At 44.2% G+C, this 142,350-nt stretch overlaps 5 protein-coding genes across 6 annotated transcripts in view; 3 read left to right on the top strand and 2 right to left on the bottom strand.

Moving 5' to 3' along the window:
* Positions 1-26,395, bottom strand: part of LOC308063109 (netrin-4-like) — a 55,193-nt gene extending 28,798 nt beyond the window's left edge. Inside the window, exons 1-3 of the mRNA XM_080385657.1 lie at positions 25,116-26,395; positions 17,894-18,435; positions 4,487-4,750 (exon numbers count right to left, since the gene is read on the bottom strand). Of these exons, the coding sequence (XP_080241783.1) occupies positions 4,487-4,750; positions 17,894-18,435; positions 25,116-25,182 (873 nt within the window). The 5' untranslated portion in view covers positions 25,183-26,395. The remainder of the gene's footprint in view (positions 1-4,486; positions 4,751-17,893; positions 18,436-25,115) is intronic.
* On the top strand, positions 26,378-73,698 carry UROC1 (urocanate hydratase 1; the record flags this gene model as incomplete). Its single annotated transcript, XM_080385705.1, has 21 exons — positions 26,378-26,546; positions 28,761-28,888; positions 37,235-37,365; positions 40,085-40,178; positions 41,298-41,357; positions 44,507-44,635; positions 45,336-45,397; positions 46,393-46,459; positions 47,047-47,190; positions 50,940-51,028; positions 51,510-51,572; positions 52,275-52,454; positions 53,909-54,006; positions 54,253-54,325; positions 55,675-55,796; positions 60,236-60,306; positions 61,263-61,361; positions 63,081-63,180; positions 66,067-66,148; positions 71,364-71,463; positions 73,553-73,698. The coding sequence occupies 21 exons, from the start codon at positions 26,378-26,380 to the stop codon at positions 73,691-73,693; spliced, it is 2,202 nt and encodes a 733-aa protein (XP_080241831.1). The 3' UTR covers positions 73,694-73,698.
* Positions 73,699-77,481: 3,783 nt separating this feature from the next.
* On the top strand, positions 77,482-90,792 carry ZXDC (ZXD family zinc finger C). The gene is made up of 10 exons (XM_080385618.1): positions 77,482-79,054; positions 79,464-79,616; positions 80,586-80,664; positions 80,778-80,908; positions 81,877-82,047; positions 82,629-83,314; positions 84,055-84,139; positions 85,934-86,106; positions 87,404-87,505; positions 88,559-90,792. The coding sequence occupies exons 1-10, from the start codon at positions 77,707-77,709 to the stop codon at positions 88,643-88,645; spliced, it is 3,015 nt and encodes a 1,004-aa protein (XP_080241744.1). The 5' UTR covers positions 77,482-77,706; the 3' UTR covers positions 88,646-90,792.
* A 612-nt stretch (positions 90,793-91,404) lies between these two features.
* CFAP100 (cilia and flagella associated protein 100) lies at positions 91,405-115,187 on the bottom strand. 2 transcript variants are annotated; one of them, XM_080385632.1, is made up of 14 exons: positions 105,029-115,187; positions 102,774-102,983; positions 102,295-102,395; positions 100,715-100,904; positions 100,006-100,073; positions 99,187-99,350; positions 98,536-98,616; positions 97,778-97,962; positions 97,543-97,699; positions 96,016-96,064; positions 95,305-95,462; positions 94,355-94,490; positions 93,676-93,878; positions 91,405-92,132 (listed from the first exon to the last, which is right to left on the bottom strand). In XM_080385632.1, exons 1-14 carry the CDS (start codon positions 105,153-105,155, stop codon positions 91,802-91,804), a joined length of 2,160 nt encoding a protein of 719 aa, XP_080241758.1. In that variant the 5' UTR covers positions 105,156-115,187; the 3' UTR covers positions 91,405-91,801. The 2 variants fall into 2 exon arrangements, with proteins under 2 accessions (XP_080241758.1, XP_080241757.1); XM_080385631.1 differs by having other exon boundaries at positions 97,543-97,962.
* Positions 115,188-127,305: 12,118 nt separating this feature from the next.
* Positions 127,306-141,277, top strand: KLF15 (KLF transcription factor 15). The gene is made up of 4 exons (XM_080384278.1): positions 127,306-127,420; positions 127,576-127,638; positions 131,971-133,078; positions 139,186-141,277. The coding sequence occupies exons 3-4, from the start codon at positions 132,036-132,038 to the stop codon at positions 139,352-139,354; spliced, it is 1,212 nt and encodes a 403-aa protein (XP_080240404.1). The 5' UTR covers positions 127,306-127,420; positions 127,576-127,638; positions 131,971-132,035; the 3' UTR covers positions 139,355-141,277.
* The last annotated feature ends 1,073 nt before the right edge of the window (positions 141,278-142,350 follow it).

The raw sequence follows: 142,350 nt of genomic DNA, 5'->3' as shown, positions 1-142,350 counted from the left end.
GCAAACAGGATAAAGAAGCAAAAGAAACATCCAAGGCCACTTGTAAGAATTTCCTGGCAGTGTAGGCACCAATAATCAACAAGGAAAAAAACCCTAATGCTTTGTACAAAAACATTTTGATCCATATTTGCTTTCCTCTGTCTATACTTACTTCTCATGAACTAGAAAGAGAACTGTGAAATGTTTGGCAAACAGAGAGGACTTTGATCTAGATTCTGTGTTCTGCCCATGTGTGCTTTCTGCTTTGTAAACTTTGTTCTGGAAGCACCCCTGAACTCAGCTAAAATGTGTCATCAAAGCAGATCCTAAACCTGACAGCTCTTGCTAACTTTGTGGGAGCTTAATAGAGAAATAATTTACTGTAGAGCAACACATAACTTTGTGCATCCTGCAACAGCAATACCTGGAACAGGATTACATTCCATTGCATCCAATGGTAGAAGAAAACTAGATGTATTCAGGTGGCTAGGTCCTGGCAGCTGTTTCCCTTATAACGGCATCTTAATGCTCTCCATTTAAAAGAAAATGCTTCTCTGTAGTTTCTGGGGAAAATACAGTCTCAATAATTTCCCTCACTGACAAAGGACCTACTTATTTGAATAATGCAGGCCATGAAATACAAAAAGAAGAATTTTGTCCTTAGCTGTGATAAGAAGTTATTTAAGTTGGGTATGACATCTCTGTGTCTGTTTGGGTTTTTTGTTTGTTTGTTTGTTTGAGTTTTTTGTCTGAGGAAAGGAAATAGAAAACAGAAGGCGTCACTGTCAATGGCAACAAACCCCAGATTCAAGGTATGTTTCTCCAGAAGTTTCTTGCCTGTTGCTTACAGCTCCCATCTTAATTTCTCAAAGTTTTTCTGCTGTCTGACATGATATTCTCAGTAGTTAATAAAGGAAGTGTGATCTAGATAAATTGTGTTGAGATGGATGCATGGCTTGTTAAAAAAAAACCAAAAACAAGGCACACTGAAAGAGTAATTATTACTTGTTTACTGCCAAAATAAGAAGTCAAAGGACATTTCCATTGGATCCTATGGAAGTCTACTTTGAATCTTGCTGTACTCAGTATTTTCACAAATGACTTTTGGCCAGAGAGAATATGTGTGAATCTATCAAGGATTTCAAGCTATGAGGAGTGATGTACCATTTGGAGGTCAGTTCTACAATTTGCAGTTTTCTTGTATCTGCTCATTTCTACAACACTGCAGCATCTGTGACACTGCTTCTCATACAGCTGCATTTCTTATTGGCAGCCTCGGTGGAGAAGGCAGAAGCTGAAAGGGTTGTCATGACTGAACTGACAGATCCACAGATAAATTGATCATTGACAGATCATCTAGTAGTCATAGATCATCCAGTCCCTCTAAAATGGTGTTGAAAAATGCCGGTTCAAAAGTATCAAGACATTTGCTTTAGTTTTCTCCATTATTTAGCCTCCATATAGTATCAGTCTAGCAGTGTTAGAAGTATTACAAATCAAACCAATTTCTTTTAAGAGTAAGAAGAGCAGGCTTACAAGTTAGCACAGCTATGTCTCTTCCAAGACCTAACTGCAGAATGATCTCAGTTTTTGGGCCTATCCCATGGCAAACAATTACAGTTGTTTTCTAAATGGACTTGCTTTTAAGTATAGAAAATCAATACATTGTAGAAGGACTCTGAACTCTTAAAGACTGCAGCTCCTGTTACTTAAGCCTTGCTGTGGAGGTCTGTGTTTTTCCAGCATTTTATTTAACTACTTGACAGCAGCCCAGGAAACATGAAGCTGCTCTGCTTTCATGCTGTGATATCACCCACACTAGCCACATAAAAACTGTGTGTCTTGAGACTCGCTCTGCCCATGTGTTCATTAAATATTAGATGTGGCCAGTGGGATGAATCAGATTGTTTCTGGACATGCAGTGTTTGTTTCTAACATCTCTTTTCCCCGTCCTGTTTTAGTCACCATGTGACTGAAATTACAGCACCTTCCCCTCTCTGCCAAGAAACTGCAAGATGACAAAAATTTTTGTTGCAATGTAGTTTGGCTGAGATAAAATGTCTCATTGGTGTTCACCTCACCACTCACCACCAAAGGCCTTTTCCTTCTGCATGTAAGCAAGAAGATTACCATGCTGTAAGATACAAAGTTATACCGTGTATAAACTCTCTCATGCTAGCTATGTAAACCAAATCCTGAGGTCTGTGCCTATGTGAACTCACCTTTCACCACTACAGTATCATCATTGGTAAGTATTAGATAAAATGTAAAAGGATCCAGGAATCTGGCTCTTCCAGGAGTGGATTTTCACTGCATATTTGAGAAAGAGCTAGAGTGTAATGACTAAAGCAGAGAAAAGAGGAGCAAAATAGCATGATCATCTTTACTCCAGGCTTATATGACCTGGGAGTAGAATTTTAAATGTTGACCTCCTAAATTTCCACACTTCTCTGGTTAGTACAAAAACCCAAAAACTAAGGAAGGATAAGGTAAGAACCTTCCAATCATATCTGCAGGATGAGGATCATCTGCTCTCCATGATCTCCGGGGGAGAGGGGACGAGAAGGAATCATCTTAATTTGCAACAGAAATTATTTAAGCAGGCACTAAAGAAGAACTTTCAAAATGTCAAAATGGGAAGAGCTACTGAGGGTTGCTGTTGGGTCTTCTTCATCAGAGATTTTCAGAAACTAGTTCAACAAGCATGGATGGCTTAGGTGTGCTTGATCATACCTTTATGTGAGGACTCAGACCAGCTCACTTATGGTCTTTTCCAGCCCTTATCTAGGACTCTAGAGGTGGTTAAAGCTCTGGAAGGCTTTTCTCGCTGCTGCATTTGAGTCCCTGCTTAAGCAAAGACTTGCTAGTGCCTGTGCAAATGATGTTATGCATCCACCCTCTTGTCTCCTGGGACAAGAGTCACTCATGAAGTGCATTGCATCAAAACTATTTCACCTTCTGCCCCATGAAGTCATCGATGGCACAAAAAGATTCTATTCCCTTGTGACTAGTGGGGGAAAAAAATAACCAGTCATAGTTACATGGTTATGGCAGTAATATACACAATATTCTCTTTTCCTTTTCTGATGGGCAGAGTGTTTATTCTTCTACCAGCTGTATTCATTTAGCATGTTATTCATCTATTTGGTTTCACTATGTGTATATTTAACGGAATGCAGAAGGGAGGATGCACTCTTCAAACAGCTTTTCTCCACATAGTTATGTATTAAGTGAGTTTATATTTATAGTTAGCTGAATCTGATAATATCACCTAGTGTTTGAATACTGTAGCTGAATCTTAGATTTAGACCACAGATGGAACTGATTCAGAAATGATTTTGCAAATGTTGTGAAACTCATATAGTCCTAATTATCTTATAATACCTACCTCTGAACCTGGAAAAGTTGAAAGGAAGACAATGTATACACATTCCATGAGAAAATAAACCAAAATGTCAAGTGTACCATATATCTAAAGGGACAGAAATTAGCTGAGGATGTATTTCTTGAGTCTGTTATGTCAGAGTGCACCAGGGACTCAAGTTCTAAGGGTTTTGGTTTTGGTTTTCAAAACCCATTAAGAGACAGAAAGCCTTCCAGGACCATTGGAGCCATTGGCTAGTTTCAAGTGGCTTGAATTCTGTCTGTGATATATGTGTTTAGATGTACCTGGATATTTGGTTAGCTTCATCTCCCTGTGACTGTTATTACAGTTCTTTTATATAATACTTGCAGCTAAATCAAAAAGGAGACAGCAGTCATTCGCCCTGAATCGCAACTTCTGACTACGCGTACAAACACAACTCCGCTCACACCTTCTGCACATCCAGGGTCAAATGCAGTTATAAGACTGAACAGGGAGAAGCTATTCATAGTACTACAGAATAATTTTCCTACAAGGTCTGGCTTTTTTTAAGGAAGTCTAACTTATTTTAAGATGAATGGGTAAAAGAAGGGGGAGTGGAAATTATTTTCATGTCCTGAACGCTGCTGTCTGTATAGTGAAAGTAATAAAAACACAGAAGACTGAAAACCTAAAAGTAAAGGCTGAAACCATAAGTATGACAGAACCAGTTACGTCTCACAAACTCAGAAAATCTGAGATTCAAGATCTGATGCTGAAATTCTGGTTAGGGTAGTCTTTGCATCAAAAAGATTAGTTCAGTTCTGAGCAAGCACATAGGTAGGAAATTTCATTCACTATATAGTTGTGATCGGATACCTGTTCCAATTACAAAGCCCCTTCTAAATTTGTAAGTATTTTGAGGTCCAGAGTTTTTAGAAGGACCCATCTCTTGCAATGCAATTAATATGGAACGGCAGCAAGGGTTAAAGACAATCTTTTCCCAGAGTGATTGAATGGTTCAGGTTTCACTAATGGGGAAGGTAGGTAGGTTTAGGTAGGTTTAGGGAGCCTTGGACAGGATCATCCACAAAATGTACAGTTAGGCTGAGAAAGCACAAGTAGGTAACAAGTTCAGCAAGTTAGTGAATGTCTAGAACTCACCACATTCTCCGTGACTCCCGTCCTGTTGGCAGGCTCACATTCCTCTGCATGCCCGTTGCAAAAGCAGCTTCCCCGGATGATCAGATCATAAATAGCATAGTGGGCAAATCTCTGGGGTTTCTCTACCAATCCTGAGCCATGGCATGGACATTCCTGTCTTTTTAACAAAAGGAGGCGGAGGTTGGTGAGTTTCAGGAGATCTTGAGCCTCAGGACTATAGGGGTCTTCAATCTTGTTAGCCGGGTTTAAGGCACGATAAATCACCTGAAAGACGGAAGATTCACATCCAAGAATAGGTATAGGACTCTGCATACAGATCAAACATCCCAAGGAAATGTTCATGAAAAAGTAGTATTTCCTATTCAGATGACCCTGCATAAGCAGTTGTGGGGCTGTGACTGATGCCAGAACATTACAGCTGAATTACCCCCAGCTGGCCAAGCACAGCAAGTGTCTATGTACCTGCTTTCATCCCATCTCAGATGTGAGATAGGAAATACTTGAGTTTAAACACCTCTCCCTGGGATTACTGACCCCAGTCACTTCTTGCAGTTTAGCCAATGTGTGGTAACTTGTCAAGCACTGGTTGTGTTTCTAACCCAAGGGACAACAGTGTCACTCAAAGAAATCCAAGGTTTATTGACATAAATGCAGTATTAATGCCATCCAAATTTCTCAAAGCATCTTAGGAACGTGGCTTTAGCAGGAGTTTTAGAGTCAGGTAAACTAAGGCACTAAGGGGATCTGTGAAGGAAGTGGAAACTGTGGTCAGGCTTTTGGCTTGGTCGCTTGAGCTATATGTTAGAAAACACGGCTTGGCTTAGGATGAGTAAGCATCGAGACAACCCTGTCTTCAAACAAAGCCAGCTGGTGTATTCATTAGGAAAAGAGAAGTATCTACACTGCAATGAGCTTGCAGGACAAAAGGTGCCTTCATGCCTATTGGCAGTCAGCAGGTTGTTACTCTTTTGTCACAGCTTTTATGCTGTTTGATAGTTCTTCAGAGCAGCAACAGTTTGGTTTTGAGTATCACAGCTCTAATTTAGTGTTTAACAGTGACTAAAGGGACATGTATTTCGGCATGTGGACTGCTCTACCCTTCTGTATCTCTCAGAGTGTTTGTTTCTGTTGCTCTTGGGGAGAGGTTGATAATGGAGGGCTGCACCACATTCCGTGCCAGTGAACTAGAGAGCTGGTTGCATTCATTCCAGGCTTAGGTGTCCTCTATGGATATGCTAACTCTAATTTGAGAGTTGTTTTCTCCTCTGGCTGAGTTTTGCATCACAGCAGAGGGGCTTACCTTCAGGGTTCTTTGGCCATGCTTTACAAGTGGTGACAGTGTCTGACTAACTCCATTAGCAGAGTGAAAGTGTTGTTTCCATAGGGTTTCCCTCCTTCTCTCGCACTTTGGTTTTCATTTTCTTTCTTTCTGCTGAACTGACCAATCAATACACTTGAAGCATGTAAAATACTTTTGCTCCTTGTTGCTTGCAGAAGCCAGAAAAGAGGTTGTGCTACATGCCTGGGAGATAATTCTGTTGCATGTTCATGGCACATGGGGAGAAAACCCCCATTAAAGTAACAGAATCAGCTGCCAGGCTTTGTACAGAGCTACATCTGCCAGTGCCACAGAAAAGGAAGTGGTACGTTTCCCACCTGTTCACAGCATTTTCTGTTTGGTTAGCTCTGTTCTTTTTTCTTTTAATTCCCTTCTTTTATACTGTCAGCTACTTACAGTAGCTGCAAACAGCCCTGTTTGGTGAGATCAGAGGTGCCCGTATTTCCGTGTTTGATAGAGCTATGGGCAGATTGCCCAGGCTGTGCAATGCAGGTGCCTACATTCCCCTGACCAACGAAACCATGACAAAATAGCCCAGGCCTTTCCACCCCAATGTCTACATTCCCCCAGTCAATGGAACCATAAGCAAATGGCCCATTCTGTTTTGTCCAGGTGCCCAGCATTCCCCTTACTGATGGGTTCACAGGACAAAGACCAAATCTCCTCTGCCCAGTTACCCTAATCCAGGATGGTCTGATCTTTCTAGTGAAAACCAGTTTTATGAACTCTCTCTCCTTTGTCCCAGTCCCCTGTGGACCACACAAGGTGGAGTGGTTTCTTAGAGTCGTGAGCACCTGGTTGTGTACAGACACACACATCTTCCTCCCACATAATCAATTAATCTAAGACAAAGGCAGTGAACTGGATGCAATTGTTTTGCCAAGCCTGCTAAGCTCAGAGATCTCAAAGCAGGGTTCAGAAATAATACTGGGATATTAATGGTTTAAAGTCCTTGTGAAACTGTTCTAAATTGGCATAAAACAGAGGAACCAAGGGTAAAGTGGTCTGTTCAGTCACTGGTTTTTATAAACTCTATTCTCACACTTAGCTTTCTTGTCTATGGCTTCTCTAATATATATGCTTAGTAAAAATGGTATCTCATTTCAGGATAGCTCTCCTGTGGATACCTAAGAGATCACTGGCTGAAGAACATAAATGCAAGAGGTACTTTGCTACAGGACAAGACATCTGTAGGAAAGTAATCAATATGTCATTAGCTTCTGCAAGATCTGCCAGTGTCCTTGTCCCGTATGTGGGCTCATTGCCTGGTGTGCAGTGTGAATTCACACACCCAGTCGAGGTATTTCTATTCTTTTATTCTAGTTTGTGCGAAGTAGGGAGCTAGGTGGTAACCCACAAATGCCTAGCCCCCCAGTTGTCAAAACTTTACACGAGTTATACAGTTCAGCAAAGATATCAGCCTTCACTGGTTACCAGTTACATATTTCTCCCATCATTTAGTACTTGGTTTTCTATTTGTTAAGCAATTCTCTCACTTCTTATCTTAATTAGTCCATGTGCTCAGTTTGTATTTCTCTTTTGGTCTTGTGTGTGTGTGTGTATGTGCATTTCTTGAGTCGGTGGTCAATGAGTCAGTGGGTGCCATCTTCCCCTGCCGGGATTACCTTTCTCCCAGCTAGTGCTTAAGTTTTTTCTGAGTTCACTTCTTGTGGTAAACTTCCAGTCAGCTTATTCATCTTCTGGTGGTACTTTCTTCTTGAAGTTACTCCTTTAAACAAAGAACTTGCTGGTGCTTAACAAAATGCTTAGCAGGGCATTCAAAAATGCCTGTAACTTGAACTGTTAACAAGTCATTTGTTCTGATTGTTCTAAAGATCAGCTACCAATCAGCGTATTTAATTTTATTAAGTGTTTGATATTAACCTCCTTATACAAGGCTGAGCAAGAGGCTTAATGTGTCTGTGCCCCGGAGATCCCACTTGTGAACAGCTATGGATCTCCTCACAGGAGACAGGGAGGAAGGGTGAATGAGGTGAAGAACAAGACTTTTTACTGGGCCTCTCTGAAAGAAATTACTAGATAGTGGCCAAAGTGTTTTGTTTCGCTCTGTGTCTCTGGCATTATACTTCTGCTTGATGGCAATAGTCTTGCATTGTGCTATGTTAACTGTGAAGGAAATCTTGTGTATTGCATTGTGCTACTAGAAACCTATTTTCTATACAGCATGATAAGTTTAAAGAGATGGATTCATGTTTTGGGATCTCCAGTCAATTATCCATCCTCCCCATGTCTTAATTGGCATCCAGATAGAACTAAGTTCTTTAGGCAAAAGAACAGCTGTTGGGTGCTCTTCTCTCAGCATAGGTCCATTTGCTTTCACGAAGCTGTATTGTTTTTTGCTTCTTTGCTTGACAGCTTGGAAAAAGGTTGGATTCCCTGTGGGTTTATTGTTTTGCAAATATTTTCATTTCTGGCCTTGAATCTCTCGAGGGAGCTTGCTTCGGCATTTTTCATATCCCCTTAGAACTCTGAACATTATTTGTGAGTAGAGATGTTAATAGCTTGGATGTCCATTAGGGACTGTGGCATCCTTTTAAAAAAAAACAGTATTCCATTCCAGTTGAGGTACAAGAGTTTGCTTGTATGATTAATTCATGACACATTTCTGTCTGGAATAAGCTCAGTGGTGAGACTGGATTTGTTTGTCCTTATCCCTCCCAAGGCAAGACTTGTTAAGTGTTAAAGATATTATTTGGGTGACATAACACTAGTGAAGTCTTTTGGGAGTGGAATTTATATGTTCTTCTCGGATTCAACAACCACTAAGGAATTAGCCTTGCTTAACTTTGTAAAAATCAAAGATATTGAGGACTTACTTTAAACAAAGATATTTTGTATCAGCAGAGTCAAAACAGATATGTTGTGCCAATATAAGCAGGTTTAGGTGAGCTGCATTTTGCACACAGGTAGCACTGTTTTATTTTGTAATTGCATAAGTATTAGCAACATTATTTCATATATGCATAAAACTGGAAGATGGAATTTCCCTCTCTCTTCCCTTCTGGAGGACATATTCTCCTTGAAATATTGGTGGTTAAAACATTTGAGCACAAGGGAGAGTATAATGTAATCACCATCTCTTGGCTCATTTTTAATATTTGATTGGATGTTTCTTCTCACATTAAAGTGTCAGTCATTAGATTTTCCAGAGCATATGTATTGCCCTACTGTCAATAGCAATATGTTACAAACCATAAGTTATACTTATTAGTCTACTATGTGTATTGATGCAAATAATTGTAGAGTGGGATGAATTCTTAAAACAGATATGGTATCTCACCTTACATGCTCTAATTTTTTTTTCCCATAAATGCATAGTTTACCTAAAAAAAACCCCCACAAACAAAACCACTAAACTTTTTTCTGTACTAAAAATATAAGATTATATTTTAAATGAATGTGTTTTGGCTTGTGGTTCCCTAAGAAAAAAATGAATGCTAAATTAGGAGACAGATTGGTGGTTGCACATATAGGTTGATAATTTTATATGCACAGGGAAGAATTTTATTGCTGTAAAAAAGGAAGAGATGTCACTGTCACCAAAATACAAAGTTGGGAATGTGACTATTTGTCCAAAGCCCCAGCGCAATTGTTCAGTATGACATTCAGCAAGTAACTTAAGCCTTATGCTGTTCTGGTTTGCCAGTGAATTCATTAGGAATAGGAGAAGTCTGTTGTATGTCCTGCTTGCTTTTTGTAAAAATAGGATGCAGCTTTTCAAATACTTCATGGAACGGGAGGAAGATTAATAAATGTATATCTGTGAAATTCTCTGGAATCCCTAGAGATGGATCTTCAATACATGCAATTTCAATAAAAATAGATAAAAGATAGGAGTTTGGCTGTCTCAACCGTCTCTGCATAAATGTTTTAAAGATTAGATTAGAAATGGATCTAAGTATTGGTGAACTCCCAGAGTCCTGAGCTGTAGGAAGAGACACTCCATCTTTTCACTGTTATTCGTTCCTTTTTTTTTACTTTACAAGCAGTGTGTTTCTGAAGCCTATGAAGCAGATTCCTTCTATACAGATAGATGTTTGACTTCTGCCTTTTGCAGAAAGGCAGAAATACGATTATTTCTTCATTTCTCAAAGATACGACGCAAATTTGCAGTTTTCCTTTATATTCATGTAAAAGACATGAAAAGAGTGTAAGGAAAAAGTGTTTTAATTAAGATGCAAGCCCTGAAAAGGCCTTCCCATAATGTCCACTGTAAAACTATTTCTCATGTAATTAAATCTATCTAGTGTCAAGCTCTGTGGAAGCTCTGTTCATTTTTTTGCTGTAACAGACTGCTCTGAAATGTCCCAGTCATTTCTCTAAACATCAGTGTGCAGCTTTCATAAAAGTAGCATACGCAAAGCTGCAGAAGAAAATCTAATGGTGGTTAAATCTGCTAAAGGACACCCTAGAAATCTTTCAGCTTCCATTGAACTGGGTGGAAGTTGAGGGTATTCACCACCTTTATAGTCTCAACCCTTTGTGGAAATACATCCTAGATCCTGAGTTTCCCTTATAACCAGGAGCTGACACTGGAGCTGAATGCTGAGTAGGACATTCATGCTTATCTGCATATCTGCTATCAAGCGCATATTTGTCATTCTCATTTTCAAAAGTCAATCAGCTGCGCCTCAAAAAGATGGCCACTACCCTGTCCTCTCCTGACCTTTCTAAGAGCAAGGACGTTTGGAGAATGCTGTAAGTATGCAAAGCTAAAAATGGTAGTCACTGTTAGAGGATTGGTTGAGCTGTACACAAGTTGGCACAGCTTCACAAGGGTGATATTTTATCACCAGTCAAGAGATCATCTTCATTCCGGAGACAGTGTCTCAAATTTTTGATTTCTTGCCATATGTTTTGCTTCACCATTCTTGATGCAGATAATTCTGTTTTCTTAACCTGATCTTCCAGCCAGTATTAGTCAGAAAAGATGTGGACACAACAAAGGTTTCCCCTTGCAAGCTCATAGCCTAAGGTCAAGGAATATGAGTCATAAACAGAGGGCAGTGCCAATGCATGGCCTCCTACAAAAGAAGATCCTTGTGCAGAACAAGAATTTGATATTACAAATCATCTTTAAGCTATGTTGATCATGTTGCACACAGTCAGGTTAATGAGGTCAGACATGTCTATGTGCTTACACTAGGCCCATCAGAAGGAAGCTGCAATAAAAACTCTCATCAGTCCTAAATCCTCTTCATTAAGAGATTTTCATGTGAGTTGATTTTGTTCTTAAAGGAATAGTAAACAATCGTCTCAGAATTTTTCCTACCCAGTGGAAAATATCTTCTGATTTATTTGATGGAACCCCTTGGCTAAAATTAATTCTTCCATCTTGTGGTACAGTAGTTATTACTAAGAAGTAGTCTTTTTCCTGTTTTGAAATACTCTTTGGAGCACAAAGAAAGTCTAGCTATTCTCTTAGCTATTAGAAAGCCCATTCTGACGATTCATGGAATAGTGTTTTTCAGTCATGATCCACTGCTTCTCTGTCTTTCCAGAGAATACAACTTAGAAGCCAGTATAGAATGTAATAATTTGTTAAAGAAATAATTTGCATTTGATTTTTTTAATTTCTCTGATCTGGGTAAACTCAGCTACTGCCAAGGCAGTAGCAACTTGAATTCATTCTGTGTTTTCTGAAACAGAAAGGGTCAATATCCCCCCAGTTTGCATTTGCTTTGAGGTTATTCCAGTAATCCAGTCAGTGTGACATCAATATTAATATTTAGGCATTGCTGCCAATATGATGATGGACAAAGACTGCACAATTGAAGTTAGAGGCAGACAAATCTGAAGAGCCATGCAGACTTTTTCTCTTCCTCAAACAAAATGTATTCTGTAGGTTCAGGTTATTTGCAGATGTAAATCTATATTTGTTTGGAAAGGCAAGGTTTGTAGGGAGAAGCAGTATCTTCTATCAAGCCAGGTAATGTAGTCGGAGTACAAAATCTAGACTATTGGGCACAAAAACCTTCAGCTTGCTGTCTGTATACAGGGAATGCACAAAATTCCTTCCATTCTACATAGCACCACCTTACATGGGGATGTGAGAACATTTCCAAGTTCCCAGAAAGTGCAGTGTCCTTTTTCATTATGAGGAATGATACCTGCTCTGAAATGGCAAAGGGCAGCACGAGCAGTTCTGTGATGCAGACAGCCCAACTGGGAACTGGATTGAGAATGAGGAGACTCATTTCACTCTGCTGAATTGTCAGGGAAAGTTAAAACAACCCATCACCGTCAGTGTAAACCAATGTCAACCAAGCCATATCCTCATGGGAGAGCATCCATTTCTTATGAGAGCCACTTATATCTCTGTATCTCTTGTACATCTCTTGGCTGAAATCTTACACATGAACTGACTTGGCTAAGTGTATAGTCTCACCATGACAGTGATATGTGGACAGCTGCAGAGCAAACAGTTAGGTGTTCTTTTGCCTGGAGTTTGACAGTTACAAAGAATCTGTAAGATTTATATTTTTTCACAGTTGAGACTTGGAAAAAAATAATGGCTGCAATTACACTAAGGTTTTGTAGAACAAGGTCAGAAAAAAAATATCATTTGATACCTGCTGCCTTGTGTGTTCAGGAAATGGAGAAGCAATGCTCAAAAAAAACCCTACTGTGTCTTTCTGGACAGTTTATGAAGTTCAAAATGTCTGTGAAATAGCTCATTACAAGCCAGGTCAGAGTAGGACACTTGGTGCTCTCCTGAAGTTCACTTGCCAGGGATGAGAATGCTGGACTGGTCTCATCAGTTCAAATTCTCTTCAGAGACAAATCCTTGAGCCCCTTCATTCTTTCTCCAGGGAAGCCGGGCCTGGCAGTGCTATCTGCTTGTTTACACTGCTGGTGTTAACTGCTTCCTCTCAACTTGCCTCTGCATTCTATCTTCTCTACAGTTCAAGTTAAATGAAATGCTGAACAGACAGCCCTAGTCATAACATTCAGGCACTTACCTTCACTAGTGACTAATCCCTCCTGGAATCCTTTCAGGCTGGAAGTCAGAATAACCTGAGCATCATGGAACTTTGAGAGGCCAGTCCTGGTGACTGTTGGACAATTCACTGCACTGCAAGACCCTGCCTTTGCATCTTAGCTACTAGGAATTCAACTCTGTGATGTGCTAAGCATGTCTCTTTTCAGTGACCCCACTGCCATATGAGATCAGACCTTTAAGAAGCCACTGAAACATCAGTGGTGACCTCTTGAATTATTGATGTTGCCACTTAATGAGGTATGTGTGTGGGGGGGATCCTTCTTTGTTCATCAAAAGGTTTGGCGTGAATACAGTAAAAGAAAAGCCTGAGAAAAGACAGAAAAAAAATGTAGATGCTTGGTACACAATCACATACATTCCACACAGAGCCCTGTCCCTTGCCTGGTTTGGTGTCTGTGTGTAAGTGGTCCCCCTCTGCCATAGCTGTTGCTCAGGGAGTCCTTGTAGATGGAGAAAGGCAGCAGAGGTCTTCAGTGTCAGTGCAGAGAAAAAGGACTTCTGTAGGGTTGACTGTGGCTTCTGTCTGAGCAACCTGGTGGCTTTTGAAGCAGACAGAACTGCATCCCATCACAACATGTCTTGATCTGGCATTCAGAGTGTGTTAGAAGAGTGATTAAAAGTCTTTAGCTACAAAGCTAGTCCACTCGTCTTTGACAAAAGGCACTGCTGGGGACTTCTGTCCCTAAAGAGGTCACCACAGGATACAAAACGGAGAATGAACAGGTCTTCTGTGCAAGGCACACTTAACATGTTGCCATAGAAACCAGTTACTTAATTCAGGCATACACAATTCTTCCAGCCCCCAGTGAATTCCAGTAATGGGTTTATTATATCACACTTCATTGGTGTCATCTGTCACACAGACACTCACATAAATGAACCAGCCTTTGATTCGAAACTCCCTTCCACTAGCTAGACCCAATAGGGGAATGGTCTCCTTTTGGGTCTGGTGGTTATAAGCAGGTCAGTGTTCTACCCACTTTGCATGCTAATGTCTTCCTTTCATGAAAACATCATCTTCGATGGAGGAAAACATTTGTTTCCATTTCCTGATATTCCAGTTTATTAAAAACGTGCTCTTAATCTCTCAGATCCTTGAGTGCACATGCTGTCAGGATGCAGGTTGAAACATTTCAGCTCCTGTTTTCCCCATATGATGTTTGAACTCTAAGTCACACTAATGTGTGATGCAAAGTTGTGGTAATTTCTCCTTTTGTTTGGGCCAGAGTTTTGATTTACATTAGCTGACCTGAAGGCTCATTTTAGGCTCCATGACTATACAGCACAGTGTTTTTAAATTAGAAAAACAGATGGATGGACAAGTAGGTAAAAAAGGTCTCAGTTGATGCATAAGACTCCATGCAAGCATTGCCTGTAGATGCACTTACAGTAGATGAACAGACCTTAAAAAGGTGGGATTGGTTTTAGTTCATGATGTTATGTTGAAGGTTGGCATACTGAAGCTGATGAGCATAGCAGTAATTATTCTCCCTTAAGAATAGTTAAGAACATTCTCCCTTAAGAATAGGATAAAGATTAGAAGCATTTGTTTCCCATTTAATATATCATTTCTTATAGTGATAGAAGTCAACAGGCGAAACACAGGGTACTTGGTAGGCTGGTCAGGACTTAAGACGTGCTAGTGGAGCATTTTCACTGAGAAGTGTTCATAAGCATAAAAGTAGGTGTTGACTTTGTGGTACTTCACATGGAGCAAATGATGTGTAGGCAATTGGCACTGAATAAATGGCTCTGCCTCCTAGACCAGAAATCATCAACAGAGCAAGTTTATTGCCAGAATAGTTAAGATGAGGGACCTAGGATCTCAGCTAGATAGATTCTAGCTGCAGAAGTACTCTGGATCTGAACAGGAGTAAGGGATTTAGTAAATGCTGGAGTAAAAGAAAACTGCAGAAGAGACATTAGGTAGCCATCTCCTTGCGTTTCTAGAGGACTTGTTCCCCAGTGCATGACACCTTCTGTCTCAGCTGTACCTTATCTGAAAAGGAATGGAGATGTGTGAACCTGTCAGAGGTGAAAGATAAGGGATAATCTACAAGAGACAGGGGATACATCCTGATTTACTGATACTTTATGTTCTGTTGTGATGTTGTCACATCACTCACCCAAATGTCTTCTGCTTACATTTTAGTCTCCTAAAAGTTTCTCTTCTGCCAAGTTTCCTGTCCTGCTTCCAGGAAAAGCCTCTTTCAGTGGTCCTGGAGGACCACCAGAGTGTGCTGACTCAGGGAAATACATCTCAGTTGTATGTAGTTACATGCAGGTGCATTTAAGTTATTGCAGCTCTCTTACCTTGTCCTATCGTACCTACATTATTCAGTTCTGGAAGCCAGTTGACCTGAAATCTTGTTTTATGATGTGTCCCACATGGGTTTTAAACCCAAGTGTTCTTAGAAAGCCATCTCTTTTTTTTTATTCCTTTTGTGCCCTGTTAAAAAGGAATTTGTGTCTTTTCTCCAAATAAATGAGACAACACCCAAGAAAAACCTGAGTGTCATGCAGTAGAAATGACTTCAACCCTCTCAGCAGAGAAAACTGGCATTTATCTCAGAGCATTAATTAGCATTTAAGTTGGAACGGTTTTGATCATTTCAGAAATGTTGTCAGCTTGTGATGTGGGCTTCTCAGCTTAGCCAGAATCAGTAATTGGATAGGTCAGAGTGGAGGTGAACAAGAAGCAGAGAATACTGCACAAAGTAGTGGTGGGGATTCAGTCAGCTTCCTTCCAAGTCAGTTGGGAGTCAGTGTTTTTCAGGGGATGCCCTGGTGACATTTGTGACACTAGGTATAAAACTGCAGTTCTGAGATGCATGGGCAAAGCTCCTGTGAGACTTATAGCAACAGCAGCAGTGTCAGGCAAATCTGATCAGGTATCACTTTAAATAATTACACTCTGCCTTCCTTTATTTTCAGCCACAAAAGAATCTGCTGTGTCATATTGCTGACCTGAAAAGCCTGATGCTTTTGCACCCTTGTCACAGTGGCATTTTATGGATTGATTAAGAGGTCTCCATAAAGTCTGTCCAGAACTTCAGAATCCTTTTGGACTGGATGTGCTGTGAAACAGTATTTGCCTTGTTCACTGTTACGTTGCCCTGAGATTCCTGTGTGCTGCTTTAAAGCTTCAGCTCTCCATCCTGTGGAGGAAGTGACCTCTGTATCTATTCAATTCATGTAACAGTCCATGGAACTATTTGGGATCTGCAAAGGTATGGCCTGTAAATGTATGACTGTTCTTACTATTAATATTGTTTTCTAGCATCTACTACCACAGTGTAGATTGATTAAGCATACACATACTCATTTCCATGTAGTTGCTGCCCAAGTTGACAGAATGATTTTGACAGTTGTAATCACAAAGGCTTGTGTTGGATGAATGTTTTATTATTTGATTTTCTGCCATCCACTTCTCAGATTTGTTGTAGCAGCAACACATGGTCTTCATGATATTCCCCAAGGTTAAGTAAGCACAAAAGCCAACACAGTGCAGGGCAATATGGGATATTGTACTAGAGAAGGAAGAGTTGTTTTGCATTTAAGGCCAAGGCATTTGCCTCAGATCCCGTATTCTGTTCCTTACTCAACCAGAATATTGTCCTGTTTTACCACAAAACACTTCACCTTTCTCTGCTGCCCTTTCCCCTTCTGTGAAATGGCCACAGGACCATTATATGTGTGCTGAAGATCATTAAAGGATCTTGCAAAGTACTTCCAGATATTTGATTGGAAGGTACACAAGAGTGGAAAATTATACTAGTTGCTTAGATTCTGTATTGATATAGCAAACTGTAATCTCTCTACAGAAGACATTTGGCTTAAACATATCATGCTAACTGAGCAGAATTACTACTCCAAGAACAAGACAGTTGAGTAGTCAGATGATCTGCTCCAGATTTGTAATATGCAGAGGTTTTTCCTAGTCTGTTGCACAAAGATGAACTCAGTCTCTCCTTACTGCTGTTTCCGTGTCTCAGGTATAGTACATTAATTTCTTTCTTTTCAAGTGCATTTTGAAGTACACTGCTGAAACCACTGTGTTTTTTGAAGCCTATCTGGACCATTCACATCACACCTGAGCTTAATTTGCAGCAAAGTTTTACTGCCAAACCTGCATGATCACTTCCAGACAAGGAAACCAAAAGGATTGTGACTTCTCTAAGGAAGAGAGAAGGAAGTGAAGGCACTCCAGCTTCTGTTGTGACTATAGGAATGTCTTATAATCTTCCTTTGTGCCTTTATGTCTCCTCTATAAAATGATACCAATGATATTTACTGTCTTTCCCATCTAGACTGTTTCAATATTGATGAATGAAAAGGGTTATGACTAAACTACGTATCTGATTACTAAGTAGTCATTAATGTTCTTGTCAGAGGAATTTATCAGAGCAATTGCACATATATTTTAGAAGAAAGCCTTCCACATATGTTTAACAGCACAATCAAATATTTATACCAAAGAAGGGTATACCCACTGTTGAATAGTGAAACCTGGTTGCTCCCTTCCACTTCCTGCATCTAAACGGTTTCGTTTCCAAAGCCTATGGCTTGATATGATAAGAGCAGTCACCTCCAGCAAGGAAAGTCACATTAAACTTAGGGGAAGGATGTATTTAAAAGTCATCCAATCATCTAAGACTTTTTATATGGAGAAGAAAAAGAAAGACCATGTAGTTCATGTCATCCTAAAGTAGGAAAACCAGACTTTACAAATGTGTATTTCCCTACATCTATTTTGTTGGAATTCTAGTTCGGTTATTGGCACCTGCAATGTAAGATTAGGCAATGTCAATCCTATCCTGTGCAGCTGTCATAAAAGAAAGTTGTTAAAGATTTTTCGTTAATTTTCATTGATATATAATTCCTCTTCTTCTTCCCCTTTATTTTCTTAACACAAAGCCTTTGGGGTTGGGCTACCTTTCATAATTTATATGCACAGTATCTCTCTGAGCATATACTCTCTGATTTTCAGCCAGTCTTCAGGTGTTTGACATTAAACTTAGTCCAAACCTCAGTTATTGCTTACCTCTCCTCTGGTGCAGGGCACTGCATCTGAATACCTGGAAGTGCACATGGAGCCTTCCTCAATGAGATCATCCTGGAGCCCAAAAGTCGCTGTACAGTTGACAGAGAAATACTTGTAGGGCCTCCAAGTCTGCCCATAGTCCTGGGACCTTTCCAACACCATTGCGGCTGGGCGAGGTGACTTGAACACAGCGATGACATGGGTCAGGTAGAATTCTGTTTCAAAGTCCAGTCTGATTTCTTCCCTGTGTACCCCTTGGGCAGACTGCCACCAGGAAGTGGGGTTTGCAAAGAAATCGTCTGTCATGTCAGCAGGGAGATGAGAGTTATCAGGCTGGTTGGCATTGCATTTGGTGCAGCGAGGCTGCCCACAGCCATGGGAGACTTGATGGAGGAGATTGTGGTCTGGGTAGAAGCAGTACAGTTCTGTACTGTTCTGGCCACATGTGGTGAGAGTGACTGGTGTCCTCCCTGTTGCAAGGTTTCCCACTGGAGGGTTGCAAGAACGGCCATTACAGCGGAAGGCTTGTAGCCTCGTGGGATCTGAAAGACAGGCAAAAGAAACACAAGTAGGATTTCACAGATAGTTCTCAGGCTGTAACACAGGTGACCATGCAGATATTTGGAGTACTAATGTGGGGACTGACATCAAAGAAGACTCCTTCTAAGGAGAGCTACTTCATCTTTTCACACAAAGTTACAAGGGAATTTCTCAATAAATCTAGTCCTTGGTGTTGGTGCTTAACTCAGAAACTGAGGTCTTTACAAAATTCAAGCTTATGGCGCTTAACTTTCTCTTGAAAATGCAGTTGCATCAATCTATAGAATTTTATGTTTAACCACAGAAATCTTGTGTTTTCTTAACTTTCACTCTAGTAAACTCTGTATCTGAGGACTGAATCTATTCAATGCATTTATTTTCATTCTTACCAGAAAGAAAAGTCAAACTGTACTACACACTGTAGAAACATTAACAAAAGAGATGATTCCTGCCCAACAAAGTACAGACACTAATTACACATACAAACACGTGCAGAAAGCATGTTGCTCTATACTTATGCATTACTGGTGTAATTTTGAGGGGTGTTGAGCTTCTACTTCTGTTGAGATCAGCTGGAGTTGTCAGTACTTAGCAGAACTGAAAATCAAGTCTCACTTTTGTTTAAATACCTTTGACGTGGAGGTAGATGACTATTACTTTGTCTGCCAAGTTTGCAAATACTGGCAAATTTTTGCTATCTTCAATGTATGTATCTACCTATTTCTAAATTAAGAAAAGGTAGGGATAACTACAAAGTCTTAATATTGTTTGGAAATCAGTAGTGTCCTATGATACTGGAATTAAAGGTCGTTCCAAAACCATATTACCATACTGGAGAAAACTGCTTTTCTAATGACTTACAATGTCCTCTTTGCAACTTAACAGTCTAGAAGGAGTTAAAGACTGACCTTGGAAGGTCATAAATCTAATCCAAGAGGTCACAAGTCAGATGACTGGATCTCAGTCCTACAGGAAATGACCCTTCCAATGAAACATAGGATGACCATAAACCCTGGGTAATCTAAGAGCAGTTCAAAGGCCAGCTATTAGTTCAACATTCTAGGTCAAATTTTAAAATCCCTACTTGGTTTATTATATTCAGCCTTTCCTCAGGAAAAATTGGTTTTAAAATGAAGTTAAGCCAAATAAAAGACTCTCTAGTTCAGCCTTATAAAAATACTCAAATCATAAATGTAGTCAGATGAATCTAATGTCCTTCTTTCCAAAAGGAATCCTTCAGATGAAAAAATGTGTCCTGTGTGCATGGTTTTGCCTCTGAGTTGCTTCTGCCCTTAGTTCCTTAGGGACATTTCTGCACAGGCCAGAAGAGAAAGGTCAGAGATGGACATCGTTTTGGAAAACACCTCATGCATTTTGCTTCCTAGGATTAGGACACAAAATGAAGTTGTTGTATGTCCACTGAGTCCCATTGACCAAAGGCATGTGCCATTTTAGCTTACATACAGCGTAAGGTAGTCTTCAAGTTCAGACAGCAAGGAAGCAGATTGTCCAGAAATGCTCTTGACTACTCTTATGAACAGGTGGAAGCCACCTTCAAAAGAACTCGGACTTAATGTGTGTTTGCCTTACAAGCGGCAGCTGCCTCAACAAAAGAGGGGGTGTCTGGAGACACAGTATGTTTCCTGCTGATGGAAGTTGCCTCCTACCAGTGGCTGGAATAGGCTGGCCGAGATATTTTTTAGTATCCCAGTGAAGTCCTAGGAGACTGGCAGAGTTTAGAAGGCAGCAGTGCCTGACTTACAAATGAACCTAATAGTCCGTGGATCAAAGGAACGAAAGCTGCCCCCCCTCAGTCCCACCTCCACACCCTGTGCCAGCACAGAGGTGAATTTTCATGAGAGAGGAGGAGCTGCAGAAGTCAGCTGAAGAGGAAAGGAGAGAAGATAGGGATGTTTGGCTCTATCAGTTCTGTTCTTTGCTCCCCCGCTTCAACTGAGCAGGTATTCTTAGCACTTCTGGAGATCCTCCACTAAGCCCTCACACCATCCTCACTGCCTGATGACCATTTCAATGTAATTTCTTTCTGATCATGACCATCTTACTCCATCTGAGCCTGGTATGGTTACAGGGGAACACTAGGAGCTCCAGAGATTTTATCTGGGAGGTTCCTTGCAATTTCTGTGAGTCTTTGGGTTTCTACAGAAGTTGTTTAGACCTTCCTCCTTTTTGCACAGCATCTGAAATTCCAAATTTTTGTCTGCTCTGGAGGGTGAATTTCACTGGATCATGCAGAATTCTCGAAATAAAGTTAAACCTATCCTTGCAGGTCAGGAAAAATATAATGAGCTACATACAACTGCATGCCTCAAGAACGTCTTTGCATTTATGTTCATGTCTAAGCTGTTTGGTAAAAGTTACTGAAAATAAGGAAAACAAAGCAATTTCTGTGTTTAAATTAGATTGGATATTAACTGATTTTGCTCAGTGCTGCAGAAAGGTGTCATCTTTACCTCCAGTGAATTTAAGTGGGACTGCTCTTACAACTGGGCTTTAAACAAGCATTAGCTCTGACTGAGAGTCAGGTTACTTAGTTTTGATTAAGAATGGGTCCATGTTACAAATGCTGTTGTATAATGGATAAATATACCACATAAGTAAAAGAAAGTCCATCTTTATTGATGTATCACACCACTGAAGCTTTCATAGAGGAAATGGGATGCTGGAGTTCTAAATTTAAGGAGTTATATAGGGGAAGCTTTGCAGACGAGAATGTGAGAAAGTAAAAAAGGAAACATTTTTTAAAGGAAATGGCTGCTTTTTATCTTTTCCATAAATGGGCTATTAGTCTGATATTGAGTTTTTAAGCTGTTTTTATCTGAACCTGCAAAAGGAAGAAAACCATGGTTGTTCTCCTGAACAACAGTCACAAGAAGGTTTATCTGCTCTGCCTGCTAATGCAGCAACATCAATAAACAGTTCCTGTCTGGACTGCTGTGTCATTAAGAAAATGAGAGAAGAACAAAATGCAAATTAGCAGAACAGAGTTTGAGAGGAGAGAGATTGGAAAACAAAATCTGCAGTCGATTAAAAGCTTTTCATTTAAAGAAATCAATTGGCAGAACATTGCTTGGCCACGAGGATAGTGCAGCCTGCCCATCACTCACTGATTCTGTGGAATCAACATGAAATGTTGGATCTGGACAGCGAGAGGGGACTGCTGCAGAAGAGAAACAGCAGCCAGGCGAACAAACAACTTACCCCAACTGCCAGGAGGACTCACTGAATAATTCATAAAGAACTAAACAGTTTGATTGCGCATGGGCACTGCCTGTTATTATGAAGTTGATTAGCTTTTGCTCCGTGGAGGATGACTTGGCTCCATAAATGGTATGATTAGTTTATTTGTTTGTTTTCTGGTCCCTCAGAGCTGTGCCACAAAGTGGCAGGTCAATGGCACATGCCCAGCACGTGTTATAACAATGGTGTTATCTGATGATTAGGGAATCATACAGTTCAAGGGAGGTCATACTACTGATATTCCTGGACGCCATTTCAAACAGAGATCTCTTACTTCAGAGCCTTGTAATGCAACAGCACATTGTGGGCATTAACTAAAAACATGTTCATTTTTTTAGCGTTATTTTTCACACTCCACTGGATAGATAACATGAGAAAGGTAATATGGCAACTCCATCAAAGCCTGCTGATGTGACTGGAAAGATGCCTAATATTTTCTGAGTGATTTGAATTGGAATTTTTATTTCTTTTCCATATGCAAATCTATGATTTTGTGTGTTGTAGTCTCCTACAGTGAGACAGGAGAGCGAAATTCACAGTTCAGAGCAACACGTAAACTCTAAAACCTTTGGACATCTTCTGCTATGTTTTCAGTGGAGCAGTCTCAGCGTGCGTGCCCAACCTGGATTTCACTTGTTCTATACCTGTTTAACTTTTTTCTTAACAACCAAAAACTTTTCAATGTTCTTCTAAAGCTAACCACCCTGGGGACATTAGTTGCTTAAGTTTTTGTTAATCAGACCTGGAACTTTACCCCTTGATGCTGGTGACAACGGGAGTGCTATAGAACCCTTTGGGTTGTTTGGGGCCAGCGTGCGATGAGTTGGGCCAAGTCTTCACCCATTTATGGGTGGCCTGATGTATTTCGGTAATAAAATAGCTTTGATTCCTGGAATTAATGAGCCACCGGAGGTGAAGCTCTGAGTGCCAGGACACCAGGCTGGCTCCACTGGGGACCAAAGAGGCAGATCCCGGGTGCGGGCTCTCCGCTGCGGCCAGCCGCCTGCGCGCATCCCTCCTGGAGCAACCGCGGGCTCCGCCACCGGCACCTTCCTCCGCAGACGGGCGGAACGACCCCGGCCCGGAGGAGACCGGGGGGCGGGCTGGGGGGACCGTCCGCTGCCGCCCCCCGGCCGCCCCCTTTTGGCCGGCTGCCCCCGGGAGCGCGCCCGGCCCGCGGCCGCCGCACCGGGAGCCCGCGGCTCTGCCGGTCCTGGGCAAGGGGGTTCAGAGCGCTGCAGTTAATGTTGGGGGGAATAACGCCCTCCCGCCCGCGTGAGGCTGCGGGAAGGATCGCCCAAGGGTCACGTCCCACACTGTAAAACCTAGGCGGCCCCTCCAGCCTACCCACTGTGGTCCTTCCCCCTCGGCATGATATTTAAAGGTCTAAGGAGCCCATCTTGACAGCCCTTCTCTGTGCAGAGGTGGCCGAAGGCAAATACTGCACTCCCCACACAACTGACCCTTCGCTTTCTTTCGCTTCTGACCAGGAGGGATCAACTGTAGGGCTGAAAAAGGGATTTACCGTAAAGGCTAATAAAGTACGCCAAAACCACACTTCCCTATACACCACACTGCTCAGGAAAAGGCTGAGACTTCCAAATCGTCCTACACAGATGGGCTGAGCACTGTCCCAACTAACCCTGGTCTGAGCAGTACTGACCCTGCCTGTAAGAGGACCTGTAAAGTTTCAAGGTTAATTCGAGATTTTTATATTGCGTCTAAAAAAAAGAGGGAAAAAAGAAAAAGAAACCAGAATGAACAGGGAACCCTTGTGCTTTCATGGGCTGATGGTTTGTGCAACCTTTTGACCAAGCCATGTGTATTTATTTAAAGTGACATTGAATTGAATCCTTAGCATCACTACCTTCAATATCCAATTATTTTGCTGTTGTTCACTGTGTCTTACACCATTATTTTGAGTGTGTTTAGCTCCATACGGAACACACTCCCTCACCTCAAATTCACTTTCCAAGCAGTCAACTGTGGGCTGCATTTCTTTGAAGATTCATTTTCACTTTGTGAATTGCATGCAGAGCAAATTTAGGCTAGTTTATAACAAGCTGCTTTCTGCAAGAGTATCAGCAACTTTACATGACATATCTGCAATCTTTATGTGCTGTGTGTCAACATATGTATCCTATAGGGAGAGTCCTAGCCTGGGAAACTAGTGAATGCCCAAGATAAGGCATTAGGAGGACTAAGGACATAAGTCCTCCCTCCACTCATTCCCTGTCATGTTGTGATAGACATTCTTTTCCCCAAATGAGTCAGTGAGAGGATTGTAAATTTATGAGCCGTTTTCAGTTTTTAAGAAAATATCTCTTCCAGTTATGGAAATCTGATGTCTGTTATCAAAAAGGTTCTAGATAGGGAGTAATCTGAGCTGAAGCCATTTGATTTGCCTTTGACTTTACTGGAGGTTGCAGGGGAGCTGAACACTTCACTTTCAAATCAGTGCATGAAGAGCATTGGTCCTGTCCTAATACTCGGAGCACACAGGTGAAATTTAAACCACTGATAGGCTTTCCTGTACAGAAAGAGAGATCCCAAGCCAGTATCTCAAAGGAAAAGTCAGCAAGGATGTATTGTTTTATCAGTAATTATTTTTATTTTTTTACCTGATCTTTGTAATTCATCCCTGTTAAACTTAAGGTTGTGTTAAACTACAGCAGAAAGAAAAAAAATCTAATACTTTGCTTCCTCACCCCTAGGGAATTTGTCTCCATCATAATCCAGGTGATTTTAGGACCCTATGTAAATACCATTACAGTTGTATCATTCCTATATATGCTTATTTCTACACCCACATATGCACACACAACTAATCAACTTCTCTTTCTGTCCTAATCCATTTTTTCTCTAATGCTAATTTAATCTCATCCACTGCATTTTAACTATTAAGTCAGGGAATACGCGGAATGAATTGACCGTCTTGGATAAATAGTAATTCCTAAACAGCGTCTCTGACTTCTAATGATGCAAAATTAAGTTAACAGAGAATAATCCAGATTCCTACAGTGCTGCTGTCCAAGGATGTTGTTGTCTCACTCTTGTCCTGCCTAGGAAGGCAGTGTTTCATCCTCAGAACAAATATCCAGCATATCTCAATCCATCTGCCTCTTTCTCTCTTACTTTTCTTTCGTTTGCAAAAATAATACACTTTTTTTCTTTTAAGGATGTATGAAACTGTACATCCTATGATAAGTCTTTGGGAGGGGACTGAGCTATAAAGCTGTGTATTGCAGAGAATAAGAAGCATTTGTATATATTGACTAACCCAGATTCCTTGTAAAAATCCAATCTAAAATAAAGCTGTTGACATATTTTTTTTTAACAAACAGATCCGATTTCTATCCCATTTCCCCTTGCTACCCTTAGGAAAAATTGTTTCAGAATGGCAATATTGATTTATTTTGCTTACCTGCTTCCCCATGGCCAGAAATAAAATAGTCCAGGAACACAATCAGCATGATGCCTTTATGCTGCATGGCTGTCAGTAAAATAGCTGTCCTCGGTGAAGCAAAAAAGAGCTGCAGTAATTCTACAGGTTTGGTGCTTGCATGGCTTTTCTGTATTTTCTTTCTTTCTTCCTTTCTGCTCACCTTCCTCTCAGTGTAGGGGTCAAGGCTGCTGTCTCATTCTTCTTGTTCTCTTTTGGGTCCAGAGGTGGGTTGGTTTTTTTTTTTTCAGGGCTGAGATGCCTTCTGGGTGTCACCCGTACATTGCTTCCAATAAATAAATAAATAACAAGGATTTTCTGTGTCTTTACCCCTCTCCATGCAGCGGGCCGGGGACGTTCACATCCCTGGCGCAGCCCCTCGAATGCACCATCGGGGGCTGATGCGACGCGGAGAGCTCTGTTCAGTCCGGTCCTTTGGGGTTGTTTGGATGCTATTTCGAAACTTTCGTTTCTGCTCCTTGCTTTTGGTGGAGCTTGGTTTTGGCTGTGCCTAGCTTCCCCCTGGCAACCTTCCCTACCCCCCCTCGCACCTCCCGCAGCCTGCTGCTACCCGGGGTAGCGGTGGGGTGCGGGCTGCGGGCACCCTGCTTTGTTAGGAGGGCTGCCCCGGTACCTTCTCTCCCTTCGCTCCCTGCAGCAGAGGGTCATAAGAAGAAAGTTGGCTTTCCTCCCTGAGAGATGATGAGAAGCAAGTGCTTTCTTGGCTCTTCTCTCTTTTTATTTTAGTTTGTTTTATTTTATTTGATTTCCCTCCTCCCTCCGCTGTCACGGAAGCCACTTCTCCCCCACCTCCGAGGGATTTGCTTCACACAGCGAGCGCCGGGGGATGAGAGTGAAAAACAAACCCGCCGCCAGCTCGGTGCGGTGCCCGGGAGATCCCCGCCGCCTGCTGCCGGCCCGCGGCTGCCGCCCGCCACCGGGGGCTGCGGCTGGGGGGGGAGCGCAGCCCGGGGCAGGGGAGGCTCCTGGGCGGGGGGCGCGATCCCCAGGGAAAAGGGGGGTGGGGTGGGGTGGAGGATCCCTCCTCCCGCCTGCTGGAGCGAGGATTGGGGCTGGGGGCTTCCTTCCCTCCCGAGGGCTGGGTAGTTATCTTCAAGTTTTGCCTCTGCCTCCCTTCGAGCCTCTAGCACATCTCTTAGTCCTAACGGGGCAGCTCTCCTCTCCGGTCCTGTCTGGCTGCAAAGGGGATTATTATAACATGTGATCTTCTTCCTGTTCTTTATATGTGCTTTTTTTTTTTTTTTTTTTTTTTTTTTTTTTTTTTTTTTAGGGTGGAGGAGGAGGATGTGTCGGTTCCGCACCTCCTGGTCGGCCGGGCTCGGTCCTCGTTGCGCTCCGATGCAGGCGTTGTTTTCCAGCCGCATCTTCTCCTCCAGGAGCCCGTGTCTGCGGGTGCGTGTCTGCGGGTGCGGGTGCGGGGTGCGCAGCCCGCCCGGCCGGCCTGCTGTCCTTGCAGCACCCTCTGCCAGGCGCCCGGCACATGGCACCTGCCCTGCGGCGGGGCACGGCGCGCAGCCCCCCCAGGCACCCCCCAGGCACCCCCCAGGCAGTCCCAGGGTGTGGGGAGAGTGGGAGGGGGGCTTTGGGGGTCTTAGGTATGGCTCACAGGGGCAGAAACACCGGGTTTCTTTACATAATTATAGACATGTCCCAGGCATCATATATGACATGTATGTCCCAGTCACACATGAGCTGGGACAAGGCAGGCAGTGAGGGGGCTTGGGACTTCCCAGGGAAGCCGAGGTGTCTGCTCTGGCACCACTGACACCCTGCCTGCCCCAGCCAACACCAGGCATGGCCCTGAAGTTGGATTTGCTCAAGTAACTCCAACACCAAACTCCCAGGGACACAGAGAGGCTCCAGCATATAGCGATCGGAGGTGAAAGTGCCCAGCCCTAGAAATAATTTTAATTCAGGGAGTGAGTTCCCCCTGCAGCTTCATTCTCTTTTTCTTCAGCTTTCACAGCAGCACACCACCATTAACTTCTGCTTGATGTCACAGAGGGAAGCAGGTCCGGTGGGAGCCCAAATGTAGACGAGGTTTTTCTTGTGCCCATGTGTGTGCAGGATCAGACCTTACAGGGATTTGGAGAATGTGGGTCATACAAAAAAGAGTAAGGAAAGATTTATTTCCCTTTGGCATGGAAATGCTTATGTAAGGCAGGGTTATTTAGCTAGGTTTTGGGGTAGAGTTTTCTGACTTGACCCTTATTTTCCTTTTATATATATATTTTAATAAGAAAACCCAATAGAAAATTTTCAGACAGGAAGGAGGCTTTTCTCTCCTCTTTTTGTCTTTGCCTTTTGTTCGAAAACAGCTAAAATACTGTATAATTAGAAAACAAAATTCTCCTGCCATAAATGACAGTTAGTATCCTTCAGAGAGTTTGAGTCTGCTGTGCGCTCAGCTCCCCTGAGATGTTCTGAGTTCTTTCAACTCAAGCATCTTCAGTGGGAGCTGGGGATGTGCAGTATGTCCTAGAGCTAAAACTGACGTGACATTAATGAGATGCTATAATTTAATAATTGTGCTTTCTTGTCATCGCTTGTTGATTGCTGCCTTTGTGGGAAAATGCAGTATTTTTTAACTCCTAGGTTTTAGGCTCATTCCTAACTGAAATGTTTCTCCCAGTTAATTTCATCAGGTTTAAACTATGGCGCTTGAGAAAATTCCTTGGCCAAGACTTGTAGTTCCATGGATGTAATAAAGATCAAGAAGCTCTTGTATAGTTTAAACAACAACTCAAAATGGAGAGCAATGTTCATGTGCACTGTAAGTGGACAACCAAAATTAAGTACATTAATTTATATAATATTGTGATGTCTGGATGGCAGTACCGTAAGACTTTATAGTTGTTGTTGACTGTGGGATATAAAAGTGACTTAGAACTGAAAGCCTTAATTCTTCCTCGCAGTTACTGCTTGTCTTGAGAAAACCACTACCAGTGCTAATGAGTACATTTCCACTTTAATAGTACTAAAATCCATTCATCCAGTGAGCTAAGAGGAGCTAACACCTAAAGGGAAAATTTTGCTGTTATCATTGACAACCACTGCTGTCTAGGAGATGAATTGATGAGATCTGAGGAACGGTTCATACCTAGAGGTGTCAAACAGAAAATGCCCATCTTATCTGAATAGTGATGCAAATAATAATTGTTAGCTGTAGTTAGATCCTAAACTATAGAAATGTAAATGCACAATCTTTGAGGTCTCAGACATCCAGACCATGACCCTCACTAGGACATTGGGGGAATCAGATAATTTGGAAAGTGACTGGGCTTGCTCTAGTGGCTTAGCACAGCACCAGCTGACAAAGCACCCAGAGAATAAACAGCAAAATTGTGAATCATTCATTTTGGGGGTGGAGGGAAGAGCCAATGGCATGGCACAGAGTGGGGAGGTGTGTCACCTGTGCTGCCTGGCCTCTCTGCTTGACAAGGCTGTTTGCAAAAGTCAGAGGACAGGCTGTGCTTTTCCAGATCACCCCGGAGTGGTGGTACATCTGAATTGCTTAGCATCTTGCTTGCCTGCACCCTTTGTTTCCTGTTCCTTGTACTTCTTCAGTTTGCCGTGCCTTTCATCCTCCTCCTATTTCCCCAGCAGCTATGACCAGCCTGAAGGAAATTTGTCGTGGCCTTCCTCTCTACCCTTTGCCTGAAAACAAAGGTCAGAGGAAAGGAATACCCCATGCACCCGTGAGAACACCTAATCTCACTGCTCAGGAGAAAAAGGTAACATGGGGTTTCACAGGGCCTCACTTCTTTTACAGCTAAATGCAACTTGGGGCAGCAGACCTGATTGCCTCAAATGCTTTTCTGAATGTGCACCTAAACTTTGTGGCAAATTGTTTCCATGGTGCTATAATTTCAGTGGGTAATGGGACAAAGTACTGGAAATTCTTGGTGCTTGCTTTCTTCCTCCCCCAGAGGTACGCAGGTTGATATGAGGGAGATTTGCTGCACAACAGCTTCCACGACTTTAAATGGCTAAAGAAGACGCATTAGACTTCAATGCTGTCAATCCAGCATTGTTCCTTGGAGGTGAAATTATGAATGCTGTTGCAAAACCACTGCATATGTATGGGAGTGAAAGATAACCCCTCAAATACAATAAACATCAAATGTGAAGAATCAGCATCATGGTACAAGCTACAATTCTGTATATTTGCATAAAAGATCCAAAGACAATTTATTTTAACCAATAGTCTGAACATCCTGGAATTTAGGCAAGTTTGTAGGAAATGGAATTAATTATTTGTCTTAGTTGTGTAATTCTTTTTGTCTCTTTGTTTGAATAGTCTACGTACACACTAAAGTAATCATTGCATTATTTCATGTTAGAAATTTTTAAAAAGCAGCAGAACGTAATGCTCAGTGGGTGGAGATCCTTAGGAATTTGTGTGGGAGAGGATAAGGTGGGTTCCTTAGTTTGAAAGTCTGTGCTTCATCACATGTAACATCACTTAAAATGTGACATTGTAGTCAGAACACACAAGTTCCTTCCCCACTAACAAGTTGCATGCAACCTCCTTGCCTTCGTGGGAGTTTCCCCCTGGCATCAGCAGCCAAATTCTTTCAAAGTCCACTTCCACAAGCAGAGGAGAGCCTAGTCAAAGGGTAGAAAGAGGAACAGCTGTGATATGTCTGATGAGGGTTTACTTCAATGTCAGGAGCATTCGTGGCTGAGGCATCCTGTCTGTGCCTGGGACAGCTCAGACATATGGAAGTGTGGCTAAGCATGCAGAAGAGGTCTGTGGTGATGGCTGTGAAGATAAAGCAGTAGGGAGTGAGCTTTACTGCATGTCAGAACATTGCCAATCATCTCCCTTTTTTATTCCTTGCCTTTGCTAAATCCCTTTTCCCCAGGAGAAGTCTGCTAAAGCATGAAGGAGTCCATGTTGCAGGGGAGGAGATGGTATCTCCTAAAAGGATGCCAAACCTTACCCTTTACCTGGGGAAAGAAAGGTGATGACAGTCCTCACTCCCTATATAGAAACTGGAATAGTTTGCTGCCTCCTGTAAGTGTTGCAGGAGTGATCTTGGAGTTCAAGATCCTTAGGACAGCAAGGAGGGCGTACGGCAAGATACTGTGGCAAGTGGTCAAGCCACACCACCTAAGTCGCAGAAGGCAAAGACAGGGACTGGGAGAATGGAGAACTACCCATTGTAGGAGAAGATCAGGTTTGAGGCCATCTAAGGAACCTGAAGGTGTACAAGTCCTTGGGACCTGATGAGATGCATCTGTAAGTCTAAAGGGAACTGGCAGATGAAATGGCTAAGCCACTATCCATCATATTTGAGAAGTTGTGGCAGTTTGGTGAAGGTCCCATGGACTGGAAAAGGGGAAACATAACCTCCATTTTTAAAAAGGGAAGTAAGGAAGACCTGGGAAACTAAAGGCCAGTCAGTCTTACCTTGGTGCCTGGCAAGGTCATGGAGCAGATCCTCCTGGAAACTGTGCTAAGGCACATGGAAAATAAGGTGGTTGGTGACAGCCAGCACTGATTCACTAAGGACAAGTCATGCCTGACAAATGTGGTGGCTTTCTATGACAGAGTTACGGTGTTGATAGATCAGGGAAGAAGAACTGATGTCATCTACCTGGACTTGCAAAGCTTTTGACGCTGTCCTGCACAGCATCCTTGTCTCTAAACTGGAGAGACATGGATTTGATGGGTGGACCACTCAGCAGATAAAGAATTGGCCGGATGGTCACACTTAAAGAATTGTAGTCAACAGCTCAATGTCCAAGTGGAGACCAGTGATGAGTGGTATTCCTCAGGGGTCTGTACTGGGACCGGCACTGTTCAACATCTTTGTCTGTGACATGGACAGTGGGATCAAGTGCACCCTCAGCAAGTTTGCCAACAACACCAAGCTGTGTGGTGTGGTCAACACATTGGAGGGAAGGGACGCCATCCAGAGGGACCTGGACAGGCTTCAGAGGTAGACTCAAGTGAACGCCATGAAGTTCAACAAGGCCAAGTGCAAGGTCCTGCACATGGGTCAGGGCAATCCCAAACGCAAACACAGGCTGAGCAGAGAATTGATTGAGAGCAGCCCTGAGTAGGCCTTGGGGGTGTTGGTGGACAAGAAGTTCAACATGAGCCAGCAATGTATACTTACAGCTCAGAAAGCCAACTGTATCCTGGGCTGCATGAAAAGCAGCGTGATCAGCAGGTTGAGGGAGGTGATTCTCCCCCTCTGCCCTCATGAGACCCCACCTAGAGTACTGTGTTCACCTCTGGGACCCGCAGCATAAGCAGGACATGGACCTGTTGGAGTGAGTCCAGAGGAGGCCACAAAGATGATCAGAGGGCTGGAGCACCTCTCCTATGAAGCCAGGGTGAGAGAGTTGGGGTTGTTCAGTTTGGAGAAGAGGAGGCTCCAGCAAGACCAGAGAGCAACCTTCCAGTACCTGAAGAAGCCTACAAGAAAGCTGGAGAGAGACTTTTTACAAGGGCATGTAGTGACAGGACAAAGGGCAATGGTTTTAAATTAAAAGAGGGTAGATTGAGATTAGATATTAGAAAGACATTATTTACAGTGAGGCTGGTGAGACACTGGAACAGGTTGCCTGGAGCAGCTGTGGATGCCCCATCCCTGAGAGCATTCAAGGCCAGGCTGGATGGGGCTTTGAGCAACCTGGTCTAGTGGAAGGTGTCCTATGATTCTAAGATGGCAGTAGACTGGGTTTGTGGCCCCAGTCTACTGCCATTCATCCCTCCTTCTTACCTACCACATGCAATAAGAAGTCATGCTAGTTTGTTGGGTTTTTTTATTAGACTTTTAAAGGTTTAAAGGACTAGACTTTTAAAGGTTTAGAGTTAGAGGCTCAGCTGGTATTTATTTTATATCTGAAAGGTCAAATATCTTTTTTTTTAAGAGGTGTTCCATGCTTAGAAAAGCATGTAGACAGAAAAGTTGTCTGTCTAGAAGTTGTTTTTTAAGTCTCAAGACAGGCTTCCAGATTTTGTTGATAGTGTGTAATGCTGAGCATATTGTGAGACTTGTCTTTATATATGACACTGTGTTCATTTTCTAATTGAAGCACTCAGGGGAAGCTTTGACAGAAGTGAAGTTAATAATGCTCTGCTGATTTCCTCAGGATTTGTACCTCTCTTCATATGCCTTCATACCAGTTTTAGCCCTTTCTACAATAATACTTAGCACTACCAGTGTTTTGTTTTCTTGGGCCTCCTTTTCTGGTTCTGATAGAAATCCTTTAAGGGAGATTTACAAAGTTCTGTGTGTTTGGGGACTTGCTGAAGAGATATATAACCCTCCTGTTGTACCAACTTTAATCCTCTTGAATAAATCAAGCCATTTCTCAGAACTGATTCTGTTTAAATGTTTCCTGAGTTCTCTTCCTTTGGCATTCTTTGCCTGAGGCCTGAAGCAGCCACATCCTCTCTCTTCCCTCCACCGCTCGGGAAACCCTAGTTTTCCATTTCTGAGCATCTGTATCTTAATGTAAAAATACTACAGAGAAACTACCCTTAAAATCTTATGGTATGGTGGTGTGTCCCCTGCAGAACAAGGATGCTGCATGCTTAATCCTCACTGACATTCAGGTAAAGCTGGAGCACCTTGGGAGGACTGTGCACTTCTCAGTGTTGCTCAGAATCAGAAGAAAATGGTATGCCTTCATCCAGGCAGTGATTCCCTTATGTATCTTAGAGCCAAGTCATGTTACAGACTTGCTGCTACCCCAGCATGATCATCTGTCACCTGATTGCAGTATCACTTGTGTTTCTGTCATAGGGCTCTGAGGTCAGTAATGGGCCTTGATGACCTTGATGAGCTTCACCTAAGGTCTCCACCCATGCCCTCTGCCCATAGGCTTAGGAGCTCCATTTAAGCTTAGGCCTAGGATTTCAGTTTCAGTTATGTTGGAGATGTATCTGTCTCTTGTCCTGTCAGAGGCTGTCCCTATGCCCAGCTGTGGCCTTCACTGATCTTGTCTCCAACCTGTAGGCTAACTTGCTACTGTGGACCTTCCTCGTGATCTCTGGGCCCTGTCTTTCTATGGTAGCCATCTCCAGACCTGACCCTGAGCTACATCCTTAGCTGGGCCCCAGATGTGCACATCACCACAATCCTGCCTGATGACCTGGACTCCTGGTGGAACCTGGCTGCAATCCCTGGGCTGCCCTGCTCACCTCCCTGGGGTGCTATGAGGCTGGACCCTGGCTGGTGAGGTGCCTGTCCTGTTGGCTCTGTTGCTCTGTTTGGCTCCCTGTCCCTTAGGGAGCATGTGGCCTTGCTGCTTCATGACATTTTAGTACAGAGAGCTGAAAACCAGAGCCTGTGAGGTCGTGTAGCACCTGAAGTTCTTCAACTTCCTAGAGAAGCAGAGGAGCACTTGACCTTAATGGTTGCTTTACACATCCATAAATGAGGCCCCTTCTAAAAGGTATTATGTGGATTGGGAAGGCCAATGTCTTGCCTCATGTTTTGGAACATCTGGATGATAAAGACCTTGGTTAATCTTTCACAGCCTGTAGGGCATTTATAGGAATAGCCAGTCAGAAATCACCGTGTTTACTTCCCGACCGAGCTGATCTAAACTGGGACCTATTAGGAAGACTAATACATGAAAGGAAAATGTTGCTGTTTAGAGAATAGTGCCACCAAAAATTCTGGGCCTGGATATCATCTGGTGGAAGATGACAGGTGGGAGGCAGCAATGGCTCCACTGGAAAAGGGGCAGAACTAAGAAAGAAACTCTTGTAGAGCTAAGGAGTAGCTTCCTTTCCTCATTCTTCCCTTACCTTGGTAAACAGGGAGATTGCAAATCTGAGTGTTTGAGTGTCTCAAGATTCTTAAACTGGAAGTTCTGATCTTATTAGAAAATGGAAATGAATGATATACCTTCTGAAGAGGCGCTGGCTCTTCAACAAACACCGATTAACAAAGAGGCTAGTATACTTGATTTCTCAAGAGAACCTCCCAACAAAAATATTTACTGCTAATCAATTGGAGAAGGATTTCATGGGTTCTTTTAACTACGTTCTGCGGACATTGAAAGGTCTGAATCTTGATTGAATAACAGCAGGATCATGTTTTACTGTATAAATGCCAGTGAATTAAAAAACCAGTCACTATTAGGGTGTCTTGAGCTTAAACACAAGAATCAAATGTTAGATCCAATTGGCATATCTAAGAGGAAGACTTTGTATCCTATGCTTGCATTGCACTGAGCTGAACTGAACCAGTAACCCAGCAAATTCAGAGTGGGTTTTTTAAAGCAGCCTATTCAGGCTCAAGCTTCTAAATGCAATTGATTAATTCTCTAAGATACCAATGACCTCTGGATCTGTTTTTTCAGAGGTGCTGAGCATGTGCAGCTTAAGCTTCTGTCAGTAGAAGTTACCAACAGGAAGAACACCTAAATATCAAATGCACAACATCTAATATTCAGAATGCAATGTGTCAGTTATAGGTAAATCCATCCTACTTAAAGGTTATAGTAATGTTTTATATGGTGCTTTAATGAAATGTAAGGAATAATGACCTTGTATTGCCTTTCCACAGATGCATGATGATCAGCCTATTTGAATTTGCTTCTTGAGTGCTTTTCTCTAGGTTATTCAGTTTATGACTCAATAATAAATATGCAAAATTCTTCCTGATGTAAATGGCAATTGCCCTTTCATAAAGCAGTCAGGCTCCATCTAAGCAATTTTAAGCACCTCAGCTCTCCTATTGAGAGACTGTTTCAGAATCTCTTATATTTAAATTTTTCTAATTTCAAGACTACATTTTTTTATGGCTAATTCACAGCTAGTTATTCCTCTTTCAGCATTTCCTTGAAGCTCCTTCCTGCTTTGACATTTATCCTGCAGTGAGACAGCAATCAAATGTCACCTTTGTTCAGTTAAGCTAAACAAGCCACAGTCTTAGTCCTCTTTTATAAGATCTCTATTGTCTGTGCATCCAAGGCATCCTTCCCACCCTTCGTGTAATATCCAAGTTCATGTTTCATTAATGTTTGCATCATCAAAATTCAGGCTTCTGCTAATGTGTAACATTAATAGGATAGAGGCTCAGTTTAAGTGAATTTATTTGAAAATCCAAACAGATTTTGCTTGCTTGTATTTTTAGAGCTAAGAGAAATATTTGCCCATCAGTTTCATTATAATATAAATAATACATTGATCAAAGAATGAGTGAGCCTTGCCAAATTGGAAGCAAAACACTCATCCTGATAGTTCTCGGTAGTTCTTACAGGCAGCCAAAATGCCAAATGTGGCAATGTTTTCCTCTCAATTTTGTTGTTGTTAGGGGTGTAGGTGATTTTATTCTTACTTTAGAAATTCCTTAATATCTAGAATCCACTGTGATAGCTGCTTGCCTCTGAGATTGACTTTGAAAATCCCCACATATTTTGTCATTGTGTGGATATAGCTGGGATTTTTGTATTTATTAATAATGATCACTTGAAAAATGATTGTTTATCTAATTGGAGAAGAATAAGATGGTGTTTGAAGATGGAATTTGCATTTTCCCGTCTGGTAAATAGGTTTCCCCCCCTTGTCATTCTCTGTGTGGAATGGCAAATCTGATTTGTAGCGTTTTACTGGTCTGATCCACAGCTGGTGTAAATCAGTATAGCTTCACTGATCTGAAAGGGTCTGACCCATATGCCTGTTCAGTAGCAAGTGTGCCAACAAAAATGTCTCCTGATATGGGGCGTTTTTAGATTTAGAGATGTTGTTCTCCGTGTGGTTTAAGGTATGTGAGGCCAGCGTGCTCAAATGAAAGGACTGGAGAGCTCTATCCATAAGAGCCAGACCATAGTTGTGTTGAATGAGGATGTTTATTACTGAGCTGAGGGCTTTATAGAACTTTTCAGGACTTCTTACTGGGATGGATGGGGCTGATACCTAGACTGGATGGATCTACCTGTCTTTGTTCTAGATGTCTGTACTACAGCCCACCCCTTCCCTTCCTCCAGAAAATACCTGCTTCCATAACTCTTTGAAGTGCCAATGGCAAGCGTCACAAACATGGGGAATTCTTGCTATACCCAACCCTCTCCAAAACTGGGCTTTCCTGGTTGTTTTGTAGACTGTGATCGGATTTGGAAACAAGCTTGATCCCTTTTTATCCTTTCCACAGCCATTAAAAATCAGTGTAATGAAGATATGAAGTTCAATATGATTTGTGAATCCCTTCAACTAGAAGTAGTTTGGATAGTGTCACCATTTGTCAGGGAACTGACAAGATCTTTTAACATCTTTGTATGAAATTGTTGTTTTAAAGATTACAAGTTCTCTATTCTCATTATGGTTTTAATGAAACGGAACATGTAATACAGAGACATGACTTAACAGACTGTTACTAAAGATAATGATTTCTTTATGGTTTCTTTCATCTAAAAGGACATACTGTACTTTGCAAACCATGGGTGATGTCTTTGAAGGCAATAGGGAGTATAAGCCACTTAGCATCGTCTGCAGAATTTAATTTGGTGCCTAGTAATCACTTCAGCTAATTTGGAAGTAGCATCAATAAAATAATGTAAACCACCACCCTCTGCAAAACATTAAGATGCTAAATGTAGTGAATCTTTAATAAAACTTACCCCAAGAACATCTTCATCTGGGAGTATGTCACAGAACTCAGGGCTAAGATCCCTTTTTTGAATGGGAAGTACAGTATGGTCTTCAGTGTCTCTAGGAGTTCAGGGTCTCAGTCTAAGGATTTCTGAACAATGTTTTCCTTGGTAGTTCAGTGCCCCCTAGCACTGTCAGAGGGAATTTGTCCATGTCTGATATTGATAGGACTGAGCACTATTTAACCCATCTCTAAGGTCTCTCCATGCAGATTCAGAGGGGTGGGACAGGGAGGGTTACATGTGTACAGAAATTGAATCTACAAGGAAAGATGCAGGTAGAAATACTTGAGTAGGAAAGCAGGAATGGAGCTCCCCTGGTGTGAGCTTGGCCTTTTGAATTATACCACCCTTGGGATAGCTTAGGCAACCTTCCGGCTCAGTCTGATTAAAGTTCAGGACCACTCACCTCCATTTCTCTTTTACCTCAATTTGTCTCTCTTGGTTTTTTTTGGCAGCTGGCTTTGCGCAATGCCTTGCGTTATTTCCCACCTGAAATACAGAAGAAGCTGGCACCGGAATTTGGTGAAGAACTCAGGCTATACGGCCATATCTATATGTACAGATTCTTTCCAGATATTGAGATGAGGTAAGGACTAGATGGTTCACGTTGTATTTGGCTGCCATTTCCTTACCAGCTTTCACCTGTGGAACTGACCTTTACATAACGACATTGCTGTGTCCTAATTTACCTCTTGTAGAAGTCATGTCATAACATACTAATGAAGTGCATCAGCTGAATAAATTGGATGTTCTGTGTATCACTAGGTAGCAGTGGTTTCATTTCCAGCGAGGGATACTGAATGTTTTGGTATACGCTTCGATCAAGGTGCATAACAGTGACCCTTCATTCTCCAGCTTTCATCCTGTTTTCTGTCCTCGTGACAGTCCCATGGGATTAGGACAGACGGTGTGCACCCTTCTGGATAGGCTGTGGCAGGGCCAGGACAGTCTCACTGCTGGAAAGCTCAGCACCACTCAACACAGGAAAAGGACGGTGTAAAGTTGTGTGCTTGATAATGCCAGCTTTACCATACACAGAGATCCCAAACGCTCTGCCCCATGGCAAGTCTTAGTTTCTAGAGGCCAGACATTACTCAGAGACCTCTGATTGCAACCTGGGCAAAAAACTTGCAATAGTCCAGAGCTGCTGTGTGTCAAGTCTCAACTGAACCAAGAGGTAAGATTAGATGAGTGGTTGGCTTGAGAACTGCTGTGAGTGGCTGGTTTTTTCCCAGTCTCGCAGAGAAGGCTTTCTGGCCTTAAAAGAAAGATGGTATGTATTTCCAGCATTGGAACCTATATCTGACCCTGGTTTGTAATACGCTGTGCCTGTTGATCTTGGAGCATCACTTCATTCTAGAGCTGATGGGGCTAATATTTGTGGAGCAGAACAGTTTTAGAGAGGGCTGCCAGGGGCTAGCTGCTTTTTTTAGGCTGATTGATTCCTTTTTGCATCCAGCAGGGGCCTGGTTAATGTCTATACAGAAATCTGAATAAAACAAGCAATGAGAAAGCACTCTGATTTCCACAGATATCCATATTTCTGTGCTGTTCGTACTAGTTTGGGGTCAGCTCTTGCAAAATCCAGCTAAGGAAGTACACCTGGAAGACTGTCTGAAAGATATTGCAGAGCTGGACTTCAGAGAACCCTAGTCCTGAACTACAGATGTGGGCACCATCCAAGTGGGCTTGCATGAGACAGTCCACCAGCTTGTTTCCATCACTGGCATCAGTGACTCTTTGATAGCTTCGAATATTTTTTTCTTTGTGACCGTTTCACTCATCACTCAACAGAGATTCTTACAGTTTCAGATTAAGAAAGTGCCTTTTGTTCTCTGTAGTCTGGTAGTATTTGAGTTTTGTTCTGCATGTCCCAGGGAGCACAGTCCAACTTGGTTCTGTTCCATTTAACAGCCATGTTCCTGTACCAGCATACTCAGCCGATATTTGAACTCTGGGCTTCTTATGTTCTGAGCAATATTACGTGGAAATATCACCTCTTGATGAATTGGTATAATTCCACAGAAGTCCTATTATTTTATCACATCAAGCTTAAAAAAGCAGAAAACACTAATAAAAAAAGTATTGTGGAAAAACTCAAATGCTTTCCCTCCTCATTTGGCAATGACTACAAGGCATTTATTTTAATATCCTGATGTAAAAAGCTAGGATAGCATGCATATGATTATGGGAGGAGCCCATTTGCTAAGTGTGTAGAATATACATTCCAGATCTTGGCTCATGAACTGGTCAGTGGATGTCCAATTTTTTTTTTTAGTTGGCACTCTTTAGCCTAACCTTTTCAGTGTAACTGTCTTCCCTCTACAAAGCAAGAGTCCAGCCATTGAATGTCTATGGTTCAATAAAAGGAAGATCATTTAGAAACCATGTCAAATGATCCTATCTACCTTTAGGAGTTTCCAGCATCTGTAATGGAGTTGTTACTTGCAGAAAGGCAAAGAGCAAAACTCGTGATCAATGGTTTCACTTCCTTTTGGTATCATACCTTGGAGACCTCGGCACAATTGTATTAAGACCTGTGGAAACACAGCAAAGGAACTGCTCCTGCCTGAAGAGCTGCAGTATAAATCTAAGACCAGAAATTTTAGAGCAATTTGATAGGACAAACAGATGGTGGAGAAGGTATGTGAGATGATTGTGGCAGTTAGCACTGAAGCATGTTAGTGCTAGGAAACCTGACTCAGAATACCTTTGTGAGTGTACCTTACCTCTCAGCTTTGTGGATGGAATGCATCTTATTCAGTAAAAAGGCCCATATTCTCCAAACTAGTTCAGTTTTTGAGAGCTTCTTTGGGTCTGAAATTCAAGCTGGATGTTTTTTTTCTTAGTAGGATCTTAAATAACAAGGGCTGATGGGCCTGAAGGCAACTTCCACTGATGCTGTTTTCCTTGGCACTGCAAGACTTGGCTGCTTAGCCTGGCAACCGTGTCACAGAGGCCAGTTCCAGGATTCCCAAAATAGTGAAGTTAAAAAGCAATGAGAGCTCTTGGCCACCATATTTATAATTGATTGGGGTTAACTAAGTAAGCAAATAAGCTGAATATAGTTTTTCCCCCTTGCTTAGTTTTGATAACAGTTAAAACCTGATTTGTTTGGGAAGTTATTTATGTAATTTTAGATCTGCACTTTTCTCCTTTTTTCTTTATTTCCCCTTCCCTCCTGAATAAGAGCTTGCAACCCAAACAAATGTGTTGGCATACGGGGGTATTTCTGTGGGGTATGTTGTTGTGGTTGCCCTGTGAGTCAGAGTATCTCTTCTAATTTTTTGTGACTACTGTTTCAGAGCGTACCCCATAGCAGAATACCCGTGCAAGACCAAATCAGCTGCTGCCATTATGTTGATGATCATGAATAATCTGGATCCCTCGGTGGCTCAGGTAAGGTACGGTGAAAATAAGGAACCTGGATTCACAGGGCAGCAGCAAATCTGCATGTTGCTTCCTGTACGTGCGCTCACATAAAAATTGAAGAATTGAGGCATATAGGGGAAATTAATCCTTGTGCAGATGATCCTCCTTCCATGAACTGAATAGAATTTTAGTTGTTGATAAGCCTTTTGCTGGTCCTGTGCCCCAGGGTACCTGCCAGCCCCTGTATGTGTAGAGCTGGCTGCTGTGTGTGTTAGCCAAGCAGGCCAATGTCTGAGGAGCCAAGGCAGCCTTCTTATGGGTGATGTCCTAGAACATCCTTTTCTCTGAGACGAAGCCTGCAAGGGACTGAATGTGATTCTGTGCTTTTCTTTTCGGTTATATTTTGATTCCTAAGGTTTGGCATCTTTTGTATTAAGTTCTTTAGTTTCCTGCTGTGCAGTTCTGAATTGTGCACAGTGGGTCCTGGTCCTAATGCAGACCTCTGAGGCCTCCAGCAACACTAGCAAGGCTCATTCCAGTTCCCACTGCATACAGGAGCTTGGTCGCTGTCTGTGAGACAGGTAGAGTTCAGGTCCTAGTATGTTGCTCCTACAACTCACGCTGAAAAATTATTGCTGATGCTTCCTGTATCTTTGAAAGCTTGTCCCTCAAGGACCGATTGACCAGAGGATTACAGGACCAGAGTCTGTCCTTACAAGCACTACCCAGTGTAATGCATCTTTTTGCAAACGGCAGGGGAGAGGCCATGCAGCTATGCCCCGCTGGTCATAGACTCTTCCAGTGCTAAAGGCTAGTGGCAACCAAACTATAAGCTCACTCAGTCCCTCTTTAAGGGAGTTTATTGGATGTCTGTCTGATACAGAAACTGCAATTAAGCAATCACTTTGTAGTATTCTGCATCCAAAATACCATTATAGCAATTACAAACACCTCATTTTGAAAAAGGTTTTTAATTTATTCTTGAATTATCACTTTTAGGATGGTATTTTCTGATTTCGATAATCTAAAGAGTGTTGATGCTGTATGCTCTAGAAGAGATTTATTACTGAGATTACAAAAATTGCTTGGAGATAGCATGAAATGTTTCAGAAAAGTGTTTGCCTTATGGTTAAATTCTCTTTTCAGTTTCCTCAGGAGCTTGTCACTTACGGAGGAAATGGGCAGGTCTTCAGCAACTGGGCGCAGGTAGGCCGTTGCTGCTTTTGCAACTTGTTTCATGAAACCAGTTTTACCCTCCCCCATGCATATTCTGCTTAGGCAGTTTGTGATAATTCTTGGCAATCGTTGTCTCAAAATACTCCAAAACATCCTGTCTGGATATAGGAATGCTCAGTTACGAACGGCATAGATGGGAGAGCTTTATTTAGTAAGGAGAACACAGGCAGCCCAACAGAAATACTAAACATAATACCATAAACATACCAAACTGTGTTTGATGATGTAAAGACCAGTTCTTGGTCTTTCTCTGATGCATTTGAATGTGTCTGTTTGTTTTACACAGATACTTTTAGAGTAAAAATGAATTCTAGGAAACAAAAAAAGTCTATCTTTTGCTTGCTTGTTTCTCGTACTTTTGCAACATTTTTCAAAACAATTAGTGGACTAAAAAAAAAGGTTTTGATTTAAGAAAGTGCAATCCCGAGTCTTTTTCTAAGCAAATCAGATTAGCTGTAAATATTTACATGCTAGCTGGCCAGATCATAGTGCACTTTATTGTGTTGCCTAGCAATGTTATCCCTGATCTTCTGAAAAAAATGGCAGGTGGGTAAAAGCCTGTCTAAAATTGAAGCTGGGGTGTTTAAGGTGTAGTTGTATAATCTCTGTTCTTCTTTAGCCAAAAATGGCAATACATACACTTATTTTAATCCAAGTACTGCGAAAAGCACGTAGGAAACATTTTCAGTAGACCTTTGGCATCAGCAACATGTGTGACACGTTTTGTATGAGCTCAATTTATTCTCTCAAGAAAAAAAATATTCTCTGGGGTCTGAACGCTCTACAGGTGTGTAGTGGAAGGAGGAACATTTAGTGAACAACCATCCTGAGCAACTATGGATAGGGATAAAGGTGGTTATTCTGAAATGCCAAAACCACATCATCCCTACAGCCTCTAGTATGCCCCAAGGCCACAGAGCGGGGACAGGTGGAGATGTGGCATTGAGTTTTGCAGTGCAGAGCAGAAATGACAGGTAAAAAGCTACATCACCCTGAAGGGCAGCATCACTCCCAAAGGGCTGGGAAGATGTTGTTTTCTGATTCTGCAGCTTACATAAGCAAAAGCTGGCTTAAGGAGCCAACTTCTATCATAAACGATAATGTATACAACTTTTAGTTTTATCTGAATCTGGCTTGCTTGTTTAAAAAAAACCAAACAAACAGCAAAACTAATGTGCAAATATAGTTCCTAGTTAGGGGACAGGAATGGATTCCTCACTGTAACATGGGACTGAGTGACCTGGGTTTTCCTCCCAGTTTGTGATTTTTCATTTGTGGCTAAAAGAAAACTCATGCTTTCATTTTCTAATCTGGTAAATGGGAGTTAAATGGAAGTCTTAGGCAGCTTTTGAGGTAAAACTGTTCTGACTGCTTTTAAAAGAAAGGCACCATGGCAATGCACACCATTTCTTTATTCTGTGTATTAATTAGTAAATGCCAGTTAACTAATACCTGTTAACTACATGAGTTTTACAGCATTTCTGATGTGAAATATATAGCAGCCTTGACTGGACTGACATCCCTTAGGCAGGTGCAGGGCTGCAAGGTGAAGTAGAAGGGCTGCCAAAGTAAAAAATTATTTTCTTTTCTCTTGTTCTTATCCAAGCCAGAGCTATGACCTGCAGTTGTTTCACAGCAGAACAAACAAAACCTTTTTGTTTTTGCTTACTTAGGGTAGCAATCACATGAATATTTCAGTTATGACAGAACATTTTGTTCTCTTTGTGGCTTGAAAACAACATGCTTTTTTGGAAATCTATCATTGCAAAATTCCTAGTGAAAAGGTTCAGTTTGGTTTATATCATCCCTGCAGACCTGTGCTTTCTTCTGAATGATTTTAAAAGAACAAACCATGTCCAGAGCTAACTTTACAAGCCTGCAGACAACAGAACTGTTCCTTAAGCTAGGAAAGGCCTTTGCTTCCTTCTTACTAGTTGTGCCTTTCAATGCAAAAAGATCTATCTTACAGCTTCTAGTTTTATAACAATGTTTTTCCTGGCCTACTAAAGAGTTGAGAGTTCAGCTAGTTACCTGTTCTGTCCTAGGACCAGAATTTGATTGTTCAAGATTTTTTTATGGAACAAAACCAAAATGTAAAAAACAAGGTAGTAACTCCAGTAACTCTTTGCTGTTCAACTTAACTTGCAGCTTGGGAAATCAGCTGGGTTAGAAATGGCTGGCTTCAAATCTGTACTATTTTTAATTGAGATCGAAGACACAACCACAGAGGTGAAGTGCCCGTGACAACTGGTTTTGTTTACTTGTCACTGATACTGCTGTCTCTTTGATCGGTGGTGCCATTTTTTTCTCAGAACTTTGTGTCCCTACAGAACCTGCAGCTTCAAGCTATTGCTGAATTCTAGTATTGCATGGGAGAGCTCTCCTCAGGCCTAGTTGTCACATACTAAAAGTCCCGTGGAATATAATGGTCTTTGTGATCCGCAATGATGGACGTGAGTCAAATCTATAGGCAGCTTAGATGAGCAAAGCCTATTTTTTGGCATACATCAAGAGTAACTACTGAATTATGCAGACAAAGCTGAGATGTATTTATTTGCATACTCTTGGGTGCCTCAAGGACTTCTTTCAGTGTGTATAATGAAAGCGGATTTTTTTTCTTTGAGAACAAAAATTATTTCATTTTTAAGTGCACATTGTAATATCCATTTGTTGAAAAGATGATGAGCACTAGAAGATGCTCAATTACCCATTTCAGGTTAGGATCAATACTATGCATGGGTATTTTAATCACTTTTATAGGGAAATTTTGCAGCTTGCCTTTTGAAAGATTGCCAGAAAAGTGCCAGATCCAAATGGCTGACCTCAAGATAAAATTAGAATGGCTTTAAAAATGAAGGATTTCTGGGGTTTGTACTGGAGAAATTATTCTGGAATTTATTCAGACTTTTGCTAGTTGGTGATTTATGTTTCCTGCTGAGTGATATCTCTTAACAGACTTTATTAAAAGCAAGAATGTGTTGAGAGCTCTGGCTGTTATTCCATATGTGAATACACCTCATTATCTCCATAGCTGCCTTCACACTCAGTTTAGCAGCTTCACAAAGAAACATAAATGTAAGATGTAAAGATTCCCTCAGTTTCTGTGCTTTTCCTTTCAGTTCTGGTTGGTAATGCACTATTTGTCAGAGATGACTGAAGAGCAAACACTAGTAATGTACAGTGGACATCCTCTGGGACTCTTTCCCAGCCATCGGGATGCTCCTCGATTAATCATTACTAATGGCATGGTAGGTATCAGCATCTTGTTTCCTCTTTTTCCTCCTCTTCTGTTTAGTTTTCAAGTGTTTTGCTGAATTAAAATTTTATTTATACTACCTGAACTTACAACAGCACACAGGAGAATCTGGGGTCCAAAATTCTGCAGCATTTATTCCGGTACAGATGCTCTGACTTCAAGTGTGCTGTTCTGCAGTGGTGGAGGGCACAGTCCCCTCCTGATGAGATGACTTCTGCTCTGACTGAGCCTGCGCTGTATGTGTTCTTGACCAAAACAGTTCAGCTAGGCTCAGTCTGGAAGATTTAAAAGCCCTCGATTAGGCAAACAGATGATTATTAATCAGATGGTCAGGTATCTGGACTGCTTTGCTTGGAAGGCAAGCTGGACAAGTGAACATACTGATTCGTTGCCAGTCTTTTGAGCCATTCAATATCTACCTCCCTACAGGCTACTTCTGTGGTTAGAGAACTGCTTTCCTTAAAACTTGCATGGCAGTCACACTGCCAGAAAGAACAGACATCTTTTTTGTTTTTGTTTTTTTTTTTTTTCCCTAATACTAGAATGCATGGAATAAAACACCTGAACTACTCCTCTTGTTTTTCACTGGTTTTCTATGTGTGTGACCATAGTTAGAGAAATGTAGGCTATTAAAAAGAGCTGCTTAAATCTCTGATTTGCTTATGTGGGTTTTCCTTTGATTGTTTTCTTAGGTTATTCCCAACTATTCCACCAGAGATGAATATGAGAAGATGTTTGCTTTGGGAGTAACAATGTAAGAAGATATCTCACTAATAAAATTTATCAAATACTTATCTAAAATGTAATTCAGACATCAAGCAGTGGTTGGTTAAAATACGTAATGCAAATGGGTTTCAACTGTGCTGCATAAAGTCCTGGTGCTGCAAAGCATTATGCACACTTAAGTGGAATTATTTAGGAGTTTGAGTTATGTTCAGCCACACATATAAGGATGTAATTGAGGTCTGCTAGGAATTAATATTAGGTTTATGTGTGGGGCTTGGCTGAATTACAGCCTGAAGCCTTAATCATAACCTACTTATAGCGCTGGCTAGTTCCACTTTGCAGTGGTGGTTTTGCAATCTACAGAAAATGCGAGTTATGAAACATTCCTTCACACCAAGAGAAAGCTCTAAAGTAGAGAGTTATCACTGGGTTTTTAAACGATTTTAACCTGCTTTTTTACTGCTGATTTAGTTGATAAGCACAGGATTGTTATTCTGTTGTGTACTATGGAAAGACTAAGTTAAAACCACTGGAGGGTTGGGTGTGGACAGATAAGGAAGCTGGAAGAAATGAAGGAGCATGAATAGAGAATATCCATTGCCACTTTACTGGGAATTTCATAGGAGTGCTGACAACCATTTTGGGCTAAAAACTTCAAAGGCAGCTGTGACTTAAAGCAAGAGTGCCACTGAAAACCAATGGCATAAAGGTGCCAACAAGGTGAAAAAGTGTCCTTGTGTCCTAGTCACTATGCTAAATGCCAAGACAAGTTTACACTCAGTTTTTTGACCCATGTATTTTTAAACTCAATTTAATGAGCTAAATGGTCCTCTGAAAACATGTTGGTGCCTTGCTAATGAATAAACCCTATTAAGTTGTAAATTAGATAATAGCAGATCTTTAACAACAAATCAAAGCACAGATACTTTTCTGTTGTTGTTGTACTGGAAACATGTAGACACATACAGAATTCGTTCCAGTCTGAGTAACATGTGGTATCGTTGTGTTCATTGCTGTTGCTAGGTATGGTCAGATGACTGCAGGGAGCTACTGCTACATTGGGCCTCAAGGAATAGTCCATGGGACTGTGGTAAGAAACTGGGGAAAGGTCTATTTGTTGATACTTTTTAGAGCAGGATATCTCCTGCTGGTGCCTGGGGTGGATTGGATTGCTGTGAGAGGATATTCTGGATACCAAAGAAATTCTTATTGCCTGCTTCTTAAAAAATTAGCGTCCTTCCACTCAGATAGTCCATGGCATCTTATCCAGAACACAGACCTAAAGGAATCTGATATCAAGGTCTCAGTCTGAGCTCATATCCAGCTACAATAAGTGAAGTATGAATTGACCAAATGTTAGATAAAAATATTTTCTTAGCTGTTTTCCATAGTTGTCTTTTGCAACCATCCTGAATAAGTCTCTCTACCCCAAGAGCAGTATGTTGGGAACCACTGATTATTCTGTTTTGTAGGAAAGAAATAAACATAATTGGGACAGATGGTTTCATAGCATCACTTTGTAATACGTTTCCTTCTTAAAAGATTAAAACAGTTTCGTGGTCCCAATGACCCCCAAGTTTTGAACTCCGTTTGCAAAAGGGACAGAAGATCTTTATGTTTCAGAAACTCCAGGAAAAATAATAGCTCCTGATAACTGCTATATTGTGTTGTGTACAGCTCACAGTGGTTAACGCAGGCCGTCGCTACCTGAAGGCAGAAGACCTGTCTGGAAAGGTGTTTGTTACTTCTGGTCTCGGAGGGATGAGTGGGGCTCAAGCAAAGGCTGCAGTCATTGCTGGGTGTGTGGGGATCATCGCAGAGGTGAGAGCAATCCTTCTTGTATTCTTCATGTGCTGACTCAGAACCCTTGTTCGCCTGATCTGACATGTTCCTCAAGTAACCCTGACAAGGCAAACTCAGAAAAAGATGTGCTTTTCTAAGGTCCGTCTGTCCTTTCCATTGCTGAGCAGTTTTCACTGGGTCGGACTCTAAGGGACTCTATGGACTGTAACTTGTTAGGACTGCCTCACAAAAAAATGCAGAATGATGCTGTCAGGTGAGCCATTCTCAGTGCTTGAGCTACCCTCGTTTCATGTGTGAAAGGGTGTAACTTCCACAGCCAACTCCTATGGGAACTGCATCTCTTTTGCCAAAAAAAGTGTGTTAAAAAGCTGTTAGTTACATTGTAATGAATCTACTTCCTCAAGTACCCTTATCGGGTGTAATGGAAAGTACTCGCTAAAAATGTTTGTATGATTCACTCATCAAGGTTGGGACTAACACAATTGCTTGGTGTTGTGATTCTTTAAGTCAATGGGATTTTGTAAAACTGGGAATTTTAAAGTTGGCTTCAGTATGAAGATGGTGAGGCTAATTAGAAACATGAGAATCCCAGTTTGTAGACAGTGAAGGTAAATTCTGCTAAGGGAGAATGCTGATGGATGGGGGAAGTTCTGTACTACCGTTTTCCCTTTACCCTGAAGTTCACCCACAGCATATATTCTTTATAGAGAGTCTTTCAGCCTGACGTAATGTTTCTTTGTTCCAAATATGTTAAAATAGCCCAGCTATTTCATCCCATAAACAAAGAGAATCTAATGATCTGTTAATCAAAGACTGTTAATGTCCAAGCAATCGCAATAGTGTATGATAGGATCCAGTGGATCTATAGATATCCTTAGCTATAATATGTAATGCAGAACGCTAACATCATAATTTTGGTAAGTGCATATGCTTCTAAGTTTTCAGTGAAATACATTTTTGTATAAAAAAGTAACATTAGGTTCTCCTAATACCTGCATTTTTCAGCTATTATGCTTGTCATATGTTCTGTTCTAACAAATCAGACAGAAAGATGGACTGCAGAAACACTGCAACAGTTTTTAACAGAAGATATTGCCCTGCAATTCTGTGAAAATGGTAGGGAATATCTTTAATGATATTGGCTGTTGAGAAACAATAAACATTTCCATGCATTGCTTTCCTCATGACTACCTTTGAACTCAATACACTGGGGAAACATTCTTGGCGGAGCAGATACAGGGCTGACAAAAATGCATTGTGCTCTTTTGACTGTCTGCAGGTGATGAGCTCTTGTTACTGCTCCAGAGGAAGAGAGGCTTTTGAGAACTCAACTCCAGTCAGAGCTGACTGGAGCGGGGCTTTCGCTTTCTCAGCCAAAGTCATTTATAGAGAGAATGAGCTGGCAAACCTCTGCTGTGGGCATGTCACTAGCTGTAATGAAAAGCGTAAGAATATTGCAATCTGACCAATGGTAATTATAATTAAAATTCAAAACATAATGGCTCAAACTGCCCACGTGGCACACGGTAAATCTGACCTGCTCTGGCTAGCTCAGGCCTTATTTGTGGAAGGTTAGCATTTCAACTGTTTTACAAAGATGGTGCAAAAGTGGTTTTATTAACACATGACTTTTACATGTATCTGAGATCTCATCAGGCACTCCCTGCAGATGAAGTATATTTATTCAATTTATTATTGAATAAGTTATTATTGAATAAATTATTTTTTTTTCAGATTTCTACTCTGTCATCATGATCTTTCAAATGCTAAAATACCAAGGAAAGATTCCAGTGAATGCTATTCGCAGCAGTCCTTTGTCCTTTTCATCTCTATGGCTGCAGATGATTTTATTCAGGAGACTGAATATCGCCTGGTTTTTATCTCCTGTGAGATGATCCTTGTCGGAAATGAGTCTCAGGAGCACATGTGGATAGCTATATATATGTACATATTATTTATTTAAGGAACTATTTATGCAAATGACATTTTTATGTCAAATTGATGACATATCATCAAATGACAAATATGCAAATTGATGAATTGTGCAAGAGATGTCATTTTGTCAGCCAGGGCTTCCGAAGCTTAGACAGAAGGGATTAATGGTGCAAGTATTTTACCTCTTCTGTTTGACATGAAGCAGATTGTAATTTTATGAAATAATTGTGTGGAGGGCTAGACTCTCTTCTGAGCTGCGCTAAGCTCTCTAGGGTTACTCTGGAGGTGACATTAGCTCATCATCTTTGTGCAATTTTTTAAACTACTGAGGTGTTGATCAAAAGCAAGCATATCTTTGAAAGTGTGGTTCAAAGAAGCTAGTTTTCTTGAGTATGCTAACAAGCCTGCAATACTAAGACTGTCAGAGAGGGCTGAAGTAAAATATGTAGGATGTGGAAACAAATCTAAATAGATCTGATCTGTGTTATGCTGAGATTTAAATGAATCCAATTCCTGTAATTCATACAGACCATTTAATATCTTTCTGCCTGTGCTGATTTAAATAACTCCCAAAGAAGCTGTTCCCCATGGCACCTGACTTTATTGAATAATTCCATTGGCAGTGACACTGATATTATCATAATCTGGGGTTTTGGAAGGATAGCTTTATTACTGATGTGGGAAATGATGGAAGGTTTCTCATGCTAAGAATAATTAGGAAAGAAAGGTTTCCTGGTGTTCAAGTGACTCCTGAATACAGAATTTATTTAATTTACATATAAATACTTTGTTAATGAGAAATTATAGAATTAAAATGACGGGGGTGGATTATAAAGAAGTAAAAATGCTTTAATGAAATACTACAAGATACATGATGTGTTCTTATGCACACACACCACTGTGGGTGTTTAAATCCGCTACTACCACAGTAAATTGGCTTGAATTAATTTTGCCACTTGCTTTATGCCACTGATAGCTCATTATAAAAGTATTAATGATTTGCAAGTTTGTACAATGAACCATTAATATGGAACCTGTGCCAAAGCCTCCACTGTTTGTCTATCTGTTTATATTTTTATCCAGCTGTCTTTTATGCATATACACACTGACACACACAGAAGCTGAGCCCAGAAGAGGGTGCAGATTTGGGACTGAGCTTGTTTGGAGCTTCAAAGTTCAAACAAGAGGGAATTAAAGGCGTAGTTTTGTTTTGATCCATTCCATTTTTTAGAGGCATTAGCCAGCTGGGACAAGAAAATGCTTTCCTCTTCTTTTCCATATTTGGTTGAGATTTTCAACCAGTAGTTGAAGAACAAGAGTGAGGATTTTATTCAGCAAAATGTTGCTTCATCCTGAAGGAACTTGCAGAGATGTCTGTCTCTGAGCTGATCAAAGAAAATATTTCCTTAATTAAAGAATTTTTTTTCCACAGAAAATAGCTAAATTTGAAGAATAAATTGGAAACTTTTTGGCTTTTGTTTTTTTCAATATAATCATGAAAAGAAACAATAATATTTTTCTGCTAATGTTAATTATTCTTACCTTTTGTACAATTTTAATGATAATATTTGGTTTGTAAAATATTTTGAGAAGTGACGTATCAGAAAGTCTTTTTTTCCTGCTTTGAGCCTGGAGTAAAAAAGAGCAAAGTGTAAAAAAATCAGAGGTGAAAAATAAGTATTTGAACAATTACTCTATGTTCTTAAGACCAAGGCAGGGCTATTCCCTTTACCTATTTGCTACTCTTCCTTGCAGGCTAATTGAAAAATCTAAAGGTAAAAGTGACTGCATAGGGGAAACAGAAGTTTTAAGATGTCTGCTATTTTTCTTAGGTTGATGAAGCAGCACTTTTGAAACGTTACAAGCAGGGATGGCTGATGGAAATCTCTAACAACCTGGACCATTGCATTGCTCGCCTTAGGTATGACTTGTAGCATTATTCAGTGAGTCTCCCTCTGCTTCCTAATCCTCACTTGACATCTTTCTGCATTGTGCCATTTTAGTGTGCATATAGAAGTGGTTGAAGGACGCCTCTTCTTATGCTGAATCTGCTTTTGAATGTGAATCTATCCTTCCAAACAGCAGCAGTCATTATTAGTGACTACCAGTGCTTACTGCAAGTCATAACAATGCTTCATATCGTTTATATATGTTAAATGTGTCTTCATTCAGTTCCATGAATATGCATAAAGCAATTACAATTAAAGTTACACTTGAAGCATCACTCAAGCTTTCTGGAACCAGTGATTAACACTTACATGAAGGTTAAAAGATCTGTTGATGAGTGTTGGAAACCACATATAGACTTTTTTGCTGGGTTTGACTCTGTATGTGATTTGTACATTGTAAGATGGAATTACATGAGGTGCATTTTCTCAACTAATCTTTTTAATCTGTTCTAGAGATGCAAGAAAGAATAAAATTGCCCTTAGTTTGGGTTACCATGGGAACGTGGTAGATCTATGGTAAGTAGTATATGTGGATAATGGATATACTAATGCTCTTGCTTGTTAGTCAACCTGGAACTGGCTCCCAGCCTTGGAAGAGAAGAGACATTAAATGTAGTGCTGAGTTCATTACTCTACATGCTCGTGAAAACTGTCAAAAGAGGGGTCTTCATCCACGTGCTCCAGTTCCCAGTTGCTTCCCGTGCACCTGCTCCTTTCCTTATGGAACAATTAATTTCTCAGGGAAAGAAATCCCTAAGATTCCTCCTTGGATGAAGGAAGAATTTATCCCTTTCCTTCTAAACATATGCTAATTGGTTGGCAAGGAAATGTCTTTGACTTCAGTGAAGAGTAGAAGTAGGTGCTGATTGAATAAAAATAATCAGATGATGGATAGAAATTCCTGCACTCTTGAGGCTTTATCCAATAGTAAATCTTACTGTCACCATATACAAAGGGTTGATACTGACCAGTGAGACTGGTACGTCATACTGATATCTGACTCGTCTACCACCATTCCTGCCCAGATAAATGTGAATTATAAAAGTTGCACCTACATTGTCACCGTTGTTTCCCATCTCCTGACTGCTAAAACACTTAGCCCACCAAGGGCATATCTTTATAAATAACCTCTTGGGATGGAAGAATTTCACCTGAAAGAGGAGCTAGAATGTGAAATGACAGCTTCTGTTCAAACACTCCATTCACTGTCTTCCCCAGGGAAAGGCTAGTATATGAGTTGGACACAACAGGAGAGCTGCTAGTTGATCTGGGGTCTGACCAAACTTCGTGTCATAACCCATTCAGTGGCGGGTACTATCCAGTACAGCTTGGCTTTGAGGAAGCAAAGCAGCTTCTTTCCACAAATCCAGGGAAGTACCGGACCCTGGTACAAGAGAGGTAAATGTTTTGGTGATACATGTTTTTAACCTTTTGTTTAGTTGCTCTGCAAGTCATCAGATCTCTGTCATTCTTGCAAGAAGTTTCTGGTCTTTGATATTTCAGTAGAAATCTGGGGTAAAGCTACAGCACTAATAACTCCCAGCTTTGTACTTACACAGCTATCACTCAGAATCTGGCAGACATCACTTACCCGCCATTTTATAGTCTGTAGCATATAGGATCAGAGGTCTGAACACTAATGATTTACATCACTTCTATAAATTCCTACATTGTATTAGGTTTTAAAAATCTGGGACAATAAGTACAATTTCACATAGGCTACCAGTAGGTTTAGGTTCACTGAATATAGCATAAAAAGCCAGGAAGTCCATCTAACCTACCATACTTCCAACGTTTTTTTAGATAAGGATATGAGGAGCGGAAAATCTTTCCCAATCAATCCTCCCATCTTGCTGCAAATATAAGTTCTATCCAGCATCTGGATTTCGGGGAGCTACTCCTGATTTACAAGTTTGCAAGTGAAATTGGAATTGGGCATTATAAAGGAAGCAATTTGTCACAATTTATATAGAAATAAAGAACTGTGGAACAGAACAAGCTGTACCGTTTTTCTCAGCTGGTACTTTCAAGACTTTATGGCTCCTGCTCTGGATTTGTTCACCTTGAACATTCCTGCTGGAGACATTTTTCCAGTAGAAGGTGGAATATGGGCATGTAATCTATTTGACTTTGGATGAGGGACCTGTAAGGACCTTTCCAGTTTCCCAATTCTGTATCATACTACTCTTAAGACAAAGGTAACAGAAAGGTAAACTTCTGGGAGAGACTAATTTCTGACAATCTAGGTGTGAGCCCAAAAAAAATTCTGATTTAATTTGTTAGGCATTGATTTATCTCTCTAGAGTTCCAAGAGGTTACACCTATGCATGTACAATTCCATATGCAACTATGCATTGAGATTGGAACTAGATAATATTATGTGGAAATGGTATCACAGAAGGGTATGGTCCACTGTTGGAGGCAAAGGGAAAACTGAGCTGTTTTGGATAGGGGAGAGGCCAGGACAGTGATGTTCAGCCATTTTCTGGTTCTGTGTCCACTCACTTTCTCTGTGAACTTCTTATACTGTTTTGCAGTTTTGTGGAGGCTGTTTCTTGTTATTACCTTCCATTCTCAGAGCTGGCTGCGTTTCTTTGCTGAAAGACATGGCTTCTCTCTGCTGACTAATGGCGTTCCCTTGATGAGTTTAAATCACTTCAAGATTTGGGGATAATAGGTACTACAGACTGAAAGCATCTCAATTGATGTTGTATGGGTTTATGTCTGGATTTCTCTGGGGTCTTTCAGATATGTCTGTCTCCCCTTACTCCCATGTCTTTAGTGAGTTCATGGTATTTTTCTTTTTGATATTTTATCAATCTCAAAAATAACTGTTTCCTTCTTTATTTCAGTCTGAGGAGACATGTGGCTGCTATTAACAAACTAGCTGATAAGGGCATGTTTTTTTGGGATTATGGCAATGCTTTTCTCTTGGAAGCTCAAAGGGCTGGTGAGTAGATTCTGGAGTTGTTAGGTGGAAACAAAGACAATCCTGCATGCATCTTCCCAGCAGTACATTTTGGTAGGATAAGGCTGGCCGCTGTGTTATGCCAACTCTTCAGCCTCTCCCTTTCTGTAAGACCCCTGATCTTCTCTGTGGCTGAGATAGAGCCTTCATGGGAACCCGGGTGCATTCTGGTTTTGCATTTTATAGTTTTTCTTCATCAAGTCACTGACTATTAAAATTCTTTCATAGGTGCTGATGTTGAGAAAAGAGGAGGCAATAAAACAGAATTTCGATATCCTTCCTATGTTCAGCACATCATGGGGTATGTTGGGGAGAGTTTGGAATAAAGCACTCAAGTGCCTTGTGACTCCGTCTTAGTGCAGATCTTGCAGTGCTCTATAAATTACAAAAAGGAGTCAACAGCAGTAGGAACATTGATCTCGCAGGTGTTATGCCAGAGTTAGTCTTATTTTTCTCCACTCTGGAGTAATGCCCAGTCTAGTTTAGGACAATGCTCTTTTGGCTGTAAGCGTCATGCTCATATTTTCTGTTGGCTTCCTTAGAGTTACTCCTTGCATCTTCCTGTGTGCAGAGGAAAAGAAGAGTCAGACCTGGAGAGACATATTATATGTGATTAACATAAGTAAACTCTGACAGCAGGAGGTTTTGCTAATACTTTTTTGTGAAAGGCATGGCATGTCTTGATAATTTGGTGTAAAGCTTTATCCTTTTCAGAATTAAAAGGTCTTAGGAAAGCAGATGCCAGATGTGTGAACAGTAAGCTAAAACATTGCCAAATCAAAACTCTTCACTCCTTTACATGAATACCTGCATTTTATCTTTTGTTGCATCAGTTTTTCTTAAGCAGTTCTACTCAACAGAACAGTCAAGTCACAGCCTATAACTATATGCAACTTCACTTCTAGGTGCTAAAAAAACCAAGAGCTTGTCTCTTGAGCAGTAGAGCTCAATTCCAAATCATAAAAACTTATGCCTACAGTGAAGTTAAAACCACATCTGAAATAGGACTGTACCTCTTACCCAGCCTGTGCATACTGCTTGTAGGGAAAGCGGAGCTGAGGAGATCTCTTCAGGTTTACACTGGGTTTATAACACGTTTTGCCTCTGACTCACGCTTAACTTGCCTATACCATGTGAACAGGAGCTTGAACATAGAGTAAGGCACCCAGCAGATGAGATCTCTTCTTCTGGTACTCAACTGAAGTGTGTCTTACTATTATGTGTAAATAATGTGGACAGCAAATGAGTCTGGACTCAGGCACTTGTTCAAAATCTACACTTGTCTGATAGTGTAGATGCACTCAGTTAGCCTTGGTTAAGGATGAAAGACCAGGCAGCAGGGAGAGTATATCTGACGAAACAAAAGAAAAATTGCAATTCATCTGATGATGCACTTGTTTGACTGAACTCCCTGACATTCCTATCAGAATTCTGGCCTGACTGTATTTTTTTACACCAGTCAATGGCTGTGTGAAACAGCACTGTTAAATTTCTCAATTAATGGTCCTTGATGTTTCTGTTTAGATTAGTTCATTGAAAATGTTTCAAATTCTTCCGTCTCCAGCTAATGAAAGAAAAGCACTGCTAGCAGCCAGGATAAATAAGGAAAGAATTTCAACTATCTCTTAATGAAACATGTTCTCTTCCCAGGGACATTTTTTCCCTGGGATTTGGGCCATTCCGCTGGGTTTGTACCTCAGGTGACCCACAGGATCTTGCTACCACTGACTCAATTGCCATGTCTGTGCTGGAAGACTTTATACGTCAGGGAGGTAAGGCACCATCCCGTGCCCCCATCACTGGGGGTGCTTTTGGGAAGAAAAGGAGTCTGAGAGTTGTGAAATGTGTGTTAACTTTTGGCTGAAAACACAGAAAGCAGTCTCTTCCCTGTTCCCTGTGGGCAGGAAACCTTGCTGTTCTCAAACCCCTGTAAGGAGTGTAACCAGTAGGTAAAAAGTAAAAACACCATGCGGAGAGGTTATTGATCCCAAAGCCATTGTTGCAATTTTGGCTGAGCACGCTTCTTTTAATTTGCTACAGATTTTTCCTGCACTTTGTCACCTTGAAACTCTAAGGCAGACAGTATCTTTCAACAGGCCTCCAAGAGTTTTTTAAAGGAGTCAGATTGCTTTGCCCCGGTCTCACAGGTGAATGAGGCATGGCAACCTAAGGAGGATTTTAAGAGCCTAGCAAGCAGATCGGTGGCAGGAAACCTGGGGTTCATGGCTGTGGTGCTCCATCCAGCATCATCAATTTGTGATTACAATGTGGAGGCCTTTCTTCTTTGATATTTGTTAATAAATTGACAGCTGCTTCTACTCACTGGTGGAACCAGTCTGGAATACTACTGGTATGATACTCTAGTATCTGGGGATTACCCTGTCTTTCTGTATCCCTGAAAGTGGGCTGTTACTGTTATCCCCTGCTTGTGAACGGGAACTGAGGCAAAGCTAATTTTGTGTCAGCAGACATGAATCCCAATCTCCCAGGCTGCAGAGGAAGACCCTACTCCTTTCTCTTTTTGTCTACTTTTACAAGTAACTGGACAGCAGACTCAAAGACTCAAGTGACCTTGTCCCCTATGACTGAAGTCCTCAGCTCTTCTCTTTCCAGAGCTTGGAGCTTTGTGCTTCTCGGAATCAAGGAGGGGATCAGAAGGAAATGGATCAGAAATTTAAAGCACATTTTATGGGGAGGAGAGCATATGAAATATTTATTGCTTCTTTCATGAAAGACATCATTGAAATATGAATCAAAGTGTGAAAAAATGGAATGCTGTCCTATTTGTTCTGGAACAGTTAGCATTGCAAGGATCTAGGGTGGTGTTTCTGAAAAGGATATACCACATTCAGATATGTCTCATTTGAAACAAAACTACTGTTGCCTCCCTATAATATAAGGCTGGTGTTCAGCCTCCTCTTCCTCCCAAGAGGTGAATTATTGATAGAGTGGATCTGACCCTGCAAGGTCCCGTCTATTCTCCTAAACTTTCCTTAGGTGTCATTTTCAAGAAATAGCAGCGGAGCATGATGTGTTTTTAATGCAATGACCCAGAAGTGCCTACCCTGTTCTATGGATATTGAAACTTCCATGTTTTTAAACCTGGTCCCTTGGCTTAATTGAAGGGAGGGTGAAATTTTGGATGGTTTGCATTGCAAGACTAGGAAATGAATCGGTTACTGCGTACACAACAGTATGTGGCTGTTTAAATAGATGGTAATGTAAAGCTGCGGAGAGAAGTGTCTTCCACAGACCAAAAGCATTGAACTTTCACATGTATCTTCTTAATTTAAATGAAAAATTACATTTAAAAATTCCAACAAGTGAAAGCAGGCTAAAGGGCAAGGCTATTACTGGATTTTCTGAATTTGGCAGGACAACACGAATAGGATTTCAAAGAGAAATAAAAGCAGAATTTGGCCAGAAAATGAAGAGCCATTTGTGGATTCATATTCTTGAGTATTCCACTCACTGTCTGCTTCCTATGGGACCTGGGCTTGGACCAGATTCCAGGGTCTGGATATCCTCACACACATAGACATCTAAAATCTGAAACTACCTTTGAATTTCATAAAAGAATCTGTTACAAAGACTGAGAGAAAACTCTGAATTCTGTTGCATTCCGCATCTAAACTTTTGACTTGGCCTTGAGTCCAATGTTAACCATTCTTCTCCTTTTGTGAAGAACTTTTGTGCTTAAACCTTACGAATTGTGGAAAAAGTCCTACGTAGTTTTTAGTTTTATTATCTGCTTCCACTCCTAAGGTACCTGAGCTTTTAAGTTAGCCTTTGCACAAGAGATGCAGCACTGATGATTGGAGTGTAACTGGGACTTAAGAGCTCTGGGGTACTTTGAAGACTGGGCTGATGCATAACAACAACACGAATCTCCCAAGAGCAAAGGCAGCCAATCTCTGTGTTGATGAGGACTGTTTCTCTGAGTACACAATGCTTTCTAGTATCTTTCAAACGCTAAACAAGTACAAAGGCCCATGAAACACCAGAAGCAGCACAGTAGCTTGCCTGACTCCACAACATATTCCAGTTGGTTTGGGGAGGTGGAGGCAGCAGTTTAGCAAATGAGACACATGGAACTACTCTAAACTTAAGGTCTTTCTAGAAGGAGGTGTAAGATTTTTTTCGATGGCAGGAAGTAAGACTAAATAAAAGGGAGGATTCCCAGGGATAGCTGGTGAAATCTAACTTTGGATGCACCACAGTTTAGGATAGAGAATATGACTGTTTATTGGTGACTGGGAGGGACAAACGTGCTGTGTTAAGATATGTCCTTGTAGCCAGTGTTCTCATCTGGCTTCTCTTCTGGATATGTTCTATAGAATTAACAGACAGTAAGATCTTTTCTATAAGTCTGTGCACTGTGAAGTATAAAATATGGGAAGTACTCTCTGATATAGCTTATAGAAGTGATAGAAAGGCACTCATTCTCTATTTGCTTTTCTAAAGGTAACTCTTGCAAACTCTATTTAAACATCTATAATAACCCACGTGAATACTACACGTTACCTTCTAGAAGATGCTTCCTTAAAGCTTGTGAATGGCAGCACAATCCTACTAGGACTAGGCAAGTGTTTAATCTTTCACTCCCTGCGAAGCTGAGAGCTGACATGTTAATCCTCATTGCAGAGTTTAGAAGCTATCACTTGGAGCCAACCCCCAAAAAGACCTGTCAGTGCTTTAGGATCATTAAAGCTTTCTGTACGGAAGGTCTGCCTCTGCAGGAATAAGCATATTTTACATTTCCCTTTAACAATGTGTTTAACTCAGATTAAATATAATATCTTGCCTTTTCCTCTTCCCTTCTTTTAGTTTTACTATGCATGTCTGCTGACATTGCCTAGTGGAAAGAAAGACAGTAGTCTAAACACTTTTCTTAGTTATCAGGGACAATTTCAAGTTAGCAGAGTGCCGTTTCTCCAGTTTGGCTGACTTTCAAACATAAATTATATGTACATTATGATTTGACTTGAAAATGGGTGAGCGCTGGAAAGTGCTGGGGAACATGCTATCTTGGCATCTACAGAACTGCTTATAACTTGAAGCTCCGATGCATGAGCAGGTCAGTCACTGTGGCGTAGCATGTTGCCGCATGCCAGCTGAGGCTGAGCCCTGGTAGCTGACCATGGCGCTCAGGACAAGGCAACGTGACATAGCTTACCCCATCCAGAAAGAGCCTACAGGCAGTAACTTCTTCAGCCACTGTAACCTCTTTGAGCTCACACTCAGCCTGCATGGAAAGGCGTAACTGTAAAAGCCCCCAAAATTAAGACAGTAAGATGATGTTTCTGTCCTGTTCCATACCCCCTCTCCCTTTCGTTGCTCATTTGCTACAGATGGTGCTGTGCCTTTGGAGAGAGCTGATTGTGCTGAGGTCAATATTTAGCTGACTGATATATGCTGCATTTCACTCTGTCACTTCAAGTATCTTTATTCTTACTCCTCTTTGGTTTGGCTGATTGAGATGGAACGGCACAGATATAAATGAGAGGAGAAGCTGGAGAATATAAAACCATTATGTATAATTCTCTTCTTAGCTAACAATATATATATCTAAGCAAGGTGTAGGGTGGATTTACACCTAAACTAGCTACTCCATGTTAAGTTTTTCTGTGCAGTTTGTGCTTAGTAATGCAAGGCAACGTACCTCAGTTTTATCTTGGGATAAACACATTCACGTGGGCCATTTAGTACAGAGCAACTGCTGTGCTATAAATTTATATCCCAGCGTTGGTGTAACTTTATCCTCAAGTATGTATTGCCAGCTGTTTCTGAGAATTTCTACTGGCTGGCTCAAAGGAGTTACTTACTACCTGATGCAAGGCTGGACTTTAGTACCCAATGTCAGGGAGTTTGCTAAAGCTACTAACTCAGCAAAGGCTCAGAAAAGGAGTAGGCAGCAAGCCAGGTGACCAGAAATGAACAGTACGTGTAAGCTACACTGCAAGGTTTAATTTAGTTTGCTGAAGATTGGGCAGTTCCAGCTGTCTCCTGGGTGACAACTCGTACCTCTAAATATATGGTGCCATATTACTGCGTCACCTGCACAGAGGATTCTATATAGCATTTCCTATATGCATGCTTGCATCCAAGAGTAGAATTTGACTTCCTAGTGCTGTCAGATGAAATAAAATCAGTTTAAAGCATATTGCATTCATTTTCAAAACCTCTTTTCTTTCTTGCTTTCTCTTGGGAGTGAGCACATCTGTGAAGCAGCAGTACCATGATAACATCCGCTGGATTCGGGAAGCTGGCAGGCACAGCTTGGTAAGTGCACAACCTCCTTCACCACGTGCAACTGCTCCTGGTCCAGAGTGCAGTTGCTGATTGCTGGAGTAAAAAGCAGGAGCAGGCATGAATGAAAACACTGGCTGTAACTCCCAGGGCTGATAACTTAAACTTCTCTACACAGAAGGGTTTCAGGGTGAGCCGAAGCATTTTTTCCTTTCACTTGCTCATCTGGAAATGTTCAAACAATCCATCAATATCTACTTTTGTATCTGGAGTGAAACACACTAATGATTCACCCTCTACCTCATTTGTAACTACCTTTCTTTCAGAACGCTATTCAAATTGTCTCTCTTGGCATTGCTTTGGCCCAGCCTCTTCACACATGCCGTTCCCAGTACCCTTTTCAAAACAGGTGATGAGGCCAAAGAACTGCCATCCTTTTGCACTGCAGGAAGTGGGATGCCAGTGAAGCATCCTTTGTTTTTCTTTTAGGGCAGGCTCTCAGTGTGCAGCTAAACGGTAACACTGTAGGGCTCACACATACTCTTGTATGTGCCAGATTGATCTGTGGGGTTAAAGTTGGAGAGGAGCATAGCTGTGCAGGACAGATGTTCCTTGCCATTCTTTGTCTCCATATTTCTTTCCCTTTCCAGCCCACCATTGCCAGTTTCCAAACCTCTGCTTCTCAGCTGTTGATAAGGGATTTGTTGATAGGGGGATTACAGCCTAGTAATCAGGTTGATTTAAAAAGTGGGATTTATTGGACAGTAACAGCTGAATACAGAAATACATCTCACTGATTGTGTGAGTGTAGATAAAACTCAGTTCAGAGAGGGATTTTCATTTCTTTTTCTCTGGATGCTGATGAAGAAATAATCTGTGCTTTCTCCTACAGAAGGGAAGGGGTCACTCCTGTGACTCCATTTATCTGGGGCCTAAAGATAAGCAAGTTGCACAGTGAACCTTATCACTCTAGCATTTTTGTTTTCCAGGTTGTTGGGTCTCAAGCTAGAATCTTATATTCTGATCAGAGGGGTCGTGTGTCTATAGCTGTGGCTATTAATCGAGCGATCTCCGAAGGAAGGATTAAGGTTTGCCTTTTTTTGTCTTGATATGGTCCAGTAATTGTGTTTAATATCTGAGACTGGGGTGGCAGATGGGGAAGAACAAAGCTTTAACCAGTGAGAGCAGAAGTGCCTGCCATTTACATGGGACCAATATTCTGTTAGCATGTATTAGAGCTCAGTCCCCCTCTCTGCCTGTCACCAGTATTGCGCTATGTAATAGGAGAGGCAGGTTTAGAAACTCTCTGAAATATGCCATGCTTTGCTTTTTGTTGGGAATCTTTTTTTTTTTTTTTTTTCTTTTTGGGCATCTACAAGCACAACATATGCTGTGATTTGCTGAAAACTCAAGGCAGGGACTGTAACTTCTTAGCAGTGCCCCAGACATTAAAAGTAACAAGGGACTGTGCCACTCTCCAGTGCTTCTTACCCTCTATCCTCACTTTCAGCCATATTATAGCTACAGTCAGCTCTGCAGTCAATTTTCATTTGCATTGCACATGTGAATGAAGAAAACTGTTAGCCTTGACGCTGCCACTCTAGTGCATAAGTAATCTCTCACTCATCTGGGTAAAATCCCACTGACCATATGTGCTGGTAAAAATACATGCTATGGGCAAGATTGCATAGGGATTTTCAAAGTTCCTTGTGAGTATTGTAGGTAGAGGTACAATGTGACATCCTGGGGGGGGCCAAAATCCTGAAGGCACCACTCTGTAATTACACCCATTACTTGCTGTGTGTACAGCAGCATCAGATCAAGGCATTGTCACTCATTCATCTCCATCTTTTTTTATAGCTGAATTACAATTACCCTTTTTGAAGGGGCAAACTCAAGTAAAACTTAGAATAGATTCCAGCTAGGAAAGGTCTGGGATTTTTTTACTCAGAAAATGTTTGTTAAAATACTTAAAATGCTGTTGACCTTCTCAGGATTCAAAATGAATGTCACAGCAAACTACTCTCAAAAAATAAACCTGACCAGACAGAGCACTCCCTTGGAGCTATGACTGACAAGGTCACACTCCCAGGCCCTTTGGATTTTGTTCTGTCCTTTTTTTGTTTCTGCATATCTCCATTCCTCCTCTTGCAAGCTGGGTGCTCATGTGTATTTTCAATGGTTTTCTAATTCATTGACAGCATTGACAACAGACCACACTGTGCCAAGAGCAAATTATTCTTATATAAACCCTGTGCATGGCATATGATCATGAAGACCTGCAAGCTGATCTAGATTCATACTGTCAGTTAAATTCCAGATCAAGAATTGGCTTGTTTGACCTACATGAAATCACTGATTTTCATTGCTAACTTATTTTAGTCTTGAAGTCTACCAAAAGAATGAAAAATGTAAAACTTCTTACTGTTAGTTTTCATTTTCAACAGCAAACAAGAACTATTTCTGAATGAAGATTTTTGTATACTTTGAAATTTCAGCAAAAAGTGGTCAGATGAAATAACCTTACTGCTTCCCCTCTTCTCCCTGCCCTCCTTCGAGGATGCCATCCGCATAAAAACAAGCTCTTGTTCTTGTTATGTTTTCTTGTTATGAAAAGATGGTGACTTTCATGAACAGTATGTGAACAACCGTTTTATAACAAATAATGGGCAGAGAAGGTGTTTCAGGGGGTTTAGGAGAAGGGGGTAAAGCTGATGTAAGACAGAACTGAATTCACCAGATGATGGTCCTTGGTAGCATTGAGAGTCTGTGAAGGATTCCATGTTCTTGTCCTTGGCTTTTTGCAGGCTCCAGTAGTCCTCAGCCGAGATCACCATGATGTGAGCGGGACCGACAGTCCTTACAGAGAAACGTCAAACATTTATGATGGATCAGCCTTTTGCGCAGGTCAGCAGAGCAGCTGAGGCCTGTCTGTCCAGGCAAACAAGGAAATTGCTTTAAAAGAGAAATTGCTCTTTATGCAACATTTAAAAATATTTTTGTTTAACCCTTTAATCCCAATTAATCAGATTTCCTGAGAAACTTCGTGGGACTTTATAGTGATACACACATGAACATAGAGCTAGTTACATAGGAGAAGTCCAGAGCAATGCTGAAAATTCAGTGAAGATGCACCAGATTCAGGGAGAGCAGTCTGTCTCAGAGGGGTGTATCTTCGGTTTCATTTTAATTTGCACCTCGCTGTTTCAAAGAGATGATCAGAGCAGTATTACAGCTGTATTTCCTTGGGATCCACAAGATCAAAATCAGGTCTATAATAGTATTTTGCTTAAAGGAAAAAGATTCACAGCTGCATTCACTTCATTGCCTGAGGGCTGAAGAAAACAATCTGGAGTTTCTGAAAGGAACTTTTCTGGTCATAAGGTAATATACTTTGATAGTAAAAGTGTAAGAATGGAAGTCAGGCATTCTGGATTAGACTCTAAGCCCTGTTGCTTGCTCACACAATGTGATTGTGGGCAGATCATGTAGGTTTGTTGTACAAATGGAGCTTTTATTTCCGCACACCTGGCCTGAGCTAACCAGACTCTCCTTTTAAGTTTGTGAAATGATGCTTTTGAGAAAGAAACCCAAGAAATATCCGACTGGAGACCTGAAAAAAAAAATATTAGTGAAGCACTAAGCAATTTTTAACCTAAATCTTCCTCAATTTTCCATCCATAAAGTGGAAATTATGATGATAGCTTTAGGCCAGTAGTCTTTCCACATGTCATGAACTGACAGTCACAAAGTGGTATGAGATTAGAGGATACAAGCTGCTGCAGAAGGAGAAATTATGATAGAGGTAGCTGAGCATATTGAATTACTTCCATTATGGGAATTCATAATAGAACCAAATTATAGCTTGATTTTAAGGAGGAAAGTTCCCTGCTATCTTAACTGGATTTCCTGACGAAATGAGGCTTTTAGCTGTGTCTATCAGTCTCACTTCAACACTTTTTGAATATGTTGGCTAGTTCTAATAGGCCAGATGGATAGATGCCTCAAATAGTGTTTGGTTCTGACAAGCTGTGAGAAAACGGCACAGCTGCAGCGAGAACAGCAATCCAAGGTGATGTCTCCACCAAAGGTCTTAGCTACAGAAGTAAATATCAGGCGATGCCCGCAAAAGAGGGCCATAAAAACAAGTCTTGCTAAACACTATTGCTCATCATGCTGTGAGGTTTTCTCTGCATTTTGTGATTTACATGAACCATTTGCCTTCTCCAAGGGCTTATCCAAAGCCTGTTGGCCACTGATTTCAGCGTCAGGTCTTTGAAACCAGACCTAACTGTTTTACCAGATGAGCCTTGAGAGGTAAGAACGAACACCTTAGGTCTTCCTCTGTCCCTTCTTCCCTGTTGTTTGGACTCCACATTTGAGCTGGTTCATGTGAAATTGGCTCCTCTGTAGCACACAGGATTTTTGCTGAGTCTTTCCATGTCTTGTTTTGTTTTACAGTAAGTACCTCAGCCTGATCCTTGGCAAACATAGGTCATCGTTGCTCTGCAAAGTGTATTTCAGCGCAGACATTTGCACAGTTCCTGACCTTTATTAAAGCCAGGGAGCAGCATGTTATTACTTTTTAGTCCACTTGCTGTGCTCCTTGTGCAGCCTTCACTCTTATCACGCTGGTGGCTGAGGAAGAAATCTGTACATTTTAGAATATGGGGATTTTGATCTCTCCCATTCCCTCTTGACAGCACTGTAATTATGGTAATTGGGTTATTAAAGTGACATAATGCCAGATAAAAGATGCCATAATGGGGCTTTTGACAGGGTTTAACATAGGTTAGTGCTCAAGTAAACTCTTTTTTTCCATCAGGCACATAACTATGGGTCTGCAAATGTGGCTGGTGGGGATATTACTGTTTGTCTCTTATTTTTGCTGTTAAAAGGACAGCAAATGGTATATTAAATCTGTCCTGAATTACATCTGGACAAATATTTTCAGTACATTTTACCTTTAAATTTAAATATTTACATTTAAAACTTTAAATTTTTGTCCTCTCTGTGTACCTTTTTCCACCTCTCTGAGTATATGGTTTAGCACAAATTGTAGTGAATATACAAAATTCTAGTCAAAATTTAAGTGGAAATCATGCATTTGACATTAGTCAAACTACATTTGTCTGCTAATTATTTTTCCTCTTTTTTAAAAAACAAAAGAAACCTCCTGTGTGATTTCAGCAGTTTGTGTTCAGGGTAAAATTCCCCCATGTCCAGAGAATCGGGGCCAGTATCACCTTCCTCCCAAATCTGTTTCCAAAATGCAAGTCCTTGGCTTTAGGCTGGCTTTCTGCCCAGGGCTGAATGAACTCTGCAGTCTGACCTGAAAACACTTCAGGCTTCTAGAGCCACAAGGTGTGTAGTTTTCCAGGTGTGTGTGTCCCCATTTTGAAACCCTCCACATGGATGCATCTAGCCTGTTGTTCCATGGCTGAGGCATCCCAAAGGAGAGGAGACTATTCCTCTCCACCCTGAGGAGGTCTCTCCCAGCTGAGGAGCGGTAGGTTCTTCAACTGCCTGAAATGGGTGACAAATGCAGAAAGCGCCAGAGTCCTCACAAACCACAGTGTGAAACCAGCATTTGCTTCCTCCAGTGTAGGGGCAAAGAGCGGGAGGGAAATCTCTTGCCTGTTCCTCTCAGGAATGAGATGTTCAGTGTGTATCTGTGAGAGAAGCTGTGAGTTAACCCTGCCTTCACACAGCCGGAATCAAGCTGTCCTGGGCAGCACAACAAAAAAATGACTGCAGCGTGTCAGACCCGTAACATCTTTCCTCTCCTCCTAGACATGGCAGTACAAAACTTTGTAGGAGATGCTTTCAGAGGAGCAACCTGGGTCGCGTTGCACAACGGTGGTGGAGTTGGCTGGTAAGAATTTATTTATGTTTCTAAAGCTGGACTTTGAATCCCATTACCACTGCTGTGTATGCGTGTGGGGAGAACTGCAGAAAAGATGTGTCTATTACTGGAATAGTACAATGATCAGGGGAAGGATGGGATTTGGAAACAAGGGCTGAAAGGATGTTTTATAAGGTAAAGTGTGGTAAAGGTTTTATAAGGTAAAGTCTTTTCTAATTAATGCTCATATGTCTAGAAAAAGTGTTTTGGACATTGCCCACAGCACAGTCTGAAGAACTTAATTTGCCAAACAAGGACAGTCTGCTGTGGTCTTTTTGAACAGATCCTGCTTCCAAAGTTGTCTTCACACATGCACAGCCAGAGTGTTAGTGGATGGATTATGTTTAGGTCTCCCCTTAAGCTGTATTTAAATCTGTGACCTTAGGACCCCAATATAAATGCTTATGTGCTAAAGTGCAATGAGGGGTTATTGATACAAAGCAGCTCGGGTGCCAGCAAACCTCCCGGTCTTTCTCCCCTTGCTTGTGCCTGGTAGGATAAAAGACCACAGCCAAGTAAGGACTGGATTAAACACCTCCTTCACATACGGTGAAGAACCAAGAGAAATGCCTAAACTGAGAAGCAGAATGGAAAAAAATATTATATATGGAGAGGGAAATAGGTCTCCTTCATGTGCCACTAAAAGGTTACTCTGGATTGGCAGAGGTGTAGGGAAAAAAGAGGCTGGCTACACTGTACAGTCTTTAGTTCTGGTTTGTTCTTTCCAGCATAGCCCAGCAAAGTCTCTCCATTTACAGTCATGTCTTCATTGGGTGGTGTCGCCAGTCAAAAGGGGCACCAGGCAAAAAACCCTCTACCAAATACTGTGGTGAACCTGCCACTTCCCTGTTCCATCCAGCTCTGGAATATGCCAACAGCAAGCCAAAGATTTTGTAGCAGATGTTATCCTCAGAGGCGTGATACTGAATTGTTACTTGTCCGGATGAGCTGAATCTAGAAAACACCCCTACAAGTCAGGTGGAGAATTCCCTCTTCTGCACTCTAATCCCTTTGATTTCAGTGAATTAACTGTTAAATAGCAGGTACATGGGAGCGACATTGGAAAATGGGATAAGAAAGCTTTCTGAGGGCTTACACACATGGAGTGAAAACTTGCCTTTACTGATTCGGTGATAACAACCACCATGACCAGAATTTTATTCACAGCTTCCGTAACTCTGAATGGAAAATACATACCAGAATATGTTTTTACACTGGTCATCTCCATCTCTGACTCCAGAGGTATCAGATTGGTTCTGTCTGAATTGCCTTAAGCTGAGTTTAAACTTTTAAATACCTGCTTATGAAATACAAGCAAAGAAAACCACTTTCCACTACCTGTTGTGCAAAATATTTGGAATATTTTAATGATAGTTATTAGGATTGCTAAAACAATTGCTTATGCCACGAATGTTCTGTGCGTCAATGGTGCTTAATTCAAAGGATACAAACGGTCATGTTCCCAATCTCTCTGGCCCCTGTAAGGCAGCAAATCCCTCCTGCATGTTTCTAGCCCTCAGAGCAATTCAAAGAGAGATTGGCTGAATGGCGAGGCTGCCCTTCTGGAAAACAGGCACTGACCACACTGCAATTGCAGTTATGTTGTTTTAGTTGTTTCTTAAATGGAGTTACATCATCAGAGAGAAGCTCTTCCCCAAGGCAGAGCAGAGGTGCTGCCATTTATGTAATGCATCAGAACGTTAGCATGTGGCTACTCACTGAAATCAAAGTATCAACGGGAAAACAGGGTTTGGTTATCCATTGTGACATTTCCTATGGCTGCTTAGTGGCTTGTCACTGTGGAGCAGTACCTGCTCACCTTGTTCTCAGGAGCAGGCATAGCCCTCGGTGACTAAATTACTGTGCTTCAGCGAAGAATGCGGAGCCTGAAAATTAGGCCTGTCTCTGCATGAGCCTTAATAAGCCACCATGCTGAGACTCAGATGTGGTAACAATGTTGTGTCCTTAGATGCTGTGGTCTGGGTTGCCCCCGAAAGCCACGGCACGACAGGTGGCTCTGTTTGCCTTAACTAATGGTGGCACCGCCCTGGCTAGTTAAAGCTCTGCACCCCTTTGCCTTCTAAGGAGAAAAAGAGGAATAGTTTAAAGGTAGTAAAAGAAGTAAAACAAACCCCCAGCCCTAACAAATTACTTTCTTTGCCTGGAAGAGATAGATGCCTTTAGGTTTTAGGACCCTGTTTTTGTTTTCCTGTGGAGAGCTACAAATTCAACTGACTTTGCCACAAAGAAATCTCCATGCGCCTGATAAAATTTTCTCGTCATCAGCTGACCTGGAAATGTGAAAGTGCGTGTGGAGGCTTATTATATATTTATAAATAAATAGGCACGTGATTGGAGAAAAATCGAGTTGTTGCTGGCAAGTTTCGGTTCAGGGAGTTGAGAAATGGCCATTGCACGGCGTTCAGCTGCTGGTGCTCCCTGCAGAGGCTGGGCTGGCCTGGAGCTGCTGACACATCTGCCATGGTCTTCCCTACAAGACTAGGGAAGTGCCTTTTACCTGCTTTGATTTTTCTGTGCTACAGCCTTGTGGGACAAACAGAAAAAGCAGGATTTATTTAGCTGGAATCTGCATCACATGTGCTGTTTGAGAGACTTAAGATTAACATAGTCTTGACTATAATTACAGCAAATGAGTGTTATTAATTTCTTGCTGCCTGTTTATTTGCAGGAGAATGTGTATTAGCTTGGAGCCTGAGTAACCTGTAGTAACAAAAAGGCAGAAGCAATTTAAGAATTGAACTGCACTGCTGACAGTGTGACATCTCGCTTGTGAGAGAGGCCTTGTTTTCTTTGATCACCTTAGAAAAAGACATCTGGAAATTATAGGAGGTAGCTTAGGTCAAAATGCCACATGTTTCTTTAATTACCTGAAAATGTGACCCAATGCTAATGAAGGTAGAGAGCTCCCCTTTAAAAGTGAGAGGTTTTGCTGGACAATCTATCCTAACAAACACTGGCATTTAATTTATGAGTGATTTTTAGACAGTAGGACAGATTCTGATTTACCCTGGAGTAACTTCATGGAAATCAGTGGAGAGGCTTTAAATTTATGGAGTGCAAATGAGATCAGACGCTCACTGTTCATGGCTAAGCTTCAAAGGATGCTCTTTGGGATGCTGTGCAAATACAGGATCATTGCCACTGAAAGAACATCATCTTCCCATACAGAGTACCTCTATGAAGCACTGGTCTAGAGGTCTGATTTTCTTATTGTCTGATAACTGCAATAGCCTGTCTCGAGGTGTGCTCGTGCTGTGATCCCAATTACATTGCAATGGCATCACTGAGGTTCATAAGTGTACTCTAGCTTGCTACTTTGATGGTAGAGAACAGCGCTAATTTGGTCTCTATACACAGAAGCAGCCGAGTATGGTGAAGTAACTGGCCCTGGTCTAGATATAATTACTTTTGTAATGTTGTCATCCAGTCTCGTCCCCTCTTCTGGAGAAGACAGTAACATCATGAACTATTAAAAAAGTAGAATTTGTAAGAAATGCAGATGTTTGGATGTTTGTTTTCATCCCAAAATGAGACTAAGAGCAGACCTAATGAAACATTTCACACAGTAAAAAGATCCTGGGAATCAAATTCAAAGCTGAAAAGTGTTGACAGTGTCAATCAAAAAGAAATATTTTATTTTGAAGAGTCAGGGCTTACAATATCCAAACATCTCAATTGAAAACATGACTTTGTTTCAAATTTCCCTGTTAAGGGTAAGAAACAGATCCATTCAGATCCATTCACTGACATTCTGCTGTGAGACCTGTCAGTTTCAAGAAGACTGTGCATTTTCAACAGAAGATGCATTTATAATAATAATAATAATAATAATAATAATAATAAATCTAATAATGGTAAAGTGAAGGGAATTCAGAGTGGTACCATGACCTGGAGCTCTAAGTTCCTTGCTCAGTTATGTGATAGGGTCCTACTTCACAGATGGGTAGCATATATAACTAGTGAAAGGGAATTAACGTTATGTAAGTAACACCATTATCTTGAAAATGAGAAAATATGAGCTCTAGTTTCAGGAAGTAGATCTCAGGTCTGTGAGGCTCCAATGTAGCCTCATTCCCTCAGGCGCTTGAGTTACCGCTGGAAAATATACAGTAAGAAATGATTGCTTCCTAGACTGGAAAACACCTAACTCCTGTTTCATGGATATGTCTGATGTTACTCTATCTAAATTTTGTAGACTTATTAACTATAACACCCTGCCTCCAGGGACCTCCATCAGTAGTCTCTCATGCCACGTGTTGCAGTATGATGTGCCCTGGCCCTCAGGTATTGCCAATATAGGGTTATAATGCCAGAACTCTCATAGATTTACAGCAATGGATTATTATCCAACTGCATTCACCACTATTCCTCGCATGCAACAAAACAGGAACTTGAGCAGGCCAGGCTCTGAAGTCAGACAAGATGTTTTGCTCTGAGTGTTTTCCCTGTCCTTTTAAAACCAGACTGGTATTTCTCCCAAGTATAATCTGTTAGCTTTAACGTATTTCTGTTCTTCTTCTGCCAGTAAGTCTGCTTCCTGGAAAGCTGGCACTGATGTCTTTAAACATCTATGTATCTCATACAAAATGAATTACTCTTTTTGAAATGATAGAGGCAGATGTGCATTAAGTGGTGGTTAATGCTATTTAAATAAAATACTTACACCCTCACATTTGTCCTGAGAGAATATAAATAGATCCATCTGTGTTTCAGTAAGTGCACAGTCCTCCTTATGATCCTATCTATATGGCAGGCTCTAGTGTAGCAAACATGAACACTTGACCTTTAAAAATACCCTGAGGTAGGTACCCCTGCAGCCCCCCAGAAGTGCTACCCTTTCTTTACCTGTTCCTAGAGCCAGTACAGCACGCAATCCTCAGGAGATGCAGCACAAGCTTGATTTTTGGCACCCCTGCTTGGTGCAGATACTGACTGCTAGCTGGGTGTTATAAGGAATGTGGAATAGGTTTGCTGCAGGTTGCAAAACTAGGCTTTTGCCCTGCTAAATTCCTTTTTTTTTTTTTTTTTTAAGTATAAAAGGTCACTGATAGTCTCTTATTCAGCACATTTCTATGTTCTTGTCCTTCTTCTTGCAGTACAACTCCTGTGAATTTTGTGGGATTGGTTTAAATTATTTTTTATTAATTCTCTTATTTTTTTTTAGGGGGGAAGTGATGAATGGGGGATTTGGCCTGGTTTTGGATGGGTCCAAGGAGGCTGAAAAAAGGGCTAAGATGATGCTCAGCTGGGATGTTTCCAATGGAGTAAGTACAACTCATTATATATGTTTGCTTTGATATTTTCCTGCCTCCGGGATTATGTTTAGGTCCTTGGCTTTCAGTGTCCTTGTTTGTTTGTTTGTTTGTTTTTAACTGACTGGGAAGTGTGAGCACTCAGGCAGTATTTAGAGTATTTAGGATGTGGCTTTTTGTATCCCAGAAATAGTCCTGTTGGGCTAAGTGACTCATTCTGTTCACTGCTTCTACTATGGGTGGTTAGGAGCCTGTTTCCCCTAGAGTCAATGAGTCAGTTGGTTTGGTTGTTTTTTTTACTCCAACCAACTTCAAATCAATAAAATAGGCTAAATAATTATTGGGTAAGGAACTTACTGTAAAGTGTCGGGACGACCCTTTCTGACTTAACAACATATTGGAGCCCAATAATTTCCACGTATCTCGCTTTGTGTTTTGTTATTTTTAAGCAGAAAAGGAAGCATGGTTACTGTAATTGTGAGACACGCTGGCATTGTTATTTGCCTACATAATACAACTGACAACGATATGAACTTCTAGTCTTGTCTATTCCTGGCTTCTAGATCTAGGTACCTTGAAAGGTTTATGCCGGCTCATGCAAGTGCCAGTTCATTCAGCCCTTGTTGCCGTTAGGAGTTTTTGCATGCCGTTAATGTCCAGATGATCCTATTTCAGTTTAAGAGTAGGATCCCATCTCTGAAGTGGCAGAGAGGTTTTGATTCAATAATTGCAGGGAACCAAATCAACGGAACATAGTGATGCACAGCTCACTTAAAGGCCAAGACTTGTCATGTTTGTCACGCAGCCTCACAAGGCTGATGTATTGAGGGAGCTCCTTGCCAATGCTGACGTGGTCTGTTCTGTTTTACTGCTCAAGAGGTTTTTAGTATTCCTTCTTGCCTTAGACCTTCGTCATTTTTTTTTTCCCCCTAAGACCTAGCATCACTGGGGGTAGAAGAGAAGGAGGAGGAACAATTTGCACATATTGCCTGTCCCAGATCTGACATAACACAGTAGTGAACGATTAAGGAAGGAGGAGGAGGATGGTTATATTAATTTGTAGATTAGAGTAATGAAGACAAACCCGTAACAAAAACTGTGTATCAGAGGCAGCCTATTAAAAACCCAATAAATCTTTTGCTGCTCTGATTTATTGCAAGCGAAAGCCCCACTCCTCCACACACATGTTGAAAAAGGACAGCCTGAGAATGCTACCTATGTTATATACAAGGCTGGAAAGAAACTGGAGCATACCCTTGAAAATATACTGCCAGGAATAATCATAGGTGAGTGGAAGTGAAACTGAGTTGTTAACTTGAAAAGTCATTTCTAGCTGTTATTGCTATGATTCTGGAAACTTATCAGCCTTACATTAATCATATGCTTAAATATTTTTCTAAATGGGAACCTAAGTATTTTCTTTCTTGAACACTTTTGAGTCTGAATATTTCAGACTGATCTGCAATTCAGAACAGATTTGTAAGGCCTTGAGTAGAGGGAAGGACATACTTACTTTGTGCCAAATCTTTACTTTTTTTTCATCTGAGGAATCTTGCTTGTACACAGATCAAAACTCAGAGCTTTGCTGTTGGAAGAGGGGTTTACCAGTTCCCCGGCTGTCCACAAATTTGCATCCTTACATGCTGGCAGGGAATTTGGTTCCTTGATTTCATGGTTTGAAAATGCATTGAGTGACATTTTCCTTTTTAAATATTTATCACACTACAAAAGCATGAATTGCTTAAATGATACTGTTATCTAAAGCAAGTGCTAGTTTTACAGACCTGGGATGGAGTGCACAATTACTTTTAGTGAGAGAATTTTGTAAAATTTATAAGGTACCTGGCTTTACCAACGTTACCTGTCTGAGGTTATGTTTGTACATAAAAATGTATGAAGTCTACCCAAATACTACTCATAAAAATCAAGCAGGTATTACAAAAAATACTTCTAAAATCAGTAAGGAAAGTAGAAACTGGCAGAGGGTTGAAAGATTTATTGTCATGAAATCGGGTGCCAGTATTTGCACAAATATTGTGTAAGACGGATGTGGCAAGAGAAATGTACGGTTTTTATACCCATTGATTTTCTGGTCTGACAGGTCGCCAGACGTTGCTGGTCAGGTAATGGCTATGCTTATGAAACCATCTGCCAGACAATGAAAGAGAACCCCATGTTGAAGGTGACTCTCCCTCACAAGGTGGTGGACGAGAACATCTTGGAGGAAGCTATGAAATATTAGTGATATTCAAAGTGCAATGTTGTCCTTGCAGATACATTTGAGGTTGTTTCCTTGATATCCTATTTTGCTCTCTGGCCAAATGATAAAAGCGTTGCAAATGCCTGTTCCATGTGAGCTTTTTTTTTCCCCTTTAACTTGTTAATGGGGCAAATCTGTATCCATCTGTGTGACAGGTCCACCGGTGTCAGAAACAGTCTTTTCACCAACATATTTGGAACAATGTTTGCAATAAGAAGCTATTCATTGTAAGGAAAGGAACTGGAATTTTGTTCCTGAAAAATAAATGAAAAAAAAAAAAATCCAATAATTGCTGATAATTCATAAATTAAGGAGATTCTTAGGCCTGCTAGTTCAGATGTGGAATGGAAATTGGAACTCTTCTTTCTAATTCAGTCTGCTGCTATCAGCAAAGAGCCATGAAATCCAGTAGCCAAACATGTGGGTGTGTAAACAAACTTATTCTTTGGTTAGTGGGGGATGTACTGATATCACATGTGCTAGAGTCACGCTTTTCTATAATGTCATAAAGGTGCTTGGTGATCACAATAGAAAGTGACATTAACTGGTTAAGCACAGTGAGCCTGCATGTGTTTTTCCCTGAAATTCTCACCCAAGGTTTTTACTACAAGCAGGAACAGAATGCAGTGCCAGGTAAGTGGGTGGAAAAGCCTGAGGGCAGTAAGTACTAGACCATTTCCAAACATCTTACAGCAAGGCCAGGAAAATATGGAACAACACATGATAAACTAGTGGGAGCCAAATTCTGCATCAGGGATGGTGCCATTCTGCTGAATCTGATGCTGTGTGCGCTTTGCTGCCTCACAGTGATGACTGTTCTTCTGTAGAAGCCCATTGTGCTTGAGCAGCTTCTAAATGGATGGAAACCTCCAGAAAATCTAGATCCTTAGTGCTGGCTGCTGCTTTATGATGAAAAAACAAAAGGCTACTCACCCATTTGGATGTGAGTGGTGCAATTAGTAAAGCAATGTAACAAAATGATCGTGTAGACTTTCCTTCTGAACAATTCCTACTAAAACACCACTGATATGAAACAAACTGAAGCACCAAAGACCAGACAGTGTGGTCTTCCTTCACACAAGAGGTGATTATAAAGTAAAACAGAGATAGAATTGTCTTTTTGGTTTTCTTTCTTCCCAGTAAGAGTTAGGAAGGCATAGAACCAACCTGGTGTGCCTAGATGCAACTGAAAGAATGCATCTTTTGCACCTGAACCTACTATTATATTTGTATTAACAGTAAATCACTAAAGTATTTTGTTGTAATCAGCTGTGATGCTGAATCAAAAACTGAGGCTCACTTTGAAGCCCCTATACACACACATATTGACAGATACATATATACATTTACAGAAATGTGTTTTACATGCACATCTATATTATGTGTGTGTGTACAAAAATAATTCTTAGCTATCATGTCTCATGCTAAGCATGGCCCTTGCGTACAGGGCCTCATTCAGACACAAACACAGAGCGTCAGCAATCCCTTCCCCCAGTGTACATGTGGTATCGGGCTTGATCTAGCCCGTCACTCAGCCTCCTTGGTGCTGTATCTGTTACCCCTGGGAAGGGGCTACCCATAAACCTGCTTTGGCTGCTGCAGATGAGGTGTGATGAGCCACAGTCCTCAGAACTGTGGGTCCTGAAGACGCTATACAACTGCTAGACCCAGTGGCACTCGCCAGGGGAGCACACCCTGCAGCTCTGTATTGCCTCTGCCAAGTAAACGAAGCCGTTTATTTTGAATCACAAATCAGTTCTTCACCCTGTTCACGTACTGTATATGTCTCCAGATGAATAGTGAGAGTTTGGCATCTGCTTCTAACTGAACCTTCTGTGAAGTGCAATCTGCAGTTGATCAGAGTTGCTTTAGATTATGGAAAAAACGCCCACATTGCCAAGTTACACGATTGAGATGTGAGTAGTTGTCAGCCAGATTTGACAGCCTTTGCTTTGACGTATGTTATGCATTACCTATTATTAATAACCACACTGGACTAGGTCCAAAGTTAGTATCTTGGCATTGTAGAAAACCACGCTAGTCTTCACAGCCCAAAAGCACTAAGGTACTGTTTTGGCAAGCGGAACCACCAGAAAATACCCTGGCTTTACTGTACTAAGGAATGTAGAGCTGCTTCATAGATTCGTCTTAATTCCGAGTTGAAAATCCACCAGAGACAAAATATTGAAGAAATACTTATTATGAATTCTTCACCTTTGTGTTGTTTGGTACTGGGGTACCTGCCATCATGCTCACCTTCACAGCCCAGACAAAAAAGGAATATTTTCTTCATCTTGTAGCTTTATTGACCAGAGGGCATAACCTTGCAAGTATACCTGTGTTTAATGCCGCTCAAATCCCTGGGAGTTTGTAACTCTGAACTACATGTAGGGAGACATAGAACCTGAGTGTGTGAGCGCTATACAAGAGCTACTAGTTGAAATTTAGATAATAAAGTGAATAATATGAACTGACTGTTGTTTATGATAGCTTTGGGAGGGCACAGGGGAACCTGTTGCTGCCTGGGATCGAAAGAGCAGGCAGTTTCCAGCACACAGAAACCATGGACAAGCCCGGTGCGAAGATTCCCTTTCTGAGCTCTGCTGAGCCTCTGTTTGCTACTTGTTTGCAGAGAAGCTGGGATTGTGAACGGGCTGTTGTTCCGTGGGGATGCTGATATCATTTTTAGGTAGCCGGCCTCACCCAATGCAGGGAGAGCAGTCTTCAAGCCATCCATCTGTAGGCATCGCATCAGATCAGATTAAGACAGCGGACGCAGAGGTAGTGAATTTCTGTATTGAAGTCTCAGGCTTGCCACAGGCTGAAGCAACCTTCCCGTGAATCTTGGTGTCTTAAGGCTTTCTGCAAAATGCAGCCACTTGCCCTGAAAAGCTTGCGCCTGGTTGCAGATAGAGGGAAGACCTTGATGGCGAGGGATAATTAATGCATGACACCCATACGTCTGCAACTACAGTGGATTTTAAAGGTATAAAACTTATGACATGAGAGAGCCGTTAGCTCTCCTAGACAGGGTCTTGTTGAATCTCTCCAGGCTGTGGCAAACATAAGGGATTTGTGGCTTGATTATTTTTATTTTTTTATTCTCTCCTTCAGGTTTAACATCCTTCAACCAGGGATACACCTATGTATTAAGCAATAAACGCCATTCTTTTCCTAGAAACGTGAAGGAAGGTACTGCAAAGACCTCCCTGGGGAGGTGAGGATGGCTAGGGGCAGGCAAGGATGGGAATGGCTCACATGCAGTGACAGCGCTGCGGTAAGGAGGGTTTCGGAGGAGGCTGAGCTCAAGCACCCAGGGAGTTCAGGCTCAGCAGAGAGGGCTGGGAAGGTGCGCAGGGGAGCTCTGGGTGTGCCTACAGCTCGATGGCGAGAAGCTTCCCTGTGGCTGGGAGCGCCTGGCCAGCAGAGTTCCTGCTGTTAGAGCTGATGCCAAGCTGCTCAGCGGCCGGCAGAGCAGGCTCACAGCACCATCTGCTGGGACTGCCTCTTGGTCCCACAGCTGGAGGGGACTGGTGTCATTTCCAATGGCAAATCCAGGGTAATTTCCCCATTTCCTTAAGTACTGGAGAGCCAGCAGGCAGCTGAACGTTCTCCCAAAGAAAGTTTTGCCAGGAATGGAGAAAAAAAAAAAAAAAAGGTTTTGAGTATTCACTGAATTGATAGCATTTTTTTGCATAGGTTCAACTGACTTCAGCAAGCAAGAGCGTGTCATTTGAGCGCCTCTTCCCTACCCCCCATCGCTTTTTCTCCGTTTGTCCTTTCCCCCTCCCGGTCCCGCTGTCCCGGGCGGCGCAGGGGCAGCGTCATGGCCGTGCTTCCCGCTGGGAATTCCCGTCGCTCAAGGCCGCTGCATCACGCTGAAGGTGCGGGGGATATTTTGCCAATGGCCACCCATTGCAACGCCCGGGACGCGGCTGCAAGCTGGGAGCTGCTCTGGCACCGCTGCTTTCCTGGCTGCCGGCAGGAATTGATGGATGCCGGGACAATCCCCAAAGACCGGCCGGATTCCAGCCGTGCCGCTGCGGCTATCGAGCGGCACCGAAGGGGCGAGCTGCTGTGCGGCGGCAGGCTGGGGGCGAGCGGCCCCGGGGCAGCCCCTCCTGCCCGGGGGAGCCCCGCTCCGCTCCGCCCGGCTCCGCGCTCCGGGTTTCCGCGGCGCCTCCCGCGCCGGGCCCGCTCCGTGGTGCCGCGCTCCGGGTTTCCCCGCCGGCCCGCGCCGGCCCCGCCCCGCGGCTCCGGTTTCAGCCGCTGCTACAGGGACCCCCAAGATGGAAACGCAGGGGCTGCCCGCCGCGGAGGCGGCCCGGGCCCGGCCCGGCGCCCAACATGGCGGCCCTGCCGCGCCGCCGCCGCCGCCCGCCTGGGAACCGGCGGCCACGGCCGCCTCCTCCTCCTCCGCCGCCAGCACCGCCGCGTCGGGCCTCTACGTGAGCTTCCCGGTGCTGCTGGTGGAGGAGAAGCCGGAGCCCGGAGCCGGCCCGACGCCCAGCCCCTGCGCGCCGCCGGCGGGGCCCGCGCCCGACAACGACGGGCTCCTGCTCGTCTTCAACGTGGTGCGCGGCGCGGCCGAGGCCGGCCCGGGCGGCGGCGAAGCGGGGCGCGCCCAGCCCGGCCCGCCGCCCGCCGAGCCGCCCGAGGAGGCCCCCGGCTCGGCGCCGCCGCCGCCTCCTCCCCCGCCGCCGCCGCCGCTGCCCCCCGCCGCCGGCGGCGATGGCGGCGGCGCGGAGGACGGCTCCTTCTCGGGGACCATCACCATCAACAACCAGAGCCTGGTGGTGCGCATCGAGAACGGCGTCCTGACGCTGGGGCCCGGCGCCGAGCAGGCCGCGGGGGCCGCCCCGCCGCCGCCCGCCCCGCCGCCGCCGCCCGCCGCCGAGCCGCCGTGCGGCCCGCGGCCGCTCTCCCCGCCGGCCTTCCCCTGCCCGGAGCCGCGCTGCGGCGAGGCCTTCCCCCGCAAGCAGCAGCTGCGCCTGCACCGCCTCTCGGCGCACGGCGGCGGCGGCGAGGACGGGCGGGGGGCGGCGGCGCGGCCCTTCGGCTGCCCGGTGCCGGGCTGCGCCTGGTCCTTCGCCACGGCCTACAAGCTGCGGCGGCACCTGCACTCGCACGACAAGCTGCGGCCCTTCGCCTGCGCGGCGCCGGGCTGCGCCAAGCGCTTCACCACCGTCTACAACCTGCGGGCCCACAGCCGCGCCCACGAGCAGGAGGCGGCGCACAAGTGCGAGGCGTGCGGGCAGCGCTTCCCCAGCGCCGCCCGCCTCGCCGCCCACCGCCGCCGCAGCCACCTGGAGCCCGAGCGGCCCTACCGCTGCGACTTCCCCGGTAAGCCGCCGCCCCCGGGGGCTCGCTTCCCTCCCCGCGCCGTGCACAGGCTCGCTCGCCCGGCCGAGGGGGGCTTTCCGCAGCGTCCCGGCTCGCTTTGCCTCCCCGCGGCACCCCCGGGTCGCGCCCCGGGCTTGGAGGGGGGTCGCGCTCCGGCCGGCACCGGCACCGGGGCGGGGGGCGGCCCACGCGTGCCCTTGTGCCGGTGCTGAGCCCCGGGACGCGCTGTGCGCGCCGATCGCCCGCCTCGGCCGGACAGTTGTCCCTGGGAGTAACGTAGGTTGGGATGGCACCGTTGGGTTTTTCCCCGGGCTGGGGTGTAGCATCCTGGATGGATCGGGGGATCCCTCGCGGCCGTCCCGCTGCGGTTCTGTGCCGGGCTGACACGCTGTGCCCCTTCTCTCCCCAGGCTGCGAAAGGACCTTTATCACGGTGAGCGCCTTGTTCTCCCACAACCGAGCCCACTTCAGGGAGCAGGAGCAGTTCTCCTGTTCCTTCCCGGGCTGTAACAAGCAGTACGACAAAGCCTGCCGGTTGAAAATCCACATGAGGAGTCACACAGGTATTCGGGAGGGTGATGTGTGTCTGGGGATGTACGCAGAAGGTCCTGCGTGGAGAGCATGCTTCAGTTCGCTGGCAAAAACTGGAAGTCGTGAAGGGAGGCAGGGTGACACGAGTCGTTTGGAGTCAGTGAAAACGTTTGATGTGTGGCCTTTTGGGGGGTAGGATTCCGCCAGACGAACCTGCCAAATGCGAAGTAGCTACGGACATGCTTTTGGCGTGTGAACTCTGTTCAAAAAAATTATCCCAGCTCTATTCCCGAGTTCATAGGCATTTAGAATATTATACAATTTCTAATCTTGCTCAAAACAAAGGGCTAAAAGACTCTCAGAACACATGGAATGTATGTACCAAGGTTTCAAACAGCAAGAAGATAGGTTTCAACTCAAGCAAGTACTCCAGGCTTGCAAGGACTGCCACTAAACTGAAATCCAGCCTTTTAAAGTTTTAAAGATAATGGCGTGTACTCTTTACTGTCCTCTGTTTTCCTGGTTTCATGGCTTTACAGCTTGAGGTTTGGGTTTTGTTTTTTTTAAAGTGTTACTTCTGCTAAGTGAAAGATCATAGGTGTGATGGAAACCACCTTCGTAGGCTTCCCTGTATTGATTGTAACCAACATACAGTCCCAGGTCATGAAAAGAGGAAAACACATTTCAGTTGTGTTTCTATTTTGAATAATGCTGTTACTGGTTTTGAAGCACCTTCAAAATAGCTCAGATTAATACGAGATGGATGGATAATTATCTGTGCCCCCTGATGCCCGAGGAAAGATGCAATAGCCTTGAGTTAAAGAAGGCTTAAAGATTGCACCAGAGGGAAGGGGCATCACAATTCTCTGCAGTGAATTGCAGGACAAGGTGGCTGAGTCTTCCTTGTCTTAAAGTAATTCAATTTAAGCAGCTTTTGATATTTTCTAATAGCAATGTGTATTTCTATATTAGGTTGTTAATGCAACATTTCTTTGCTTAAGGGGAAAGGCCTTTTATCTGCGACTTTGAAGGTTGTGGCTGGTCTTTCACCAGTATGTCCAAGCTGCTGAGGCATAAAAGGTAGCCTTTTCTGAGTATACTGTCCCAAGTCACTTGCTGTTTGTTTGTTTTAGTTCTGGTGCTACAGTAGCAGTGGATTTAATCATGGCAATGGCAATTTCCTTCCCTTGTAGGAAACATGAAGATGACAGGAGATTCATGTGCCCGGTAGAAGGCTGTGGGAAGTCCTTCACAAGAGCAGAACACTTGAAAGGCCACAGTATAACTCACCTCGGTACAAAACCATTTGAGTGTCCAGTAGAAGGTATTGTTCCACTCTTGTATATGTTAACTGGTAATTGGTGTGTATATTGCCTAAAGCTGTGTGCGTTTTCCCCAAATGCAAGCTTGTAACAGGATTGGGACAATTTGGAGTGAGTCTTCTAACAGATTTTAAGGAGGTAAAACTAAACTGAAGACATTGTAACTGAATGAATTATTATTGTCAAATTTACAGATTGCGGAGAAAACATTGGCTCATGCTCTAGCTTGATTGTTTTTTTGTTGGTTTTTTCCCCTCTCCCCTTTATGACGAACGGGGCTGCTTTATTCTGGAAAATCCTATCTGTGATACTTCCTGTAGCTCAGCTTTTTCACTTGTTTCATCAGGCGTAGGGAAAAGTGGCCCTGTCACACACCTTCAAGGCCACACTTTACTGTGACACACTTTTTGTGACATGTCGTCTCAAATGTTGAGCAGTTGTGCTGTGGTAGTCTCTGCTGCTGGGACGGTGGATGGCCGTGTGAGTGGTACTTGTTGTGGTGGTCACGCAGGAGCCTTGCTGATGCTCTGTGGGTTTCTTAGCACCACCTCCATCACTTCATTAGGGCTCCAGGAACAAAGATTTAGGGTCTGATCTGGAATATTCTGTTTCATAAAGTAGAGCAACTCTACTTGGCAATTGTTTCTCCTTCTAATGGTTTTGCCAGCAGTCGTCGTGAAGATCTTGCATTTAAGATGCCATAGCAGGGAAGGGTGGCTCATTTCATGGGATGACTTAAGAGTTTCTTGTTGTCAGAAACAGGTTGTTGAACTATTCTGTCCACTGAGGTGTCTTTGATGTAAAACGAGGAAATATATTCGGCTTGCTTCTTATGCCTGTGATTGTATGCACAGGTGCTTGCAAAACAGCAGGTAGAGTTCTGCAGAGCGACTCTGATTTGTTAAGACACTAAATATGAACATCAAATTGAATTAGGTGAAACTTCCAAGCCTTGTATGTCTTCTTTCAGGCTGTTGTGCAAAATTTTCAGCACGGAGTAGTCTCTATATTCACTCCAAAAAGCATCTTCAGGATGTGGACTCATTAAAGACTCGTTGTCCTGTATCCAGCTGTAATAAACTGTTCACTTCCAAACACAGTATGAAGACGCACATGGTCAAACAGCATAACTTCAGCCCAGGTAAAGTATTTGTTTCAAATTATAGGACACTACAATGGAAAAACTAAGTGTTTTATTAAGGAAAACGTGTATTTACTGATGTTGAAATCTGAGCCCCACTGAACAAACAGTAGAATCTTTGCTGAGACTGGAGTTGGTTTTCCTACCAAAAAATTTTCAGTGGGACCTCTAACAAATATCAGAAAGTGAGACTTGAGCTTGATCTGTGTGAAATTGTGAGGAATTGCAGCTTTTTTGAATCAAGTAGAGCTTGTCCTTCTCCATGCCATCTGTAAAATATGAGCAAGGACTGAACCTGCTCCTTTTTGTGCTCCTTTTTCCACCCCTCTACAACCAGCCTTAGTCTGGACTGTCTTAGTGTAGTATTTTGGCAAGTGCTTTTGTAACTGACGTTTCTCAGTAAAGGAGTGAACTTATTTCATTAAGCTGCTTTTCCTTAAATCTGCTTTCAGGGAAGTTGGGAAGTGTTTTTAGCAGGCTGAGAATCCAGAGTACTAAGCTTTCTCCTTTGATCATTCATGTTTTCCCTCCCTATTGGTCTGATGAAAGGTCTGTCTTATAACCAAACCCTTCTCTTCCAGATCTCCTAACTCAGCTCGAAGCAACAAGCTCCCTCACACCCAGCAGTGAACTCACTAGTCCAGGACAGAGCGATCTCAGCAACATAGACCTTGTATCCCTGTTCTCCAACATGTCTAGTAACAATTCTGGAATTGCAACAGACATGGCGCTAGTCAATTCTGGAATTGTCACGATCGATGTTGCTTCGGTGGGCTCAACGCTTGGGGGAAACCTGCCTGTCACTAACAATTCTTTAAGCCAGGCGGTTGATCCCTTGATACTGGTGGCTAGCAGCGATATGCCGCAGGGCCTGGACAGTTCTCTCTTGCTGGGAAGCAGTGCAACAGTTCTACAGCAAAGCACTTTAAATTTGGATGATGTACAGACTGTCAATGCAGAAGCCTTGGGTTCGCTAGCATCTCTGTCGGTGAGGAATTCCAGTCAAGATATGCACGGTTTGACGTCCAGCAATAATTTAACAATCGACACAGCCACTTTGACTCCTTCTAGTAGCCTCGGCGGTACCAATGTGCCTGAGTTACTGATGCCAACTAAAGCTGAACGGAATTTGCTTCCTAGCTCGGATGTTGTCGGTCAACAAGAGGGCAGCAAAGTAGTGACACAGTTTGTCTTCTCCAACCCTCCAGGGAGCTACAGTGCACAGAAAGAAATGGATCTTGGCACAGTGACTGGCAGCTCATTTTTGGTATGCAGTAACTATATTCATTTTACCCCTACATGACTGCGATGCCCCGACTGGGGAGATACCTGTTGCTACATATACCTTATAGGGAGACCTTTCTCTCAAATTTTGCACATCGTGCGTTTTGGCTTTTTTTGATGAAGGATGTAGAATGTTGTGTTGAAATAGCATGTTGTCCAAAGTGGATGCAGTGTGGTGATAAGTTCTCTTAAGAAATACTAGAGTTCTGGTGGGGAGAGTTAAAGGAGAACTCTTCAAAAGAAGGGATTAAAAAAATAAGTGACTATCTGACTGAGAATTAAATGGAATTTACAAGAATACCCAAGAATATGTGGTATGTCTTGTGCGTTTCATTCCAGGGAAGGATTTGGGCTGGGAGAGTACACGAAACATTTTCATCTCAATGTTCATTCCTGGTTTAAGTACCTTTCCTGTTCTGATTTACTGTGCTACTAGAGACTTAACTTTTTATTTACATTACAAAGTAAATGTTTACCCTGTTAAAATCTGAAAACTTGTAAATATAGTGCTAACTTCTTTTTGAGTTGAGCTCCAGTTACGAAGTATGTACAGGGAATTAATTGAAACTCTAATAAGAGGAGCATGGGAAACTAGAATTCGGTGTTTGCAGTGTAAAAGGTAACTGCAACTGGGAACTCTTTAGTCTGTGTTCATTGTTGTTTTGGTTTGCTCTTGCATTCAAAAAAACCTTTGCATTTCTTGGCTTGCTCTTTTTTTGCTAGGAAAGCAGTGGCTCTGCGAGAACAGACTACAGAGCCATTCAGCTAGCCAAGAAAAGAAAACAGAAAGGGAATGGGAGCAGCACAGGTGAGAAACCATTGATTTTGTTAAATTTACTAAATACAATTATTTAGGTATTTTGGTAGTGAAATGGGAGCAGGTATCTGAGTATTCTTAAGTATCCCATCCAGTTTATTGCTAGTTAAAATATGCATGTGGTGTACCATCTGTTACTGGGGATAATCACATTCTGTGGAATACCATGTTCACAGTAAGTTTACAAAGAAATCTGCACCATATGTTTCATGATTATTAACAAGACACTATCTCTCCATCTCTTCATCTGCTTTTTATTTTCTTAATAAAACAAAAAAAATTAAGGTAGCTTTGCTTTCTGTTGTTTATGCTTTTGTTCTTACATAGTGCATTCTCTTTTACTCAGTACAGGCAATGAAAACATCAGCTGGATTTGTTTTGCTTTTGTGTTTCACTTGGTAACAGCCTGTATGCAGTGCTAAGGAGTTTATTTCTTAGTTACCTAGAAATACTGAAACCTCTGTCAGATTTTAGCCTTGTAGGGAATTCTTGTGAGCGTGAAGTTCAGGTCATGATTTCAGATGTGTCCTCTTTCTCTTAAACTGCAGTTTGACTCAGAGCTGTCTGATGTGAATCATGCACCATTACTTTGTCAAATCAAATATGGTCCATGGCTCTCTAGACTTGCACAAATTCAGGCATTTGAGTTGTGTCTACCCTGGGGGCTGGGGTGGAATATCATATATGTGTAGATATATATGTTTAGTTCTTCCTTGCTGTCTGTTAGACCTTCCCACCTCTGCAAATTAAGGTCATAATTTTTAAGGTGAGTTAAGAGACTGATTCTGAATTGAGCACTGTCATGTTTCTGGATTTGTAAAAGGCATACCTGAATAAATTCTGTCTGGATCAGTGCATCATCGCATGGAAGGATAACTGCTTTATGAAGCTAGTTCCAACTATTCTTTTATCATCAAACATGTCTTTTGGACATAGTTTAGAAAGAGAATGGCATTTAATCGCATGTCTCCTAAAATAACCTCAGAAAATGCCTATTTCTGCTCCTACTGAAGACTCCCAGTAGTCCATCTTTCACCAGCTGTTGTCTTAGTGCTAGTATGTGCTTCTCAGTGGTCTAGAGAGTTTTGTATTTCTAATTGGTTCAACTGGGTTGAATGAACACTGTAGAGGGAAGTTCAATGTTTGAAAAGAAGTTATCCAAACCTTTTATTTACTGTAGAATTAAAAAACAAAACAAAAAGAACCAGTTGAGAAGAAGGTATCCTTATGTATATTTTGATTAGAGTTTTGGTTTTCAGCTTGTGATACAAGCAGCTGGCTTGTCTTGTTTTAAACTGGAAAATGCTGAACGTTATGATAGTTGTACTTCTGTAGCCCATTCTACCTAACAGTCCTTGAAATCTTTCTGGAAATAGATGAGCATTACGATGCTCTTTATACAGTTTGGAAAAATTATGTACAAGACTTCTCAGGAAACGCGTTGCAAAATTAAAAATAGAAAATGCAATTCTACTTCCTAATTCCTTTCTGTAACTCCACAGATACGCTGCAATTTCTGTGCTACCACAGGGGTGAGCCCTAAGCTTAGCAGTTTGTGATGTGGTTTTAATGGTATTCATGTAAAAAGATGCTCAGTCAGCAGATGGAATTCATCAGCTGATTGCTGTCTGGCCTTTTAGCAGTTATCAGATGGTGGTTAATTATATTGCACTGTTCCAGGCATTGGCTGTGTAGTATAGGTAACTGCATAAAATTGAAAAATACTAGCAGGAAACTTCGGCAAATTGCTTCTGACCGTCTAAATACTAAAATGGTCTCTTTTAGGGGCATCTGGCTCTGGTCAGAGAAAAAGCAAGGGTGGTAAAGTAAGCCCTACCAACTTCTCATCATCTACTCCTGGCAGTCGACTGGGTGGCAATATAGTTCTGCCGAATGGAGGGCTGACAATAAGGGACCCTGCCACTGGAGCCCAGTATGTGCAAATTCAGCTTCTTCAGGTAAGAGCTGGGAAGGAAACACGTACTCCTCTCCTCTGTTACCCAAACTGGCACAGTTACGGAAGGATCTGACTAACTCTGAACTTGGGTGCTGCCGCCCCTAGATGGGGTCTTGAGGTCTGCAGTATGTACCCTGTCCATTGGGGCATTTTCCCGCAAGAAATGCTTTCTGGGGAAGTTTGTATGTAACTGGCTTTAGTGAGATACAGAAATGCTCGAAAACAGAGCTGCCTCAATCATACAACTGCTGGGGCCCAAACAGATGCACTGTGGAAATGGGTAGGATGGTTTTATTTGATTCAGTAATAATACGCAGGCCAGTCTGAAACATACGGGCACTGCAACTGTAGGCAACGTCCTGTTCAGCTTCCTAGGCTGGGTACGGCTGATGCAGGAAACGCTGCGGTAGAACTAAGAGTTTTAGCAAACTTACATTTTGCATGTGAGAGTGGTGATCCTTCAAGGGCTTAGGAATTGCCTCATTTGACAGGCAGTTATGAGAGCAGCAAAACAGATGGTACGTTCCTGTCCCAAAGCATGGGGTAATTTTTCTTGCAAAAGGAAAGGATTACTACCATGTGTTAACTTAGGGTGTGCACGGGAGTATTGACTTTTTCTTCGTCCTTTTCTTTATTGACAGCTCCCCAAATTCTTCTATAACTCCACCTCTCTCTCATTTACAAGGTAAATGAGATGGAAATGAAAAGATTCCTGCAAAATGGAGTTTCAGCCTAAACTGTTATTCCTCTAAACTGTTGTAGTAAAGCTTAACATTTTTTTTTAATAAAAATACCTAGTAATCGATGTAAGCTGATTAGTGGAGCATGAAAAGTCATAAGTTTTTGGCCAGGTGTATATCTATAGTATCCAGAGAGAGGGGAAGTTTCTTCTGCTTTATTCCTAACAAGGTGTGATATGGAGGAAGCTATGGGCAGAGTTCTCCATCTGATGGGTGTAAACGTTTGTAAGTTTCAATTACCAGCTTCACACAACGCGATGAAACTTGTCACATATTTCTGAATGTTACCTTGGAAGATGAACTGTTCCTTCCTTTTCAGGTCTTGGCAATTTTTCAAATTGATTATGATAGTATAATAGGTTGTACGCTGAGCTAGGTTCACATTTAAGTGGTAGTTAGCTTTCCACATACCTTTGTGGGCCTAGGCCTTACTGGTACAGTGCATTAGCTTTATCAGATTTATTATTTCTTTTAAGATTGCGAGGCTGAGTGAAATCTGCAATGTTGTGCTGAGATGCTTGGGGGTCTTGCAATTGCATTATGTTTCTGCATTCACAGGATGATTCTCCAGGAGAAGGAGATCTGCCCTTTCAACTGAGCTCTCAGTCTTCCTCATCACATTCTCAGCTTACAGTGGATTTACCTGTTCACATACTTCAGGTACAGCATATCACAGCTGTTGTGTTTTATTGCCTAGCTTGAAAGCGAAGGCAGTTTACTGTGAACACGAGCGTTCTGCTGAGTGAAAATACCTTGTTTTCCATTGGGAGTTTTAATTTCACTTACAAGAAGTTGTAAGCAGAGAGCTGCATTGCAAGGTTTACCTCGTGTATGTTGCCAACCTTTGGCATGTCATAGGTGGTTGTTTTTCTTCCTCTGTTACTGAGTAACGAATAACTAAATGTTACGCATTTATTACTGAAGTGCCCCATCCTGATCCTGTCCTGCAGATATTAAGTGGCCCGAGGAGGAGGATCGGAATGGATATGTAACAGGCTAAGGAAGGGTGGGAAGTGGGAAATAAAATCTTGAGCCTAGATTTCAGGGCAGCGTCTGTATGGGAGTGGCAGTTAGATTGAAAAGCCTGCTTGCTTCTACAGTCTTACTGGTTTCAGTACTTGCCCTCGTTGACCACTGAGCGTCAGCGGTGTTTGAATGCAGAAAGCTTCGTACAGCTTCTTGCATAAACGTTTTGTTACCTGCCGTTCTGGTAAATGGCATGTTAGTGAGCAGGAGCAGCTGAGAACTGAGCAGCAATGAATGATAACATGTACATATATCGCGTTTTCTGCTTGACCCTGTGGGGCTTCAGTTTTGATAAACTCTGCAGTGCCGTTATTCTTGCCAAGTGTGCTTCTCCTGGATAGAAGATAAAGCTTTTCTGTTTAGGAGGAGCACCCTGCTGAGATAAACCTAGAAATGCAAGAAGAGCACTGGGATTGTTGGCCGTAGTAGAGAGTTAATAGAGGAAAAAGCAAATAGTGATTTCAAACGTATCTCCATTAGTAATGCTCATCTGAAGTGTTCCAAAAAAACCCTCTAGCGGCACTGTTTGAGTGGGTTGCCAAAGCAGGAATGCTTTGGGTTTCCTCTAAACCATTCAAAACATTTCTCTGATGTTGGATCAATGTTAAGGTAATCTTACTGATAAGCATTAAAGGCATCTAGAGGTGAAAGCACTGAACTCTTCATGCTCTCTGTTTGATTTAACAGGAACCACACAATTCTACTGAAGATGATGCAGGTTCTGATAACTCTCAGTTCACTGGAAGCACAATAAATTTACAGGATCTGGAATGACCGTTGTTAAGAACAGTTACTTGAAAACAAACTGGGCAATCACGTCTTGACAGAGTGAGATAAATGTGTGGGTCGTTTTCCAAGGAAAATATGAAAACTAGGAGTACTGGATTATAGTTGCACTCTTTGCAATTTGCTGAGGACAGTTGCAACTGAAAGCTTTTCTTAAAAAATGTAAATCCCACTTGATGTGCCTGTGTAAGATACCCTGTCTGCCTGGTGGTGGGAGAAACTGGGGCAGACTGCCGTACAGTGTTGTTTCAGGGAGAAGTACTGTATTAAACTTCAAACTGAGGTAATATTTACTGTTTTCACAGGAAAGCAAGTATTCTACAGCTAACAAGTACAAATTTATAATCCTGCCTATGACAGTTAAAACTTTCCTTCCACTGGTCTCCTGTTGGAGCCAGTGGCATCAAGGAATTAAGAGCTAAAATTTGCAAGTGGTTTATATACACACACACACACACAAATTGTTTCGGCGGAAAACGGGAATAAAGTGTCACATGTAACAAAATTAATGTCCTATGCCATGAAAATGAGATGCTCTAAAATCTTTGTTTTAGAAAGCTAGATTCTAAATGTTAACTTAGCTGTGAATCAGTTTGTAGCTCATGTTGAGTTTCTCCCTTTCCTTGCTCCTGCATCCCAAATACTTTGCTGAATTCTTCCAGCAAAACTTGAAAAAGAAAACTGCAATAGAACTGTACTCACTGTAAGAGATTAGCTAAGACTCCAACAGCATCTGAGAGAGGTTTGTTTTATCTTTGTGTTCCCTTTTTTGGGAAGAATGTTGACCGTCACGTAAATTTAAGCACCTTGATTTTATCTCATCTATAAACTGCTGCCAAGTTACCTGTAAACTGGCCACTACCTTTTTATTTTGGGTTGGGGTTTGGGGTTTTTTGGTGGTGGGTTGTTGTTTTTTTTTCCCCCCGATTGAACACTGTTAAAACCTGTTCTTTATTGATATCCCTGAGTGTCACATGCACGTGGAGCTTCCGGCTGGTTTACAGAATATGCAGTTGTCAGAGTATTTTATAAGAGGAGAAGAATTGTTACATAGAAGACTTACCCCACTGAAAAACTGCAGTTTCTCTTGGGGGGCAGGGGAAGAGGTTGTATGTACTGTACTTATCTGGATTGCAGACACCTAAGTAAGTATAGGGTTGTATAGGGAAAAAAAATCCCCTTTGGTTACAGTTTTAAGGTAGTAATTTAAATGTTTCTTATGGTGATGTACTGAATGCCTATAAAATTATGTATAGGAGTTTGATAAAAGGGTGTATGTACTGTTTTTTTTATTCTCAATGAGGTGTGTGTATGCACGTATGTGTAATTTTTTTACAAAATAAGATATGTCATGCAGGAGAACGTTGTGATCTTTCTAATCTTGCACATATTTATTTATTTTACAGTTATACTGATGTTGAATTCATGCGAGGTCATTCAGAAATGCTTTTACTTCCTGTGCCTTTTGAACTATGTATGTGTCCAGATAAATGCTTTTTTGGTTGAAGACTTGGGGAGAAAAAAAGCATACAGGTTACGTTCAACTTCAGATCCTGATTTGTAGGCAGTATTATATCCTCTGGTTGAACCAGTTTTATTTTTCTATCTTTAGGTTATCTGAGCATTGAGGTGTCTCTGTTCCTCTCTTCCTGGGACTTATATCCAGGGACTCTGTTAACCCTCTCAGGTTGGGTTTCCAAACCAAACAAACAAGTAGATGAAATCTTCTACCTGGTGGCTGTGAATGCAGCACGGAGTCCACTCCTGAGAGGTAGAAAGGTTGAGGAGGAATCATACTAAAGGGACTACTGGGTCTTGCTCTAGTGGTCACCGTGCTCTCCCTGGAAGCTGAGACACCTCGAGCTCCCAATGCCTGCATTATTCTGTTTCCAAGGACCATACCAGTTCTTAATCTGTTAAAATGGCCAAGGAACACTCCATCTTTTTATGGGACTTGCAACCAAATCTTTCTACTTCTGAAAATGTACCTCACTCAGCTTTGTAAGTGAATGTAAAGTGCTAACCTCTTGGGGCCGAAAATTGGATCACTTGGCTTGAACTCCATTGCTGGCAATGGATACCTGAAGAACTGCTGGTGCAAAAGGGTTAATAAAGCTTTTTTTTTTTTATGGTCAGTTTGTCACTGGGTATTTTTCTTTATATGGACGAATCTGACATAAAACTAATTGTTAGCAGCTTGATTGCTGCAGAGCTTGTGTGTTTCCTTCAGTTGTGCCTTTTCCACAGTAGTGGGGTGAAGTCTATCATGAAGCTCATCCTTTGCATTAAGGTGTAGCCTTCGGTTTTCGTAGTCCTTCATCAGATTTGTGATTATGGTATGTCTGCAGGTGCCTGGTTTAGTTGTGCATTGTTACCCAGGACTGCGATAGGTCTCCCTAGTCAGGTTTGTAGGGGTAGTGATACTTGCATCAAAAACGGAATGAGAAAAACATCATTGCTAGCAGGAGCCTTAGAAGCAAAATAAGAGAATTTTAATTTATTTTCTTAGGCAAAAGATCAATGAGGGGGAAAAGGGGGTGCCTGACACAGCAACTTTCCCTGGGATCTTAGGGTAGGAGAAGGGAATTTCATGGTACCGTGGGTTCATCAACTGAACAAAGATGAATGGAACATAGATCTATGGAAAAACTTTCTAGAGCACCATCAGCCCTACATGCTGTGGTTAAGGCTGTGCTGTCAAGTGAAATAATACAAGTATTCTTCCTTCTCCTTATCCATTTCTTCTTGGCTGTGTTTTTTCTCTTTTGTGGCAGGGGGGTTGGAACGAGGCCCCAGCCTCCTGTCGCTCTGCAGAGGAAGAAGAGGCGCGTGCATCAGTGCGGTGCTGGGCGGCGTGTCTGAACCACGCAGCCAGGGCTGCTGGGTGCCGGCGAGCCTGCTGCCAGGAGCCCTGCTCCGGGGGGGGGCAAAGCTCCGTTTGGCGTAATGCAGAGCGTGCCAAAAAAGGTATGGTTTGATGGTATGGCCGAGCTGATCTAGGGCCTTGCTGCTGGTGGTGGGAGTGTCTTGCTGCTGCCCAGTTCCTCGTTTGCTGATTTTCATGCTTTTTTTTAATACCGCTGGGTTAACAAGCGGAAATGAGCTTACTGAGGAAACTGGCAAGTAATGGGAAGGACCATGCGGTCAAGACGGAAGGATGGGGGATGATGGAGGGACACTGAGCTGCCATAACCTGCAGTATAACTGACCTCCCAGCAGCTGCTCAAGTTGCATCAGTCTTGTAAACTGGGCTACACCTGAGTACGGGTGCCACCCCCACCCAGCTATGCAGAGCCCCTGGTAACACTCTTCCCTTAAAAACTTGATGTTCAAGTACCCCCAGCCTCTCTGCAGCGGGCTGTTGAGATGAATTACTGCACTTACCTTTAAAATAGTTGCCTGTGATCTGTCCAGAATCCTTTGCAACTTTTCCTCCTGATGCTGCTTCTGTTGTCTCAGCTTTTCCTCTCTGAGCCTTTTAAAGGGAGCAAATAGAGGATGGGTTAAATGCAGTATGCCGCTACACTGATTATGCTTTTGGCACGCAGCATCAACGTCTGAAGTTGCATCTTCCACCTAACACTACCAGAGCACAGGGATTTGGGGATAGCTGATGCTGGATTTTGTTGCTGTGAAGGTGGTAGGAGGGAAACACTCTCGCTGGAGTGAGGGGTGGAGAAAACATGTCAAGCTTTGCAAATGGAGATGTCAGACAGTTGTTCACTGTTCCAGAGACGCTCTGTACCACCTTCGGCAGGTGACTTATGCTCTACAGCTGACCAGGATGCTCACCACTTTGTGGGTGAATGATGCTTGTGTCTTAAGTTCTCACCAGTGCAACCAAGCCTGTAAATACACAGATGTGAGTAGGAGGGTTTCACATCCATGGAGCTGTGCTTCACCTCAGTGGGCACAGCAGAGGTCAGTACTGGTAAATGGCTCCAATTTCCTATGGAAATGAAGTGCTGGAACAGAAATGGGCTCAAGCTATGGAACGTTGCAGCAGAGAGGAAATTAATTCTTAACCTTGTGATCTTCAGGAAAATTGTAAATTCTCTTTGAAGGTGTTTTTTTCAGTTGGTTGGTTTTGCTTTTTATTTGGGAGGGGCAGATTCCTTCCCCCTCTGTCCCAGAGTAGAATAGATGTGTGTCTTATCTCATTTTTTAAGTTGAGTGCAAAACTGTTCACAGGACATTAGGAAAAAGCATCACACCCTTTCGACTACAAAGGTGAAGAAAGATGAAGAGAAAGAGTAAGTGGGAGGGAAATGTCACTGTTCTGGCTTTAAATCCTCACCCTATTTTATTCTTCTTCTTTTTTTTTTTTTTTTTTTTTTTTTTTTTTTTGTCTGCTGGATCTGATTCACCGGAGGATAGGCCAGATACAGCTGTCCAGCTGCACCTTTGCTATTTGGAAGGGGAAATTTCATGTGTGTAGCTGAGCCAAAAGGAATGTGTGTCATCTTGGAATTGTGTTAATTGACTACTATTTAATTTAATAATACAACTTGGGAATTTTGTAGAAGAACCATTTGAAAGCTGGTGTTGTTGACAAATGCCCTTGTGTACTTCTTGAAGCCTGACAAAATACCAGGGCATGTCAGATTTGAGTGTGTTAAATAACTACAGAGGAGAGATTTTGTAATTAATCAGTTAAATATTGTTACTGCAAATTGTCATCTTACAAATGATTATTTGCACCATTGAATCTGGTTTTGTTTGTGGTTTTGTTTTTGGATTTTTTATTATTATTATTCCAGATTTTGCCCTTTTCTAATGTAGCTTTCAGGTCTTTCCTAATGCAGCTGTGGGCTGCTGCTCACTGATGGGGAGATGCAAGTACTGTGAATGCGAAACTTTTACAGAAGTAAAATGGAATGGATAGGTCACATGGGTTTCAATTTACTGTTACATTTTCACGGGTTGGTCTGACAAATTTAGCTTTTTCAGCAGCTTTGCTTTTGCCTGTCAACGTTTAAAAATAGAGGCCCCATTTCCAGAAGAGGGTCTTGTCTTACCTTATCCTCCATTGCTTTTTTTTGGCTTTCTGAGCCTGTTCTAACTTTTCTGGTGGGATTTTCTCCAGGTTGTCCAGTAAATCATAGAGCTGTTTTTCTATCACCATTAGCATCTGCAATGTCTGCAGGTTTGCCTCGCTTTCTCCAGTGCAGTGGCAATAGACTTCCAGCACCTTCTTGTTCAGGCTTGTGAGTATTTGGTCCTAGACATGAGAGGAGATATGGTGAGAGGCATGGCTGGGTTCTGCCCAGAAGAACCACAACAATCCTACAAAATCAGTGGAGATCAGTACACTTTAATTCCCTCCACAAGACCAAATTGCTTCTCTTCCAGCCTGCTTGGTACCAGTGTCTGGGATAGATGGCTGCACTGCACCAGTCTGCTGCTGGTCTCGCCTTCCTGGCTTTGCTGTGGCCTGGGACAGGTTGCAGCTGCCTGGTTGCCTCAGCGAGCCCTGGTCCCACCTCATACCAGCTGCATGGAGCAGATGCATTTGCCCCAGTTTGCTGCCCCAGCGGTGCTCCAAACCTGCCCTTGCTCCAGCTCCATTGCCGAGACATAGTGCTGGTCCCTCCCAAGTGCAACCCACTGTTGGCATTTTTCCCAGGCTGGGTATGGCTGTGGAGAGGAACCATTTCTATGCATGCCAACCCCCCTTGCCTTGATCTCAGGAGGTACCTGGACATCAGTTTCAGATTCTCGTGGGTAAAAGAGGCGAACTTTGAGCTCCAGCTCTGCTATTTTCTCTTCTTCCTTGGTGATGGAGGATTTGAGGGCAGCTACCTGCTGTTTCAGCTCTGCTAACTTCTTCTCCCTAGGCCAGAAAGGAAAGGAGGTATTTCAAAAGGGCATCTGTGGAGCGCACGACTCCTTTGCTGCTCTCTGGCCTGGGACCGTCCCTGCTGCCGGCAGATGGAGGTCACACCATGCCATTTCTGGGGAACTTGGACCCACAGCTCTGGGAGCAGAGGGAACTGGGGATTTTTCTGGTATAGTAATGACTGTACTGGTGGCGGGGGGGAGGGAGATGTAGCACAGCTAAACATGGAAGATTTTTTTAATAAGATAGTTGGAGAAGTAGATTACCTTTAAAAACTTTCGCAAGGGGATAAGCTACACTTCAAATGGGAATACGTGTGTCTGCCTGTCATTGAAATACTATATTGCAATTACACTTGGGTTCCCTGCTGGTTTCCTCTAGGAAGGGTTTGCACTGAGTTGAAATAGGTGCTAGTCTGGATCACTCCAGCACCTGCCTTCTTTCTTCCTTTGATCTTTCTTTATGAGAATGACACAGTATTTCAGGCTTATGTCCCCTCCAGGATGCTAAATGCATTAGTTCCCCAGCCTGTGCCTTGAGGATGAAGGAACTAGTCCCAAGCTGAAGTCCTTTTTCCTAAATTACATAGATGGGACACTTCCCTAGGGGCTCCCAAGATGCTGAGTTCGATGGGCTGCAGCTGGGCTCTAAGGTATGAGACAGAGGCTCTTTGCTGTGTGAACAGCATTACTCATGGTCTGCAGCATGCAGCCTGATGGTGAGGTGCTAGTGTGGGGAAAAGGGGTCACCTACGTTTGAAAGCTGGGGCATAGGGACCCCTTCCCACCACTTGTGGGATCACGCTTACGTGCTTTCGTGTGTGGTGATGAAAGTGTGTTGGATCTTGTCCAAACTTTCCTCAATCTCCTTGGAATTTTGGATGAAAGACAAGTTCTCTTCCTCCATCTCCGCGAAAATAGACAGCAGTTGTTGGGGATCAGTAAAATACAACTCGGGCGCCTGGAGCTGAAAACACATGCAGTGAGGTTTTGTTCTCCTCTAGTTTCTGTTCCATTGAACTACATGGAAGCTGGTGTGACCCAGTCCTGGCTGTTCAATTGCTCTCCCATGTAGAGAGGTCCTTGGCTGTCCATGAGCAAATGTCTCCCACCTCCTGCCATGTGCACATCTTTACTCAGCCTCAGTAGCTCACACCCAAACTGAGTTGCGTTTTGGGGAGTAAACAGCGGTGTAAACATGTGTGAGTGGGAAAACTTCAATTTCAGACGTAGTAACTTCACTAATTTCAAAATCTCCCATTATATGATGTCATACCTTGCTGGGGGATGGCAAGCTTTGAGAAGATAGTACGTTTTTTGGAAAGTTAAACTAAGTTGTTTACAATACATGTTGCTAAAACATGAACGTTTACGAATGTATAAACATGCATTTATAATTAGTGGTTACAGTAACTCCTCAATACCAAAATGAATGGTTAGAAGGTTAGAGAAATTAGTAACATCAATAAATGACACGGGACAAACAGAAAGTGTAATTATATCAACACAAGATTCCTGACCTCATCTTCATCTGAGCAGGTTTCGCTTTCTGCATCCTCCAGTGGACTTCTGAAAAAGCAATTTGTGTGTCAGGCCCTTAGAGAAATGACAGCTCCAAGGAGACCTTGCTACTGAGCTGTGAACATGTTGTCGTTTGCTGTTGGCCCCTGAACAGTCCCTTGCATATTCACACGTTTGGTGCCCGCAGCCGTGGGCTACGTGGGGGTCAGTAGGAGCCGGGGGTCACACAAACATGCAGTGTGGGGGCTGTGTTTGCCCCCAAGCAAGCTGCCCCTTGAGCTGCTCTGGGCTCTGCCGGCCAGCAGCGTGGGGACATGACATGTGAGCCCTGAACAAGGGTGTTCATCCAAATGGCTTTAAACTCGATGGGAGGCTTTGGCTCTTGGGCCATGAGAAGGCAGAGGCAAAAGCCTTATTAAAAAGGCTCAGGCAGCAGCACAGCAAGTGTAGAGAAAGCCTCGTGCTCTGTGTAGGACATGGTATTGCCCCCAGATGACGTGGTGTAGCCACCACGAGAGTCTGCAGTTTTTACCTGCCCTGGGAGAAAGACTGTTGAGTGCTTCTTGCTCTGCGCAGCCTGTACCATTACCCAGCCTTTTCCTTCCTTGCCAGCCCCAGGGACAAGCCAGCACAAGAGCTGGAAGGGCAAGGCAAGAGGTGCCTGGCAGATATTGGCAGCAGAACCTGCTCATCACCTTCACTTGCACCTGTCACCCTGTGCCACGGAGGGGGGAAAAACCCTCCATTTGTATCATCTTAGTGCCAGCCACATTCATGTCTGCATTGTTCCTGCCACGTGGCAGCAGCCCAGTAACTGCAGTGGCTTCATGAGGGGTGGCACGGGGCAGCCCTGCATGGGAGAACCTGGCACCTGCAATGCTCCAAGGCAGAGGAGATGGCCCTGCAAGCAATGGCTTGCTTCAAACTCTATTGATAGCCATCAGGAGACTCACCAGATCCTCACGCTTTGCTCTTCCAAGCCATTGCTCATGCTCCTGCCTGCCTCTCCTCTTCTCAGGCTGGCCCTGCCTGCATCACAGCAGTGGCCGCCTGCATCCCAGCACCCACCGCCTGAAGGCTCCTACTGAGGGCAGATGCTCAATGCAATGTGGTCTACAGCGACCTTGGACTTTCTTTAATCACAGAGCAGCAGGGAGCTATTTGCATGGCAGCTGTGACCCACAGTGGGAACCAGCATCTCAGCCACAAATAGGCCACACAGAAACTTTGCTTCAGGACATGTGCCCGAGGTCTACAATTCCTCCTGGGGTTACCTCAAGGCCCAGGTTCTGTGGGCCAGGCTCTCAGCAGAGGATTTGAGGATGGGAGCTCTGTTGGAGTGGGTACATAGGTACTGACTTGCACACCTGATGGCTTTCTGCTGGTATTTTGATTTGTTCCAGTAAGACCAGAGCTCAGTATGCTCACAGCGAAGGTGGTGAGGAGGTTTCCGCTGTACTGGCTCCCAGTCAGGTGGGTGCTTTCTACACTACTTAAGTCTGTTGTTTGCAGCATCTTGTACTTACAGTTTCCTTGTCAGTAGAGGCTTCAGGAAATTTCTGTGCTGTGGCTTGATCTCAGGTAACGACCTGAAATCCAGACTTTCTGAAGACAGCAGGGAACTTGGCACATCTATGTAACTAGTGCTATGGAGAGCGGCAGCATTTGTCCTGGCTGTCAGACCTGGAGGCAAGAAGAGATGTACACCGAGACCGGGGGGCCGTCCCAGTGAGGAGGGGGCAGCCCTTCCCTGGCACTCACCCCGCTCTGCGGTGGTGGGAGGCAAGGCGCTTTCTTCAGTAGCTTTGGATGCTGCCTTCAAATCCTTTTCCTTTGTCCTGTGCTTTGTTCTGTGCTTCTCCTGCCACTCCTTTGGAGACAGCTGATAGAGGAAGTCCCTGTACGTCCTGTATTCCTGCAGCGTATTCTTCAATTTGGCAATATCACTGGGTTTGAGAGAAGTGGACAAAGTTTGTTAGCAGGGAGGAAAGCCCCTGTTTGAACAAGTTCTTTCTAACTCTTGATATTCAGCTTCACCCAGAGAAGGGACAAGAGGGCACATGTCTCCTGGGACATGCAAAGACAAGTGGGAACCTGCCCCGTGTCCTCTCTGTGGTTCTTCACGTGGAAGCTGTCTGGTCACATCTCTGTGGTCAGACCCTTGTTATGGCACTGGGCTTGCTACTCTGGGGATTTTTATTTGCAAATGAATGAGAAATCTTGGAATTACAAATTATTTTTTTCATCTTTCCCCATTAAAGTGCATTACTTAGTTTTGTTTGGTTTTTAACCTGAGACTAGGCATTTAATTTTGGAATATTCATAATTTCAAAAATATCATTAAAAACTAGTTGAGTTGGTTTAAACAGCATCTGGAAAACAAAAGCTGAAACATTTTGAGTCTTAAAATTGAACATTTTTAGAAATCTTTTTCCCTGATTGCCGTTTTCCCCAAGGGCTGAAGGTATAGCACGGTAGGGGCTGTTAAAGGCTCGACAGCAACAGTGTGCAACCGTTACCTTTGGAGGTTCTCTATTTGGGAAGTGATCATCTGGATCTCTCTTATTTTCTTTGTCTTTGTTGTGGTTTCTTTTTCATTTCTAGGGAAAAATCCATAAACATAAGCTATAAAATAATTTAGCAGTAAGCGTGTAGTGGATTGAGGTGCATATAAAACGGAGAGAAAGGTGTGTGTGGGAGCACTAGAAATCTCTCTTGTAGATGTATCCCAGGTGAGCCTGGCTCCTGCCTGAAGGCAAGGACAGTAGGGGGTCCCAGCCATGCTTCCAAGTTAAGGCCTCCCTAATTTGGCTGCTGATGAGCATCAGTTGCTGCTCTGCCCTTGTAATACCTTTTGGTGCTCAACTCGCTCCCCTGAGGGAACTGTTCCTGCTGTGAGGGGCTGGGCAGAAGCATCTCCCTCTCCTAAGGGTGATGTGAGAAGAAGGGAAGCGGTGGGGTCAGCAGCAGGTTCCTCATTGCAGCCAAATCAAGGGCTTTTGCAGCGAGGGGATTCCCCAGCTATTCTCCTTCCTCTCACTGAATGTGTGGGGAGAAACTGCCACCGGGGCTGTAACTCTGGGCAAACTCAGGCACAGAACATCTGCTAGCCAAAACCCCCGGGGGTCAAGCAAAAGAGCTCAACGGGTGGTTCCTCCAATTCCCATTACATTTTCAGGGCTTGAACAGAGTTTTTATAGTTCTCCTTCAGGAACTCGTCAAACATGGCAACATCCTTCTCCAGGTAGTATTCAGCCTTTTCCAGTTTTCTTTCCTCGTCCTTTGCTATGTCCTCCATCCTTTGAATCTCATCCCGCTTTATTGCTATGGCATACTGAAACAAACCCAAAAGGCAACACGGTCACGTCGGTCGGTTGATTTTAAAGCTGTGTTGGTTTAGCTTTGTTCTTGGTTACCTTATTACCTTATAGCTGTGGGCGGAGAGGGTAAGGATTTCAAACCGAGGTATGTGTCTTAGTGCAAACTAGGTACATAGAGGCCAGGAGATATTTCAGAAGTGACATAGCAAATAAGCAGTGAAATCAAAGACAGAATCCAGAAGTCCCACCACTGCATTAACTCTGGCTAGCAAAGACTCATTCAGTCGTGTTACAGGACAAGAATAGAGGTGAATAACGAGGATGCTCCAGCACAGCTCCCTTATTTTGAGTCCAGAATGGCTCCCAGCTAGAATTTACGTATAGGGCAGCAGGAGCCAAAAGATCGGTATGTCTGTGCATCTCACAAATTAAACAGCTGTACGGCTGCTGCTGGATGGTGCGAATAACCTGTGTTCCTTCCTTTCTGGGCTGGGGATTGCTGGGCTATGGACTGTGAATGTCTTTAACATAGTGCTTGGACAATCAGTTTATAAGGTCTGGTTGGTATCACCTCTAGGCAATGGATCTCAGGGGGAAAAAACCCAAAACAGAGCAACACAGGGAAGAGTAGTTAAATGAATATAAAGCAACATTCTTAAAGCCAAGTACCTCTAGCAAAAATATCTCTCTTCTGTCATTTATGTAGTCATGGAAGGTCTCCTTTTCTAATGGGTACTCTGAAACAGGAAATAAAGTTGATCAGACTAGAGGGGAAATATGGCCAAGGCAAAACAGAGTGAATATATAGGCTGCCATGAGCATAAATGTGATCAGCATTGGAGCCAGCAATACTGATTATTTTATTATAGTTTTGACCTTGTTTAGGATCAGTTTCATATGGGCTTTCATGGAGTAAAACCAGGTAGAATGGAGTGGAGAATCTGGTCCTTACAAAGGTCAATGTCCTCTAGACATTAATGGCAAAGCTACTCCTCATGTCAGAGGCAAAACATTTAGACCCACACCCGCTAAAATCCAACTTTAAGGTCAGCTTAGTAGAAATGTCCACATGACACAAGATCCTGCAAACTCTCAGCTGACTCCCAGCTGATCCCAAGAGCTCCCAGCTCCACTTCATGTGGATGGTGGAACCCAGGCTACTGCGGTGGGGGTGGCGCGTGCTCCCTGTGTAAATGCATGAGGTGGAAATGACGCAGCTACCCAGAGGCTGGCAAGATGCAGCAGGGACCTGTTGTGTCTGCAGGAGCTCGCCGACATCAGCTAGAGCTACCTGCTACTCCCATTCCCTCTTTGGTTTTTGCTTTAGGCTCTTACTCAACTGAGCAGCACCACTACAAAGACAGTAACTCTTCCTTACCTTTATTAAAGGCCATCTTCCATGAAAGACTCTGCTGAAGAGTTTTCAGTCTCTCTTCATTTGTTACTTGTTTTCTGACCTCCTCTTCCTCCTTTTGCAGAGCTTTCCTGAAACCTTTTTGCTTTGCTTTTATTTTAGTGGAGTAAGTAATTTTCTCATGGATTTTCCTGGTCTTCATCCTTTCACGTTCCTATGAGAAGTCAGTTATGTGGACAGCTTGGTTATGTGCTTTTTTTGCTGTGTTTTTTTTAAGACGTGAGTGGTTATTCAGAGTCTAGAAATTTGCAGGCTACTGATACCCTGCTGATGCATGTTTGTCTGGTTTATCTGACTAACCCCAATGATACTTTCTCTTGAGGCAACTGAAACAATTTCTTAGCATTTGTTCTCGTTAGCTTGTTGATTTGTATTCTGCATCCAGCCACCAGCTGTGCCAGTTTGTACCTACTCAGTGTCCTCATTTTTTCCTTCCTGGATTATTCCTGGGAGAGAATGCAAATTTTCAGACATTCGTCCTTCAAGTAAAAGGGAGCAACAGGACAGCCCATGCTCAGTACCAACTCAGTCCAGCTTCCACAAAAGTGTGTAAACCTTCAAGGTCAGATCGAAGGGATCTATTCAAACCCACTCCAGAGCTTTCTGGAGAGTAGCAGGTTGTTCATGCTCAGTGCTTTCACATGAGCTGAAGTGTCATTCGTTGCCCTCTGCACAGTTTGAGCTTCAGTTAGGCTGAGGACATTACTCAGCAGACATCCTTAGTGCACTCCTTCCTAAGTCCTTCCCCATACTTCCATAGTGACCTTCAACCCAAGTGAAAACCAGACTATATCAGTCATCATTGTGAGGTGAGGAGGTTTGCTTAAGCTTGTTTGGAGCCCTCCTTTTGTGATTTAGAAGCAAAGATCTCTTCCTTTCACACTACTGCCTGGCTTCTGCAACCACATGCAACAATCAGTCCTCTCAGAGATGTGACAACCTCCCCATGACTTCCCAGCCCCTTTGGATTACATGCCCTAAGGGAAGTCCACTGCAGAAATAAGGAGAGGGGGACATTCCTGAGAACTAGTTCCTCAGTCTGGTGGATTGTAATTCCCTATCTTATAGAGAGAAACTGAAGGCATGAAACTCATGTCATCGTTTTTCCTAGGCATCCATTTCATTGGCACTTCAGAAGGTCACATCGAACGCTGGAACACAGCTCCTCAAACAGAAAGCCAAACCTTTTGAAGTGGAAAGCAAGAGATCTTACACCAAAGCTTTATGTAGAAATCGGTGCTAACAGCACTGGCAGGTATATTCTCCAGGAACAGGAATGAGTGGTCAATCTACCCTGAACTAAATAAACAAAGACAATATCCAGATTTTGCACTAGCAACCAGCAAGCCTGTGCTCAGATCTGCTCTTGGTAAAGTTAATCACTTGCCATGGATTTTGGTGGACTTGACGCTGATCTGGGGGAACTTGAGCTGAACTTGGCAGCTATTATTTCTCTTGTGCACTGAATTTTAGTATTATATTCGTTGGTTGCCTCCCCTAGTGAACTGCTTGTGTATACATTGGCCTAAAGCATGTATACATACCGCCTTAACCTTTCTTCTTTCCTCCTCCCTTATCGAGCGAATATCTGGAGGGATTGTAAATGGATTTTTCATTGAGTTTTCTTCATCCTCTTCTGGGCTTTCTGCAAAGAAGAAAAAAAAAAAAAAAGGGTGAGGGTGTAGAAGACACAAGGCAGAATATGAGGACCCATTGCAAAGGGACTCTGATCTGCTGCGTCACGCCTGAAGGGTGGGCAGCTGTGCTCACAGCTGCAGATGTCTGACAACACTGAATCAAGAGCGGGGAGCTGGATTTGGTTTATAAGAAGCCAGTGATATAACTGAGACCTCTGTATTGTTTGTGTCACTTGGTCATGTCTGCTGATCAGCTCAGGATTTCAGCTGGGGATTTAGTAAGTCTGGAGCTGTTTTACCCGCCTCATCTGATCATGGGCTGAAAAGTCTGAATACAGACCTCTTTGACCTAACAACAAAAGGCTGCTGGAGCGTTGTGACCTTACCTGACAGCACAAGCTGGGTTTGCGTTCCAGATTTGGAAGAGAGACTTCTAGGTGTTGACTCTCTATGTGGAGATGGCATCTTTGATCCTGGCCCAGGGAAGACCATAGACAAGTCAATCAGCTGGGATCTGTCAGTCACTGATGCAGTAGGTTTTACAGCAGTGATGGGCCTCAGGGCTTGCTGGATCTTAACCGCTGAGCCTTTCGGGTCTGTAGGAATTAACAAAAAGCTTCAGTAAACTGGAAAATATTTGTGTTCTGACCCCATATTGGAGATGTTCATCCCTGGCTTGTGTGAAAGCTGTCTAAAACACAGTCATCCTTACACACACACTGATTGGGAAAGCAAAGACAAAACAGTTTGGAGATGACAAACAACTCGGCTCCCTTGCTTCTTGTTCCACCCACATCTCCAGTCCTGATCCGCACCCATACTTTTTCATCCTCCTATTGCTGGTTCACAAGCAATATTTTTACTCCCTAAAGCTCTTACCAGCAATTGCTTCAGCAGTGTGGGTTTCTCACAATAAGGCTGAAGGATTGTTTAACAGCACAGACTTGCTGTAGGGAACTCCACTGTTTAATTTTAGGCTGGCAAACTAAACAGCGTTTAGTTGAAAGTTAGGGGTTTGGTTTCTTTGAATCAAGACTCTTTTTGTAGTCTTTGCTATGGGTCCTAGGGGAAAAGGCATAATTTTAATGATCTCACTTACAAAGAACAGATAGAGCATTGTTAAAGTTATCGTTTAATCAACAAAGGCAGCAAGCTGGGTCCGGTGAGGTATTAGTTCAATTGACGCAGTTCTGCTGCTGGGACCATTCCTGATTTGCACTGGTATGAGACACAGCAGAAAATATCCTCTTCCGCTTGCACTAGTTTTAAGGCTATTTTAGAGCATCATTTTTTTACTCTGAACAGCCTCCAGTTTTAATGTATTTTGAGCTAAACTCATCTGGCCTAATTTCCACATACGTCTTTGGTGCTTTGTGTTTCCTATTGGCTGCACTCCTGCAGCTGCCCAATTAGTATCTTATTCTTTGGAGGCATCAAACTTTCACTGTTGATGAGACACAGAGGCTGAGGTAGAATTTAGGCTGTTTGAATACATCCCAAATGTTTTCTCTTTCATTTTCAGTTTTTGAAGTACCTTTTCCAAAAGCCTCCTTGACTGGTTGCTTAGATTTCACACCTCTCTGAACTCTGTGTAACTTAATGGCATATTTTTCTCAAGGGGTCCCTCATCTATATCCTGGAACAACATAACCCCTGATGATGATGTGGGTTTTGGAGTAAACCCCATCAGGGCAGGGATAGGAAGGCAGTCAAACACCTGCAGTGTTCAGTTGAATACGTTTTGTGAAATATGCAGAGCACTAGCAGCAAAGATCCAGCGGTTCAGCCCTCTTAGCGCACACCTTGACTTCTGTAACCTAAACCTGTTCTCATAAAAGTCTTCTTGTTCATGTGATTCATTTAAATTCCTGCTACGGGGAATGGGGCTGAAAAGCAGGACCAGGCAGAGGATACTGGCATGTGGAAAATAATTGTCAGGGCAACCCTCTGAGATAAAAGTGCTTTATAGTACAATTTTAAGGAAGTATAGGAATCTGTTTCTAAAATTAACTTGTAAATATTCATTTTCTAAGGTATTATTTCTTTGAGGTTGTTGGGATTTTTTTTTAATAGATTGTTTGCACATCACTTTAGAAAATAATGCCTAAATCTACAGAAGTGCTAGTTGGGCTAATTGTAATTATTAAGCTCAATAATGCAAATAAAAATTGCTTTGTTGCTAGAATCATTTGGCACGTATTTCACCGCCTCTTGACATTTTAATAATTCAGCAGCTACATCCTAAGGGCCAGTAGCATGTGAATCGGTCGATAAGGCGTTCATGGGTTTAATTTACCGAGAGGTTTGTTAGCGCTTTTCGCTACCCTCGGGCAGCTGCGCAGGAAAGGATGTGCCGGAGCGAGCAGGCAGAGCGGGGGAGTTACACAGCCAAAGAAACCGGCTTTGTACGCCCGGGGCACTGGCGCCGTGATGCTCCCCGGGACCCCCCAGCCCAAGCGCGGACCCCCCGGGCACCCGGAGTGTGTGTGTGTGGGGGGGGCGGGGGACGGGGGACGGGGCAGCGGGGGTGACTCCCCGGCGACACACGCAGCGGCTCCGCTGGCCGGGCGAGGCACAGCGTCTGATGGCCAAAGCGGAGCCGGAGCGGCTTGTTACTGCCCTCACCCCTTGGCTGGCTCACCAGGAGAGCTCCGGCGGGCTCCTCTGCGGGGGCTGCGGGCCCCTGGGGCCGGGGCCGTGCTCAGCCGCGTCCGTGGTGCAGCTCGGCCCAACTGCGGGCTGGGCCCGGCTCTTGTTTGCGCTGCCATGGAAACCCGCGGTCCCGCTGCCGGGCGGAGCCGGGCGGGAGGGAGGGGGGAGGGATGGAGGAGGGAGGGAGGATGGAGGGTGGAGGGATGGAGAGAGGGAGGATAGAGGAAGGGAGAGATGGAGGAGAGAGGGAGTGATGGAGGAGGGAGGGAGGGTGGAGGGATGGAGAGAGGGATGGATGGAGGAGGGAGGGATGGAGGGAGGGTGGAGGGATGGAGAGAGGGAGTGATGGAGGGAGGGAGGATAGAAGGAGTGATGAAGGATGGAGGATGGAGGATAGAAGGAGGGAGGGATGGAGGAGGGAGGGTTGGAGGGATGGAGGAGTGGGGGGATGGAGGGATGCATCACTCCCTTCTGCCCTTAGCCCTGGGTCCCCTGCAGCCGGGACAAGCCCTGATGGAGTGGGGCTGAGCCAGGCGGGTCCTCCCAGAGTCCGGCCGTCCCGGGGAGGCTTCGCAAAATCCCCTGCCTGGCTGTGGAGCAGGCACACTGGTGGGTGTCCTGAGCCAGCTGCTTGCTGGAGTTCAGGCATTGGGATGAAAAAGAAAGAAAACTATGGTGTGAGAGGTCTCCATGGCCTGCTGGATTCTATTTGTTATTTCAGTCCACTTCAGGCAACCAACAAATGTAATACCAAAATTCAGTGCAGGAGAGAAGTAATAGGTCTGGGAATCGGGTATTCAACCCCATCTCTGCAAGCAAAGCGGTGGGTTGAGGAAATGGGAGTTGGAGCCCCTCATCATGGAAATGACCATAATTTGTCATTTCATAGCCTCTGCCTTGGTCTTTCTGCTGGTAAAGTCTGAACAGTTACAGTCTGGAGACTATGTGTAGTATGGGTGAATGAACTGTCACTTACCGGAGGTTCCCCAAGTCAACTGTGCTATGGAAACCCAAATATGACCTTCCAAAATAAAAAGTACCCAAGATGGTTTGCTAAAATATCAGCTGAAAAGAGTAATGTATTTTAATGCAGGAAAAGATCCTTAAATCCCCACATTTACTCTTTCCTGTTTCTGAGAAGACCAAACCAGTTCCAAACAGATCATATTTTTCTCTAGACTCTTTAGACTCTCTATTAATAAAATTTCAGCTTTCTGAAATAGCAGTTTCTTTCGTTTACTGATAGGTTTCCAAATAGCTTTCTCCATCTGAATAACTCGTGTAATAAATAGCATGATTTTCTGTAAGTGCAAACTCCCATTTGATTGTTATAGTTCTTTTCTGTAGTTGCTGATTATCAAGAGACTGGATTGAGGCAACAGAGGGAAAATGCTTATACAGAAAGAAATTTCTCTTTATTCTGCACATGAATGCTTTGATTTTTAGCAGTGATGCAGAAAACCATAGTGCTATCTTTAGCATGTTTTGGGAAATTTCCCAAACGTATTGGGGAGTATGTATAAAAAATGAGACTACAGAATAATTTCTATTACCAAAAAAATAATTCAGGAATAAATTGTACTTAAGATGTATTTTTCTAAAGGCACAATATCAAATGGTCTTTGTTCATAAATACCAGTTTTTTACAGAATTGCAAATTTGCTGCAGTGGTAACACCACAGAAATAGATTACAGAAAACTAAGACTTTTGAACAGCAATGGCTCTGTCTGGCATTATCCCTGTATCAATGAATGATACATTTTTGTTATATCCGTTGCTCTGTTATGTGCCATCCTTGCTAAACACTTACTTTCCTGAACTGGAACAGAGCTTATTTAAAAGCAGAGATCTATTTTGTGAATTCTTGGAAATGTGCAAGCTCTTCATAGCTTTGGCTCATTGTTCACGTCCCATACGTGCCATAAACCACTTAGGCATTGCATTTCCTTGAGGGCAAGCAAGTTTTTAAGGCCAGAAGGACATCTGGGGTGTAGTCTTAGCCACTATTAACTTGGTTAATGAATGAGATAAAGAGCACATGCAACAGCATGGGAAAATCTGCCTGGTGGCCCAGTCTGTGCAGCTGGCCTGTGCTGCAGCTCCTTAGGGATTTCTGGATTGTGTAATGTTGCTTCAGGGCACCACATTTTTGGGCCTCATTAAACATCTGGATGGTGCTTTCTTGGTGCACAGCTGGGAAGGACGGGCAGTTTGCATGGTAAAAACGGCAGTTTGCTGCTTACGTTTCGAGCAGGATGTCTGCAGATGCAGGGACTTGTAGGGGGTGGTTTTGTTAGGAGACAGGATTGGGATTTCAGGGTACCGTTATTTCTTTGCTCCCTTCATTCCTTTCTTTAAGGGCTTACTTGTCTTCTCCACTGTTTGGTCACCCAGTTTGTGATGTGAAGGGGTTACTTGTCTTCTCCATTCAGTCACCCCATTTGTGATGTGTGGATGCTGATCCCTACCACAGAGGTGCTGCAAGGGTTAATTAGTGCTGGCAAAACATTTTGAAATGGCTGATTGAGAAATGCTGCCAGAGATGAAAGCTGAATAAGTATCTAGATAAATAAATATTCCTTTGTAGTCTTATCATTACGGGAAACTCCCTGTGTACCCAGGATGCTGCACAGGTCACTGAGCAGTCATCTCCCCATTGCCCAGAGGCTTCTCAAGGGGACTCATTTATTTAAGTATTTCAGTTTCTGGGATGTGAGCCACAATATGTACCACAAAAAGAGAAAATCCTGGCAGTTACCAGCAAACACCACAGAAATACCAAATGGACTGGCAGTTTTTTCTTTCTCTTGAACTCTTTTCTCGATGAATTGTACGGCTGCAGAAGCCAGAGCATCCCAGGAGGGAGAAGGGGAAGTCAGAGCCTATTCCCAGGCTTAGACACAAGGAAGGAGGAGGGATCCTCAAGCAAGTGTCCACAGGGCACCACCTACAAGGGCTCTGCTGAAGGCTTCAGAACGGTCCCTGGTGAGCTGTCAAGTTTTTCTGCTGGTGGGTCTCTTTGGGTCACTGTTCTCCTGCCTTTCTCTTGCCTGGGGGGAAGCAGCTTCAAGATGGTTATGGAGATCCCCTGGGGAATACACGGCTGCTCGCATACTTCTTGCAAGGTCTATGCATGTTGCTGAGCTCCGTAGAGAGGCTAAAAGGGGGAGAAACAGTGACCGTGTGGTTCTCCTCCGTCTGTACTCTGTCCACAGTACAAATCCCTACATTAGAACCACAGCTCAATGAAAAATGCCAAAAGAAACAGTACTAGAGACCATACCCATCCCCTCTGATCCCAGCATATCTCTGTTTCCTTGCAGACCTGCCTTCCCGGCTCCAGATGGTCACAAAGACCAGGCTGAATGGCCACAGGCGTTGACAGCTGCATGTGCACAGCAAATCCAGGGCCTCGCGACAGCAACAGGGATGTCTCCTGTCTCCTTAGGTTATATGGCACAAGGAAATGCTGGCCTGGCAGAAAAAAGGATTAGTAGGGCTTGGGGTGGAGCCACCCCCAAGAGGGGCGAGCAGATGGTGGAGAAGGTAAGGAGGAGACCTCCTGTGACCAGCAGCGCTGTGATACCCAAGTGCTGTGGTCCCACGGGATCTAACCGCTGGCACTGCTGTTTACCCCCTGCTCCCTCCAGCTGAAGCTTGCTTATAGGAAAGAACGTATCTCAATGCGAAGTTTTCCAGCTGGAAAAACGTGTCCCGTAACCTTTGCGTGGCCAGAGCAGCCACGAGATGGCAGCAACCTTGTACTGCTCGGGCTGGGGATCTGGCTCGGTGACCCACATGTCCCACCCCTGCTTTTCCGTGCCTCTTTCACCTTGTAGATGAGGACTCCAGGCTTGGAGAGCACCAAGAGACACTGGCCCATCCTCTGGTTTGAAGAAGTGTCCCCAGAGGGGGGCTGTGCAAGACGCCCCGTGAGCTCAGCTCTCATCTTTGCAAGCAGGCTGGTGGAGCGGGACTCACCCAGGTCTTCGTGTCCTACCAGGGATCCCCAGCCCCCACTGCGTGCCTGGGCTCTCTCATCCAAAATGAATTTGTGGTACTCTTTCAACTGATCTGATCTCAATCTAGTGAATGAAGCTGCTGAAATCTCTGAAGGGCCATGTGGAAATGACAGGACAGCCCCTGTCATCTATCCTTTTACCGTGGGCCAGCATGGGTGCTGTGAAAAGGACAAGGAGCAGCAAGTGCACAGTGTGCACAGTGATTTGTGTGTAACATTCGCTCTTGCTGAGAACGCAGACTCTTTCCTGCTGAGAAGAGAAAACGTTCTGCAGTTTTCTTTTCAGGATTCTTGCCAGCTCTGGGCCAGTTTCTTCTGCAATGCAAAGCTTATTCTGGTGTGTGCTGTGGCGGCGAGGAGTTTTTCTTGTAGTGACTGTCAGCAGTGCTGTCCTCAGACAACTGCACACAGATGAGCTCTGTGCTTTGCTCTAGCTCCTGAGCTAACGCAGCCAACACCATGAAGAGTCGGTTGACTCGGGCTCCCTGACTTCTGGATCAGTCCGTGTGGGGATGTAGCGGAGCCTGAGGCAAATGCAGCAGAAGGTGGCAGAATCACAGAATAATACCGTTTGGGAGGGACCTATGGAGGTCTCTAGTCCAGCCTCCAGCTCAAAGCAGGGCTAACTCCAAAGTTGCATCAGGCTGCTCGATGCCTTGCCCAGCTGTTTTGAAAACCTCTAAGGATGGAGATTTCATAAACTCTCCAGACGATGGAGGGTGAGATCTGGGAGGCTGAGCTTGGGCTCAGTGGGGTGACCCCACTGGTTTGCCCTGGTAAGTATATAAATAAATTATGTGGTTGCAATTTCAAGGCCAGTTCTGAATAATCATTTAGTCCTGATCCCAAACTGAAAACTTGTAACTAGTTCCAGACTTCCCTCAGAGCTCAGTACTTTGGGGACCTAGGAATTTGCACTTGGCCCATTGTAAAGAGAGCCACAAAGCTGCACCCAAGGAGACTTTCCTAACCAGGGCTATAAATCCAGGCTATTCGCAGGGACAAATGACCCAGGAACCTGAGGTTGCAACTTCATGATTTTGCATTAAGCTCTTAAGGCACAGTTCCAGCCTTTTTCCTGGCCCTGGCTTTGTGGCAAAACTAGAGCTGCTGTGACTGCATGGGAACCGATCCAGCTGAAAAATACCCTGCCTGAGGAAAAGATCCTTTTCATCACCATCACCGGGATGGCTTGAGGAAGGATGGGGAAAGGTGAAATTGCCCCTTTCAGTGGCAACCTCTGCTTTGATAATCTTAGGGAGGTAATGGAGTTGCAGCTTTGTGGTGGTGAAACAGGCTGATCCTGCAAGCCCTGCACACAAATTCCCTTCAACAGGCAGGGGTCTATGGAGCAGAATTCATAAAGCACAGTTATAGGTCATGCTGATTTCTAAGAGCTGCAAGAGGAAGCACATGCTTCCCAGCTCCAAACTCTTTCTGCTCATGTGGAATGGATTAAAGATAAAAACAACCCTGCTATTCACTTTGCTCCTGAGCTGTTTCAGTCCTGTCTATATTCTTCTCCAGAGAAGCTTGTACAGGAACCATTATCTGTGATCCAAAAGTGTGGCTCATATCCCCAGGGTAGCTCATAGGATCCGCTTCCCCTTGCCAGAGGATGAGGCATCATTAGGTAACAGCTGCAATGATTCAGGAATGTTTGGTGCCAGCCTGACTGTTTTCTTGCAGGACCTGCCTATTTGCATCTCTATTTTAAGTATGGAGTACTGGTGCACACAGTGACAAAGTGACTCTGCCGAAGCTGTGCAATAGGTCTTTGGTGGGACGAGCCCCAAATTCACGTGTCATGTCTGTTTAGCTGGAGTCATGGACAGCATGAACATGCTCCTCACGCAACGGCAACTTTATTACTTGGAAATGCTAGAAAGTTTCCACATCCCATTCCTATTTCTTTGCCTGCACCTGTGTGAATGCCCGCTGTTCTCCCCACCAGGATATCAGCAGATCCTGTAGCTTGTTTGCCACTGCAATATCTCCTTTTAGGTAAATATTACATCTGGGGTTGCTTTCCCCGTGGCTTTCCTACCTGGAGTTTGTACAACAGGTCAATGCCCTGCTCAGAGATAAGAGGAATACTTGCTGTGAGTGCTGTTTGCAGCTGCTGTGATATGCCACCCTTGCTCTTCCCTCATCAGCTTCATCTTTAAAGGTTTTTGAATGCTGCTTAAGTCGTGGAGGTTTTAGCAAAGTGAGGGAAGTTTAAGACAAGCCTGTTGAGTGCTTGGACAGAGCAGAAGGACTTGTTGATTGCAACAGCTATGACTTGTAAATTATTCATCTGCGTGTAACTGAAACATGAAGATCCTCAAAGGTCTTGTTACAAGGAGTGAGGTGAAGGATCAGCGAGTTTTGAGCAAGACAGGAAGGTTAACAGGTCCTGGGGAACCCTCCTCCATCCACTTGCATCTGCTCTATGAAAATGCCTGTTTGCAGAAGCAAACTGAGTGGCCGATCAGTGAAGCAATGCACAGATATGTGTCTGGGGGCAAGGAGAGGACATCTGTAAAATATCTTCCTGTGTCAGTTTTCCCTCCTGTGGGAAACACAGATTTGAAGCCTGTTGCAGTGAAACATATACGCAGCCTGTGGGCACGTACCAAGTATCAGTGCACAATAGGCTCTGGCCTCTGTGAAACGGAGAAGTTTCCAAAGACCGAGCGAGATCAGAACAGTCGGCTAAGCAGAAAAGGAGCCAGCGCAGTTCTGCGCAGCGGTTCTATCTCCAGACAAAACTAGACTTCAACTAATTAAAAAGAGCAGATGCTAGCTGGAACATTAATTGGAACAGCCATCATCTTTTGCCTGTGCTTAAATCTGTATTTTAGCTCTCTCGTAGTAGGTTTGGAGAAAGAAAGAGTTAACCCTTCAGCTGGCTTATTATTTCGTTAGGCAGAGCATGTCCTTAGAGGAGAGCATAATGAAACATCTGTGAATAGGTTTGGATCCCTTTTTCTCAGGAGCAAATAATTCTCTGTCTAACAATGCAGGACCATCATCACGACCAGCATTCTCAACCAGCATTCTCACAGTGTTGTCAGTAAAGTGATCTCGGTCAGCTTTCAGGGGCCTTGTAAGTAGTGCTGGGCACAGGGCCAGCTGCTGTTCTTCCCTGTATGTATTGTATTAAGAGGACACCTCTTTTTTAACCTGTGCTCTTTTGTTCTCCTCAGTCTGTGTTCCTTCTCATTAGACTTGATATACGATCTACAGAAAGTGCAAAGAGCTCAGCTGACATCTGATATGCTTATAAATAGCCTGTCTGCCCTGCTGTGGTCCCATAGCTATCCCAACAGGAGCAAACACTCAATGTGCAGCACTCTTCCTGGAACTGGGATGCTATCGAAGATTTTCCTCTAAAGCATCCAAATCTGGCCTCTGCTGGAAGCTGGGTACCTGTCTGCAAGCACCACCGGTCTGTTCCGGATTGGCAGTTCCTCAGTCTGGTCCTAGGCTCCGATTCATCCCCAAGAGATCAGGCAAAGGCATTGTTTGAGTAATGAGGCTCTTCCACTGTTCCCTGCGCTCCCTGCTCCTGTCACAGGCAGAGGCTCCCTTGGCACAACTACAAGCCCTGGTCCTTTCCTACCGCTTTACTCCCACACCACCCCCCAGCTCCTGTTACTTCCTTCACTCCCACACCCCCAGTTTCCTCCTTCTCCATCAGGACCAGATCCTGTTTCTTCGATGGGCTCACCAAGTCCATCATGAGCCTGGCGATCCTCGCTGGGATCTGTCCTGTGATGCTTTCCTGAGCATCAGCACTCCAATCTAAATGCAACGTGCTGCAGCTTCCAGTGGAACAAGAGCAGCAAAGACAGCAACCCCCAGTGCAAACTCCTCACTGCTTCCTCAGTATGTATCCCTTAACCCCTTTTTCTTTTGCCAACCTCCTTGAGTGATAACTACTGCCATTTCCCACCCCTTACTTGCACTGAATGAGCCTCAGATTTGGCTCCTGAAGAGATTACAAGAGAGAGATGAATTTAGGCAGGAGATCTGTGGAAGCCTAGAGGGCTGATCAGGGTATTTCAAATTGTCCCTGACTCATTTTCTTGCAGGTCTGATGCAAGAAGTGAGTCAGATCCCTCCAACACAGTTTGACCTGACAGATGCAGCCAGCAGACACCTGAGCAGCAGTGAGCAGAGCTCACATTGTTTTGCAAATGGAATGAAGTTCATTTAACACAGCAGGCAGCTGCCTGTATTTGCTATTAACTCAACAGCCTATCACCTGAAAAAACCCTGCAGATCACTTACCCCATCATTGCTCACAGGTGGAATTAACTCCTGAGAGATGCTAACATTGGTGGAGGTGGATGTTTCTGAGACGTGACCCTCTTTGCCAAGCCAGGGCAAGGGTCCTTTCCTGTGATGCTGAGTTCATCATGCTTGAAATGCTTACAGTCCCCAGCCCCTTTTGGGTAGCTAGGACACTGTCCCAAAACTGCTTTCCCTCGCCTGGGCTGTCTCTCTCAGCTATGCTGCCAATACTAGTGTTAATGTAACTTCACCTTATTTGGCTGCTTTTTCTTCCTAGGTGTGAGTGCTGTCATTACTAAATGACATTGGCTTCCCATGGACCTTCAGCCTGTGGGAAAATCCTTCCCCCTATCTCCAGCCTGAGGCTGGTGGCTTAGGTAAGTCATTCCTGACTCAATTCTCGTGCTGAGCTCCCAGGGCCTGTCTTCCTTCTGGATGTGTCTTGTTGACTACTGACAGCCACAGGTGAATGGCTCACACACTGACTGATGTCTGAGTTTTAGACATTTAGGGGTTACGAGATGAAGTTCGTGGAAATTTGTTTCCTGATATTTACCTCCTACGTTCTGCCAGCATCTCCCCTTCTCAGCACCCACCCCAACTTCACTGCTTTCCATGTCTGCGGTGGTCTGCTGCCCACCCTGTTTTCCCTCTCAGCCATGTTCTGGTTCAGACTCTGCTCATTTTCTTCCAAAAGGAGATAAACCTTCTACTAGAGCTTCTGCAGCCTACCCCCACCTCTGCAGGGCAGCCCCCCCCCCCATGTGTTGGGTACGGTGCTCCCCTGGGGCAGCTGTTCCCTTGCGGTCCCCTGAGAGCGGTGTTTGCAGCTGAGCTCTCCGGAGAGAGCATCAGCATTGCTGCACTTGGGCTGGGGGTAAGTCTCTCAATTGCTTCTTGAGTTGTTCTTTGTGGTTGTTAACTCCACCTGTACGCCCCAGAGATGTGAGGTGTACACCGACCCCAGACTTCTCCCTGTGGAAAATGGGGACAGCGGCGCTCAGAGCCTCCGAAGGGAGTTTCTTTCAGGCATGACATCAATGCTCCTCTGCTGAATGCAGACTTGTGCCAGGTTAAGCCATCACACTTGAATGACTTTCCTGTTCCTGTTCCAATGCGGCTTCTAAATTAGAAACCCTACCACCTGCATACGATACGAGCAGGGATTTTGCAATGCTGGGGAGGCTGAGCCAGGCAGGCAGACAAGACCCGTTTCTGCTGCTGAAAGGTTCAGTTGCTTTCAGGTGCCCACTGCAATGGTTTCCCTTCTTACCCCATCTCCCCAGGGGTTGTGCAATATTGGCAAAGCCGCTGATCAGCCCCGTGTCAGAGCAGCAGGCATCCCAGCACCAGCAGCTCTGTGGGGCGCAGGGGCACTGGCTGGCTCAGCAGGGACTCTGCTTACTGCCTGCTCATGGCTTTTCCCCCTGTTAGCAACAGCGTGTCCAGGGTAAATTACCTCTTTTTGGAACAGCTTTGCTTTGAGCTCAGATTGGCGGCCTTAGTTTAACCGTGAACCTTTTTGATGCAGCAGCAGGACACCACCCTGGTGTGGAAAACAGGCTGAAAACACTTGCCACGCTGTACCCTCTCCAGTGGCCTGCCACGCGTGTGTGTGTGTGTGTTACATGAGCTAAAGTTACTGCTCCCGATTTCCCTAGACTGCACCCTGAAGGGAAAGCAATCTGGTGCCTGACCTTCACATCCAGCCCCTTTTGCCAGTTCCTGCTTTTTAAGCTTCCCAGATAAAATCCAGTGGAGCTGGCTGAGGCTGTTCAGATCGGTGGTGGCTGTGGGAAAGGGTCTGGTAAAATAAGGGCGTTTAGATTTCTGTTATCCTTATATTTAGTTGTCCTTGATAATGGTTTAGCCATAGGCCAGACTCAGAAAGCAAGGAGAGTTAAAAGACTCTTGTTTATTTTCTTGATAATTTTTCTAGCATATTGTAAATCGTTTTCTGCCTTTGACACTGTTAAATGGTGAGGCAAGGAGTTTTACCACTACAATATATCTATGTTTTGTTACAGTAGAAGTAACAGAGCCTAGTTCCTAACTGAAAGTCTCTGAAGTTGTTCTAAGTTTCCCTGTTCAAATATGCAGCATTGTTTTGGGATAAGCCCAATGAAACCTCCAGCGGTTTTCCTGATTCACCTTCCACTCCCCATACGCTGCGTTAGACCTGGGACTTTGTGCTGTGCTTATGGCGGGTCACAGCTTGACCTCTCCCCAGAAGGTAAATCCTGCAGCTCCATTAACGTATGGCTGCTCAAGACAGCCCCTTGAAGCAGCCCATGTGGCTCCTCAGCAGGCACGTGGACTTGAAGGCAGCCAAAGGCAGCTCCTGGCACGTTCTCCTCTCGAAAGTGGGGATGAGGGAGGAGGAGGCTGCAGTAATTGAGCTGACAAAATTTTTTGTTTCCTATCTGGGTCTCAGTGGGCTCCAAAAGAGGGTTGAGAAGTTCCAAGCCCTCAGGCTGGCCCTGTCCCACGCAGAGGCTGCCTTCCAGTGCGGCTCAGGAGCCTCTGCTTGAGGTGACTTTTCCAGCATTTTTATTCCTTTTTGCACCTCTTGTTCTGGGTTGCTGAAGCTTTTCTGCTGGCTTGTGTTTTTATGAGGATTCATCTCACCCACTGGACTCTGATGGCTGGGCCACCTTCCTATCCCCTGTTTCCAGAAAACCCATGCTGCAGCTGAGCCTCACCCGGGATGCCTGGACATGGTTGGGCTCTGCCCCGGCAGGCTGCAGCTCTGCCAACAGCTCAGCTCAGCCTTTCTGGGAAAACTTCTGCAGACTCTCACGCCCTTTCTGCAAAGTCTCCATCTCTCTCGATTCTTCGATCCATCTTTGAGCCCAGTGGCCCCTCCAATGTTTGTTTTCTATTGTCTCCACAGAAATGCTAACCCTCAGCATTCTCCTTGGAGGTGACATCCCACATCTGAGTCTGGTGTTGAACCGTTTGCCCCAGGCAGCCAGCTGAGCCTCCTGGGAGCCCTCGGGGCATTCGCTGTCCCTGCCTGTGGCCAGCTCCTTTGGCTGTCTGGGAGCCCTTCGGCATTGTGCACCCCGATTCCTCTCCCTCCCATCACTGTCTTGGCTTCCCCATGAACCTTCCTTGATTCTCTTACCCCAGAGAAGACTTAAACACCTCCATGCACTCATGCTGACTGATGATCCCTGGGATTTTTGTAGCCCTTATTTCTCTTGCCCAGGCCCATTTTTACCAGGCAGTGCCCAAACAAAACGGAAAAATTCAAGCACTGTCCAAACCCTCTCCTCCACCCCGTGCAAACAGCCCCACTTGTGAGGGCGGATTGCTCTTTTGTCCATCATTTTGCTGTTGTGCGGTGATGTCCCCCCTGTTTTAAAATATTTTTGCCCGACGATGAATTATTAAACAGTTTTTTGAACCCTCGCCGTTTCTGCACACTGAAGGCCTGGTCCCGGTGGTGCTGAGCGATTGCTGTCAGGCACAGCTATGCCTGATTCCTCAGTAAAGTCTGTTTCGGCATTGCACAACACGTCTGTTCTCTGGGGGAGCCGTGCGCAATCTCTGATCAGGACAGACGTCTGAGCTTGATCCCACTGGAATGACGTCAAAGGCTGCAATACCGTACCTCTTCCCAGCGCTGGCAGCGCCCGCCCGGCCTGGAGACGTGCCACTGCAGCGGCTGCAGCTGCGCTTGGAGTCGCGGGGCTGCTGCCGGTTCGACCCGCGCAGCCCAGTTAATAGGTGACCAAATGGCAGCCCAGGTGGCCCGTGTGGCTTTGTGCGTTGGAAATCTGCTTACATATCTGGCTCTTCCCTGAAAAAAAAAAAAAAAAAAAAAAAAAAAAAAAAAGCCTTCCGGAGGGCTTTCACTGAAAGCAAATTGAAGTTGTTTTTAAAAGGAGCATCTTCTGATGTTGACCTGTGAGCAGATGAAACTCCAGCGAACTGACAGCCTCTCCCATGCTCGGGACGCAGGGAAATGCCGTTCACCGCGGAGCTGCAGCAGGCGGCACAACGGAGGGTGCAGTACATGGCTGGCTGTGCTTTGGCGCTCACCTCCGTGGCACCGAACAGGAGCATGTGCCCTACACGCAGCTGTTGTGAACACTCGCTACTGAGCTCTGCTGAAGGCAACGGCGGCGGTGAAAGCAGCAGCCTCAGCTTGCACCCAGCCAGCCACGGTGAAATAAGGGTGACCAATACACTGCTACACCTGACTGCACTAGGGAAGGTTTCCCAGTGTTGTAGGGAAGGAAGAGGACAGCACATCCCTGGGGCAGCACAGACTGACTTCCCCGTGTCCCCAGGCACCCCAGCCCGCTGCACTCCCCAGAGGCTACGGCAGGGCAGGGGAGTTGTGAAATGCCGTGGTGCTGCTCAGCAGGATGGGATTCGTTGCAACCTCTTGGCTTGGTTACAAGCATTGCCTGCGCCTCGCCGGCCCTTTGCCAGCCCTACCACTGGTAAGGCAGCTGCTGACATTTCACATCTGCCAGACCCAGCCTGAAGTGGGCTGATTCCAGCTCTAGACTGGTGAGATGATGTTTTTGATTCGGCCAGCTGTGTGCTGGCCCAAGCTATGGCCCATGGTGACAGCCCTGCACATAGGTCAGGGGGAAGGAAGGAGTGTTGGACAGTTTCAATTTTTCTACAAATGCCCAGGCAGTTCTTAGGTTCTTCTTACAAAGGTGCTGACAGATTAAGAACAGCTCCCAAGTTTTGATTTTGGAAATACTGGGATTTTCCAAGCTGTAAATCCAGCAGGAGGAGTTCCAGCGTGCCTGTGGTTGTGCGCAGCGCCCTTGCCTCCAGGCAGCTCCGCGCCGTTCAGTAGCTGCTCCCAGGGTGCTGCCACACGGGGTGGATGCCCTGGGGAAAGTGGAAAAAAGAGTCTGTAATGTTAGCAGGAACATTTTTGATGGCTCATTAAGTGAAGGAACTACAAGATGTAGCAGACTGTATTTAAAAAAAATTGCTAGGTTTACAAAAATAGGAGACATTGTTTTTGAACATGCAGGAGCAGCGGTAAGGTGTCTTTAAAAAACTTGTTATTTTGAGCTGGAAATAGAACTGAGACAAGTCTTGAAAGTAAATATTTAATTACTGGATCAATTCTGATAAAGAACCAGGTTTGTACTTGATTTCTTTAGCCTCTGCTGAGCCCACCAGTAAAACTGATTAGTACTGGTGTTGCTGTGGGTCCCATCAGCAAATAACTTACACTTGTGATTGCAATTGATTTTGCATGCTAAAAGTGAAAAACTTGGCATCCCAGAATCAACACCCTTCCCATCTTCTCTGATAGTGATAATTACCTTTTTTTCTGGGTGTAAAAGAAAAAATTAGCTTTCTTGACTGGTCACACTGGTGAGGTTCTGAGATGAAAGGCTGGCATGACAATACTTGGCTCTTTGCAGGGCAGAAATTAGTCAGTATTTACCTTAGGGGATGTGGTATTTAGGCAAGAATTCCAACGAGAATTACAATAGTGAACTTCAGCTAACTCTGACCAGTTTGCATGATCAGTGCTTAACTGTAATAAGAGACTTGATACCTGTTAATTGACAGGAAGTGTAGTGCTATCTAGAAAAGCCCTGCTGCCTGCATTAGTTCACAGGTTGACCACAATGAAATGCAAGCTTAAGGAAAAAAAAAAAAAAAAAAAATGTCCAGATCTAAACATTGCACAAGCGTTGAGGTAAATCAGCTTTAGAGCCAAGGGCAGCTGCTGTGCCATGCTTCTGCAGCAGACACATCCCAAGTTCACTTGGTCACATACTGGGTGATGTGCAGAGGTTTAAAGCCATCTTTTCTCTAGGAAAAAATGAATTAGCGTGTCATTAAGTAGAGATTATGGAAGAATGAAATCATTAAATAAGATGTGATGTTCTTTCCCATTCAGTGATTACAGGTTCTTCTCGTAGGAGCTGCCATATTCCCTGTGACATTGGCACAATTCAGGCATCCTGAGAAAAAAAGGCTTTGTCATCATCTTTTTTTCTACACATTCTTTACCAGACAATCCAAGTGCATTTTATGAACACCAGTTTGTCCAGTACTGCATAATGTCAAAGTTATCTGGGGCCCCACACAAAAGGACATGGTAATGGCTTTAAACTGAAAGAGGGCAAATTTAGATTAGATATAAGGAGAACATTCTTCACTATGAAGAACCAAAGCCAACCAAACCAAACCATTGTATGAATCTATCATCCTTAGGGAACAGGTGGAGAAACTGAAGAGCGAGATGAGGTGAGCTGCTTCTGGCCATATCTATCTATCTATCTATATATCTATATCTACCTCAGAATTGGGAAAGGACATGGTTTCCTCTCAAGTGGTGTTTACGGAGAAAAATATATGCCTGTAATGTGAATTTAGCTTGCTGTTATTAGTTTTGACTCCAGTAGGGGTGAGTATTTTGCTCCCAAGCACCTACAGAATAACAAAATGTGCATATTTACATCACAGGATGTATGACTAGATTTCTCCCTAACTTTTTGACAAGTCCAAAGCTGGTGTGAATGAAAACACTTGCTATGATCATATCTGTATTTTGAGAAAGAATAATCCAGGTATGAATCAGTGTTTTCTTCATAGCTCACGTTGCTACTAAGGACTCATTAGATGAAAAAATAGAAGATTACATCACAATGAATAATTTTTTTAAAACGAGCAATCAATTTGTTTTAGGTTTTATTGTTTGTTTATTTGTTTTTAATTATTCTGCTTAGTATATCTGCCTTGTGACAAGCAAAGCAGTCAGGTCTCAACATCAGTGAAATAAATCTCAGTCCGGGGTGATGCAAATTGGGAAGAAGCTCCAGAGAGTGGTGCTATTTGAAACAAATTGAGGCATTATTTTGAAAGCTTGCACGGAAGAACGGAGTTTTGCCAACTATTAGAATTGGACTTCAGAGCAACTGCTGAGTGGGTAATTAGTCCCTCAGGAACACGGGAGTCTGGACAAATGTAAGACAGAACAAGAGGGGAAAAAAAAGTGCATGAAAAATTAACTTTAGAAAACAAGCTAGAATATTAGTCACAGAAGCGATGTAATTCAACTTTCATTTAACGTTTATTTCTGTGATGAACAGAAACGTTGTTCTTAATCCCTGTACTGAAGCAGGAAAAAGGAACCTTCTCGCTTTTGAAAGCAGCTGGAACTGTTCATCTCTTTGATAAGAGGGTGAAGAGGAGGGTAAAGAAATGCACTGAACGTATTGCGAACCCAGCAAGTGGGACTTACACTCAGGTGAAGCAGGGAAAGAAACCAGTTGTGGAGCTGGTCAAGGTATTACGTAGTGTCTGTTGTCTTCGGTGACTCCCACGTCATGAAGACAGAGCAATTAGCCAAGTTTTAAAAGATAATGCCCCCCCAGTATTTGTTCACAGCCTGTTTACAACATACAGTCTCATTTTCCTCTGTGGTGAGCAGCACCCCAGCAGCAAGGAGGTGATTCACCTACCCAACACGTTGGAGGATCTTGGCATACCTCTTTGCTGGGTTTGCAAAGACCAGATGAAATACAACTACAAAGAAAACTCCAAGTATGTGAGACATTTTGAGGTTATATAGTGCACGTGTGGTTGGTCCTGCCCTTCCAGAGCTCCTGATTCATAGTCGTATACTGTAACTATTGAACTATACACTCATTTGTACAGTTTCTACACTTTATTTTTGTGGTTTGTTGCTCCCATTATTATCTCAACAGCAGCAATTTGCTAATTAGTCCTCATTGTAGAACAGGACTAGTATTGCTTTGGATGTTTGGTGTTTAGAAAAAAGAATGTAATTCACGTGACTGGAGAAGAAGGAAGCATTGCAAAATCATCCGATATATTCCGGTATGAATCTATGTAAATGGGTCATATTCACAGAACTGTGTGTCTGGGGGCTTGACAGTAACATCACAGCTGAAGGTTTGGGACCAGACCTCCAGACCTGGATCTTCCTGATTTTGAGGACTTATGTACTTTTGCGCTGCCTCTACGCTATAACCTCCACAGAGATTGTCAACCTCCCTGTTGGGCTCTCACCACATCATTGGTGGAGTGATGGGATCCCACTTGCTCATTCTGCACTGGTACCCCCAGGAACACTGTCTGTTGGTGCCAACGTGTTGCATTTCTGACCGGGCGATGCTCCTCTGTGACCTGAGCGAAGGTTACCAGTGCTTTCATGTAGACTCTGTGCTTACTATTTAAGGTGAGCAAGAGGCTCTGGATTCCATCGGTTGGGTCACCCTCTCTGTTTCCCAATATGATGCAAACAGCCAGACAAGCAGGCAGCTCTTCCTTGAAAACATTCCCGTTCTCAAGAGGTGTGCCAGTTTCTGGCAGACGTGGTGTTGGCAATGCACGATGGACGCACCATGGTCATAGTTGTTCGTTCCTGTAAACACTGTCTTCAAAACCACTATCTCCTCTCGACCACCTTGAGCCACTTCCCTGGAGTGCTCAGCAGAAGAATCCTGCACAAACACACCCAGCTCTGGCGTATTCCTTCCAGGAGAGGGCAGGGGAATACAGTTTATTGCAGATCCGCTACTGAAGAGGAGCCAACATTCGTCATGTCCCAGATCTTCCTCTACATCTTCCAGTCTAGTTTGCTTCCCTAAACTTGGATGAGCAGAGGTAAGTGCTGAATCTCCTCGAAGTGAGTCAGTGGGATTTGTCACATTTACAGACCTGCCTGCCCCTGAGTCATTTTCAGGGGTGACAGCTTGGACTAAGCTCTTCCCTTTGCTCTTGAACCGCTTGCAATGAGCCTCCTGTATCGTGTTGGAGGCATCGGCTTCCGTGCAGCATCAGGACCAGGGTTTAAACAGCTGAGCCCCAGCTCTTCTGTTTCGTCTCACCACCAAGCAGAGGAGGCAGTGATGGGACAACGTGTCTGTCACACACTCAGCACACCCATATCCTTGCAGAAGGTGGTCTAATTCCCTTGGACATTCATAATGTTGGCAGGTGCAGCTCTGCTCGGGAGTGCTTTTGCCAGAAGATTAAAATGCAGGGGTTCTGCAGGGCCACCCGGTGTTGGAGCTGGACCTGGTTAGAGATGGCCTAGAGAGACACCAGCCAGAAAGTCACCTGATGTTTTGTCTCTCACTGTCTTAATGAACAGAAAGTTTGGGTGAAAATCAGAAACTCTCCCCAACTTCCCCCTGCCTTTAATAGTCCAAAAGGTATTAACATAAAAAGATCCTAAAATTAATTTCTTCCAACTTATCTCCCCTTAGGCGTATGAGTCTGACTTGAAAAAACAACATCATTTCCAAACTAGTGAAGGAAAGAAAAATCAATAAACTGTTGGCCCTGCAGCACAGATGCCCTTGCAAGGCCAAAGAAATTAAGTCCCGAGATTGCTGTTGCCATTTCCACCTTGTCCTGCAGAACCACAGTCAGGGATAAACATATTCTTTGTGTCAATATTTCTGTAGTACCGAGAGAACTTGCAGTCCTTATCTGCGGGTGTCAAGGACTGCTAAGTTAAAGTGATCGTAACATTACTGGAGAGTCTGACAGGCTTTTTTGTTCCCTCTGTGTCCATGTAACTGTTCTGGTGCTGAAAGCCGCAGCCCAGTGGAGCTCAGCCAGACATGGCCATCAGCTTTGTGGCACATGGAAGGGATCCGTCTGCAGGAGGGTAATTAAAAAAAAAATAAATCCCAAAGTATAATTTGAACTTCCTTTTAACTTTTTTCTTTGCCTGATTATTTTTGCTTCTTTCTTTGGAAAAGAGCAGCCTCGATCCATAAATCACACGGAAATGTGCAAATAATCAATTCAGCCTGACTAACCCTTGTTTTGCCAAGTGGCCGGTTGGCTCATCACTTTACTGATCGTTTGCTGTGGCAGTAAATGGGGAATAGCAGGGGCTGGGGCAGAAATGCCACAGGTGACCTCTAAAGATAGCAGAGCACTTACCCTGTGCAGACAATCCCTCTTTTTGCCCATCCGTGAAGTTCAGACACTTTCCCTTCCAGTCTCCTCAAAAACGAGAGGTCATTTGTAACAGAAAGCTGTGCAAACTACGTACAGAAGATGGGAAAATTTGAGGCAGGAAAAATCGGCCTCTGTACAGCCCCATATGGAAAGGCAAACTGTGTGCAGAGCCAAACAATTCTTAGGTGTAAACTGTCGAGCAGGGACGAGCCTTTTGCTGCCTTTCCCACCTTTAATGGGTCTGTGCTACGTGGCATAACAACGTGGCAACAACCTTCAGCCTACGGTTTCTTTTTGCTTTATAATGCAGTGCTATTATTATCCTCAGGGAGATTTTAAAAGGCTTGAATGCCAAGGTTTATTTGCCTTTCCTGACTGGATCTTTAACACACAGCCATCAGACAAAAGCCAGTGAAAAGGACCTTAACTTTACGTTAGCCCCAGTGTTTGACTGGGCTGTAGGAATGTTAGAAAGGTGGTGTGAGTAGAGGAATCGGTTTGACTGAAGTTTTCTCCCAAAAGGTGGCAAAAGAGGAATGGAAAATCCCCAAGCAGATTGAGGGGCAGAAGCACTAGTAGATCTTGAAAGGACTTGGTGAGGAGATGAACAGAGGGAAGGAAATCTCTTAGCGATGCACAAAAAGGATGGGGCAGGGGGAAAGACAAATGTGTATCATAGCGGGCTCAGTTTTGGTGCAGTACCAAATGAAGGATGTGAGACATCGGTCACAACTGCACAAAAACTCAACCCTAAAAGCCTGTCTCAGCCCAACAGTCATTTCTGGTTTTCATGAAAAACTGGCAGCTAAAATTAATCAGAAGTCATTATATTTGTCTAGATCTGTGCATTTATCCTGCTGTTAATAAAAGCTTGTAGTGTTTCCAAAATCTTGAGCAAGGCTTAGATGTGTGTCTATTTGCTTTCACTGTCGTGGGGCTCTGAAGAACTAATCAGTAAATGAGTTCACAGCTTGAGAAGTGCATTCAGATATCACGGAGGGTTGGAGAAGCGGCTGAGTCAGCCCAGAGGCTGGCATCTGCCACTGTAGCTTGTCATTCTTAATTTTGGGGTTAAACCCCAAAGCATGCCTGCAGACCCCAAACCCAGGACTGTGGTTTGAGACCCTTTGTCATTGTCCTGGGAAAGAAAGTTTCTCAGATACAATCTCTGCTCAGAAAAGATGCTGCAGAGGATGAAGCTGTTGGACGTATTTCTCAAGGACAACCCCAGTCTGGGGCTCCAAGTGACAGTGACTTCTGCATATTTTCTCATTATTCTCTGTTGTACAATGGCGAGTTTGTGCTGAAGTGAGATATCAGAACTTGTGCTATCGTATATCCTGTTTGTTTGTTTTTAATGTGTCCTTTGTCTCTGCCTAGAAATTTTGTCTGGGCAGAAGAAGAGGACTTTGGATATTTGTCCAGGGTGTCCTGATTTCCAGTAGACTGGTCAGGGCAGTAATTTCTACAAGAGTGCTGGACACCCAGAAATGCCTAAGGCATAGTCACTGAACATTTGCACAAGGGCTTTGCTGAAGTTTCCCAGCACAGCTGATCCCATGTGCACGGCCAAGGGCATCTGGACACATGCAAAAAGTTGGTGCATCCAGAGCTAGTCACATAGTGAGCTCAGGTCAGGGGCTCATCCTGGATGCTCTGGACTCGCTTCCCAGGCACTCCGTGCTGCTTGCCTGCATTGTTAATATTTTTCCCAGGGAAATCTCAGCGTGAAATACAGAGGTCTTAGTTAACACTTGCCTGATTATTTCCATTGCATTTCACCTCACAGTGATCACTGTTGCCATGTATTGAATGGGTAAGTCGCTCCGCAGAGTTCTTCGAACGTGCAAAAGCATCGGATCCCTCCTCCATCACAGAGGAGGCACAAAGAAAGGTGGCTGGGCATCTCCTCCGGCAGCAGCTCGTGTTTGGATCTGCTTGAGCCCACTGCAAAAGGCTCACCCTCGCACCGCTAGCTTCTGCAGCCGCTCACGGCACAGCCCTGCAGCTCCGAGTGGGCAACAACACCCGAGCGGGAAGCAGGAAGGTTGTGGGTCTGGTAAAATGGGTGAAACTTGAGAAGCAGAACTGGGGCACACACCTATTTAATTCCCACAAAAGGTAAATATGGAATTTCACTACCTCTCCAGCAATTGAAAGTTGGGAACTCCTGTAGCTAAAATATAAAGAAATGGTCTTTTGCATGTGGAAAACCAACATTTACAGAAACCTCTAATGTGTCCCGATCATATGTAGGTTATAATAATGACAAAATTCAGATTGTAACTTTTGGTTGTTTTCACAGTAATAAACATCATAAGGGAATTTCATATCTCTACAGCCAACAAATTAAGCTCCATTTAAGCTCAGCCTTGAGGAATCGGGATTTTAGCTGGATCTAAATCTCATGCCCTTTGCATTGCAACAAGCTAAACTCCACCTACTCAGGGAACAAAGGGGTTTTAATTGAGAGAAAACAGCAAGGCAAGGTTTGCCAAAAATCTATTTTGGGTAAAAATATTTAAGGCCAGCGTTTTTACCAATGTAATGTTTTTTACCTCAGTGGAGTTACACTAATGCAGAGTTTGGCCCTGATGTATTTGTATAAATATAGTATCTAGGAATTTGATGAGCATGTATTTATGCATTATTCACTGAGATAACGTGGAAGAAGAGCGAGGTCTGTGCACGAGGGCAGCGCTCTGAGCACCCCCGGGGCCTGTGGTGATACCCACCGGGGTGAGGCAGCTGCGGGGTCCCCTCTGCGCTGCCCCTGGGCCGTGTCTGCCATGACTTGGCAAGGCTGAGCATCCTCTTGGGAAGAGACTGGTTTACATTTGCCAAACCGTGAAACGTGTTACTGGCAATTCCAAAGCAATGCAGGCGGAGGACATCTTTGTCAGTTTAAGGCATTGAGCTGGAGCTGAAAAGAGAGGAGTCCGCGGCTTGGTTCTGCCACAGACGTTTGGTTTGACCCTCTGTGCCTCGGTTTCCCCATAAAGTCATAAAATGAGGATAATCATTTTTCCTGCAGGACAGCAAGCCCCACAGTGGGAGGGAACGGATGGTGCTCTGCCCTGTGTAGCCCTCAAAAAGGTGCACAGACCTGTTGTCATGAGACCGCACTGTGGTATCCCAGATGGTGCCTTCCCAAGGGTCTGAAAAATGAAAAACTGAATTTAAAAAACCGCTGATCGAGGAGAAAAACTCACTGCTGCTGCAGCTGGCACCCCGGGAAGCCTCCACAGTGGGGCTGCAGCCTGCAGGAGTGAAACCCCAACCTGGTCCAGGCCGAACACGCATGACTGGAGTGTGTGTATGTATGTATATATGTATGTATATAAAATCAGCACATGTATTTTATATGAAAAACTAGTACTGACTGTAATACCGCTTGCGGACGACCCCACACCCTAATACTTTCTATCATGCTGGAAATGACCCCCTCAAGCTCCAGCAGGCAGGCAGGCAAGGGGCGGGAGCGAGGGTGGCGGACGGGAAGGGGCATGGGACTGCACCCCTCAGGGACTGCACCCCCCTCGCTCCCCAGGGGGCTGCATCCCCAGGGACTGCACCCTCCAAGGGACTGCACCCCCCTCGCCCCCCCAAAGGCTGCATCCCCAGGGACTGCACCCCTCAGGGACTGCACCCCCCCAGGGACTGCACCCCCCTCGCCCCCCAAGGGGCTGCATCCCCAGGGACTGCATCCTCCCAGGGGCTGCACCCCCCTGCCCCCCCCAAAGGCTGCATCCCCAGGGACTGCACCCCCCCAGCCCCCCCAAACCCTCCGCGGGCCCGGGGCCTGGCGCCCCCCGGGGCTCGCCCGTGCGCTGTCCCTCCGCACCGCCCCGGGGCCGTGCCTCGCCGCGCCGGGCGGGGCCGCGGCGCCCATTGAGGCCGGTGTCGGGCCGGCCCCCGCCGCGGCGGGGCCAATGGGGGCGGCGGACGCGGTCGAGCCTCTCCCCGGCCTCCCCCGCCGCCGCCGGGCGCCCGTCATGTGAGGGGGATATAGTACTACGGGAGCGGGGCCGCTCCGCAGCCCGACCGCCTCCCGGGGGAGCTGCGCCCGCCGCGCCGCGCTCCCTGCTGCCGCCGGGGCTGCTTCTGGCCGTCGTGGGGGCTCTGCGTTTTGTTGTTTGGTTTGTTTTTTGTGGTTTGTTTTTTTTTTTTTTTTAATTTTGCGGTTTTATTTGTTTTTTAAATTTCTGTAATTATTTTTGCTTTTTATTCTTATTTTTGTTGTATCGTCTTGTTGGGGTTTTATATATATATTTTTTTTTTTTTTCATTTTCAGTGTTGTTTTTGCACTCTTCAGACCGTTCTTGGCATTTTTCTCCCCCCTCCCCGGCTTGTTCAGGTAAGGGGGTGCGTGGGGCGCGGGGGTTTGCGCGTCCCGCCGGCGGTGCCCCGGTGCCGGTACCCGGGGGGAGGCTGCTGGTGGCTGTGCCGCTGCTCCTGGGACGCCAAGGGGGGAGGTTAAACACCCCCCCCCCCCCCCCCCGGCGGTGCAGCAGGGGGGTGCAGGGCCGGGGGGCTGTGTCCAGGCTGGAGCTGTGCCGTGCCATGGTGTGACAGGCTGGGGCGGGGGGGGGATTGTTACTCCCGGTCATCTCGACCAGGGGACCACGCTGGGGGGCGGCCAGGGGGAGCTCAGGCCCCCAAACCCCCCTGAAAAGGGATGGAGGGAGCAGGAAAACAATTAAAAAAAATAATAATTTTCAAAACCACAAAACGGCAAAAAACACAACAATCCACAAACCAAAAAAGAAACAAGCAAATGCTTTGCAGCCGTGGAAACCTGGTTGTGCTTGTGCTGGGGTGGGAATTGCCGCCCCCCCCCCCCCCCCCCCCGTTATTTGGGGGCAATTTGCTGCCGGGGGGGTGGACGCAAGCGCTGCAGATAAAGGGCTGCCTTTTGCGAAAGCCAAAGTTTGGGGGTGGAGGGGAGTAGTTTCCAGAAAACAAGGCTTTGGGAACGTTTCTGCAGCTTCCCGGAGGCGGTGGGTTTGGAAGGAAACAACGAAGAGACCCTAAACGCTCCCCCCAGCCCCTGTTCCCCCTCCGTGTCCCAGCAGCGGAGCCACCTTGCAGAAGGGATAAGAGCAAATGGCTTTCCTCCTGACTCTTGGCTTCTTTCTATTATTATTATTATTATTTTTAGGTGTTGTTTTTTTCTCCATGCTTTTCTTCTTTTTAATTTCTTCGAAATGCTGGGCCTGATCCACTGCCTGGTTTATGGCTCTGTCTGTGGAGCAGGAGTCAGCCTGAACAGGTTTAAAATCTTCTAGGGAACAAGAGAAAACCCTAAAGAGATTAGTCGTAAACTAGAAAAAGCTATAGCAGTATACATAGGAAATGACTGTCGGCGTATCTGAGCCCATATAGTGCCCTGGGATTAGTTGTCCTGGGCTGGCCATCCAGAAATGACAGGCTGGGAGGTATGTCCCGGCCTTTCAGCAAGTTCCCAGGACTGAACATTTGAACGTTAGAACATTATTCAGAGTCAGAATATGCCCCCTCTGTTTTGGAGTTGGGTTTGTTTGGGTTTTTTTGTCTTTTTTTTTTTTTTTTTTTTTTTTTTTTTTGCTAGTGATGAGAAGGACAGGTTTTAAACAGAACAACATGTTTCTGCTAGAAAGGACATCATAACAACCCGGGGAACTCTTAAAAGTCAGAGCCCATCGTGCCGCCGTGGGCTGGTGGCAGCTGCTGGATTTCACTCCAGAAGCGGCTGGTGCTCAGCTCCGCTCACATATCTAACGTGTTTTCAAGGCTCCTGGAGATGAAAGTGCTTTATGTAAACAGCATCGTTAGTTTTAATAGCTTGCACAGCCCTGGCTGTTTTTTTGGTTTTGTTTTTTAATCTTCTGGTTTTGGCTGTGTCTTCAGGCAAAGTCGGGATGAAAGTCTTTTGGTTGTTAGTCTGGCCTTTAGGATAAAATATAGCCTGGGCCCGATGCTGCATTCCAGGCATTCCCCAGAATCTTCTTGGCTGTTCTGCAAGTTTTGAGAGTGCGCAGAAAGTGGATCTGGCCCATAATGTGCCTGGATCTATTTGCCGCTGACAGTGCCCTCTCTTCTTAAAATTACTCCGGTTACACAGAGTGACATTGCTCCCTGTCAAAAGAGATGGGGAAATAAGCGTGCTGGCTGCTTTCTGCGGAGGTATCTTGCTCACAGCAGTTGCAAGGGCTTGTTGATCCTCCTCCCTGCCCCTTGCCCTCCTTTAAGCCCTTATTCAACTTAGGGTTTACTTCTGTTCCCAGTAAAATATATGGATGCTTTGATATGTGGCATCCTAGTTGTCATACGCATTTATAGAAATCGAACTTTTTTTTTTTTAAAAAAGAACTTTACCAACTGCTTTTGGTGCACGCTTTTTCCCTGCACGCAGAGCACGCCAGCTTTTCTTAGGAAAGAAACGCGTTGCAGTCCAGATTTCACTCACAGCACCATTCTCCAGGAGTTCATGTTGGAACAATGCAGACATAGGAGGGAGGATCAGACACTGTCTGAGGGCAAGTCCTCCTTTCTGCCCCACATTTCACAAGGCAGTCACCAGTTCTTGATGCAAGAGAGAAGCAAGCTGCTTGGGTGAACTCTTACTGGAAGCCAATACAAACTTCTCGGAAGTTTTTTTGTGTTTCAAAACTGGGAATAGCTCAGCTCCGGCACTTCTGCTGGAGTAACTTTCTGTCAACACAGAGATTTAAAAAAAACCAAAAGTCCTGTGTGTTAGAAATAGTTCAGCTCTTCTGACTCTTTACTCTTACTGTAAGAAATGATTATAGGCTAAGGTCACAAAACAGAGCCACTAACCTCTGTTTGAACTTCCTCGCGTTCGGCACATGTGGGTATTTCATTATTGGGTTCGGAGGCATAGCTAACTGACGGGGCCGTGCATACCAGGAAAATGTGCAATCTCACTTTTGAGTCTTTCTTTCAACCTGCCCCTACTTCCTCCATGTGCGTATGAAGGAGGAAGCTGTATCTTTAAGAAATACTGTTTTTCCTCCCCCTGTTTCCTGTGAAATATTAATAGATGCTGCCAACGGGATGGAGCGCTTTAAGGGTGTTGTGCAAAATACTGCGTTCACTGCAGCACTGAGCACGGAGATGCCTTTTGATTCTTCTCTAGAGAAGGCAAAGACAGGGCAAATTTTGGAGATCAGGCAGCAAGGATGCCCTGCAATAGCAGTAACAGCCATCCCCTTCCTTGCACAAAACTGGGAGCTATTGACTATTCATGGCAAAGCGTCCAAAGCGCAGCGGCAGAGCCTGTGGAAAATGACAGCGTGTAACAAGATTGACTGGCATTTCCTTCACGCTGGGTCACATGCCTCCTAATTCACACACACACAAAACCTCATAGGCTGATCAAATGACTTCTATCTCTGCAGTCCACATACCTTCCACAGAAAGAGTTGTTTTATTATGCACATATACAGCTCTGTTTTCAATCAGTCACCTTGAGCGAATGACTGAGGGCCAGTGTTTGCTCCATCCGGAGGTCTCTGCATTTGCTCTGTAAGAGGCATAGTCTCCATCTGTAAGCAATTTTTTTTTTTTTTTTTTTTTGCCTCTGGGAGCGAGGAAAAAAGAAAACAAATACACAGATGCCCCCTCCTGCCTTCCCCTCCCCAGAAACCTTTCTAGGAAGTCTGGTTGGCTTGACTGGGAAAGCACAGGACAGTCGCTGCTGTCAGAGAGCATTGTGGTGGGCAGCGCTGGGAAGGATGGGTTTTGCCCCTGTGCCTCCATGGGGTTGTAGCGGGATCACGGCTCACATGAGTGAGGGCTTGCGGGATGCTACCTGCTGACAGCCTCAACGTGTGTGGGGGAAACCGGGGGAGTGTGGCTGCCCACCGTAGGTCATGGCAGATTGGGATGCCAGGGGGTCCGTACAAGCCCTCCCAGTTTAGCAGCTGGTGTGAGGTTCAGTCTACCTCGACCTCTGTACCCAGAGAGGAGTACAGAGTGGTGAGGTGAAACCCGCCACCAGCTGGCTTGCCAGGACGTGGTAATTAGCTCAGTGCAGAGCCAGCCTTATTAAGGGCAGTGCAGGTGATGATGACACTGGCACAGATTCATTACATCTGGAGGGGAAAATCCACCTAGTAAATGCTGAAGCACAGTAAATATTTTTGGCTCCTGACAGATTGATCCTTGTATTATGCTGATTAGCCTGTATTTGTGGAGCTGAGGAAGTTAAAAATAAGGTTGTGGAAAGCTACAAGATAAGGAAAGGGTTTGCATTTTATGGCCACCAGCAATAAACTGCTTTTTTTATTTGTGGGGTTTTTTGGTGGTAAAAGTTTCAACACTTTATTTTTTCTCTCCATTCTCTTCTTTGGCTCTAGGTTTCACTGTTAGGTGAAAGCCCATAATTAATTTTCTCTTGCCAGTAATATTCTGGAAGGGAGCTGTAAATCTAGAGCCCGCACAGTTAGGAAGTGATTTCTGAAAGAATTCTTCTGCAAATACATGGTGCAATCCTGCAAAATGCTTCAGCCCTGACAGTCCTTAGGGGGTGGTACAGACGTGTCAAAGCGTGTAGCAGCATGTGTGCTAAGCGAGATGGGAAGCTTTGGACTTTCCTGTGAGCTAGAGGGCTTTACAAGCTTTAGTTCATGGAGATAAATGATTAAACCAACTTCTGACTGTTGTTGTTTTGTTTTCCTACACTCAGGCTATCACCTGAACTTTCGCCGCCTGGTATATGCTGTTGGGATACCCCTAAGAGATCGCCCAGGAATGGTGGATCACTTGCTGCCTACTGATGAATCCTTTTCATCTACCAGATCTTCTCTTGGGTACTTTGGGGACATGACAGCAGGGCTGAGGTCCTACCAAATGCTGCCCTCTCCCCTGTCGGAAGATGACAGTGACTCGTCCAGCTTTTGTTCTTGTTCCAGCCCTGACTCCCAGGTTCTCAGCTCCAGCTATGGAAGCACATCCAGTGCAGAAAGTCAAGACAGCATCTTAGACTACTTATTGTCCCAGGCATCTTTGGGGAACACCTCTGCATCATGGTGGGACAAAAGGAGACTTCAGCCGATAGTGAAAGAGGAGTACTTTAGGTTGCCTGAGTTTGCTGTGGATATGGAAGACTCAGGACCATTTCAGCCCACACTTGAGGAAATTGAGGAGTTTCTGGAGGAGAACATGGAGTTGGAGCTCAAAGAAAGACCTAAAAGCGAGACCAAGGACTTGAGAGCTTGCAGCCAAGTTTCTGTTGCTTCACTACAGCAAAAGGACCATATGTTACCCAGTGCTAGTTTAAAAGAGAGTAAAAATGAACAGTTGAACAGCTCAACGGAAGGTGGCCAAGCTTCAAATGGAGGAATGGCCCTGGAGAATGGGATACCAGTTATGCTTCAGATTCAGCCTGTACAGGTCAAACAGGAGTCCAACATGAGCCCCAGCTCCCAAGGACCAGCACAAGAGAACATTAAAATTGCACAGCTGCTAGTCAACATCCAAGGACAGACATTTGCCCTTGTGCCTCAGATAGTTCAGTCGTCCAATTTGAACTTGTCCTCTAAATTTGTCCGCATTGCTCCCGTCCCCATCGCTGCCAAGCCAATTGGGCCAGGAGGCATGATCCAGGGTCAGACGGGAATCATCATGGGTCAGAAATTTCAAAAGAACCCTGCGGCAGAACTCATTAAAATGCACAAGTGTTCTTTTCCTGGTTGTACCAAGATGTACACAAAAAGCAGCCATTTGAAAGCCCACCTGAGGAGGCATACGGGAGAAAAGCCTTTTGCATGCACGTGGCCGGGTTGCGGATGGAGGTTAGTATTGGGGTGCAGCGCTGCCCAATCCCCTTTCCCCTTTTTTGGTCACTTGACCTAACTTGCCGAGCAAGTAGGTTTGCGCTCTGATTTAGAAACTGTTTCTGTTTCCAAAGCTTGTTTGGTTGGTTTGAGAATTAAGACCTTTTTCTTCCTGTTACGTAATCCAGGGGCTTTGATAAATGAAATAGCAGAGCATCACCTGCTGGCATCAGCTGTTTTAGCGTCTTAAAAAAAAAATATAATAAAAGTAGTCCATTGTAATTTGTATTTCATTCCAAGAGGGTCAGATTAAGCTTGTTACTGCAGGCAGTACCTTGCGTTCACATTGGTTTGGTTGCAACACACCAGCTGCTGCTGGTAGTGGCTGAGGGCTGTAAGTGAACTGGGTGGTTTAGGGCAGAACCGCTGCGTGTGGCTCCGACTGCACGGGGCTAAATGCGATCACGGAAGGGCTGTGATAAGTGAGTGTGGTTAAAAGCAGTATTCTGTGCAGTTTCGTAAAAATGTGCTCCATCCCACTCCTTCTGGGAATGCTGGCAGTGACACTCCAGCAGGCTCTGGGTTTTATTCTCTGCGTTGATTCAGAAAAATGCGTGGGTGCCACTCGGAGCTGCAAAAAGCTGTCAGATGTAACAACATAACCAGAAGGCTGAGGTGGAGTTAAGTGTTGCTTGAATGAAAGGTTGCAGGTCTGATTGAGCAAAATATTTTGCAGAGGGTATCTCTTGATTTATTTTTTTTTACATTTTTTTTTAATTGTTAATGCTAGTTGAAAATACTTTGTTAAAAACATCAACTTCTTATTTTAAGGAAACTTCAGTGGAAGCCGCCTTCTCTCTTTCCAGTTAGCTTCATTACTTGCCTGCCTGCCTGCACCACAAACTATTACGATGGCAGAAAACAAAACTTTAACTCCATTGTATTAAATTAAACCAGATTTCTTTCAAAGAATATCCTGCAGAGCTTCAGCAAGTAATGTCTAATGAGGACATGGGTTGTGACCATGGGGAACAGATGAGGTAAAAAGTAACAGGAGAGGGTTGTATAAAAATGCAAGCATGTGAGACATGCAGCAGTTAGAGATGGATGGATTGGCTTGAGAGAAAAGGTCAGAACGGGGCTGATTCCTCTACTCCCCAACTGGTCCAGTTGGGAGTTTGCTTCTTGGAATGAATGAGCAGATCAATACTATTAATTTCTTCGGTAGTTTTCTTTCCCATTTCAGTTTCTGGTGGCTTGACAAACTGGTGGTGATTTTCTTTCCTTGTGTACTGGTGGCACTTCTCGTGAGCCGGGCTCAGTGGCTTGCTGCGCAGGATGCGCTGAAATGAAAGCCATGTTATCTGGCTGACCGGTCCCGTAAGCTGCTTGCTGGTTTGCTCCTGACCTGTGGTGGAGGCACTTGCTCCCTTTCGTTTGGTTGCAGGAGTATGTGTGTGCAGGCAGCAGATGTGCCTCCTGCCAGTGAATGTGCCTGTGGGTGTCGTGTTGGCTTTCCTTGCGCTGGGATGTGAGCAAAACTCTCATTTTTGTGACAAATGCACGTGGCATGTGCAGGTTTGTCTGATCCGCGCTGAGACTTGCACCAACACTCCCAGTGACTTTCGTGGCTCGAGAGCAGGAGCCTGAAGGGTTGCCTGTGCGTGACGTTCTCCAGCTCTGCCTTATTACAGAGCTGGTGTTTCCCTGGCTGCAAAACCAAGGGGAACATTTGGAAAAATATTAAGTGGTAAGGGATGGAGATTTAATTTACACCAGGGTGCCTGCCTTTTTCTCAGCGTTACAGTGAATGGTGTGGATCAAAAGCAGGATGCAGGTGTAAGGTGGGCCAAGAGAAGTGCAGGTCCCACAACCAGGAGCACACTGAACTTTCACTCTCAGCCAGCCACAACATTTTAATGATGAGGAGCCCAACAGGGATGAGAAACTAATCCCCTTAGCTACGATGACTGTGTTGTCTTGTCCACAAACAGCTGCTGGAAGGGCTTTTGAAACTCTCTTGCAGTGTGTCTTGTGCATTTCCCAGCCCAGGCTGGTACCCCAAACGCCAACACCCCAAACTTTGGAAGGTCCCTGCTCCAAGGGGGCAGGTTTATAGCCAGCAGGAGAGGCAGCGCTTGCGGAGCTGCTCCCTGTGCTTACGACAGTCCCTAGCACTGGGCTGAAATTGCTGCACATCCCATCCCCTACGTGCTGCTCCCACATCAAAGGCCAGACCCAGTTGAGTGCTGAATTGCTCAGTCCCCTTTCATCAGTAAAGCATGTTTACTTTTTCCAGAAGTTCAGCGAGAGCTGTGATCTCACGTGACTTAAGTCAAATGCATCTGGACTCTCTGTTTGCTCCCAGTTTTATATAACCTCAGATGAATTTAAGCACTAAAACACTGCTGGGTTCTGCTTTCCTCCTCCTTTCCCTGCATTCTGGTGCTTGCATATTTATTTTTTCACCAAAGACACTCAAGATCAGACCTCGCTGAAGATAGTGATTTCAAAAACAAAACAAAGTGTTGCCTAGCACAAGGTGGCTGAGCTGTGGGGGGTTAAAGCTTTCCCAGCCCTCTGGCCAGCCCTGCTATGGTGAAGTTGCTTGCTTTAAATGCATCAAGGTAAGGGTGTGCATGCTGCAAACCCTTTTGCCAGCCCCTAGGACAGCTGGAGAGCCCCAAGCACCTCCGTGGAGAAGGCTGAACCCTGTTTGCTTGTGTCCTTCCTTGGCCCGGGGCAAGAGCTGTTTTCAGCAGGCTGCAGAGAGGCGTTCATAAATGGCTGGTGACCCGTTGCGTTCCATAGCCCGCTGTACCGGTCAATGCGCTGATCCGTGTCATGCCAGTTTATACCTCTGGAACACCGCAGCCCCTGCTTAGTGCTGCTGCTGGGACAGCCCTGACCAAAGCTGAGTTGCAGCATGGGCCAGTCCCCAGCAGCTGTGCTATGGCATGGAGCAGCGGCTCTTGCTTTCCCTCCCCTGGTGCAGCAGCGTACAAAGCTGCAGTTGTTGTAGGGCCCGGGGGATTAGGCAATCGTGTTTAAATGCCCTGCCACATCTTCTGGCAGGAGGTTTTTCCTTGCAGCTGGCTCTGCAGGTGACAGCATGCAATACGAGCTCTGCCTGGTTTGGCAGGGAGGGTTTAAAGGCTTGTAATGAGCGTGGCCAGGAGCGTGTATGGGACTGAGTGAGTGTGGGGAGGACCATGTGTGGGACAGGTCAGGGCAGGTGTCTCGCCTTGGCCTTTTTTGCTGGTGCTGTGCAAAGGGGTTTGCAGATGTGCAGGAGGTGTGCTGGCTTACCGGAGCAGAGCTTTGGGGATGGGCAGGATGAGTCTAGAGCCTCCTGTCCACTGCAGAGAAGTACAGCCTGAGTTAGTCTCAATGACTGGTGGCCTTGGTAGGGACCATGGAGTACCAGGCTGAAGCTAATGACCTTTCTGAGCCACATAGCAATGGCCTTGCATGGCCAGGAGACACAGGACACATCCTATTATCAGGGAGCTCTATGATTTACCTTCAAAGGAGGTGGAATTACAGGTCCTTTGGGGTCCCACCAGATAGAAGGATGAAGGAGACTCTTCTAGTTGCTGTGGGATTGCCCAGATCCTTCCACCTTTCTTTTCTGAAGGAGTAATCCTCCTGGAAATGGCAGTGACTTGGGATGGTGAGGCGTTCCTTGGAGGTACCTTTTTTCTTTTGAATTTGGCATTCCACTGGGGACTATTTGATGTTTTCTTGGGGTGATCTCAGTGCCAGAACGTGCTGCAACTCTCATTTCACTGTAGAGCCAGACCACCAGATCCTCCTGGCTTCCTTGTCCCTTTTTGCGTTGTTTTTCTGTAAACATGACAGCTCAAGGTTTATTTCTGTAGGCTCTGTAAGCCGAGCTTTCTGTGACTGCTGGGGAACAGTATTGCAACATTCCTGCCTCTTCAGCTAAGGACATCGTTATGAGGCAGAGTGTATTTTTGTTGGATGAACTCATCCGAGCTCCCAGGGTATGAGTGGAGCTGCTCATTCCTGACATGTACCTCGTTTTCCCTCATCATCCATGCAATTCCCATCAAAATGCACTTGTGGAGCTCTTGCGCAGGATTAGCCGTGCGCTGCTGCGCTTCTGCTGCAGATGGTGACTTTACTGGCCAAGGACATGGGACAAGGCAACCTGGCCACATCTGGTTTTACTCCTTTGGGTGATAAGCCTGTATATGAGAAGATGGCTCTTTGCGGAGGTGCTTTTCCCTCTTCGCTCCCTCGTTTCGCTGGATGTGGTTGCCACCACTGGCAACAGGTCTGTTCCTTGTCCAGCACTGAGTCCCGCTGAGGCAGTCTGCACAGACAACATCCTGCCCTCTCCAGAAAGATGCTTAGGCCCACTCATCCATTGCTCTACAAGAGCATCCCTCCAGGGATGCAGCACTGCGACTAGCTCACTGCTAAGGACTGGGGAGAAATCCCTGGCCCTGCTGCTCCCAGCTCTAGACTATGGTTTTGGGAAGCTGTGGCTGGAAGGAGCAGGGGTGCTAAAGAAAGCCAATGTGCAGGTACTAGGGGTGAAGAGAAACCTTGAAGAAGATGCATGCCAGACAAGGAACAGGTTGATGGCTCCATTAGGGCACCTGCCATTGGTCTTAATGGTGAATGTGACTCTCACCAAAGCAAGGAAAGGGAGAAAAGCAAGAGAATGGGTGAAGGAATCTGTCCTAGAAATGCCCCTGGGAGAGATGTGTCCACACTGTATCTTACCAGCAGTGAGTATCTGCATCTGCTTTGTGCTGGCTGATTGCTCTCTGGGTAGCATCATTGGACTGAAGAGCTGTGGGAACTGAAGAAACCATTCCCAGTTTTCCCAGTGCCTGTGACCTGTTCTTCAACTGGCAGCGGTAGATCAGCGCTAATTAAAACCTTTATGTGGAAACTTATTTTTCTTGCATGAAGGCCTTATTCATAGAAGCCCAGCAGTCCTGTTTTCCCCCTTTCATAAAAATAGCGTATTCACTCTTTGGTGATGTGATATTTTGCTCCAGAAGGGCACATTTTCCTACATGTTCTTTCCCCCATTTATTCAGCTAGTGCCCATGACTTCATTTATTTATTGTAAATAAACAGCTGATACCATTTCTTGCAAGCTCTCCTTCTATGCCGCTCTTTGTTACTGCTCTGGCAACAAAACACTTAATTGCCCTTTGTCAGGCAGCAAATTTTTTGTACCCATCTGGACAGGGCTGTTTTAGCGTGACATTATTAATTAACCCTGTGACTCCCAGTCACATCCAAGCTGGAAATAGAGCCAGCCCTGCTGTTAAGACCAAAGGATTAGCTTATTTGAGTTCAGTAAAGCCTGTGGGATTCACAGGGGCTATTTGGGGATTTTTCTGTGGAGATGGAAGGTAGGAAACAGCTTGTATTGAAATGACTCTGGGAGACAATATTGGTAATTAAAGGCTCAATCATGTTTTCAGTTTACCCATGAAGTAACTGTACTGATGGCCACTGGGGCCCACCAGGATTTCAGGTGTTACCGTGTTGAGCATCTCTAGTATGGAGATGTTAATAACTCTTTATTTAGCCTGCAGGACCACATACAAACCCCAATTTTTCAGAGGGATCTGATAAGTGATGTAGCTTCTGGGGTCTGTGTCAAACTAGGTGCAATTACTGGATGTCCATTGTGGTTGTGTCAGTGGGAGCTTGGAGCAGACCTCACCTGCAGGACATTCGTTGTTATCTGCTTGAGAAGGGTCCGTGCTGGAATTTGCATGAGGGAAGTTGTGGGACAGGCTTTGGAGGGGATTGGGAGGGTGATCAAGAGCAGTGCTGTTTTTGTTGATCTGTACCCATGTTTTTGGGTTTAGGGTTGGTACAAACGTTGCCTCCATGTGTTGCTGTGAGTCCAGGGTTGACACGGGATGAGGTTGATAATCGTGTGTTTCCATCACTGCTGCCAGCTGCTGGTGGGACCAGCCTAGCCCCGTTGCGTGTCCCTTTCAGTTTGCGTGTTTGGGCTTTGCCACAAGTGGAGTGTCCCAGTGGCCTGAGGGGACTTTTTTTCCCACTGTGAGAGACTCGGCAAGGTAAGAAAACGTTTCTCTGAAAAGTCTTCTCTTGTCTTGCAGGTTCTCCAGGTCAGATGAGCTGTCCCGGCACAGGCGCTCCCACTCAGGGGTGAAACCCTATCAGTGTCCCGTCTGTGAGAAGAAGTTTGCTCGAAGCGACCACTTGTCCAAACATGTCAAGGTGCATCGGTTCCCACGAAGCAACCGCTCCGTCCGCTCCATGAACTGATGGGTCCCGCTTTCCCCTTCCCGCCCAGCCATCCTACGACCGCCGATGACAGCACTTTGCTCACTATGTTTCTAGTGATAATTTATTTGTCTCCACAGAACAGTCAATGCTGTTACTTGATAACACCATGTCCGAGCGTCCTATGTCCTTTAAAAATTATTTGAGAATGAAGCTCTTTTTGGGTCAGGGGAGGGGGGTGCTTCTTTCTTTTTGTCTCTCTCTTTTTTTTTCTCTTTCATTCTCTTCCCTGCCCACCTCCCCTCCCCTCCCCAAGATCTTATTTGCCTTTCCTTCTATCTTTCCCTTCTTTGCTGCTGCTTCTTTTGGAAATTACAGTGTTTTATTTTTAGCTGTTTTCTGCTGCACAGGAAAATGTAAGAGTTGCTTGCTGCTAGTTAATTATAGCCCTGGCATTCCTGAGGGCTTTGCTCATGTACAGGCCATTCATTGTGAGTTTTTATTAAGCTGCTCTATTTGTCCAGTTTGGAAACAGCAAATTCCTTTTGAAATGAAAACAACTCCTTTGTTTTTGGGTTGCCTGAGCCAAGGATGTGTAGGGGCTGGCCATAGGAGGAGGAACAGTGGGAGCTGGGGACAGGGGGAGGCAAGGCATGGAGAGGGCTGGAATGCACCTCTGCGCCTCTCTGATTTCTCTGGTTCACATTTACCTTTTCCTTGGCTAGGGCTATATATAAATATTTATGTATATATATTCATACATACATATATATATATATATATATTTAAGCAAAGGCATATCCCAAGCAAACCTGGAAGCTCAGGCTGGATGAAATGGCTTGGAGTGGAGCCTTTTGGTGTGGCTGAGCACGTACTGTGTGCATGCTTCTCCTGTCCTGTGCTGCCATGGGGTGAAAGGATGCCCATGTGTCGAAGGAAACGCTACTTTCCTTTGACTGGTTTGCAGCATCCACTGTCTTTAGTAGAAGAGCTGTTGTCTAGCATATAAAGCAGCAGGAAGATGTTTGTGAGAATGGCTGAGCTTTGTTCTTGTCTCTGCTCCTGCCGTCTTGTGTGATCTTGGGGGAGAAACCAGAGTACCAGCCCTGGAGGTGCTCGGTGGTCCTGGTGAGCACCGAGCATCCCGAGCATCCGCTGCAAGTCAACGCCTCACTGGTTGGAGCTTAAGTCTCTGTCTGCTGGCCTGCAGGGTCTTGTAGGATGTACCTGTACCTGGGGGGGTGGGAGGCACTGTGGATTGGTGGGACAGCACCATGAGATCTTCTGTCCAAGGGTAGTCTTCAGTGTTAATCTCCCTTACTGACAGCCATGTCAGAGCTCCATGCAGCTGGGGTGGGCGAATGGGTGAGAACAGTAGCCAAAAGAAACAAATTTGTGTGGTAGGTGGCTAAGAAGGGAATTCAAATAATCAGATGGTAGCAGGCAAGTGATTTTGTTTGTGTTTCTTCTTGTTTTGTTTTTCCTTTGAACTCTGGTGATTGTAAGAAGCTTTTAGAAGAAAATAGAATTCAGTAATTAGAAACGATTTTATAATGGATGTTGCATTTCCTTTCCGTTCACAGATGGCATCTGTTTGTCTTTTTGTTGGCAAAATGGGAAATAGGAGACTGCGATTCTAGTGCTAGGCAGAGCAGGAGCCCGCACTGTGCAAGAACAGCAGGTCTAGCTAAAGCAAATGCATTCCTTTTGTCCTCTAGAAATTAATATAAATGAACTATCATCTATTGACTGGTTTATATCACATCCTATGAATGTATGTAAATAAAACTGTACATAGATGCATATCTATATAAAATATCTTTTAATAACATATCAAATTTGTGTAAATTGGAAACAAAAATACCTATAAAGCCAGTGTACATAAGTTACAATTCTGTATATTTTCTTTTGTTCTTCATAAAAATATATTTACTTTGACAATAAAATGAAAATGGAAATTTTAAATCCCTTTTTGAAATTATTATTCATTAATTTTCTTTGTAGCAAGCTCTGTAATCAGGACAATAGTGCTTGAAATTTTGATTCACCTTTCAGGTGAATCAAACCTTAACTTTTCAGATGCTGGCTAACAGGGAGATGATGCAACAGATTTGAAGTTGCCCTCAGAAGTTTTTCTCATCTCAAAGTCCTTGGGAGGTGTGAGATGTTTCAGCTCTCCCTTTGCCAGAGCCCTTATGCCTCGCCTGTCAGCCGCGCTGGGACCCGAGTGCCTTCTGTGGTTTCTGACTGCTGTGGAACAGGTTTGCAGCTGCAGTAAAACTGTGGTTAATAAATTAGAGCAAGCAGGTTTTGAGGAAATTCAAGCTCCAGTGAGTGGTTAGTGTGAAGGAGGAAGGGCTTCAGAGTCTGCTTGAGACTGACGGTGACTCACTGTGTGACCCAGGACAAACGACTCAATTGCCATGTGCTGCAGTTCCCTTTCCTGTAAAATGGGGACAGTAATGCATCATGGTGCTACTGTGGGACTTAATTTACGTTTGTGTGATGCTTGGATGGAAGGAGCAAGCAGTAAGACCAGTAGTCACAGGATTAGATTGCAAAAGAAAGGCTCGGCACGGCAGAGGTTTTGGTGCCAAGGCGCTTCAGTTGGCTCTTCTGTAAATCCCACATCTGAACGAGTGATGTGAAGGATCTGTGGTATGAAGCATGCCTCAGGCCCAAGGAGAGGACACCCTGCTTTGCAACAGCCATTGCTTCCCATTCACGACAACAGGGGCATGAACGTGATGCTCTTGTGATCTGCAAACCAGGATGTCTTTGTGCTTTTTGATTGCTTGGCCTCCACTGAAAGAAGAAACCATCAACGTTACTGGTGTTGAAATCACTTCTGAGTCTCCATGGGAGCAATGGTGCAGTGGGTCCAGATCTTCTCCCTGCAAGAATCACTCTGAGACTAATGGGCACCTAGGGATTAAAGTCTTTCCCTGAAGAACAGCCACCAAAAACTGCCAGCTGACGGGCCAGGGCTCTCCAGACCCCTGACTGTTTTTCCCGAAGACCCCCTATGAGTCTGGCAA

Source organism: Falco punctatus, assembly GCF_963210335.1.
Source record: "Falco punctatus genome assembly, chromosome: 4".
Taxonomy (NCBI): Eukaryota; Metazoa; Chordata; class Aves; order Falconiformes; family Falconidae; genus Falco; species Falco punctatus.
Note: the sequence above shows the minus strand (reverse complement) of the source record. Positions and strands in the feature narration are given on the sequence as shown.

Excerpts from the sequence above, each read along its gene's own strand:
- CFAP100 (XM_080385631.1), bottom strand. The coding sequence starts at position 105,155 with ATGGCAGCGCAAACAAGAGCCGGGCCCAGCCCGCAGTTGGGCCGAGCT. Across the intron at positions 100,905-102,294 it reads AAAGAAGAAAGGTTAAGGCG|GAACGTGAAAGGATGAAGAC; the intron begins GTATGTATACAT and ends GACTTCTCATAG. Across the intron at positions 92,133-93,675 it reads AAAAAGCAATGGAGGATAAG|GCTCAGAGAGGAAAAGCTGA; the intron begins GTAAGACAAGAC and ends TCCCTTTAAAAG.
- ZXDC (XM_080385618.1), top strand. The coding sequence starts at position 77,707 with ATGCCGGGACAATCCCCAAAGACCGGCCGGATTCCAGCCGTGCCGCTG. Across the intron at positions 79,617-80,585 it reads CCACATGAGGAGTCACACAG|GGGAAAGGCCTTTTATCTGC; the intron begins GTATTCGGGAGG and ends TCTTTGCTTAAG. Across the intron at positions 86,107-87,403 it reads TGCAAATTCAGCTTCTTCAG|GATGATTCTCCAGGAGAAGG; the intron begins GTAAGAGCTGGG and ends CTGCATTCACAG.
- KLF15 (XM_080384278.1), top strand. The coding sequence starts at position 132,036 with ATGGTGGATCACTTGCTGCCTACTGATGAATCCTTTTCATCTACCAGA. Across the intron at positions 133,079-139,185 it reads TGGCCGGGTTGCGGATGGAG|GTTCTCCAGGTCAGATGAGC; the intron begins GTTAGTATTGGG and ends CTTGTCTTGCAG.